A 112,381-nucleotide genomic window follows, 5' to 3' on the forward strand; every position below is an offset into this window, starting at 1 on the left:
TAAATTTTTTATTGTTATGTCAATCACCATACATTACATCATTAGTTTTTGATGTAGTGTTCCATGCTTCATTGTTTGTGCATAACACCCAGTGCTCCATGCAGAATGTGCCCTCTTTAATACCCATCACCAAGCTAACCCATCCCCCCACCCCTCTCCCCTCTAGAACCCTCAGTTTGTTTTTCAGAGTCCATTATCTCTCATTGTTCATCTCCCCCTCCGACTTACTCCCCTTCATTCTTCCCCTCTTGCTATCTTCTTCTTTTTTTTTTAACATATATTGCATTATTTGTTTCAGAAGTACAGACCTATGATTCAACAGTCTTGCACAATTCACAGCGCTCACCATAGCACATACCCTCCCCAATGTCTGTCACCCAGCCACCCTATCCCTCCCTCCAATAACATTTTCTTTTTTTTTTTGAGCATTGCCCTGAAACCATTTCTTTTTTTTTTTCCTTTTTTTCTCTTTTTTTTTTTTCAGAGCAGATAATAACATTTTCAACACCATTAATGAGACATCCTACCCTGAACAGCCCACCCCTACCCCACATCATGGCTGACAGAAAATTTTAGGTATAATTAAGACTGTTAATGATCCCATGTACTCTATTTTGTACAAGGATTATATTTATAGATGCTTTGTTGAATAAATTTATTTATTAATGCTTTCATTGAACATACTAAGTCCACATAAAACAATTAGCTTTGTTCTTGTGTCATAAATATTTTAAACCCATCAGGATGAATGATCAATGTATTCAATTGGACAGAAATGAAGACAACTGTAAGTTTCAAAGAATTAATCCACACTTTTATAAGAAAAATAGTATTTTATTAATATTGTGCTAATCAAATGGAATCACTAAAGAAACCTATCAGATATTGGACTTTACATATATAGCAATAATGAAACATAACAATTTTGTTTGCCTTATCTAAAGAGTAAAGTCACACAAATAAAAATGGGAAGTACTAATAAATCTTCTCCCTTTGAAATGTTATGTTAAGGTGTACCAAGTCTGATGGGTTCTTATTTCATTTACCTATAAATTAATTCTTCTCTTTAGCATTGTTTTGTTTCCCAGCAATGCCCCAAAATAAAAAATAATGTTAGTCATGGACATACACCAAGGATGCTGTTATTCTACTTGGGGAATAAATTATTTACAATGAATGTAACAATGAAAAACAAGAGAAAGCAGTTATAACCAATTAATTGTTTCTTGTGGAACTCTAGCATTTTAGAAAACTGAGTGATCTCTATGATAAAAAGACTTGCCTGGAGGGAAGAAGGACAAAAGCAAACATAGAAATTAATATTGTTTATACGAGAGATAGTGAAGTATTTGAAATTAACGTGTTAGTGAGAGAAAATGGTACTATTAGTTTGTTTATATGTTTTTAACATAGATTATTATGTGTTCCTAATAAAAAAATTATAAAATTAAAGAAAAGAAGTCACCCACCTCCCTACCACCCAGATATAAATGCTTACGACAGCCTTATAAATGCTTGATGTTTATGTCTCCCCTTATTTTTTATGTATAAATGTATATACATAAGTTTTAAGAACATTCTAATAGTGCATACTCTGCTTTTATTAAATGCTGTTTAATGTAAAATTTTAAGTGTTGTCCCATTTAGTTAATTTTTCTTATATTAACATTTGAGATAGCTGTTGCATAATGTATTTATCCACGTCCTCTGTGGTAAGCAAAATGCTCCCTCCGAAGATGTCCACATCCTAATCCCTGGAAATCTGCAAATATATTACAGAACATGGAAAAAAGGGACTTCAGATGTAAATAAGTTTACAGGCTTTAATTTAGAGAGCTTGTCAGAGCTTTCTGAAGGGACCCAATCTAATAACATGAGCTCTTAAAGCCAGGGAGTTTCCTCTGGCTGGGGTCAAAACAGATGTGGCAGAAGAAGTCAAAGAGATTCAAATTTTGAAAAGAAGTCGACTTTGCTACTTTGAAGATGGAGAGGGCAATGTGATAAGGAATGCAGACAGCCTTGTGGAGTTGAGAAAATCTGACAACAACCAGCAAGGACATGGGGACCTCATTCCTATAATCACACACAACTGAATTTGGCCAACAATCCTGGATCAGGGACAAAGGACTCCTTTGTATGCCTTGTTCATTATAATTCTGGAAACTAAAATGTATATCTCATTTGCTAAAACAAGAATGAATGAATTACATTTCCGATTTTGTAGATTGCTAATATCACTTTAACAGGGTTTTTGTTGTTGTTACTTGAGAAATTATTCAATTTTTCTTGATTTGTAGGAGATAGAAGTTCTGTATTACATTTGTAGTCCTGTTAGGATGAGAAAGTTGGAAGAGAAATCTATTTTTTGTAGGAGGAAAGAAATGCACCAAAGTGAGTTACTTTGGTAGAAATAATTCAATAAGATAGAAATAATTCAAGAGAATCAGGAAAATACTATATTGTTCAGCTATCTTATAGAGAGAGAAACAAAATAAGGAGAAGAAACATGCAGAACTATGGAAATTGCTTATTTACTCAGGTATAGGAGTGGAAAGAACCAAAAATGCAGAAGGACTTTGGGTATATGGAGTCAAGATTTTATAAAATACTGAAGCACCACTCCTGGTTCCAGGTAGGAGTGTAGAATGAGTTTGTACTGGTTGTGAGATTCACTTGCATCACAGTAGTTATAGTCAATTAAGCTTCCCCTGCAAATGAAGCTTCTGATCATAGTAAAGGAAGCTTTTACTTTTAAAAAATGGATTTTTTAATTATTAAAATATGTCTCATACAGTTCAGTGCATCACACAAACTCATCTCGCCTCTCTTAAAAATTTAGTATCAGCAGAGCAAAGCTACTTTTTGATAATTTTCCAAAACAGTTACTTCAGTGTTTGTACCTGAGTATGCTAATCAAGTATACACAATTCCTACAAGTGTTCATAAAATATTTATACAGACTGAATTTATAGATCACCATCAAATTTATTGGAAAGGCATTCTGTAGCATTCAGCAGATTCTTGAAAGGATCCTTGTCACAAAAGATTTTAATTACCACTATTTGTTATTGATATACCTTCAGAATATTATTAACATGTCTATATAAATGGCTGAGCAGTACTGTAAAATTTAAAGGCTTTCTTTTTTAAGCTTTTCTCTGATCCCTGTGCCCCAATCAAATCTTACAAAAGGGGAAAATAGATCATCCCAACTCATCTAATTAGTACAGCTAATGTATTTCAGGATTTATTTGTGTTTTTCTAAGATGAGCTGACCTTTATTATTTATTTATTTATTTATTTATTTATTTATTTATTTATTTATGTTTAAGATTTATTTATTTATTTGAGAGACAGAGAGAGAACAGGAGCAGGAGGGGCAGAGGGAGAGGGAGAGAGAATCTCAAGCAGACTCGGCACTGAGCAGGGCTCCATCCCAGCACCCTGAGATCAAGACCTGAGCCAAAACCAAGAGTTGGATGCTTAACTGTGCCACCCAGGCACCCCAGAGCAGACCAACATTTAAGTAAGTACTCAAGTATCTAAATTCTTTTTGTTTTCATAGTTTAACTGTTGTCACATAACAAGCTTATGCTATAGTAACTAGTTTTGTTGATGAATAAACTTCACTCTTTTATTACCAAAGTTGGACTTCTTCAATGTTTAATTTAAAATATTATAAATCAGGGATGCCTGGGTGGCTCAGTTGGTTAAGTGGCTGCCTTCGGCCCGGGTCATGATCCCAGGGTCCTGGGATCAAGTCCCACATCAGGCTCCTTGCTCAGTAGGGAGCCTGCTTCTTCCCCTCTCTCCCTCTGCTTGTGCTCTCTGTGTCAAATAAATTAAAAAAAAATCTTAAAATATCTTAAAAAAATAAAAATAAAATATTATAAATCATTATATTTCTTTTAGTACTGGCAACTTGTAAATGACGATGGCCTTTTTTTCCCTGCATATTTTGCTCTCTTCTTTTTGAGAAACAGATGACACTGACTCAAAAACCTGTGGACCCTCTAAGAAATGAGGTTTCATAGCTCCATGAATCAGTCCAGCCACGGTAATTTTAAGGATGATTCAATCCAGTGATTCCTTTTATTTAACATTTAACATACTTTTAAAACATCACTTGAGCAAGAACAGAAATAATTTTATTGGTTATGCACTTGTTTATGCATGTTGTGGGGTAAGGGAAAACCAATCAAAGGTGCTTTACCTAAAACAAAAGCCTGTGACTTCCAGGGTGAGGGACGATAGCTGTTTAATAGAGCTTGGTTTTCAATTGAACTGCTCCAAATTTTTAAAGATAAGAGGAAATAATATGCTTAGCTCACTGAAAAGAGGAATTTACATAAGTAGAACATAATTATCCAAGTAAGACCTTGTCGTTGAGACTTGGGAGGGTTAATGATTATGATGATAATTAAAATGCAGAGGATTTGTAGAGCACTTATTTGCTTTCTGAAGAGCTCAGTGTACTTCCCGCATATTCTTCTCATACTTCTCTATGTGATAGCTATATAACAGGACATTTAAATATCTCGGATAATAGATAGAAATGTGTGACCTGTTATACCAATAAGTGATTTTAAGCTTTTGGGTTTTGCCTCACCTGAAAGGCAGGACCTCCAGTGACAAAGCGTTTTGAAACATTTCAGGTCATCACAGCAAAACTGACTCTGAGGAAAGAGTGCCACCTACTGAATCAAGTTGCCCGGGTTCCCTCCAAGGGCTGGCCTTGCAAATTTAGAATTGTCCTAACTTGCTTCCCTGTAAGAAACAATGGGGTTGCTGCACCATACATGAAATACTTACTATCTTTGCTTCTCGCTTAAGCCATTTTATTTTAACCATCCAGCAGTCACATATATAAATTAACTATTTCATTCATAAACTTTTCATTTCTTTTAAAAAGTTTTAGACAAAGATTGAACAAGCCTAACTTTCTTAATGAAGGAAATTTTCCAAAACAAACGCCTGAACGTCTCTCTTTATGGTTGAAGTGACCACAAGGGGGAGCCAGCATGTAACTTCTCATGGGGCAGGAGAGTTGAGGTTTCATAATTAATTGAACCTTTTTATTTCTGGCTAAGTCAGGAGAAGACATGAATATGACATTTGGAATTTATGAAGCTCAAGATAGGTTTTCTCAGGATTACATTTTTCACAATGTAATCCAACTCCCCGTTTTAATTATATGTTAACTAATACAGTAGATGTAACATTTTTTTATCTGACAATCATGTTTCTGTGTGGTTTCTCTCAAGTATTCCACACACTACTTCAGACACAATTTATTTACACCACGCCAAATAACCTTAGGTTGTCAAATTTAAATATAAAATTGTTAAATTTTAAATTTGTCTCGGTACTTAAAATAAATGGCTGAAATATGTGCCACTGTTCAAAAGTTGATCATTCATGACTAATTTATGAATATGTCCTTTTGACTAACATACTTAGAAATATATGTAAAATAGATGAACACCGGTTGGAAATTTAGTTCATTTCTTGTGTGAGTTTCAAATTAATAGAATTTGTATGGTTTTGTAGGGTAAATCCTGTAACTTTATTTTTGACTTTCTCTAGGAATGCACTTCATTCGTATGTGTGGGAGGAGGTCACATGTATATGTATAATCATTTCATAACAACATATACATATAATAAAGAAGAAAAGTAAAATATTTTATTTCCTTGCAAATATTTTTCTAATAGCAAGATTTTGTAGTTTTAATAAAAGTTAGAAAAAATTAATATTCAATTTAAATTACTGTTTATGAAGATATTTTATATTTGTTTCTTATTTTGTTGTATGAGAGACTGAATTCTCAAAAACTTTTTAAATTACAAAACATTTCTCCTGAAGCTTAAAAATTATAGTTAATTTACATCTTTATTATAATTCATATTTATCATAACAGAAAGAGATGTTTTAGTGATTGTCCTATTAGCATAGATTTGTCATTTGTAAAAAGAGAAAGCTTTGGTTAAAAGTCAGCAAACGGCCAACAGCTATGTTTTAGAGGTGAGCCACAAGTATCTCTAAAAGACAACAGCTGTTGGGCGCCTGGGTGGCTCAGTCGTTAAGCGTCTGCCTTCGGCTCAGGTCATGATCCCAGGGTCCTGGGATCGAGTCCCACATCAGGCTCCCTGCTCAGCAGGAAGCCTGCTTCTCCCTCTCCCACTCCCCCTGCTCGTGTTCCTGCTCTCGCTGTCTCTCTCTGTCCAATAAATAAATAAAATCTTTAAAAAATAATAAAAATAAAAAAATAAAAGACAATAGCTGTTAAAATTATTTTTGAAGATTCTCTATTAACAAATAAAAATATAGGAAACCAGGCAGTGAAATAATGGTAAGAAGGACAGAAAAGGTAACAGTAGAGAGGGCATTTTTCATTCATATAAACAGTGGTTATGTTGAAAATATCAGCATCAAAATTTCTTTTAAGTACTGTATTGAACTCAGGAATAGAGCAAACAGCAAATATAACATTTGAAGACTGTTATAAGCACTGCTTTTATGGCTGCAGGCATAAATTCTCAGAACTCCAACTCCAACTAGTACATAATGAAATACCAAAAGTCTCTCAAAGGCAAAATTAAATAACATGAGATTTCATTAAAAAGCATCCTTAAGATTAGGTATTAATAATGTTAATTAAGCTATTGATTTAATGTAGAAGCATTAATTAGTCCTTCTTAGTCTATAAAATAGACCACAGTGCTTCTATTGGTAGCTATTCTAACATAATAATCAATTTATTTTAAAATTTACTTGGACTATCATATCTTATTAAATAATTTTATATTATATGTATATTAATTAAATAATTTTATATTTATTAATTAACATTTATACTATATAATTATATTGATTATATGTCTTTCCAAGTTCCTTTTCTCAGTAAGTGTGCACACATATTGTGTTTTGATGAAATCAATGAAATCTTTGGATGTTCAATATACGTTTAATAAGGAAGCAATAATTCAATTTCGGTTTAAGTTTGAGGCTACCATCTGTAATTGTAAATCATGATTATCAGCCAATCTCTTCTTGAGAAATGTGAGATTGTAGGTACTGTGAGTTATGCATAACACTACATTTTTCTAGATTCCTCAACCAGATCTCATACGTCATAGCCTACTATGGTATAGAATACAATAAAATCTTTGAACTAAATGAACTTAATATTTTAAGCATACTTAAAAAGAAGTTACTTAATAACTATATATCAAACAAATATTTGGGGAGAAAAAATCGAATTTATGAGATGGTAAAAATTAGTAGTGATTATAGCTTTAAAAATTGTGTCTGGCTAAGGGGAAGCAAAAGAATTGAAAATATCAGTAGACTCTATTTCCTTTAAAAATAAAATAGGGATGAGACATAAGGATAAAAATTAGTTATTTTGGGTACATGTCAGTCTTAAGTAACAGAACTCAATACTACAGTTTAAATAAAATGTAAGTAGATATCTGATATAGTTCCATTTTGCTCCCTTTGGCAGATGCCCTGTGGCCTGGTGTTCTCTTTCTATACACTAGGGGGAAGTGTAACATAATTACTCTGGAAAGGGTGGTGGGCAAATTGTCTATGAGGATGTATTTCCTATCATGGGTCTCTTCCCAGACACTGTGTTTCTCCCCTCATTTGTGTAACAGCACAATTAATCAGGGCTCATCAATAAGCCATATTCCCCTCTCCTTGAAATATTTTCATTCTCTTGTTTTTGCCTTATTGTAAACCTCAAGTAAGGGTATTTTATGACTTTGCTTGAATTAGTATATAATGCAGAAAAAAGCCATAGGTTTGTCATATTAAAAAAGTAATGACTAATTAAGGAATGTATAATTACAACTCTTTGTTTAAGTTAGCTGCTGCTTTTAAAGCATCAAAGCCTCAGCTTCCAAGGTACACATATTGGGACAGAGGTACCAAGCCTAAGGAGATATAAAGGTGAGGTTTCACAAAGCAGAGTGTTTAGGCACTCACTCAGCAAAACAACCCAGATTTCTACAAAGCTCTAGCTTCCCTGTTTAGCGAAGGCATATGTACAAACTACCTATTTAGAAAATACAAAGACATTTTAGGATTTGAAGGTCTAGCTATAAAGAGCTCCTCTTTGAATTTTTAAATTGTTAAAGATAATATCTTAAGGGAGTGGTGAATTTTGGATCCAGATCAGACTGTAAACTCAGACTATAAGTTATTTCATTGAATCCTCCAGGAAATAAATAGCTCCTTTACTTGAATCTTTAAGCAATTATCCCAACAACAATCATCAGAACTTTCTGTAATTGGTCTGGATTTGATTTCCTTTGAATCCTGAATGATTCATGTAACAGACTTGTACATTAGTCATTCACAATTTATAAATGGCAACTTTAGTATTTATGAATTGCGATCAGTACTCTAGCAATGAAAACACTCACCTTTTCTATTTCAATACTTCAATTTTCTTTTTCCTTCTTAACTCTTTCTCAGAACCGCAGGATCAGGAGCAAACCAGTCTTCACTTGTGGATGTTTGTGATAATAGTTTGGGAAGAAAGAATCTCTGAGATTAGAAACTGAAGTTGACAAAGTAAATGAACCAGGAGTCTGTGTGTGTGTGTGTGTGTGTGTGAGAGAGAGAGAGAGAGAGAGAGAGAGAGAGAGAGAGAGGGAGATGGTAGTTGTAGTGGTGGTGATGGTGTTACTTACAAAACATGAATCTTAACGGATGCCCCACTGATCTGCCTTCCGCTTTCCGCTCAGCTTTTATGCATAGGAGCTTTGGCAAATGTGATTATCAACACTTATTTGGTTGAGATAAAATTCAGATTGCCGTATAGAACTTCAATAACAAGATAAAATAACAAAACCCGAAAACTAGTGTGTGTGTGTGTGCGTGTGTGTGTGTGTATGTGTGTGTGTACTGGGTGTGGTGTCCGCTTTACCTTAAATCAGGACTTAGCTGAGGGTGACTGAAAAGGGTATAGAGTCCTAAGTATTATTTAGCCAGATTTGAGCTTTAACAAACTACAAAGATTGAATTGACAGTGAGCCTTTCTCCTTAAAGGAGAGGAGTTTTTCCTCTGGGAAGACACGGCCTCTCTTTCACTGGGCTTCTGCTTTTCTTCTGAAACACTTTCATAATCAAGTGACTTTCCTTGCATCGGTGCATGGGGACAGCTGATTTTTCTCCGAGGATAAAGAAAGTTACATATTGATTGCTACTGCTCCGGGTGTGTTTGCACCAGCTCCGGCAGAAGCGGGCGCGCGAGCGCGCTCGCATTCACACACACTCGCTGAAATACACATTACACCCCCCAGAAACACACACACACACACCACGCACGCGGGTGTACACACACACACACACACACACACATCCCTTTGCACCACATTCAGACGGATTCACAGGCAGCCAGAAGATCTGCGCCTCTCTTGGCATAGGTGTATGTTTGGTGCCGGTGTGTGTGTGTGTACAGAAACCCATTGGGAAGACCGCAGCTACCGTATTCTGCAAACACGCTGCGATTCCGGTTCCTGTGTACATGGAATAAAAAAAAAAAAAAATTAAATCGCTGTCAAACTTTTTTTTTTCTTTTAATTCTCCTTTTTCTGGAGGAACACGATGGAGGAGCTTCTCGCAGTAGTTAAAAACTCGGGAGACCCGGCGACGAGGCCCTGGGCGCCGCTGCCAAGGCGGCGCGCGGGGCTCGGGTAGTCCAGCTGGTCTCCCATCTAACTGATCTAATCAATGACTCTGAAGAGCTGGGGCTCCTGGCTCCGCCCCCGCCAGTCTCTTTTCCGCCTTCTATTGGGCGTGGGCCGAGGAGGCAGGGCCTTGTTCCTCACGCGGATTGGCTGGCAGGGAATCAGTATCAATGTTTAAGCGGCGGCGTGAGGTGAATAGAGTCAGTCAGCAAGAGGCGCTGGGGCGAGAGCTGGGACTGCGAGCCCGGCGGATGCGGCAGCGGCAGAGGGCGGCTGGGGAGACGCTACTCCAACTGTTGAATTTTCACCTTTCATTTCCTCCGATGCTTTGCTTTCGGAGATGGATTTATTTGCTTTGAAATCCGCACGTCTTTCGCATGCTATGCGCTGATCCTGACAGGCACCAGATTAAAAGAGACCACCCGTGACAGAAAAGGAGGAAAAAAAAAAAAAAAAGCCCTCCACAACGGACTACACAATTAACTATGCACACCGGTGCTGGACTTTGTGAATAGAGAACATTGAGAGGAAAATCATGAACTATGATGCGGGGCTAAGCTGTGAACAGTCACTGGAATCCTGATTTTTTCTCTTTTTTTCCAGGACTCTGAAAGATTTGGGGGTTCCTCACGCCTAACCAAAAGGAAAGGTTTTTTTTTAAAAAAAAAAAATAAATAAATAAATAAATACACCTAGCAAAACAGACGCCTTGTTTTCCAGACCCTCGGACCCCGGCAGAAAGAGGTAGAGTAAAAGTGCTGCTGGATTCAGCTACACCTTCCTCCTTCCCTCCCTCCCTCCCTTTTCTCTCGCTTTTTCTTTTCCTCCAAAACATGAATCTGGCTTTTCTTTCTATACAGTGAGTCAGAGAAAGCGTTAGGAAGAAGCCGCAACTAATGTCTGTGAAGGGAGGACCATGAGGCGAGAGTGAATACGATTCGTTCCACTGCTTCTGACTCATCGGGCAGATCGGAACACCTGCATTTCTGGATGTGTCATTCCCATATGTCGAGGCGCCTCAAGAACCCGAAATATGTGTAGACAGACCTGTGCCTAACATCCCCTCGGAGGTAGCTCTCGGGGGTGGGCGCCCCTGGCTGGACCGCCGCGGCCGCAGCTCCTCACCCCCTGCCCTCCTCGAGTCGCCCAGAGAGACTGTGTGAAAGCGAGACTGCAGAATGCATCACGCCAAACCTTGATGTGTTTCTTTCATCCAGCCCACTCCTACTATTAAAAAAAAAAAAAAAAAAAAAAAAAATTGACGGGAAAAAAAAAAACCCGCACTTTATTCGCTTCAAATATTCACCACTTTTATTCCTCGCCAAGGTTTTCCTTTCTAGATGAAGAGGACTGGGAGGCAGGGCCATTGGAAGGAGATGCTGAATAGAAAGAAAAGAGAGGCACTTGACAGCCCAGCCCTGTGAATGCAGAGACTGTTTCCCTTCTAGCGAGAGACAGGGAGAGTGTGTGTGCGAGGACTGGGAGGGTGGCTCCCCCTTCCTTTTTATTCCGCCTCCCCTTCCCCCTTCAAATCTGCACATCCAACCATGAGTTGCCTGTTGATTTCCTTTCGCCTGGGAAGAAAAGCAAACTGGAATTAAACTGCATCAAGAGAAGTCCTTGCTCTCGGGGAGAGAATGGGATGGTAGCGGCGGCTACTGGCTTGGCATAGAGAAATCACAGAGTGTGTGTTCTATGAACAGAGGCGGAGATAGAGCTATATATCCCCCCCCCGCCCCAATAGACTCATACCGCAAACGCTGATCTGGCTGTGGCTTTCCTGACTTCGGGGGAGAGCCTTTTCCGAGGAAGAGAGGGAGGAGCCTGGTGGAGGGAGGAAACTACAAATCGGGACACTAGTTCTTTGCGCTGCATTTCCTCCCCTCCCTTTGGCTGCTCGGAAAGGAGAGAGAGAGAGAGAGAAAATACGCTTGGCTGGGAGATGCAGTCCGCCGCCGCCTCTCCCTCAGCCAGCAATGCAAGATTAGATCTCTAAATGCAGCAAAACACTGCCTGAAAACCGAACAGCCCGCGAAGCCAGCAGACATTTCACCGGGCTCCAGCGAAGCTTCAAAATATATCTGACTCTTTCTCCGTTGCTCCTCATCCCCATCAATTTCATCACAGCAGACGAGAAACAAGTAAGGATTTCACTTTCCCATCTGCCTGAAGACACACCTCCCCGCTCCCTCCCCCACCCGATGTGAAGAGTATTCCGGCGGCTACAGCGGGAGTGGATTTGCAGCGCCCTAGCGGAGCCAGGAAAATCCACGGATTCTTTACCATCCCTTCTAGACACGATTTCCATCTCATCGCTAGCCTCATCGCTCAACTTTGAGTCGCCCCAAGTCCCGGCGGAAGAGACAAAGCCCCGGGCTCGCCCCCAGCCGCAGGGAGCCGCCGCCTTGCTCCGTGCCCCTGCAGCTTCGCTGCGCCGCCGCTTCTCGCCCAGTGCGGATGCTGTAGATCAACAGGTTCGGGGAACTTGAGCGGAATAAGGTAGACCGCCGGGTGCCGCAGCCCAGGAGCAGAGGGAAGGAAGGACCCACAGACTTGTGGCTCGTGTCGCGCGCGCACGCTGCGCCCGAACCCCAGGCTGGCGCGCACCCACTCGCTCGCCCCTCCAGTCCGGCCGCTCCAGCCCCCACCCCACCGGTCTGGGATGTACCTTTCCATCTGTTGCTGTTTCCTCCTATGGGCCCCTGCCCTGACGCTCAAAAACCTCAACTACTCGGTGCCAGAGGAGCAAGGGGCCGGCACCGTGATCGGCAACATCGGCAAGGATGCTCGACTGCAGCCGGGGCTTCCGCCCGCAGAGCGCGGTGGCAGTGTCGGCAGCGGGCGAAGCAAGTCGGGTAGCTACCGGGTGCTGGAGAACTCAGCGCCGCACCTGCTGGACGTGGACGCGGACAGCGGGCTCCTCTACACCAAGCAGCGCATCGACCGTGAGTCCCTGTGCCGCCACAACGCCAAGTGCCAGCTGTCCCTCGAGGTGTTCGCCAACGACAAGGAAATCTGCATGATCAAGGTGGAGATCCAGGACATCAACGACAACGCCCCCTCCTTCCCCTCGGACCAGATTGAGATGGACATCTCGGAGAACGCGGCGCCGGGTACCCGCTTCCCTCTCACCAGCGCACATGACCCGGACGCCGGCGAGAACGGGCTCCGCACCTATCTGCTCACGCGCGACGACCATGGGCTCTTCGCGCTGGACGTCAAGTCCCGCGGCGACGGCACCAAATTCCCAGAGCTGGTTATCCAGAAGGCGCTGGACCGCGAGCAGCAGAACCACCACACGCTTGTGCTGACCGCCCTGGACGGCGGCGAGCCGCCGCGATCGGCCACTGTGCAAATCAACGTGAAGGTGATAGACTCTAACGACAACAGCCCGGTGTTCGAGGCGCCCTCCTACTTGGTGGAGCTGCCAGAGAATGCCCCACTGGGCACCGTGGTCATTGATCTGAATGCCACCGACGCCGACGAGGGTCCCAATGGTGAAGTCCTCTACTCCTTCAGCAGCTATGTGCCTGACCGCGTAAGAGAGCTCTTCTCCATCGACCCTAAGACCGGCCTGATCCGTGTCAAGGGCAATCTGGACTATGAGGAGAATGGGATGCTGGAGATCGACGTACAGGCCCGAGACTTGGGGCCCAACCCCATCCCGGCCCACTGCAAGGTCACTGTCAAGCTCATCGACCGCAACGACAACGCGCCGTCCATTGGTTTCGTCTCCGTGCGCCAGGGGGCGCTGAGCGAGGCCGCCCCGCCCGGCACCGTCATAGCCCTAGTGCGGGTCACTGACCGGGACTCGGGCAAGAACGGGCAGCTGCAGTGCAGGGTACTGGGCGGAGGAGGGACGGGCGGCGGCGGCGGCGGCCTGGGCGGGCCCGGAGGTTCTGTCCCCTTCAAGCTTGAGGAGAACTACGACAACTTCTACACGGTGGTGACTGACCGCCCGCTGGACCGCGAGACACAGGACGAGTACAACGTGACAATCGTGGCGCGGGACGGGGGCTCGCCTCCTCTCAACTCCACCAAGTCGTTCGCTGTCAAGATTCTGGACGAGAACGACAACCCTCCTCGTTTCACCAAGGGACTCTATGTGCTGCAGGTGCACGAAAACAACATCCCAGGAGAGTACCTGGGCTCCGTGCTCGCCCAGGACCCCGACCTGGGCCAGAACGGCACGGTGTCCTATTCCATCCTGCCCTCGCACATCGGCGACGTGTCCATCTACACCTATGTGTCTGTGAACCCCACCAACGGGGCCATCTACGCCCTGCGCTCCTTTAACTACGAGCAGACCAAGGCTTTTGAGTTCAAGGTGCTTGCTAAGGACTCAGGGGCGCCCGCGCACTTGGAGAGCAACGCCACTGTGAGGGTGACGGTGCTAGACGTGAATGACAACGCGCCGGTGATCGTGCTGCCCACGCTGCAGAACGACACCGCTGAGCTGCAGGTGCCGCGCAACGCCGGCCTGGGCTACCTGGTGAGCACCGTACGCGCCCTTGACAGTGACTTCGGCGAGAGTGGGCGCCTCACCTACGAGATCGTAGACGGAAACGACGACCACCTGTTTGAAATCGATCCCTCCAGCGGCGAGATCCGCACGCTGCACCCCTTCTGGGAGGACGTGACGCCGGTGGTGGAGCTGGTGGTGAAGGTGACTGACCACGGGAAGCCCACCCTGTCCGCGGTGGCCAAGCTCATCATCCGCTCCGTGAGCGGCTCCTTGCCCGAAGGGGTTCCCCGGGTAAACGGCGAGCAGCACCACTGGGACATGTCGCTGCCGCTCATCGTGACTCTGAGCACTATCTCTATCATTCTCCTAGCGGCCATGATCACCATTGCCGTCAAGTGCAAGCGCGAGAACAAGGAGATTCGCACCTACAACTGCCGCATCGCCGAGTACAGCCACCCGCAGCTGGGCGGGGGCAAGGGCAAGAAGAAAAAAATCAACAAAAATGATATTATGCTGGTGCAGAGCGAGGTGGAAGAGAGGAACGCCATGAATGTCATGAACGTGGTGAGCAGCCCCTCCCTGGCTACCTCCCCTATGTACTTCGACTACCAGACCCGGCTGCCCCTCAGCTCGCCCCGATCGGAGGTGATGTATCTCAAACCGGCCTCCAACAACCTGACTGTTCCTCAGGGCCACGCGGGCTGCCACACCAGCTTCACCGGACAAGGGACTAATGCAAGCGAGACCCCTGCCACTCGGATGTCCATAATTCAGGTAAGAGACTCTTAGCCTAACTGGGACTTGACTTTATTGCTGGTTTGGGGAGCTGTCCTGAAACCTTTGGAACAGGACAAAGCCACGCGGCCAGCAGCAGTGAGAGAGGAAAATTTTTTAAGTGAAAATGGTTTACACTCTTGCCACTACCTGTTCGACACATTCCATACATAACCCCTCCCCTGTAAATAGTCTAAAGTAGTCTAAAAGTCTTACTTTTGTTGTATTTTAAAGTTTATTTTTGTAGGCTTAAAAATGTTAGCAGTGTTCAGTATTTAGAGTTTATTTTACTTTATTTTTATTTGTGGGTCTACATTTCTCTCCATAACAAAGGATTCCCAGAGTAGAAAAAAAAAGTTTTAGTTAAATTGCTTTTTAATTCTGTTTAAAAAAATCTGATGCCAAAAATGAAAGAAATGTATACTCAAATACTCAGAAGTTCACTTTTTCAAGTACAAAACAGCAACTAGTCAGAGAATTCCAGAGCCTGAATCTGAGCTAAGTTTTCACTCCTCACCGAAAAAGTCAGTTTTATACTTTAAGAAGTGTTTTAATGAATATGACTCTGATTTACTCTTTACACTAGAAACTGCATCATGATGTCTTAGTGTAGTTTAAACTTTTAATATGTAAATTATGCTCTGAAGCTCTTTCAAAAGTTTGAATAAATGTAGGCTTTGGATAATGACCATTAACTGTCTATGAGAAGTTTATATTTATTTTGTCCTGATCTGTTTCTTGGAGTCATTGAGGAAGGAATAGAGTGCACCAGAGGGTCACAGACTCAACTTATATGGTTGAAAACAGGAGGCATAGTTGGCATTAAAGGCACTTGACCCACCAAAAGGAATTTCAGGATGTATTTAGTTTTCATATTTTCAAGTGATATTTAATATATTTTAGATAGTATAATCCAAAGTCACTGATATATTAAAACAAAAAAAAACCCTAAATGACTGACCCATCATGGACATAGATTCTAACAATAGCAGGTGACTGTACTTTGTCTAGTCACTGCTTAGCTTCTTTTATCCACTATTAAGTTGTGTCACAGAAAAACTTAATCCTTGCTTATTATAAATGCATGTTGATACAAATTACTCTGGATGAGCACTACTTGAAATTCAAAATTGAGTTTAACTAAAAGTGACACTTTGGGAGGAAGATTAGTTTGGGGCAAATGAAGTTAATTTGTTCATAATTTTATGCTTTGAAAAGCAAATACCTTTTAATGACACTTGGCTCAGTAATGTTTTTATTATTAAAATGAATAGTAAAACTTCATAACCTTATCCTTTCTAACAGAAGTATAACAAATGCCAAAAGTTAGCAAAACATATTTTCTTATAATATTATAATGTCCTTGTAAAACAGACTCTTGTAATTGGTGCTACTGAATACTAAAGTATCGATTGTAGTATTAAATCCCACTTTTAATGGTGTCTACTGTATACCAGTAATCATGATTTTTTGATGTCTATAAAAGAGTGAACAAGAAATATCTCCCTTAAAAAATAGTGTGGTTTCTATGAAAGTCTTTCTGTGACTGTGTTAAACTGGTATTTACGATAATCTCTTTAGGGAGATATGTTAAAATATGTATTTATAGATCTTTTGCAGTCATTTTATCTATACATGTATGTTAAATACCTTTCTTCTATTTTTACCATTGACAACTACAAAGATATCACAGAGTAATGTTTAATCTTCTATTTCAAGTGCTGTTAGTTGTATTCTTATTTAGGTTCCAGTAAAAATGAAGTTGGTGCAGTAGAATATCAGCAAGCCTGATTCCTTGGTCAGATTAGTGAGGAACAAATTTGGATGGAAGTATCCAGAAGGTTTCGAGGGACAGGGGTGCCTGTATTGTATTTACACCATGCTGTTCTTTAAGCTGTTCATTGCTTGAGGAATGGATGGTGGTGATGATGGTGATGGTGATGATGATGATGATGATGATTCCTCTCAGCAGTAAAACTTAAGCCAAAGCAAATCTCACACATGCAGGGAAAGAGACAGATAATTTAAAAAGAAAACAAAAGACAAACTTCCTTGCCATTCCCTTTCTTCTAGAATCTAAATCCATGCCATAAAAACACAGAAAAAGTTTCAGTTTTAAGTTCTTGAAATTTTTTCCAAGGTGACTCAATGTTGCAGATTGCTCTTGCCCTAGAAATATCCTCGATATAAACTGTTAAAAGAGGCACTCTCTCTTTTTTTCCCCTGAGTTTTTGCAGTCTTATAAAGAATGCTTTGCAAATTCCTAATATGTTAATTTCCTTTTCAGTATACCAGGTTTTTCTCAGTACCTATTGTTGAGAACAGAGTAAATTAACTATAGTGATCCTCCTTTCTTCTTTTTCTTTAAACTAGAATGCTGCAAACGCTTTGTGCTGAAGTGACATGCTTAAATTCAAGTGCTCAGGTATCCATAACCTTGTTTCAAAGTGCATTTATCAGTGTGTATATTTAACACAGTCTGCTGAGGAAACACACTACTAATCTCACGTGTATTTCTGAAAGTAGTATTTTAATTCACGGAGTGCACTTGCACTAGCAACTACTAGGTCTGTTTTACCTTTATTTTCCAGTATGTTTGTCCTGTTTAGAAAGTGCACAGTGTATTTCTATTGATGGAATGAAACGTATTTCGTAATTGTTTTGAGATACACTGGTATGAAATTTAGGAATTTCAGGATGTAGAAGACTCATATTGCCACTGAAATTAAGATTTTTTAAAGTATCAAATAATATTGTGTGAGTCACGGGGTCTAAATTTTAAGGTTAAGCTCTGTGGGTTCTTGGGCAAAGAGCATTCTTATTGAAAGTGAATGCAGAACAATCCTGTAAGCTGGTTACACATGTAACCACTATGTAGAAACAGTGGTTTGTGAGAAGAGATTTTATTCAGGGTTTTTTTCAAGTTTCTCAGATGAAATAAAGTGTTTGAATGATAGACTAGTGATTAAAATATCCTCAATAATGTGAGTCATAATACAACATTGTGTTAATGAAATATTTTATTCATTTTAAAGCTATAACACTGATTTTGAAAAATAGGAGCACAGATTTTGTGGTAGGTAAGGCAAATAAATTGTTATACAAATTTATAAAAGCACTTTTCATAGTAATTTTCATGTGAATTATTTCATATGTTAATATGAGAATCTAAAATCAAGTAGAGATCATTACTAGTTGTCACAGGTTACTGCCTATCGAGGCTTATCAAGAATTATTTGTTCAGTCTCAGGGTAACTTCTCAACAGGTGTTTTCAACAAAAGCCTGGCTGAGAAGAGGCTGGGGACTTCTTCACTGTTGGGAGAATTTCCAGTTTTATTTGAACATCTGTGTTTTCAGATTTTTTTGTAGTACTACTGTAAGTCATTTCAATATGAACTCATAGAAGAAAATATATAGAGCCAGCAGAATAAGATCTACTAAAATAAATTTTACAAAAGAATACATTCTCATGTGGTGTTTTATAGTTGAATTTTAAGAGATTCACATTAAGATTGACTTTAGACTTGTTATGCTAGGAAGAGAAAATCCTTTTGATATATGTGCATGGCCTTTTCAATAAAAAGGAATTAAACACATGGTAAATACAGTCAATCCAAATATATAGAAATGAGATTGCAGCATAGAGGATTAAAGTAGCATAGCATAGACAATAAACTCAGTATTTTGGAATTAAAATGTGAAAGAAAAAGTATATCTTTACTAGCAACATTATCCGTTGTCTGCCTTTAGTCCCACTTCTCTAACACAAGAGATTCTTGACTATAGGGACTGATGAGCTCCCAAGATGGTGATCTTTAAAAGTTCATATCCTAGTATGTTAGTGATTTCAATAACAAACATAAAATGTGTGAACAATTTCTTCATATATAATTTTGAGGTTAATTTTCCACAATGTTGTTCTAAGATAGTACAGTTTGATTAGTTACATGCACTCATTTCCATGAACATTATATACGTCTCTACTTATAAGGGGAATGATGAGCTAAATAGGAAGGGGATGTCTCTCCTATAGCAGGCCTCCAGGATTGTCTTCTCCACTTGCCTTTTTTTTTTTTTTTCTAATTTTTAAAAAGTTGGAAAGTTTAATTCCTACTTTAAGTTAACATGAGTACATAATCATAATGCATTTTTTCGGTTTTACCATATATTAAAAATAGTATAAATAAGGTACAAAAAAACTGAAAAGATAATCAGCCATCAAGGTGTTTTGAGTTTCTTTGGAGAAGAGTTCAAAATTCAGATTATTATCATTATTTTTAATACATTGTTACTTTTATTCTTAGTTTTGTGTGGACCTACGAAAATCTCAGCTCCAATATAAATTTGGGTGCATTTGTTTATCTTGCAATACATGAAAACACAAAAGTATAATTTTTTTTAATTATATGAATTAGAAACCTGAGAACTTTGTTTTTACAATTAGTTCATATAACTACTCATAGGTAATAACCTCTTCATCCATTAGTTTTTAGTTTTCAACAAAATTTCCAAAATGCCAGCCAGGTAAAATATTCCATCATCCTTCCACTGAGATGATGACTCATCAGTCTGTAGGATAATTTTAAGTTTTTCTGAGTGTATGAGTGAGTTCATAATTTTACTTAAGTGCTATGAGTGAATTTTATAATTTCAATAAATATTATCATATCCAAGTCCACTTGGATGATTTTGGAATTTTATTCCTGGCATCTTCATGTTATTTGAGGCTGTGTGTGATCATGAAAACTATCAGATCATAGAAAAGTATGTCCTAAAATTCCAATCTCAATTGCTTGAACATCACTTTTAGTCAAGAAAAAAATTTCCAGGTTCTAAAACATTATTGATCACCTGTGACCATATTGTTCAGAACACATTAAAAACATTAATAAAATAAAAACAAACAGAATTTCTAGAAACTTTTCTTAATAAATTTGAAGTTATATATTATTCACTTTTTTACAGTGCATATAGATTTATATATGAGGTTAAAATAAATTGGTTACTCTTAAAATAATCTCAAATACCCCATTAAAGGATTAAGAAATGTACATATTTTAAAAATTAAAAAAAACTTAAAAAATGCCAGATAAGTATTTAATATTATTTACAAATATAATATTTATATTTTCTTATGTTTTCCTACCACTATCAGGCTTCACATTTTTTACTGTTAGTGCTGCTTATGTAATACAATGCAATAGAAATATATTTATAAAAATAAAAGGTTTATAAATTAAGAAAATATTTAATGTTAAGATTAATAAAGAGTTATATGCACTTATTGCCCTGAAGTTTGGCTCTGTCTATATTTATGAAAATGTGAATCATAATACTTTTTGACAAAATTAAAGTATGTGTATCCATGTATATATATTTCCCACATAACGTATATAAATACTCAAGCACAAATATTAGCCCATTTTATACCTTTTAAAGTTCCAGGGCAGCTCTCCTCTTTTTAATGAAAAATTTTTTAAAGATTTTATTTATTTTATTTATTTGACACAGAGAGAGAAAGAGAGAAAAAGACAGAGACAGAGAGCAAGCACAAACAGGGGGAATGACAGGCAGAGGGAGAAGCAGACTCCCCGCAGAGCAGGGAGCTGGATGTGGGACTCCATCCCAGGACCCTGGGATCTTGGCCTGAGCCAAAGGCAGAGGCTTCACCAACTAAGCCACCCAGGCGCTCCAGCTCTCCTCATTTTAAGGATGACCTCAAACCTTCATTTTTTCTTTGAAAATATGTTAAAACTTGATGATTGCGCTGTTTTCAAACTTCACACATTTTCAAGTTCCTTAAAGTAGAGCCTGTTGTTCTAGAGCAGAGAAGAAGTTGAGGAACGACTGGCCTTCAGCAGACAATAGGCAGGAGTTTATGTAGATGAAGAGAAAAAAATTTTCATCGAAGTTTCAGATTCTTTCAGGAGGATGGTGGGATGGCTGGAGGCATTGTGAGAATATATACCTTGATCCTGATGATGAAACAACCACAGGGTTAAGAGGAGGCCTCTAGAACTGCACTCATGCCAGTTAGGAAGTAAAACTTAACTTCCTTATGCTGAGAAGCCTTGCAATACACTCAATAGTGGGTAAATTCTTACAAATGCACCTGCTAATTATGATATTAGTCATTGCTCCAGAATGTATTCCCCTCAGTGATACTTCTGTTTAATAAATCCCACAGGGCATTATCTTAAAGTCGTATTTTAGTAAAGTCATCAGGGAAGTTGTTTTTTTTTCCCCCTGTACTGAATTCCTTTAACCAATGACTGTATATTTGTTAGAGGATGGCATAAAGTTAATTTTGCCCATCAGTTTGAAGATACTGTGACTTCTGCCACCCACCTACAAAACACTTTTAAAGTCCATCAGACCTACACTAATCTATTGTCAACCTATTTTAATAAAGGAGACGTAGACAAGAGTTTCCTTCAGTGGCGCACAGTATTTTATGGTTAGTCATAGCTTTCACCACCAGCTTTGACAGTGATACATTGCTATCCTTTAGTTTCCTGAAATAAATTATCTATAATAAAGAAGTCCTTAATGACATCAACATTCCCAGCTGTGACTAAGCAGAAGTTTTCTTGTGTGCTTCCTTGCTGCTGTAGAAGTTCAATATTTTTTAGGTAAAGCCAAAAAAGAAAAAAAAATAGACAAAAAGACAGATGCAAAATTGTGGGCTGTGTGGGTGGCATCTTTCCCTCATATGCACAAAGTTCTTCCAGTAATAGACTGTAAAATTGGTTTCAGACAGTGTTTGAGAGAATCTCTTGATATACATGTGACACACTTCTATCCGTTCTGGTCTTAGTAACATTCTGATTACTGGTATTTGTAGGCCTTGCCCTGGATCTATTCCAGGCAGTTTTATTGTAGTGAAATGGCTCTTACAGTTCATTGAGCATCTAGCATAACTGTGGCTGAATATGATTGGCGCGTTTGCATATATTTATTCAAAAAATAAGGCAGTTAAACAGCATAATTATGGGAAAATGAATCATAACAATAAAAGACCATTTAAGTTAACAAGCTTTGTGATCAAAGGATAAATACAGGTTGGGTAAATGAGACTTTAGATGTAACTAATCTACATAAATAGACCTTGGTTTGATTAGAGGAATAGAATATATTAAAATAACTTAAGTGTATTAGAAATGCATTTTGTTTTAGTAATTTTGAAATATTTAAAGACATGTTATTTTCTTTATGTTTCTACTCAATAATATATTCAAGAACCATATTTATATTGGAAGCAAAATGGGCAAGGTACAGATAAGTATAATTATGTAAGCTTGTTTGGCTCTGGAATACACTCTGTCTGAACCTTATTTATTATTTTTTAAACTTATAATGTTTTTGATTGATTTTTAATTATTGGAATACATTAAAGGGACCATATAAAGGACAATTTCTTGTTTACTTTATCAGCTAAAAGCAGCCTTTGTAGAATTTGAAAGTGAGAGCATTAAAACTCTATTTCAAGTTTTCAAAGCTATAACTTTATAATTGTTTTTGTAGATACATATTGTTTTTAAGAAACACTGATTACATGTTTGTAAATTATATTAATGCATAATGTGGATAATGACTTTATATTCAGAAAAATTCCAATGCTATTTTGGTGGCATATATATATATTTTTAAATAACAGATTTAACTTACAATGTGACTAAATAATTTCTTTTAACAATTATGGTTCTTTAGATATATTTTCTTCAGCTTCTTTTGGTGATAACTTTTAAAAAATATAATTTAGGCATAAGTCAGCAATTGATATACCTCTTTACCAGTATTTCTGCCTGAATCATTAATAATCACTGCTGAACAGTGATTGGATTACAATTACACCTAGAATTTTCATGCCCTCCAATTCAATAAAACTCAAGTTGAAATATACACATGTTCCCTAAATTCCAGTAGCTTACTTTTATAAAGCGGAAATGCAACAGGTATTTTATTATAAGCAGATATGGTCACAGTGGCTTAAATATATTTCTTATATCTGTAACCCACTTTTACACTATCACTGTCTTAGATAAATTCCTAAATATTTATTTGCAGGATGAACACTTGCGTCAGTTTTGAAACCTTAAATGATAGTTTTTACCTTCAAGATAAATTTCTTTTCAATTCACAGACCCCAATATAAATGCCTTTGCTTAAATCTGTTCATTTTCTTTTTCACACAGCATAATTTATCAGGGTAAACTGAGATTGTTTTATGACTGAATATTCAATAGATTTTTTGCTATTTCACCAGAGCAATTCCAATTTGCAGAACTGATATCTATGGAGGAAATTCACCTACGATTACCATGAGAAGGATTTTCTTACCAGAGTGTAAAGTGGCCAATATGTGCTTTAGTGCCAATATTTCCATTTCAGTGGATGATATGACAATAAGAAATTAGAATGTTTGAGACATAATATAATTAAAATCTCAGCAAAATTTACTAAGAAAAACTATTATCATTTAGTATTTTGGGGGAAAAAAAGGGAGTTAGTTCCAAAAGGGGTTATTTTCCATCTCAAACCTGATAATTGCTTAATGATATATCTTTGTATAAACATTTGTCAGAAAAACTTTCCAAACATCCTTAAAAATTATTTGCTTTGATTTCCATGGTTCTGTCACCAAAAACAGAATATTGTCTAAATATTGGTGAATTCTATTGTGGTGTCTTCTTGAGACACACAACTCTTGCTTTCTATTTTGCTTTTGCAGTTTTGCATCTATTTTAAAAACGTTTATCGCAAATCAACTTATTGCATTAAGAGTGTGAATAAGGGGAGTTAAAGTCATGAAAAATGAAAGAGAAATCAATCATTTATTTTTATTATCATTATCATTAAGATGGAATTAAAGATTACATACAAAATTATCTTCATATAATTTCAAGGCAAGACACTTGATTGCTTTATTTTTATTATTATTTTAAGCTTTATGTGACCTTCTGTTACATTAATGTATTTTGTTTTAAGTCAGTACTTAATCTCTTATTTTAATCTTGGTTGATTAAATCCGAATTTCCTCATTAAGAAAGTTTGGAGGTACACTTGATAATTGAATCTTACTTGGCATGGTATGCCTGGAATATGTTTGCAGTTTTAAAAAACAATAATATTTTGGTGCTAATGCATGAATCTAAGTGTAGAGTAAGATAGTGGGTTATTGAGATTATGTGTGTGTGTGTGTGTGTGTGTGTGTGTAAGAAAAATAACAAACAACAGTTAGATTGAAATAAAAATCTATAACCTTGCACTTTTAGCATTGGCAGATGCACGGATAATAGTAATTATTAGCTACATTTCCAGATCCTGACCTTCTAGGAAAGCTACTATTTATCTCTAGATGGTAATAAGGCAGGAAATAAGTGAACTATCCTATTACACAAATCCCACTCAGAGGAATTTCTAAGGGTTATTGGCAAAAGCCTATTCTACAGTGTGGCCCTGATATCAGATGTGCCAATATCAACAAACGAAGCTATATGCCTAAGTGGAGAGAAACTAAGAGGGAACTAAAAGGCAAGGAATACATTTAAGGAGTATTTCTTTTTTCTGGTTTTGAGCAATAGACTTTCTATGATTTTTTTTATAATTAAGACAATTACATAGTAATTTGGGTTAGAATGCATGCCCAGTTCCCCATCTCAAAACCCAATTTGTTACCACCTGTGGCTATTTCTATTAAAAAAAAAAAAGAAACATAATTACTATGAGTCTCAGCAGTCTTAGAGTAAATTTTTGCAATTACAATGCCTCCCTCGGGCAGATGTGTGAAAATGGCAGATTAATTCCTGCCAGGATCTTTCTGTTCCTCGTTCATTTTTAGGTTTGGTGTTGCCTGCTTATTAGAGTGGCTCTGTTTGCTCTGGTTAAAGGTTATGTCAGTGTTTCCATAGTAAATCTCTAGAAATAAAGATCCACAAGTCAGCCATTACATTTTGCCTTAGGTGAAAAGTTGACATGTAATGCTTTAGCAAAGGGGTAGATAATATTTTCCATCACACTCCTCTGTTGCCTGGTTAAGTTTGAAGTACATGGTAGTAGGACAATTTAGCAGTGTTGGAAAAAGCAGGACAGACTGGGAGGTAAAAAGAAAAGTGCAGTCTTTTGAAATATAAAATAATATTTAATCAGCAGAAGTCAGTGCAAGTATATTTTCTTCTATGCTTCATCCTAAAGCTACATAATGCATAGGAATTTTAAAGGGCCATAATAAAGATATTGATACTGGGATGACTAACAGGAGATTTAACACCCTACCTATTTCCATTCATTCCTTCTTTGGTTGTGGTATGTAGACTTTGTTTCTATAAAGATCTAATTGGTCTACACACAAAATAATGAATATTATTAAATCTCAACAGTTTTAAAACTCTGGATCAATGTTATAACTATTAGCAAAGCTAATTTGTCACAAAGCAGCTTAAATAGCTGAATATTGGAGGACAGCGACCATATGACATCTTGCTTGTCTCTGTAGTTGGGAGAACCTAGCATGGTTTCTGATACATAGTAAGGACTTAAAAATTTGGATTCTTTATAATCCTCTGATCACTGATCAGATATGAGCTGGAGTTTAGATCCAAAACTAGAAAGTACAGAAGTCAAAGTCTAAGATATTATTTGTATAAACATCCTGGTAAACAATTTATTTGAAGGTGGCATATTTTGATAATTTTTATTTGTAATAGTTACCTTCTTAATAACTACAATGAAAATTCCTATACAATTCTACTGATACTATTACAAGTTCATGGGAGAAAATGATCACAGTTCACGATTATAAACATCAAACTTTCAGTGAATTTGTTTATATATATATATACACACATATACACACATATATATGTGTCTACATTTATGTATATATGTGTATGTATATATATATATACAGATATATATATATACTGTATATCAAGAGCAAGTAGTGTTGGTAAGAGTATGTCTTTTGTCTTTTGTCCTATTCCTTGATATGTTTTATAAAGTATTAAAACCACACAGTTCAAATGTTATGTCTCTTTGTTAAGGCTTTAAGAATCATACAGCTCTAGTAAATTATTAAGAAAATAATGTGATTATTTTATCAATGGGACTTTCTTAATGAAATGAAATTATAGATAAACCATAAATAGTAATTTTGGGATTATATTTATTTGTATTTGTTAATATATAATTTTATGATTTAATCACTTTGGTACCAACCATTTGCCATCTGGTAATGGGAAAAAATATCATCGTGGGCAATAATTGATGTGCATAATAATAATAATCCAACCTACAAAATTTTTCTCAAAATTTCAGAATCTATTTCATGTAGGCGGTATGAAATTTTATGCACATATTGAGGAAACATAAGCTAAGCATTTATATAAACAGTATGTTGCCCATTTCAGTATTGTTATTTAAAGCATATCTACAACCTACAGAGTTGTTCGATCCATAATCATAAATTCACTTAATAAATAAAAAAATTAAAAAACACTTAATTGAAACAATTCACTACTTTTAAGCTATTCTAGGACTTAATTACTATTTCTAAATTTTAAACTTTAACTGCGAAATCCATATCAAACAATAAGGAGGTTTGATAGAGTAAAGTTTTCAAGCAGAATGAACTTTCAAACCATATTAAAAATTTAATTCTCTCCACTTGCCATATAGTTGGGATACAAAGTGAAAGAAAATATAATAGAAAGGAGCAGAGAAATATAAATTTAAGAAGTTTAGGATTCATTGTCAGTTAACATTCAAAAATAAGAGAAAGACTTTCTGAAAGTTTTAAATAAATATTATATAAGATAAACCAACAAATAGCAAGTTCTCAGCAGGGACATTTATATCCACAATTATCCAAACACTGTAGTTTGAGCACATCTGTAAATTTACTCTGGAATATTTGGCATTTTGGGGAAAGAAGGCCTAGCAACAATGGGTGCTGCTCACTCCAGAGTTTGCCAGGCTGGTCTTGCTCTCCTGTCACTAAGAGAAGCCTGAGTACTGGGAGTAGATACCCTCTCAGAAGATCAGAAACTAGTCCTGTAAATGTCCATAATCTGTCTGAATTTTATTCATTTCTCTGAATGTGCTTTTCTTGAACTATCATACATGCTTTCTTTTAAAAAATACAGCTTAGAAATCTGCTGGAAATATGACTTTAAACAGTGTTGGAAAAATGTGAATGTCCTATAAATATACCAGGTTTTGTGCATTTATATTAGTCTTCACATAAAGCCATATAATCTGAAAACATATTATTTGTTTAGAAATTTCAAAAAGTTGTTTAGATATTTGAAAATTATCATCAAAACACATAGTTTGAAGCAAAAGGAAGGGAATTATTATTTATGTCTTATGCTGACTTGTTCTGATTGTTTTCTCATTATTCTTTTCATCTGGTCTCTTTTCTGCGATATCCATTCAGAAAATATATTTTTACAGGGATACCTTAAGAACATTGTACATTTACATCTAATGTAAATATTTTTGAAGAACTCAGATACCGTGGTGTTTTTTTATCACCTTAAGCTGTGTTTAACTATATGTACATTCAGACCTCAGATGCCTATAGTTGATTTCTATAGTGGAGCTATAGAGGGGTGGGTTGAATTTGAGAAGGGTTGGATTAAATAATATTATGTTTAGCATTATTAAAATGCATTTAATAGATGAGAAACTTTTGTTTATTAGTTAAAATAAAAAAGCTTTTTAGATTTCCTTTTATCTAGACTTTAAGAGATAACATATTGATTTCTTTTATGTAAAAGCAATAAATTCCATAATTCCTTCCTTTTATTCTTTGGGCATGGATGTGCTCTACTGAGATATAATAGAGATAAAATCCTCCACTTGCTGTTCCTAAAATAGAACATTCAATTTTTTTTAGTAAACTCTATGCCCAACTTGGGGCTTGAACTCACAACCCTGAGATCAAGAGTTTAACACTCAACCAACTGAGCCAGCCAGGTGCCCCTAGAATATACAATTTTTTAACCACTTGATAAACCTTCTTTATATATTAAGCTTATGCAGGTCAGAGAAATAGACTAATGTATCAATTTATAACATAAGGAAAGGAAATTTATAGTTAAACTTATTCAACAAATACCTTTGAAGTATTTTCATTACAAATTTCCTAATGAGCCTCAGTGAATTTGGGCTTCATTTTAAGTACTCATCATTTAACTAGAGAAGTCAGATCTCCCAGGACACACCTGTTATTTAATGATATTAAGAGTTTGGGTTTTGTTTGGTGTAAGTGTAGGATGGTGATGGAAAGGCCCTAGGGGTAGGAGAGGAAAGGAGCTCTGATTCAATATCCCCAGGTAATATGATATAAATAATTGGAAAATGGAGATATCATTTCAGTTGGTTAATTGTAATAAACCTATTATCTTGTTAGAGTATTAAGGTAGAATCAACATGTTGGGAAACAGATAAAAGGTGCATGAAAGCATTTAAAATTCAATCATTAGGTTTCATTGCACCCATCTGCTCCCAGGAAATATAATTGGAAATTTGATTCATTGACCTTTAACTACCATTTTGGACCACAGTTTCAAAATCTATGTTTTCAAGTTGGACATTTGAAGTTAATTTGATAAGAGCCATATTCGGTACATTTTTAACCCAATTATGTTTTTGAACAAAATTTGAAAACATAAAATTAGGCCTAATGGGCTGGTGTATATTTGACAATGAGTCAGCATAGTTATTTAATCCTGGATCTGGTTAAAGCAACTGATGTTCAAATTCATTAAGGTTTCGATTAACTAGAAGGACTGTGGATTTTTACTGTTATTTTATGCACGAACTCCTGCCTCTCATTAATTATTCTCCGGGTCCATATTATACTAGTTTATACTTACAACATCCAATTACTCTAAAGTGATATACCATGGCACAAGAAAAAAAAAAAGCAATATTTAGTACTTCAGGTGGTTATCCTGAATTTTAAAAGTTTTTGCACCTCCCTCAATCCTTTTTGCCAACGTAATAGGATGCCACAGAACCTTCCCAAAATATTTCTTGTCTTCACTCAGAAGAGTGATATATGATAAAATTATATGCCTAACACAAGAAATACATTATGTAAATTGATCATCATTTCTTGTCAGCATTTGTGTATTGCTCTGCTCACTGAAGTTCATTGTAACTTGGAAAAGAGTCATGATTAGACAGGTGTTTCTTTGCCTATGAGATCAAATTTCTGAAATATTTATATAGTGATGAGCCAGATGTACACAGCTTAACCTTATAATCCCATTTCACAGCTTTTCCAAATACTTGGAAACTTGTTAAGTAGGAAGCTGATTATTTTGGCAGCATATCTCCACTAATAGGATTCAGATCTTCCTTGTTTACAAGCCAGTGCTGCTAATATAATCTAGTATATTAAATCAACAGGGAAACTGAAAAAGTAGAATCCATCCAAGGGCTAATTGACAGGGAAATCTTTTCTAAATCTTTTTAATGTGTTTTTTATTGACTTCATAATATCAGAACACACACAGCGCAGGTGAATGATGTAACTGTTTGGGATACTATGCTACTATCAGTTTGGAATGAAGTAGTTATATCTCAGACACTCCATGCTTCTATTGTAATCTTGATATAAGCCACATAAGACCATGCATCCGCCCTTTACAAATATTCCTTTCAATATCTCAATTGGAAGGTTTACTGTCATTTGACATGTGAAATTATTTTAAATGCACTCATCTTTTTTTAATGAATAGAGGCAATACAGAGTAATGTAATAATGTGTCATAATTTTCATTATGCTTATTTATTGGTTCTGCAATAATAGACAGAGAGCTTATTGTTATGCTTTCAGCCTGAGCTATTTATGTACTATGCTACTAGGTGCACCATTTCATATTGGATGTTCTGTCCTCTTAAGAAAAGGGGTATCGGGAACCTTAAATCAAATTAGGCTGCAGGAAGAGTTTTATACTTTGTCTTTTTTATATTACGTGGATAGCTTTTATAAACTACCTAACTCTGCTTGAATAAACTCATGGTCCTTCAGAGACGGGAAAAACCTATTTTTTCAAACTATATATGACAACCCGATTCCGTTTTTAAAAGCAGGCTATCAGAAAAGGGAAAAATTCCTCCATTTTGTTCACTTCTTTTTGGGAAAAATTATCTACTTTGTGTTTTATATTCATTCAAAAATGTGTCAAAAATGTACATACAAGCAGGGCACATAATATTTAAAAAAAACATAGAATTAAGTAATCTATAAAGAAGAGTTTTTTAAGGACAATTGAAAGGTAAATATATGAGATTTTTGGACCCTTGGTTTTTGTGCTCCATGACAGATATTCTAAAGATGAAGCTACTTCACTGAGACTGTGCTTCTAGACCTGTAGAGCTGAGATTCAGGCACTACTAGTCTATTGCCTTTTGGATTTCAACTACTCTATCATTGAACTTGTAGTCAGCCCCCAGGGATGAACTGGCTACATTTGACTGCAATGCCAGTTACCTCTTTCCTATTTGATTTTCACCAAGTCAATAGTTTCCCTAGAAGAGATTTTACTCTTGGGAATAACAGCAACTATTATAAAACTCTTATATGCAAAAAATCCAAGTTTTTGCATTAAAATAATTTCAGATTTTTTTGTGTGCAGTATATGCGTCTTTGAGTTTCTTTCTTTATTTCAAAATTAAATGATTATGTTTTTATTTATTTATAGTCACTATAGTCATTAAGTTTATAGTCATTTTGTATTTTAAGAAGAATTTTTACTGCAAAACTTCTGCTAAAAATCCATACCTAAAACAGCATCTAGTGTATCATAAGAACTTGTTACATATTTGTGGACTGAAAATAGAGAAATTTACATTTAAAAAGTTATAAAATTGCTTATAATTCAGTATTCAGAGGTAGCTTTTGCTAACCTTTTGTTGTTCAGATCCACAGTCCCTTCTCGGACCTGAACTGATTTAAGACTATTTTTAATCTTTACTTGTTCCACTTAGTGTTAATATGAACATTTTTTATTGAAGAAATATTAAGCTGTTTAAATTTGAGGTATTGTACTATTCCCTGCTGGGATGGGTAATACATGACATGTACAACAAAATGTCACTCTGAAATATGAAAGAGTTAGGGATTACAAAACATGTCTGAGTGCAAAGATTTTGAATAAGGGATCGTAACCTGTCTTCCCATGCTGTGAAGTGCACACACATGCACGACACACCACTAGATTTTTTACAGGTATATACTAAACATAATATCTTAAGCTGCTTTTTGCCTAAAATTATATAAATATATCATAGATAGACATCATTCCATGTCAATGATGTAGTTTCATATTATCTTAACAGTGCTGGAATTCTGGGCCAATTAATGGATAATTCATTTAATCAGCTACTCCCTGATTGACAGTTTGATTCTTTATATTGAGATTCAATTTCCAAGGTTCTTGGTTAAAAAAAAAAAAGGTTTTCAGTCCAGAGCAAGTTGCTTAACTTTTTTTTCTGTTTTTTTATTAAGTGTTATACTATTTGCTACTCATAGAGCTATCATAAGAATTCAAGACGAAATATGATTATGCATATAAATGATATAATCAATACTAAATGTTGAATAACACATATGGTTATTGTTGTTAACAGCAAATGACATAAAACATTGAAGCAGTTAGGGTACTGATATGCAGGCATATTTTCCATAAAAACAATATTTCAGTTGGCCCAAATGTTAGCAATTGTACAAGAGTACAATTTTATTCCAGAATACTTATGATTATAAAAAAGTAATTTTACTGGAATGCTAATTTATTTTATCACAAATTTCCATTTTGACCTCTCTAAACCAGGATTGGTCACTTTTACTTTAGTGTTAAGTAGACATTTTAAAAAGTGACCAATTTTTGATGGACCATCTTCCAAAAAAATAATTTCCAGATATTTTAAACTTCTTACACTACCGAAGTAAACTTTGAAGTGGAAGGATGTTATTAAGTCTTCCTTAAGAACTGTGCTTTTTATGCAGGGAGACCTTGTGGGAAGAAAAAAAGCTCACACCGGGTAGAAACTGAAGAAAAGTTTCTACAAAAGAACTGTTGTAGGGCAATGAATATCAGAAAGTTAGAGACATATGATAACATCTGATTTCATTTACACTTCTTTTCATGTGAGAAAACTGAAGCACAGAAATGTTACTCACATATATACAGCTAGCTAGGAACAGAGAATTAATGTCATCTGACTCAGAGTTTAGGGTTTTTGTTCCTATACCAGTTGGGATATCATGTTTGACATGCATTTCTATTGAGGTATCTATGGAGTATGAAAACATTGTGTAGCATGAATAATTGCTACTATGAGTTACTACAACTTAGTTCCTGGAATGCAGGTCAATTTGGAAAAGAATTCTTTAAGGCCTCCATATACAAAGCTTCAGAAACTCTGCTGGAACCTATGTACCTATGACACATTGTCACAGGGTCTTTCAAACTGACAAGCAGCAGTAGATTCAAGAGGTTCTATAAGTTGGTCCAATAAAGTGAAAATACATCAAAAAACTAATGATGTGATGTATGGTGATTAACATAACATAATAAAAAAAATAAAGTGAAAATATTTCCAAATTTTGGAGACTCCAGAAGCAGCCCAGGATCATCAGATTTGATCATAGAACTGGCTTTGATTCTTTTATTTGAATCAAAGTTGTCCAGTAGACCTCATTGCTTTTATCTGTGTTTAAAATGATTCAGAGCTGAACAATTACAGGAACAAAGCCATTCAAGGGGGTGTGACCTGGTATCAGAACTCAGTAGGGAGCATTGATTAACAAGCATTATTAGAATGAAAGTAATAAATCTGTAAAATACATCAGACAATGATAAATAGACTAGAAAGCAAAGCATAATACACACAAAAGGAAGATGGATCATTACAGCACTTGCAGGCTTTTTATTTGAAAGAGTGTAAAATTTTAAGTCAAAAGAAACTTGTTCCTCTTACTTACTCATACTGGGATCTCCAGCTAGCCTTTCATGAATTCCACAGGCCTCAGTTTCTCTATCCATAAAATAGAAATTATAATGGTTCCAGCTGGTGAAGTTGAAAGGAAGGAATAGATTTGGAGAAGATGAGAAACAATAACAAAAATCACCCTGTAAAAAACATAAGGAAGAACAGGAGACAAAGGACCAAGAACAGAAAAGTTCTTTTCTCCGGGAAAGAACAGGTTACTTACTCTTATTCTAAGTACACTCTCGAGGAACTTGTAATACACTTCAGGAAACTTAATGTGTCTAAGTGCATTTTGTTTTCAGGTGTTCCCGTGATGGTACTGTTTCCACAGTTTTAAGTAGTTTGGAATTGAATATAAACATGCTACAAATCACCTAACATTGAAATCCATTAAAAAAAAATATGAACAGTTTTTCAATCAGGCACCTTCCAAATGCAAACTCTGTGAGAGAAGTCTGTCCCACAGAGGATGAAAATGACTTGTGGGTTATTTTTTTTTTCCTTAAACTATGACCTAATTAAAAAGAGTGTATATGTGAAAATGCCTCATTAGTATTTTATCTACAGGAGTGAATAGAGTGAAAATTTTAATTTTAATTTTTAATTTTTTTATTTTAATTTTAACTTAGTTTTTCTAAGCCAGGATCCTGCCACTTTTACTGTTAAGGGTCAGATAGTCAATATTTTAGGGTTTATGGGCCATACAGTCTCTGTCACAACTACTCAGCTCTGCCATTGAAGCATGAAAGTGGCCATAGACAAAATATAAATGAAAGGGCATGGATGAATTCCAAAAAACTTGATTTTCAAAAATAGTGGGCCACAGGCCAGGGTTCACCAACTAGTTTTGTAAGGCATTACTAACTGTTAACATTTCTTAATTTCTTTCCATTTGTGTATTTAAAAAAAACTGTACCATGTAAATTATAAATAGTCTCTAACAAGATCAAGGTGTTTGTCCATTATTTCAAAATTAGATATGGAAGAATGCAGGCCTATTATCTCATGAAACGATTGTGTAGGTAAGACTGCTGCTTTTACTACAGGAGAAAAAATTCTTAGAATTGAAGTCTCCAAGCAAAGAAAGCTGGGGATACTTGAATTAGGTATTAAGTGTCAGTCTGATAAAGAGTAGAGATATTTCATTTCATTTTGTGCTAATGTTTAATTAAAAATCTGTTAACATTAGTAAAGACACTTAGCTTTATTTTAATTTCAGGTATGAATGCCAACCTAAAATAGACTCTTTCCATTGAATCATACATTTTGAATGTGATACTTATTCTTGTATTTCAGAGGGAAAATGATAAATATTCTAGTAATCTAATAGTCATAAATTTCATTAATAATTAAATTTTTTCTTCAAATTTAGGAATGCCTTTTACTTTGTAATAGTCATTTCTGAGGACAGGTCTTCCAAATTCTTTGTATATTATCTCCTAAATTTTCATAATTGTATTCTCACATTACTCTTTTCTTTTTCAAACCAGAAATTCAAATACAATGGATAATTTTTTTGAAAATTTAAATTTGTATATGATTTTTGTTATTTTGGAAAGCATAGTAAATTATCTTTGAAACCCATGCAAAAGACTGGGGGCTTCAAAATTCCCCCAAAGTATTTACTAACTATTGTCAAATATATTGGTTGGTTAGCTGGTTGCCTGCATTATTGCTTCTAAAGAGTTAAAAATTCTCTATCAAGAGTTGGAGGAAGGAAAAAATGAGAAAGGTGTGCATCATTCAATTTCACCTTGAATTCCTTCTATTTTTTAAATTCTATTAGAAACTGGAATATACCTATATAGGTGATGATTTGAAAGACAGATGGAAAATCAGACAGGAATCTGATCTTGCTGATAATTTTTTCATTTGCAAAATGAATTATCTGAATAATAATTGACTTTATCTTATGATTAAACATTTAATATTTGGGGGAGCAAGACTGTTGAACTGTGTGTATCAAAATCATTGCATTCATAATGTTTTTAATTTGAGTGTATTTTGAAAAAATAAGCTGATGAAATGGATAACAGGCAGACATTTTGGTTCACCTTTTAAATTAGTTATTTGTTTTTTGGGAATTTTACATAATGATTGACTAAATGTAATATCTTGAATTTCTTTTGCACTTTAAAAGGTAAGTGTTCAAAAGTGCCTATTTTGACAATTTTATGACTATCATGATGGTAAGTAATCATACAGTTAAATCTACTGCATGCATTAGAATATTTGGTAATAAACGGCCATTATTACCTTTTTATGTTATTGTCCAAAGGGAAAGAAATCTAGTTATTGGAGTTATACATAATGTTCAGCATATTCAAATAATTTAACATGCAAGTATAAAAAGGTAAAAGTGCAGACTTTTTCAATGAGTTGTCTTATTATTAGGGGGAGAGTAGCACTCTTTTTTCTTAGTGTATAACAATAATTTTTAAAAGCACTTCAAGGCAAGTTACATTAATTTCTCATGAACTTACTTCTGAAAATATTGGGATGGAGCCTTATTTTTCTCTGTTTCTTAGAGAGGCAGTGCAGCAACTGACTGGTCCTGGCAGTCACCAGCAAGAGTTATTGTTCTGCAACAAATCGGTTATATGATGGGTAACTTTATGAAAATTAGTTGGCTGTAGTTTCTCTGTTAAAGAAACCATGTAGACAATAACACTATTATGTCTTCTAGGGCAATTGGGAAGAATGAATAATAAATATCATTAATACTGTTTTGTAGATCCTAATAGAGGGCAGCATACTCCAAGCCTCCTACCACAGAAAGTGCACAATGACACGATTTACATAAATTTAGATTCAGTGCAGTATGGATTCAAAATAGGTCCATTTTAGCTAAATGAATTAGACTGAAAACTGGTTTGAATCTAAATAAATCAATTTATAAAAACTTCCTTTTGCTTTAGCAAGTTCTTTAACTCTAATAAAATAAGATTTTAAGGAAATGTATCTTGCAGAAGACTCGGCATTCATGGGGATAATAAGTAAAATCATAAGTCACCAATTTGTCTCCCTCCCTTTTCTCTCTTTCTCTTCATATGTCAGAGTTCTAGAAGTTCAGACTTCTAATGACTTTTCATAGGCTACATGTATCTTTGACTGCTCAGTTTGGAGGCCCAACTGCAGAGTATCCAGTTTTAGGTATTCCCTCCAGTGGGATAATCCTTTCATATTCTTAATAGAGACAGAAAAAGAGCATGATAAGAGGAAAGCAGAGGAGAGTCTTCTAAGACAACATATCTGTCTGAGAGATGGCAAAAACCAACCAAACAAATAAAAAATGGAAAGGACTAGAACTCCCAACCTCTCCTCGCCCCCCCAACCACGACCACTACCATCACTGGAAGAAAAAGAAAAGACTGAGTATTAGCTAAGGTTGACATGGAGAGACTGACTGTACTGAAGAGAATGGGTTAATTGGAGATGTTGGCGTTAGCAACTCGAATTTTGGATTTTTTTCCCCCTAAAACATCAACTCATGGCATAACTCTATGCCATTGCCAGTGAGAAAGCACATCTAACATTCAGTGGCACCTTGGTGGCTTATGGACTCCAAGCTTCAGCAAATATCAAAAAAGAATGTACAGTATTCTCTATTCTGTGTGCTTTTATAGATAACAAATAGCACTCCTCCTACCTTTTGATTATCTCAATTTTCTTCTTTCTTGTCAAAGATGGTTTTCTTTAAGATTCATAAATTACATAATTAAATTCTGGCACACAAGTTACTATTAAAGTTATCAATGTCATGTACCAAAGAGTTAACACTTGCAAGAGCTTTTTTTTTTAGTTTTTATTTATTTATTTAATTGACAGAGAGAGAGAGAGAGAGAGAGAGAGAGCACCAGCAGAGGGAGTCCAAGAGGGAGAAGCAGGCCTCCCGCCAAGCAGGGAGCCCGATGCAGGGCTCCGATTCCAGGACCCTGGGATCATGACCCGAGCTGAAGGCAGTCACTCAACCAACTGAGCCACCCAGGCGCCCTGCAAGAGCTTTTAATATACAGCCATGTTACTTTAAAAAAAAAATCATCCCAGTCATCCTAATTGAGCAGTAGATTTAAAATGCTCTCTTACAGGATGTGGCTATTCTTCTCCTCTCATTTTTAATTCAAAGTAATGCTAGTTTTTGCTAAATGTGGTAAGAATTCCTCATGTTTTTATTATGCCTGTAGTTGCAAAACACAAATGTCGACCACACTATACTTGTATAAAATGTATTATTTTGGAAGTCATTAATAAATACAGTTATTGCCATGCCTCATGGACTTTGAAAACTCCAAAGCCATAGGTGCTGTCAGATAACTTTATAAGTGGTGGCTTAAAATGCTGTTGCCTACTTCAGCAATGTAGAAAGAACCACACCATATATTCTGTTGAAGGCAAAGCTATCAGAAGCAATGTCGGTATGAAAAGGCTTCAAGTGAATTATTCACCTCTTAACTCTCCCTTGTGTTCAGTCTGCTGCAAAAAGAATGCTCACTATTAATGTGAAAAGCAGTGCCTTTGAATTAAGGGAAAAGTTCAACTTGTTTGGCTTTGTTTTCAACCCAATGGCATCAATATATGCAGTCAACCTTATGTCCCTAATTCAAAAGAACTTTCAAAATTCCACTCCCCTGTACCTCTGAAGGAGGAAAACACTGATCATCTTAGTATGTAGCTGAAGCTATAATGATGTAACACCATAACTACACATCCAACCCCAAATTCGTTTGTAAGAAGTTCTCTCTAAATGATGACTTCAAAGAGTTAAGGACATGCTTTCACTTTTCTTTAACAAGAAAAAGAAAAGGTATTCTAGAGGTATTCTAAATCAATACCTCTAGAATTAAAACTCTCTTCATATTGTATTGCAACCTTTGGGAGATCCTTCTTGTATTTGACATACCTGTCTCTACTTTCTAGTATATTACAAATTTAAAAAGACAATGTTGACACAAATGTGTAAAACTTGGACAAACACAAAGGATAAATTTAATATTATATATATAAAATTATTGAGGCAAATACTTTTAGAACCTGGTACAAAATACTGCATCTTTTTTTCTTCTTCAGTATCTAATTTGCTGTCAGTCCTATTTAGTGTATTTTTTAATCTCAAATTTTGTAGTTTTCACTTTTACAAGTTACATTTGGGTCTTTTTTTGTATCATCTATTTCTCTCCTTGAGGCCCAAGATGAAGCTGACACAGGGGAGGTACTGAGGGCTCAAAATTTAAGGAGACACTTACTCTCAAGTTCATGCTTTCATGTTCTTGACCATATTTTTAATATTCTAACAGATTTTTAAGATTCTTTTTGATTAATTCCATCATATTTTTCATGCCTGGATCCGTTTTTATTGATTTTCTCCCAGCCATGGATTATATTTTCCTAGTTTATTGCATACCTTATAATTCCTGATCAGATCTCAGATACTGTGAATTTTACATTGTTGAATGCTGGATTTTTAAAATATTGCCTAGGGTCCAAGCTAAAGGTTAGTTTATGGAATGAATTTACCCACTGAGCCTCTGTCTCAAAAGTCTCCTCTTTGATAAAGAAACAGACATAGAAAGGTAAAAGGATATCAAGGATACCAGCAGTTTAGGAACCACTGCTACCCATGTTTCCACATCAGTGATTCTGGAAATGCCAGAGCTGTTTGGTTTGTCAAAAATTGTTTTCTCCATAAGAAATTTCCTGACTGCCCCATGACTCTGTAATGGGAAATATAAGAGAATACTGGCAAATTAGTACCAAGGTATTGTGTATATTTTTATCACATAGTGATTGCACTAATCACAGATTGAATTCTAGAATTTACTGAAATAGCATCTACAATGGTGAAAACTAACTGTACTATCCATTTTCCTCATGCTTGAATTATTTTTCTCTCTTCCTTTTGCAGGAATACTTTTGGAAAATAGTATTCTGATATTTTTTTCTTAGAAATTAATTAGAAATGAGACTCAAAGAGGTCTTTATTTTTCTCATCCCACAGTTGTCTCATTTTCTAGAAATCCAAATATTGTTTTAAAATTGCCCAGACTTACACCCACTTATCATTATTTCATGATTATTATAGTGCTGCATGTGTGATTTTTTAATGTAAAAATTATAACAAGAATTATATTTGATAACTAAGGAATTTTCATACATTATCTCATATACAATATAAAACCACACATTTTAAATAGTATATCCTAATTTTACCACCAAAGTTACAAAATTATTTTGATGATATTTTGCATACACTTCAGTACATCCTAGATACTAATCATTTCAATTAAATGTCTTTAGAGTCTTTACAAAGATATTCTATTCACTTCCAAATGCAGAATCAATTTACAAGACATTTTCTAAATTTAAAAACTCACCCTTTCTGTGGATGGATCCCAGTTGTTCAAAATGTAGCCATGTTTCTTTCCTGCACTGAAATAAAAACAAAACAAAACAAAACAAAAAAAATGTTCCTTTGTTTGGGTGCTTGGCTGGTTCTGTCGGGCTGGTTCTGTCGGTAAAGCATGCAACTCTTGATTTCAGGGTCACAAGTTCAAATTGCACATTGGGCATGGGGCCTACTTAAAAGAAGAAAAAAAAGCTGTTCCTTTGCAATAAATGCAGTCTGCAAACTTCGTTTGAAGTATTTATGTTATGGCTGGGAAAACGGGAACTGCACACAAGAAAAACATCTTTGAAACAAATGAAAATTTAGCTAAATAATTCATATTAAGGTGGCTGTCTTATAGAACTGTTGCTTGGGTTTGCTAGTGTGGCTAAATAGATCTTTATATCTGGATCCATTTGTAGTCTGTCCAAATGAATATGGAATTTCTACATAGGTTTTAAAAGTTGGCTCTGTATAATTTTAAAAGACAAAGTTCAGAAACATTCTTTATTGAACATATTTAATAAAAGCGCTTGTAGTTTTATAATCTTCTTTGAGATGGAAGGATCTTCAGTATATATGACATGCAGATGTCATTTTAGATTTAATTTGGAATTACCTTTTATTAGCATATAGTAATGAACCCTTTTTTGAGTGTAGAGTTCTATGTATTTTTAATCATGTATATATAAAACTTCATGAAACCACCACTATAAACAGGATACTAAACAGTTCTATCACCCTAAAAAGCTTCTCTTTGCTGTATCCGTAGTCAACTTTAAACCTTGGCATCCGTTGATCTGTTCTTTGTCATAACAGTTTTTGATATTTTCTTTTTTGAGAAGTTTTATAAATGGAATCATCCTGTATGCAATTTTTTGAGACTGGCTTCTTGCACTCACCACAATGCTTTTGAGATTCATCCATGTTATTACATCACTAGTTCATCTTTTTATTGCTAAATAGTTTTCCATTGCATGCATGCACCACAGTCTGTCTGTTCACCTATTGAAAGATATCTGGGCTGACTCCAGTTTTGACAAAAACATCTCCTGTAAATATTTATGTACAAATCTTTCATGTGAGTCTAATTTACATTTCTTTAAGGTAAATACCAAATTGCTGCGTCAGTTTGGGTCTTTTTTTTTCTATGGATTATGCTTTTTTGGTATCATGTCTAAGAACTCTACCAAATGTCAGGTCGCAAAGATTTTCTGCTAAGTTTCCTCCTAAAGTTTTATAGTTTTGCATTTACATTTAGACATATGATCCATTTTGACATATGTATATATACACGTATGTATATATATAAATGTGAGGTATAAGTTAAGGTTCATTTCTATTGAATTACATATTGAATTGCCTTTGCAACTTTGTCAAAGATCAATTCGCCATATTTCTATGGGCTACGTATGGGCAGTCTCTTCTGTTTTATTGATCTATGTGTCTTTTCTGTCTACAATACTACATTGTCTTGATTAGCGTAGCTTCATAGTAAGTTCAAAACAGTGTGATTCCTTCAACTTTATTCTTTTTCAAAACTATTTTGCCTATTATAGTCACTTTGCTTCTTGTTGTAAATTTTAGAATCTTGTCTATATTTACATAAAATCATGCTGTAAATGTGAATGTTATTATGTTACATGTATAGATCATTTGAGGAACATTGACATCTTTACCATGTTGAGTCTTCCACTCCACTAACACAATATATCTCTTCATCTATTTAGGTCTTCTTTGATTTATTTCATCATTTTTTGTCATGTTCAGGATACGGATTCTGTACTTGTTATTTGAGAATATTTATTTGCTAAGCATTTGATTCTAAGGGAACTATGATAAATGTATTGCTTTTGAAATTTTGGTTTTCTAGAGTTCGTTGCTAGAATATAGAAATATGACTGATTTTTATGGCAACTTTAATTTATTTATTGGTTCTAAGAAGTTTTGTTTGTGATTTGTTTGTTTTGATTCCTTCTTTTTTTCTGCCTAAACAATATTATGTGTGAATAGAATAACTGAAAAATTTCCCCTTCCTATTTAATTTATCCTTTATTTCTTTTTTATGCCTTTTGAACTTACTGGATCTTTTAGCACTATGATGAATAAAAGTGGTGAAAGCCAAGGGTGAAAACTTTCAGTCCTTCACTAGTAAGCATGATGTTAGTTATACTATTTTTTTTTTAGATGCTCTATATACAGTTGAGGAAGTTTCCTTCTACTCTGACTTTGCTGAGAATTTTTATCATTAATAGATGATGACTTTTATCAAATGCTTTATATATTTTAAAATTTTCTATTTTTATTATTTTAATAGTAAAAAATCTATTTTGACTCCTTTTACTATCCATTTTCAACTCAACTTTCTTAGGCACTTGTAAGTGGTCATATCAAATTAATCTACTTCCATAAATAAAGAACTTACCTAATTTCAGCCAACATCGATCAGTTTCAGTAGGTGCTTCCTTTTGGTCTTCCTCATGGACACTTGTTGTTAAATCATGATTTGTTTGGGGCGCCTGGGTGGCTCAGTTGGTTAAGCAACTGCCTTCGGCTCAGGTCATGATCCCGAAGTCCCAGGATCGAGTCCCACATCGGGCTCCCTGCTCAGCAGGGAGTCTGCTTCTCCCTCTGACTCTACTCCCTCTTGGGCTCTCTCTTTCACTCTCTCTCTCTCAAATAAGTAAATAAAATCTTTAAAAAAAAAACATGATTTGTTTTCTAGAGTTATAATAGGATGAGCAAATTGTAGAACATATAAATATACATTCTGATATACATTAGGAATAGTTTATTATTGACTACTGCTGACAAAAATTCTGATTTTGAATATCCTTTATAAATTGACTACAATCTACTGAGTACTTTTGGAGAAATACATAGGGCAAATAATCAAAGAAACCCTTCATATCATGCAGACTTATCCACTTTGTGTGTCTGTTTAAGTGATTACTTGCTTATTTCTTTGTGTTTTCTGTACCAAGGAAAGTAAAGAATATCTAAGTTTTCATATTCAGCAAACAAAGTAACAGTAAAACAAAAAAGTCAAACTAGGAGGGTGGACTCAGTTTGATAAGATAGTTCAGATCTGTTTTGTTATTAGCAAATAATCACTAAAAAATCCCCCAACTTCTGTCTTTGTATCTTGACTGAAATAGATTAAAAAGGTCATCATATTCTAAAGTTTTTACGGTGTTTATTTTGGAACTTTTCTGTAATGATCTACCAATTCCAGGTACTTTAAAAAAATAAACAAATTATATATTTTAAAAGTAAAGGTTACTGCATTCAAGATGAGTTTGAAGGGAAAACATTAGTTTCTATGATTAGTTTGTATGGAAGAAGATAAAGTTTTCAAGAATTACAAATATTCATATTTAATTACTTTGCTGAGACCTAAAAAGCTTCAAGTGTCTGACCTTGAATTTTACTTTCTTCTTAGACTTAAAAGTTAAGATTTAGAGATGTGCAAGGTAGAACTAAATTTTTAGAGTACATTATTGGAAAATAGCTTAAAGCCCTTCTATTTCTAAATTAAATGATGCTGTGGTACATATGGCTTTTGTTTTGGGTCTATTTTCATTTTTCTATGCAAATACAGTTATTTTATATCCAGATTATTTTAAATGAGTTTTCTGACACCCTTGGAGTCTGGATAATGAAAATGTTATTTTCTATATTAAAACCAGTGTGGGTTTTATAGTGAGTTAGTTATATGTTTGTTAAGGCCAAATGGCTATTTCATTATGGTAATTATAAACACACATACAATTTCTTACATTTCTACCTATTTTAATGGATAAATGCAGGCATTATTAGTAAACTTCTAATATTCTGCTACTGATTAAGCTGCAAATTTTTAAAAGTTGTACTTTGTGAAATTCTGCGATAATAAACCAATCTTTCTTTTTTTTCTTTTACATTCCTTTTTACCTCTCTCCACCCTCATTCCTCCACAGTATATATACGTTTTTTTTCTCTCTTTCTCTTCTCTATTTTTCTCTTGCCTTTCTCCCTACTTTTATTTTTCTCATCTTTCTTTTTTTCTAAAATCCCTTTTTTTATGACTTCCTCTCATGTTTCTATTTTCATCAAAATAACATTTGGTAGCAATACTCTTGTTGAGTGTTCATCAAACACTCTGATGCATACATGCAAACATACATACACACATGCACATGCACACACATGCACATGCACACACATACACATAATTTAAAAATAGTCCTTCATTCAGTGGGGAAATGTATTCTATTTCTTAGTTTAAGTCCTGTATTTTATCAGAGCTGTTTAGAACTTTAACAAGAGGCAAACACTTTCAGATACTGTCCCTATTAGAACAGAGGAAGGGAAGTTTCCCTGTCTGTCTCTCTGTGTCTGACTGAATAGGGATCCATATCCTGTGATGCTCCACCTAATTAAAGCCATTAAAGTCACAAGGTTACTTATAATAGCACTTATGAAAACTAGAGTTCCCACTTTCACTTCACATTTTACTCTCTCCTTAATACCCAGAATTCTGTTTTTCTGAATTGTTCTAAGATACTCATGGCTTAGTCTTTAACTGACAACAATAATGGTTTGCATACATGTTTTTGACCAATTCAACAGATTTTATTAAGTTAAAATGTGGAGTTTTAAGTAATTGTAGCTTTAAAAATTGGCAAAATTCTTTTGCAAACATTTTGCCCCAGTGTTTTTTCCCACTATTATTTAATTTAATTTAATTTAATTTAATTTAATTTAATTTAATTTAATTTAATTTAATTTTTTAAGTGTGGGGCTTGAACTCACGACCCTGAGATCAAGACCTGAGCTGATATCAAGTCTGACACTTAACCAACTAAGACACCCAGGCGCCCTTCCCCTGCCCCCGCCACTATTATTTTTACTAGAAGATCATTATCCTTAAGAATTGATAGTTTGCCATTATGGAAAGAAAAATTAAGGTGCTTCACAGAATCTCAAAACTAATAAAACATGTTAATGAAAAATGTCTGCTACCAACTACTAGTTAAAGTGGATTAGAAGTGAGAAATGTATTGACCTTGTTTACCTTCATCTTTGCACTTTGATAAAGGTCATTTGAACAACAACAGAAAAAGATTATAGATTAAGAAATTTATGAGGGTATTTCCTGTCCCCCAACTTTTAACAGACGGTGAAACTTAGGTAGTACTTTTAGCTATTACTCTTAACATATCTTTTTTTTTCTTTTCAGTAATAGTCTAAGAAAGCCACAAAATTAAATTATTACATGGGAAGAAAAAAGGGTACTGTTAGTTTAAATTAGCTTTATTTATAAGGAAAACACATATTGTACTACATTAAGCCTTACCTTGGGCCCTCTTCTTCATGAATTGCATGCTCCCGTGTCACTGATACTTGCGTGCTGGATGATCTTGTACGAATCCGTAGCTGCTTCAGAGCACAATGGTGTGATATGAAGTGATGCAGAAAACAGGAGAACCTTTGTCGCTGAGTCAGCTGCAAGAAGAAGTGATGTGTATGAATGTACAGTATAGGGAGATCTATGAAAGATCTAGTATCTTTCTCCCAAAAGACTCTGTTCCATGATACAAGGAGAATTCAGTTCTTTTTGGCAGACCTCCACATCAGTTTGGAAGCAGTAAAAACAACCACAAAAACAAGCCTGGTTTCTCAATGTCTTTACTCTCAATATTTTAAGTAACATTTTATTTCTTGTTTTTATTTTACTTTGTTTTTAATAACCAGAAGTAATAACCTTTCCCACTGTCTAGTTCGAGTCCAATGCCATACTCGGAGTGTAGATAAGGATGAATTATAAAGATGAGTTCAGCCATATGTGCCATGCTTGTAATTGTTATTGGCAAAATTTGAAGTAAAGGCCCTGTATCTCTTAATTGAGGAGTGGATGACTTTAAGTGATATTACATCAAGGAGGGCATAGAATCCCAGCAGATGATGTAATTATGTTTAAAAATGAATATTATTAAATAATTCACACTTTTAATATGGAGAAATTAGGTCATTTTTCCACACCTCCCACAAATGTTCAATCTTAATATCTAAGTAATGAAACCACACAGACAGTGCAATCCATCCTGGTAGTAACAGAGAATGCCAGTTATGACAGGCTCATTGTTTACTTTAACAGGTAATTTGTGGACCGGAATCATTTAATTGTTCTGAGTACATAATTACATGTCAGCAATTTCCAATTTAATTAAAATGTACAAATCTGAAGATTAAGGGAATTTTTGAATTATTAATCATTTTTCCACTAGGAAATCTTGTTGCTCCGCAGGAGATTTGTCCAGTGTACAACTATACGTATTTTTTTCCTTCTCTTTCGCAGACAGACAATTTTCCCGCAGAGCCCAATTACATGGGCAGCAGGCAGCAGTTTGTTCAAAGGTAAGGCCTATTAAATAACTTTCTCGGCTTCCCCATTTGCATTCGTGTCAAAATTGCTTTGCAAGAGACTACACTTCAGATTCAAACTCGTAGAGACAACACTTTCTCTTCTTTTTCTTTATATGTATTTCAGTAGCTCCACGTTTAAGGACCCAGAAAGAGCCAGCCTGAGAGACAGTGGGCACGGGGACAGTGATCAGGCTGACAGTGACCAAGACACTAACAAAGGCTCCTGCTGTGACATGTCTGTTAGGGAGGCACTCAAGATGAAAACTACTTCAACTAAAAGCCAACCACTTGAACAAGGTGAGTGAAGCCTTCCAATGCTTACAAAGTGTAAAGCTTAAGCAGTCATTATAAACCTATTAGTATTAGAGTTGCAGTTTATCACGGTGGAATGGACCATTGATAATATATCAAAAGAAACAGCAAATCCCGAGCTTGTCCCAGACAGAAAGCAGCTATTCAATACCTCAGTAACAACAGAAAAAGGAAGGCCATGGATATTAGTCTGTAATCTTCTTAAAAAGAGAACTTGACCAAAGTCACTAGATTGTTCTTATCTTTATGGACATTTCCTAACCTTTCCCATTTTGTGTTTTATTAACCAGGAAAATAGGGCATGTATTAGCTAGATATGCACATCTTAATATACTAATTTACAAGACTAAATTTAGTAAATTCACCACTTTTAGGTAAAATGAAAACCTGATTGGAATTTTGTAGCTCTTAGCAATGTTTGTTTATTTTTAGTATGAATTTTAGCTTCAGAGTCATTTTTCAAGAGTCAAATTACAGCGAAGCCAGAGTTTTGGCTCCTGTTTTGGATTTACATCTAAATCTGCATGGATGTCAAATAAACATGTACTTGTTGACCCTGATAGAGATATAAAAAAGAAACACTTCTTAATAAATACATATATTTTTTTTCTAAAAGTCTATCTTCAATTTATTTGTTTGATATGCCTTTTTATTAGTTTTGCTGTTTTTATTGTTTCAAACACAATGAAATATTTGCTAATGATTCACCCAAAGAGAAATAAGGAACTCTTACATGTAAGACTTAGACCCTGGGAATAGGTTTTTATGTTTCATTATAAAAAATGAAAAGAACTATTGTATAAACCGGATTTCAGAATTACAAATGCATGTTATATTTGTTAATATTAGTTTTCAAAATACTAATGATATTTAAATATACCTAATATTTATTATTTCAGTTTTTTAATGAGAAACTACATTTAAACTATGAGACATAGTCATTTATTCTTCTAAGCCATTTATTGATTGACAATTCATAGAAAATAAAGTTTTGCCTGTAGTGCAGTCTGTCATATCACACATACTTCAACAGATACCATGTTTATTAATTTCTCAAATCATGTTGAAATTTTAATACACACGTTTACACACATATAAATTCAATACAGAGATAAATACATATGTTCAGTATTATATATATTTGAATTTCTGCACTGAATATAATTATGCTGGATTTTTTTTAAGGTTGGCCTCCCAAAAAGCCTTCTTTTGATAAGTTATAACTGCCAAATATACCATAGCAACTTTTTGTTTAACAATGCAACATTGCATTTTAAATTATTTTCAGTAAAAGGTATTTGAATGCTTGTGGAATATTCATAATTCCTACAGATTTGAATGTTTACTTGAAGTGACTTAAATGATTTTGATGGGTTTTGACTATGTCATAATATGTTAATTTTTTAGACAAATTTTAAATAATGGGCTGTTGGATCTTGATATGTGAATACAGAACCTAACATAGACTCATTTATGTGTGTAATAAAGTGATTGACAGATAATGCATTGGCTACTTTTTGTAAAGCCGCATAGAGTAAGTAAATAGTTTGCATTTATTATATCTTCATGAGAAACTTTTTGAATCAAAAAAATGCTTATATGCTGTTCACATTAACTCTAAATTTTTTTCATCAACCAAGTGAGTGATGTATTTGATGGGAAGGGGTAAGGACGCTTATGGAAAAAGGAAGGGGTTTTATTCATGTCTGAAGATGTAATTTATACTGAAAATCTGTTTTTTCAATTTTGATATTAGAAAATAATACCTTAGGAGGGTGGCTGTTGTTCTTAGAAGAACATACATTTGTCATATATTTTAGTTAATGTTACACATAAAACAGTTGCTAGTCTCAGAGTGAGAATGCTAATGCAGATGTCTCCTCTAAAACAAGTAGTTTCCACACGTCCTCATTAATTAATATGGGAAAGTTATTAGGAAGCTGAAAGCCACACTTAGATAATCTATGAATTATAGGAAAGATACTGACCTCTACTTTAAAACATGATTTTGGAGGATTAGCTAAAGTAGTGTTTCATTGGTTGTTTGACTGTTTATTAATTCATTTATTTAATAAATATCCATAAATCTTTTCAATACATGAGGGAAGTTAGATTCTTTAGGAACATCAAAAATAAATTTGACTTGGAGCCTGCCTTCAAGAAACTGTATGTAACTGGTAGAGATGAGGGATCGCTCTCTCCTTCTCCTCTGTCTCTCTCTCTCTGTATCCCCATTCCCCTCTCTCATCTCTATTCTCTCTCATTTACCTCCATCTCTCATCTTTTCTATCTCTATGCCCATCATTTTTTTCCCTTCTTTCCTTTCTTCCTTCCTTCTCTCTTTCCTTCCTTGCTTTCTTTCTTCCCTTTCTTTCAGGTATCCATGTTTACACCTATCTACCTATCTAGATTGGAGGAGGAGACTAGCATTTACTGTTTTTTTACTATTTACTCTGAACAGTGCTAGCTGCATTTCAATGTTAGCTTATTTAACCTGCAAACTCTAAAATATTTATCATTTTTATCCTACATGTAAGAAAACTGATCTTATGGGAAATTTATTAGCCTGCTCAGCAGGTTGGAGTTTTACCTTAGGTTTATATATAGCCAAAATTTGTGTCTTTTCTATACAGCTTTGTCTCCAAATGGGAGAATTTGTTCCAAATAGACAATCTTGTTCATTTTTATGACTAGATATCAAATAAACATTGACGAGTAAGTTAAAACCTGAGTTCATGTATGCAAACCTTAGGGGAGAACATCAAAATAGCTCATATGCATTGAATGAATTATTCAGTACTTAAAACTTATTATCCTATTTAGTTTTCATTGCATTCATAAATAGGTAATTAGTGTTACTCTCACATTTAGTAGATATTAAGAAATTTTTTCAATATTCTATAGCTATAAGTAGTGAAGTCAGCATTAGAAATAAAATGGCATGCCTTCAGAGCCTTACCCAGTGCTTTATACTATTCACGTAATGAACAGTTTACTCAGAAATAATTTTAAAACGTTTGAAGAAGCAATCAGCCATTGTCTTGGTCAATGCACTCTGTTAATTTATTTGAAAAGCGTCATGAGAAGCAATGCCAAATTAATTCAATGCACACCTATAAAAAATATGTTATAGATGAAAGATATGACAGCCGTATTTAAGCAATTATCTCATGTCAGATTTCAAATATTAAAACTAGTTTTTAATGCCTTTAAAAATCTCCTAAGAAACAAAAATAAATTTCCTCTTAGGAGAAAGAAACCAAAAACTAAACAAAAAGAAACCTGCTTATGAGTCTTTTTCTCTTCCTAAAAATTTGTAGTAGTGCTTAACACATTTCAGTTAAAAAATGATAAATAATCTAGCATATTATATTTTACATTTCTATATTAATTTAGTTAACTTCTTTCCTTGTTTAATTTTTTTCTATTAAGAATAATAACGTTCTATTTCTAAATCAAAATTTTCTTTAACTTAGAAATTAGAATCATTCCAAAAATAATCTTCACATTTTCAATGTAACTTTCTGTGCTAATAATGGTTTTTCTCTGCAAATGACTTAGGCCTTTGAGATTTCATATTATTAGTTCAAATATTACTTTTTTCTTCTCTTTTGCGCAGATTCTTCCCATTTGTTCTATTCCTGATAATTGTGTTTTTTGCTCCCATCAGCTTAATCAACCCAAATATACAGCACTAGTATATGTTACTCGTTTTTTTAGCAAATAGGGGAATTTGGGATGTTAATTGAAGGGGTGATACAGGGCACTAAACTGGGGATAGCTTTAAGGATCTTATATTAATAAATCTCTAATAGAAAGAGGTTATTTTAGTTTCTCTTATTGGGATTTAAAAAATTCTCAAAGAATGTACTTAGTTTCTTTCTATTTGTTTGCATTTTTGTGCCCTGCTTCTCTATTTGTCAATTAGATTGTCTCCATACTTCCTTTGTCAAATATTAATTCTAAGTAGGTAGGTAGATAGGTAGGTAGGTAAAGCAATCCACTTTGACTTCTTTAAAGAAGTACCTGTACCTCTGAATTTCTGTCCACTACAGAAGTCTGGAAAAGTATTTTGCTTGTTAGCAATTACCTTTTCTTCTTTAAAAAGATTTAGTAAGCCTTCCCTAAAATTCAATAGTCTGTACTGATTCCCAATTAATAAATGTGCAGTGTTCAAAATGCATTTTTGATGCATTTCTCTGAGCTCTTTATTTCTCTGATGATTTCTCTGAGCTCCTTATTGCTAGCTTAAGACTGTTCTCAATTTTTCAAAGATAATGTCTTCTGCTATCTTTATAGTTGACTGAAACCAGGTTCTTGAAGCCAGAAGCTAGTGGACTAGCATCGCACATTGTAAGTGTTGACAGCCTTTGCTAGCCATGGCAGTGGAAGGATCACCATCAGGGAATCTAACGCTCCTGTTAGGGGACCCCCTCCTGGTCCCTTCCTCTGTAACTGGATTCCAGGACTTTTCTGATCCTAAGGAGTTGCTTCTTTCAAATTCTTTCTCATTTCTCCTTTTATTTGATTGCCTTATAATTTTTTTTTTCCTATTCAATTCTGTGCCTCCCCAGTCCTTTCGCTTCTGCTAGAAAAATCTGACTTCTTAAATTACATTCTGGGTTCAAAACATTTCACAACGGAATCCCTGATTAAAATCTAATAAATACAAAATCAATAGAAAGTTGAGAATAATAGAAATACCAAATAAGCCAGATTTGCTCCAGTGAATTCAGTTTTAAAACTAAATTACATTCTGGGTGCCTGGGTGGCTCAGTTGGTTAAGCGACTGCCTTCGGCTCAGGTCATGATCCTGGAGTCCCGGGATCGAGTCCGGCATCGGGCTCCCTGCTCAGCGGGGAGTCTGCTTCTCCCTCTGACCCTCTTCCCTCTCGTGCTTTCTCTCTCTCATTCTCTCTCTCTCAAATAAATAAATAAAATCTTAAAAAAAAAACTAAATTACATTCTTAAGGGTTGCTTTCCCTCTTCCCAGAGGACATTATGGAAAACTACAAAAACTAAAGCTAATGGATTTTTGTTGTTGTTGTTGTTCCTTTTTTTTTTTTTTTTTTTCTTCTTCTTCCAGTCAGTGCTTGAATTTTGCTTGTGGGCCCCATATTCAATGCAGGATTAGGCTAGTTTAAAGGACTGTGGTATTTGTTTGGCGAGGCTCTGAGCCCCACTCCTTCAAATCTCCCTCCCTAATTTACTGCAGAATGACTGCAGTTTCACCATTTTTCTAATTATGTCCAGAAAGGAAACAGTTTAAAGTTTCTACAACCTACAGGCACCTGGGTGGCTCAGTTAGTTAAGGGTCTGCCTTTGGCTCAGGTCATGATCCCACATAGGGCTCCTTGCTCAGATGGAAGGGGAGCCTGCTTCTCCCTCTGTCTGCTACTCTCCCTGCTTGTGGGCTCTTTCTCTCCCTTCGGCAAATAAATAAGTAAAATCTTAAAAAAAAAAAAAAAAAAAACTTTCCACAACCTATACTTTGCTGTGAAGGAATGATTTAAAGAAGTAGCAGGGAGATGGGAGAATAGAAGGTAAAGCTCTTGTCCACCAAAATAGGAGTGGAACCACACACCCAGGATTTGGGACAGGGTTACTGAGACAGGATTAGGACACTGAACACAATCTTGACCTACCTTGCAATTTCCCCTAGAACTGACCTGAAATAGGAAAGTACCAGGTTAGTATTTTTGTATTCATTCTCAAGCTTCCATTCTGTTTTCTATGCTGCACTACGGTTACTGCAGCTCTGACCCTTCCAATCCATCAGTGTCTTTTCCCAGACCTTCCCATAACAAGCAAGAGCAAATCGCTTCTGCGTAAGTACGGACACAGAGATGATGGCGACCTCCATCCCCTCAGCAGCCATCTCACAATCTCTGAATATAATTTTTAAAGAAATGCTGCTGTAAACTTATTAATAGTCAATTTATCTTAGGAAGGAAATGGAAAATTACTGCCATATATGGGGGGGAAGAGAAGGAACTGTTGAATATTTAATGCCAGGAAGAAATCATTTACAAATTTTTAAAGACATGGCTGCTTTATGATTCAGATATGTGGCATTTAAGAAATTGTATTATTTGCGCCAAGAATTATTATTTTCAAGCCCTATAAGTTTTTATTGGACTGCATTTTTTAAGAGCACCTTAATATCAACTTTTTCACCCTCTTATGCTGTCTTTTAGGACTTGCAGAATTCATTTGGCTTTACATTTTACTGGATAAAATATTCCCCAAACTGTGAGCAGCTTCAGCTTATTTTTGATTACCAAACTTTGCAAATGTCCCATAGTTCACCTAACTTTAAAAGTTTCAATGACATCTCTTTTTGTCGTGTGCAAACATCTGCTTCTAGAATCCAGCAGCTGGTATCATGAAAATAGAGAGATTTTATCAACCTCACATTTGTTCTCATCGTAAAGCCTCCCTAACAAGTGTTGCATGATTTACTATAGACTCAATGTGATTTTGAGATTCTCTTGCTTTTAGTAAGCACAGCAATGACTTTTGCTAAAACACTCCAATTTGGGAATGTTGGGACAGTATTTCCCAAACTTTTAAGAACTCATTTGCCTTAGGGCAGGTGCATCCTTCCCAGAATTACTGTATCTTTCAAACACTCTGATAACAACCAGAGGATTTTCCTTTAGTGGTTTTTTAGAAGGACAATTTTTTTTTTTCACTTTTACAAATAAAATTCTATATTAATATTATGCACACTTCTATGAAAATTGGAGTAAGCCTGTAACCTATGACAATCTAGAATGGTTATCAGTTCATCTGTTAAGAACTGTGAGAAAATAATGTTAATAGGTCTTAAGCTTCTAAATATTTTCCATTAATTTCACTTGAAACACATATTCTACTATTGCAGGTTTTCTGTTCTTTTGAAAGCCATATACAAAACATTAGGGTAGAAAGATTCCTGAAGTATAATTCCCCTGTTTTGTAAGAAAACAGACAGATTCAATGACTTTAATAGAGTCTTCAATCAGAGGTAGAGGTAGTACTAATTCCAGGTTTATAATTTGCTGGTCTGGAGCTCTTTGCAACTTTTCATGCCATTCCTATAATACGTGATAGAGAGACCTCTGTGTCTCCAAGCAGGTATTTCAGATTTGTCATTGCACTTTGTTGACTTATTAATCTAAAGATGTAAACAGTTATGCTTCAGAGATTAATTCTTTCATATATATTGAATAAATATTTAATATGTTTATATATTATATATACTGAATAAATATATTGAATAGAAGCTCTAAAAGTTCAAAAAAAATGTATCATACCAAATGTAGGCATCGACTCTACTGTGTTATTTGTCATCAAGCACAAGGGTGCATATATTTCTTGTCTGGGCATAAGATAAACACTTCTCCTAAGTGTGGGTCCCTGATATTTTCTGAGCATACCAAGGAATGATGGCTCGAGGAGAGATTTTTGTGCACTTATTTATTTAATCACTTATTTTTTCTTTTAATGAGCAACTGTGCCAGGGATACAAAGATGAGTTAATGCACTGGCTGGGTTCTCAAGGTGCTCACACTGTAGTAAGAAAACTTGACATATAAACCGTGAGGTTGGTGCAGTGAGAGATATGCCCTGAGTATTCATACAGTCATGAGAAAGAAAACCCAGACAAGATTTGGGGGATCAAAGAAAATTCTTGGAGAAGGAGACATTTGAGCCAACTGTTCCTTCAGAAAATGTTTATCGTTCCTGACCCAGTGATGTTCGGGGAGGGGAGATGACAGGACACTCTCAGAAACACAGATGAAGTGAAACAACGTGTTGGATATGTGTGAGTAGGAAGGTGTGAGACTAAGAATGGGGCATATGAGACTGAGAGGTTGTGAGAAGCCCCGTGATGGGACAGCTGACCGGGAGCCATTGGAGGTTCAGGAGGTAACAGTTCAAAGTCTCATTTTAAAGAGTTTATTTTTATGTCAATGCGGTGGGGGAGACAGGGATACGCTTAGGAAGCTGGAGAAGTAGTCCAAGGCAAAGCAAAATGAGGCCCAGAGTAGTAAAGAACTAGCAGGAATGGAACTAAGTGAAAAATTAAAAACTCCTTTTAGTAAATGACACTACTTTTATGATTATAATAAATTGCTTAGCGTTCATTTGAAATTGATTTTGGGATAAAAGTTTCTAAAGGGAAAAAATCATTTGATACCCAAATAGATGGAGTATAACTGTGAGCTATTTAAGTACGCTTCTGTGTAATTTATACCACATATGTTAAACTACCACATAAATATTTGAAACTTTCAGGATTCTTTCTAAATGAACAATGCTTATTTGTATGGTGGAATTGACTTACTAAAGAAATTTCACCATTCAAAGATGATAGGAAAAAACAAAAATGAAAAAACTTCAGTTAACCAGGTCTTTGTAGAAAATGGTGAGGTAGTATAGGGTATGGTGTCATAATGAATCTTAGCATCATGACTTGGGTGACTGAGTTCAATTTACTAAAGTGGCAAAGACAGCATGAGGTCACGACTGGGAAAATATTTGTGAAGTAAAAAGAGTTTAGATGAATATCAGAAGAGTGACTAGAAATTATAGTTTGGCAGTCCACAAAGAAGTTAGGAGGTATCAATTTGGAAGCCATTGATATAGAATGATACTTAAAGTATGTAAATCAATGAGAAAGGTCATTGGGAGAAAAGAATCCAAGAGATTGGAATCTGGGATTGTTGTAAGGAAAAGATCCAGGACAAAATCCTCCAGAATTTAGAAGTTGGGAAGGGAGAAAGTTCAATGAATTGTTCCACCTGCCAAGAAACATGTTCAGTATATTCTATGGCAATCCCAAATCCAGAGACCTTGTAGGTGACTTACGTGACTAAAAGCTAGAGATTGTAGATTTCATCTCCAGCCACATGTAATTCAGAGCCAAATTAAAACAATACATTAAGTAAAGTTGGGTAATACTGTTTTTGTTAAAATCAGGGTGATACTGAGATAGTTCCATTTTATGATTCAACAAACTAGTTTGGGGTAAAGTCCCACATATGTGACCTGGCCTCATGGGCATAAATATATAACTTCCAGAGCTCACTTGCTTTGAAGGAAGGAACATTCATTTGGAATCAAATGTTTTGAATTTTTAATGTTATTCAGTAACACCTTGTATAGTATCATTATATATCATCACATATATATATGTATATATATATGTATATCATCATATATCTTAGGTGTTATGTTGTATTTGTATTCAACAAATAGTCATTGGGTTTCTGGTATGTGCCAAGCACTCCCCCAAGTGTTGAGGATTGAACAGTAAGCAAAGTAAATATTCCTGTTCACATTGAGCTTATATTCGAATGATGAAATTCTCAAGTGAACTCTTTTGAAACTCACAAAACCCCCATTTTCACGGAACTGATAGTCTAGTAATGGAAGTAATACATATACCAAAAATATAATAAAATGTAGAAAATAATATGTTATTGAATAGGTACATATAAAAGGGTCTGAGGGTTTCAAAATGAGGAGTAGAATACTGATAATTATTCAATGAAGTTTTCATACAAGAGATGAAATTTGAGCTAAGACTTAAGGGATGAAAAAGATTTTTACTTTCAGAGGTAGAAGAAACACAAGTACATAAACACATACATGGAATATGGAAAGTGTATATAATATCTGGGGGATAATGAATAGTCCAATGTGTCCAGAGGAGAAGGGACAAAAGGAAGAAATGCCGATGAAAACAGGAAAGAGTTGGTCAGTAAGGGAGAGGGAAAGTAGGAAAGACATATCACCACAGTAGCCAGAGATAGACAAGAGCAAACATTTTGATTCTTTAGAGAAATCCAAGAAAATGAGGCTCAAGAAACAGCTATGGAATCTGATAACTGACATCACTCTTGATTTCCATGAGAGACGTTATAAGGGAGTAATGAAAAAAAAAAAAAGGATTTCAAAAAGAATGACCAAGAAGTAAGGTCAGGAATGGGAGACAGAAATTTCTCTGTTATTTCAAGACCATCAAATAATGGAATAAGGGAAAGAAAGGGAAAATAGTAGCTAAGGAAGATGGTATTATGAATGGAAAATGCTTTAAATATTTAGGGTAACTAATTATTAATATACTGAGGCAGAGGATCCAATTAGAAGGAAATATTGAAGAATTGGGCTAGATAGAGGATATTCATTGGAACGTAACGGAGATGCTAGCTTTAAAGTAAAATCAACTCTTTTTCTATAAAGGAAAGAAAGGAGAAATAAATTTTAAAAAATCAACAGCAATGTAGAGGTAAAGGGAAAATAATTATGGGGAGTTCATAATAGGTGGGTCCAATCTTCTCTATGAAGTACAAGGCAAAGGTCATCAATCTCATTATTTCACATAAGCATTTATATTATATAAATGACCTCAGCTTTGTGAAAAGCCAGGGGAGATCAGGAAATTACCAAAATACTCTACTCCAAGGTATGCACCCGTCAAAAACAGATGTAGCTGTTATTTTATATTTATAATTGTTTAAAAAAACAAGAAATAGGAATATGTCACATCAAAAAATAAATGTATATATTTATATTCGATAACTATATAGCCAAATATATTAACATATTCAAATTTGCTCCTCCTGTACTTTCTAGTCTCATAGCTTGAATAAATTTTTGAAAGCTGATTTTTTGTTGTGTATGCTTAAAATTCTTAGAACAAGATGGTTTCCAGAGTTAAGAATTTTTCAGGTTCTGGAAAGGTGATGTAATACATAAATCAGATATTATATAACTGGAATCGATGGCAATACTCACAATCAAACACATTAAATTTTGTAGTAAAGAAGTCTGAATATTTATACAAAATGGACAAAATGAAAACCATAAATAGTTCATGTCAGTTCAAGTCAGTTTTTACCACCATATGAGTAACCACCATTTCTAGATCTGAAATATTTTTGGATTTCTAAATCATGGACAAGGAATTGTAGACTTGTACTTAATTTGTATGTTGGGGCTTTTGCTCCCTTACATTCTTGACAACCAGTTATACTGATGATGATTCAAGTAGTAACATAATGAAAAAATTATTATCTACCACCCAGAGAAATTATTTAATCCAGTTTCCTATTAAATCATAAGAGAAATGTGCAATTGGGGTCTTGCTTCAGACCAAATATAGAAAAAAATAGTTTATCACCCCTGTAATAGTTTTAATGTGATAAATATTTACTTTGGGAAGCTAAAAAGTAATCTGGGAACATGAAAATGTTTAACCACTTCATAAGCTCCTTGTTAGTAATACTTTCAGAATTTGCAGATAACAAATGCACCCCCACAATTCTGATACAGGGTATATTTTGAAACAAAATACATATTTCATGGAGATTGATTTGTCTGCCCTGGATTTTGTTTTCTTTAAGGTTTTGAAAATTCATATTGAAGGATGAAATTATTTTGTTTTGTTTTTGCCCTGAGTCATTTCCTGCCTAATATTAATTACTGTGTTTATTACATAATTTCCTTTATATAGACATATGATCTTTTGCCCTTACAAAGTTACATTTTTTAAGATATTTAAGAGAATGTTGGCAAGAAAACTTTAGAAAATTTTAATACATGCAGAATGACTTTGTGATGTACATAAACGTTGCTCCACACTGTTGGAAAACAATAGATAATAGATTGAATCTTAAGGAAATCTATCTGATAACATATATATTTTTTTTTAACTCATAGAGTTGTATTGTGACTGTTGCTCAGGAGCAGATTTTATAACCATTAATTAAAACATGAATACATTAATTCAATAAATATTATTTTAGCACTCACATATATGACACTCTACCTTCAAGGTGTTTAGTCTTTGAAAATTTCAATCCTCCATCCATCTAGCTATAAGTCCAGTAGTTAAAAACAATGTTGTGTAAAAATAAAATTAATTCCGCTGAGAAATAAGTAGGGAATAATATTAGATGTGCTTTTAAAAAGGTCTTGAAAGTGGAGTAGGACTACAAGATATAGGGTGAATTAAATATTTGAAGCTGGGATAATAACATGATCAAAGATTTAGAGATGTGGGAAATTATAGCAAACTCCAGGCATGGCCAAAAAAAAAAAAGTAGAAATATTCTTATTGGAATATGGGGTGTAGAGTTATAATGGAAAGAAATTGGACCAGATGAATAGGTTAGGGTCAGATTTTGAAAGACCTCGAATGCCATACTAATGAGTTTGAATCATATTCTACAGGCAGTTGAAAACTCTGAGTGGAGTTAACTGATCACGTTTTTGTTTTAGAGTGATCAATTAACAATAGACCAGAGGAGAGTTGGAAATGAAAGGAGCCCAAGGGCCAAACTGATCAATCATCACATTTCAAAAAGGCAGGGGCATGTTTAATACTTCCTAGTTTTTATATATCATGCCATGCAATTTAATTGCTGTGCCCACAAAATTTCATTGAAATCATTCTGAGCAATATAATTCAAAAGGAAGATTACTCAATTCAAAGTACTGCCTATTTATATTTGTTGATGGTAAACAAAGTTGATTTTGCCCTTTCCCTTTTGTTTTACAGCAGAGCTGGCAACCCTATCTTAAATATAAATCCTAACAAAACTATTAAAAGATTATAGATATTTGTGTGAACTTTTCAGATAACAAAAGATCAGCTACTAGTAATAAGGAATTAAAAAGAAGGAAAAACTTATGGAACACCTATATATGGCAAGCACTGCACCAAGCACTTTTTTTTTTTTTAAGAGATAGAAAGAGAGAGCGGGGGGAGGGGCAGAGAGAGAGGGAAAGAGAGGATCTTAAGCAGGCTCCACAGCCCAGCACTGAGCCCCACACGGGCTAGATCTCACAACCCTGAGATGATGAACAGGGCTGAAATCAAAAGTCCAATGCTTAACCGACTGAGCCTCCCAGGTGCTCCTGCACCAAGCACTTCTAAAAAAATTTGTCCTAATGGCAAGCAATAAATAAACTTATGCATCAGAGAACTGTAGGAACTTGCCCACAGTTGAGACCCTTAGCAGTGTAGCAGCTCTGTCTGATGGCTTGTCTGTGCCGTTTCCACTCTAGTCCATTCTGCTTATTTAGTCTTCAATAATCATGTGCAAAGAAGAATTCCCAAGGCAGTTATGCTGCATGGATGAAGCTCTAGCATCCGGGTTACTTTTAGAACTATGACAGACGACTCAGAGATATTGAAATTACACACACAAATTTAATTCCACTTTATTAATGATCAACAATTTATAAGACACTGTAGTCCCTATGTAGTAAGATATTTCACAGTTCTCTAGGTATTTGATCAAAGGTTTTGCACAATTAAAACGGAGCAAAAAAGCTTGAATAAATTCCATTTACCTCATTTTTTCCCCTCCATTCCAAACCTATCAATATTTTCTATCTACTTTCATAATTTCTGTCCAGCCAACAGCCTTCTAATCTCAGTAAAGGCTCTCATCATCTATCTACTCACCCTAGTCAGAAACAGGTAAAGGGACTCATTTTCTTTCTCTGCAGCATCCCAGTAGGTGTCACTAAGTCCTGTTGTTACACCTCCCAATTCTACTTGAAATTTCTTTAGTTCCCCTAGCTCCCCTCCTTCCAGTGAATTTCCCCTGCCCAGACTGCCTCCTTTTCTCAGAACACCCTCCCAGGCAGGTGCTCACCTGCTTCTTTTGTTGTCCTGTAGCTAACTACCATCCTTTAGCAAGACAGTGATCTCTGTGAGATGTAAATTTGATCCTTGCACTCCTCCTCCAATTACAACCCTGCAGTGGGTTGTACCTAGTACTAGGAAAAACAAAACAAAACAAAAAACAAACAAAAAAACTACCCTTTTAACCTTTGTCTATAAACCTTGCCCATTGTGTCACTCTCCGGCTAGCTTACTATACAACAGCCTGGGAGGTCTTCTTTCAGTTTCTTCTTTCATTTCTCAAGAAAGCGACTTCTGGTGCTGAGACTTTCTTTGGGCTAATTTGTCTCCCTCAGTAGTCTGCCAGCTCTGTGTTGGGAAGGAGACTTCTCTTATTTTTGATGTGTTCTCAATATATCCCCAATGTTTATTTACCAAAAAAAAGAAGAAAAGAAAAGAAAAGGGTACGGAGGATTAAAACAAGATCAAGGAGAAGATTTTAAAGAACTTGAAGTTACAGGGTAAATATTAAAGAATCTTGATCTGGTAAATGACATGATACTGAATTAATCTTTAGGGAAGCCAGTTCTGTTGCAGATAGAAACAGATCCAGCAAACATTTAATGACTTCAAAGAGCAGAATTATGCACATTTACTTAAATTATCTCATTTACAATACACAGTTTTGAATAATTTTATAAGATAGTTACAAGATAATTTCATAATATACAATTGCCTTTTTTATAACATATAATTGCCTTTTCCATTTCGAATACAGGAAATAACCAGTCCAAGGCCATCAAGCTTTTATGTGGCCGAACCAAAATTTTAGCCTAGGCTATTGGATTACAATTTCATGGGTCTGTTCATCATCTCACAGTAGCAATTGCCCATGTGAGAAGTAATGAAGTTCTTACTAGTCTAGATGATATTGAAAATAAGAGGGAGTCGTGAGGGTGCCAAGGGTCATCAAGTTTTCAAAATTAAAAACTTCCACCAGGTCATAATGATATTGTTGGGTTATTGAATAGTATTTGCTGGCTAAAGCAATGTGCAGAGAAAGCAAATGGTGCAATAGGAATGAATACAAGAAAAATTGAAGTATACGATGCTCCACTTGAAATATCTGACTGCAGACTTTCAGATTATTCTGTAAAATTGAGGGAAAGGTGGATAAATTTGAGTTATCGTTTGGGTGTCTGTTACTAATATTGGACTCTAAAGTATATACAAAAATTAGAGCATATGGATAAACTGACATGTTCAGGAAAAGAGTGAAGCGAATTGTCACTAGGAAACACAGGAGACAAATTAGTAAAATGAACACTTATCTTGAACCTTAGATGAGTCAGGTCAAGATTCCACAGAGCACAGAAGTGGTCCTTCCTATTACTAGACCCAGAAGCCATATTTGCAATAAAATCATTAGGTTTGAATACCCAGGAAAGTGGTATCATTTATTTGTGAGAAATAGTGATACAGTTAGCCATATCCATGTACTGATTTAAAAAAAAAAAAAACCTCAATAATTAGATAAGTCTATTTAAAGTGAAAGAGGAGTGGGGAAAATAATGGTGAAAATGAAAGATTTGTCAGAAGGAGTAATAGACAACACTAAGAAAAGGAAGAGCAGGAAAGTACTCCTATATTGAAGAGTTTCCAAAGAGAAGTGTAAGTGTACCTCTCCAGAACATGATGTGAAATCCTCTTGAGTTTACACTTTAATAAGAACATATATTTAAAATAGTAAGGATTAAAGAAACAACCCTCTAGAGGCCAGAGTTTTCCGGATTTCTTCCTTGCATTTTACTGAGGATACTAATACTATTTCTACTTCTCTTTCCTTCTATAAAATATTGAGATTTTTAAAAACTAGGCTACATAGAACTTCAGAGTTTAGAAAATACATCTCCTAGATTTATTTTAGATATTTTGATTTTCTATATGTTTGATTGCTAAACTAATTTTCGTGTTTTATACCCACACATATATATATGGAAAATCTGTGAATTTACATATATATATTATTTATCTTCAAAATTTGAATGGCAAAGCTTTTTAAATTACACTTAGCCTACATCCATCAGAGTATCATAAACTTCTGAAATATATTGTAATTGTGCCTGGAAATTCTGCCAGGTTACTACACACTTTTCCTTGAAATTACAAAATGTTTAAACAATATATAATAATGCATTTTCACATAGATTTACTAGCATAGGAGTATTGAAAACCCATTAACAATCTAATAATGTTTATGTTCACATGACAATATTTTATTAATGATCATTTACAGATTTTTTGAATGTTGAAAAGAGTGAAAGAAACAGCTTTGTAAAAGCTATAAGGAAAGTTATTTGTTTTAGATTATGAGCAATATGTTTTATAAACAGAGCTTGCGCATTTTGTCTAATTTGTTTTTTTTGGAACTATGGTGTTAGTGAATATAAATATGTACATTCATTTCAGTATATGTATTACTCACATGTCATCAGTTCATTTAAACACTCTGGATACATTTATTAATACTATCAATGTTTCAGTGATATGCTCTCATTTTCTTCAGATGTAACCAATCTTTCTCTGATATCAGCTCAATAGTGTTAAACTACTCAAATTCACTTAAATAATGCAGCACAGTCATTAATTCTATCCGGGGGGACCTATCTACATCACAAATTACTTTAAAGAGACGTCAGATTTCTATTTTGCTTTGATTCTAAGACAACTGAAATTCAAATTGAGCCAATAGTATGTTGCCGTATAAATCCTTATTGAAATCTTCAATGATGAATAGATATTACAGATAGTAATTAGTATGTCTAATTTATTTGAGGAGACTAAAAGTAGTTTGTTCCCTTGGTGCTATAAGTATTCCCTTAAAATTATGTTTGTGCTTTTAATGTGCAATATCTGTTAAAAATATTGGAAAAGGTAAGAAAATCTACTAGTTATAATTATACTGATGTATAAAGCATTGGTGATATTTCAAAGTGGAATACATTCTTTTTTATCTTCTCAAATATAGTTTGCAGTAGATGATTCAACATTTATTTGTGCCAGACACTGTATAGACACTAAGGAATAAAATCATACACAAAACAAACCTAAGTACTGATCTCTGGTAGTTTACCCCAGTAAATGTCTATGCCAATCAAAGCTCTTGGAACAACATCTAGTTTGACTTTTTGTTATTGAAGCATACAAATCTGAAAAACACACCTTAGATCTACCATGTGAAATCAACAAATATATGACAGTTGACTTTAAAAAATTGGGAGGTATAAAAGTTTATCTTCTCTGACGCTGTGAAAACTCTAGGATGGAATTTTCATCTCTTTCCTGTAGATAAAAATATTGAGGAACAGTATCTTGCATGGAATTCCTGAACAAAATAGGCACATAACAGTGAAAACTAAGGAAATTTAATATAATATGGACTTAAGTTAACAATAATGCATCAATATTGGTTCATTAATTGTGACAAATGAACTATATCAATATAACATGTTAATAATAGGGCCGGTTAGGTGTGAGGTACATGGAACTCTCTGTATTAGCAATTTTTCTGTAAATCTAAAATGATTCTGAAATTTTAAAATTTGTTTAAAACATTATTAACTCTGGTAGAAAAAATTGAGGAGACAAAATTGTGCAGAACGTTAGATGTTAACCTAAGAATTTGGGCATTTTTAATGATCTGTAGGAAGCCATTAAAAATATGTGGGTGGGAGCATACCAAAAGTAATGCAGCTACATAGGGAAAATTTCCCTTGACTGCACAAACTATAAAAAGGGAAAGGCGGCATCGAGGAGAACAGTTGGGTTCAGTACTTTCATGCAAAATGATAAAGACCAGAATTCATATGGTGGTCAGTGTGAAGGAAGAACAAAGATTGGACACAGTACAGATAAAGCAATTAACAATATTTGGCAATTTATTGGACATGAAGTCTATCAGAGAAACACAGTCTGGGTGATTTCGAAAAGAGATTTATAACATAATAAACTGGATATAGAATAGGAAAGTAACATACAATTTTAGACATAGAAACTACAGTTGCTGTTACATAGGGTAAAAGAAGATATATTTGAGTTCCCAAGGCTAAATGAAAGTTTAATTATTTCCTCCAGGAATGTCCTGTGTTTAAATAATTTGAAACTTCTTGGACAGTCTAGAGAAACCTCTAGAATGTCACTGTGGTTTGTTTCACAATCTTTGTAATGATGATTATTGTATTCTTATTTGAAATATTAATATTTTCTCATAAGTGCACAGTGAGTCATACTCTCAATGCATAAACTAAGAATTGGGAGTAAAATAGGAAAATTTCTAGCTGCCAGACTACCACTTAATCAGTAATCTCTAATATGTATTCAGAATATTAATTAATAGTTTTAATAGAAGTCTAAAAATGGCACACGGCTACAACTCCAAATTCATTTGATAAAATGAAATTTTAGGTAGTTAATTTTTATTTTATTCTCATTTACATTTCTACTTTTGATTATTAATAGTAATTTTATGTTCCATATCTCACAAGTGCAAAATAAATTACTTCTGAAACTTTTAAAGAAGTGTAAATGGTTGAAATTATCAAATTTGAAAGTGACCCACAAAACACCAATAACGAGAGAGAGAGAGCTGAATTTGTTCCCATTGTGTGGAACAGTCCCCTTGATGTCAATGGATTTTCCTAAGAACGTTTTTGTAGGCAATTTGAAATGTTCAAATTAGAAATAGCTATTAGATTAAACACAATCTCAATTGGAGTTAAATTTTCATTTTATAGATGTGACCAGCTCTTTAGGGTCATTCTTATTAAAGAAACCACCTTTCATTAAAAAAAAAAATCTAACATTGCATCATCAAAAGCATAGCTATGAAATAGTTCTCTGGGTGGGAGAGAGTGAACTCATGTTCATTGTTGATTTGTACAGTGCTTTTCATTGGATTCAGTAAAGTGTGACTTAGAATTTCGTGATTAAAATAAATAAAGATGTATATATTTGACCACCAACTTGCCATGGGTACCAGAAAATGATAATGGATTTTTGTCCCACAAGGGGACAGATACCACAAACTCTCTTGTGATGAACTGTTCTCTCAAATCTCACTGTCATTGTTGTCTAAGGCTGACACTGAGGAGGGAGCTCCCTCAGGGGTGTGAAGTCCTGGAACATGATAGATTTATTTTTTCCCATATACAATATTTGCGAGGTGGTTGGAATCCTGTGAGAGTATTTTGGTCAGGATAAACCGTGTAGAGGTTGACTGCTCATTCAGATTACCCATACTGCAATGCATACTACAAACATCTTTGGAAATTTTTTCTCTGCTGAAAAAAAGCTTAATACAATCATCTCCCATCTCCAATCCATTTTCTCTGAAATTTTTAGAGGTCATGGGCTTTTCTCCTTGGATTGTTAGTGCATTTAAAAATTCTTTAGGGAAAATTGTGTTTGTGTATAGCAAGTATAAAAAACTATTTTAAACTAATCAGCACATACTAATGCATTTTTTATTTTGTTTTATTTTTTGGTGAGAAAAAAAGCAAGGCTAGTGACTATTATATATAGGCTGATCTCTCTTTAATACAAGATTTGTTTTTGTTTTGTTGTTTCACAAACACCTACTGATATTTAAGTATCAGAGGTGGTTGCATGAGTACTTGTAGAAATGCTATACATTATAAAGTTGCTTTCATCTATCATCAGATACATGGAAGAAGACTTGAAACTTTTTACATCATTGTAATGAATGTCAGATCTGGAATTTGTAGATTCATTTCTGGTATTGGCTCTTGGAGTCCAGAGTCCAGAGTCCGGTTGCTCTTTAAGTAATACCAGTAATTATCTCTGTCTTTTACTAGGACCTTAACTTGCTAGGTCTTAAGTACCTTACCTGTAAATGAAAGGACCAAACTAGGTTATCTCTATCATGCCTTACTCTTTATAACGCTCTATATGTACAGACATATGGACTCTGAAAGGTTTTGCCACTGTAAGACTGATTTTTCAGACTCTATGCAAATTCTACCAATTATTTCCTCAGTATAGAAATATGATTAAGTCTACACATATAATATCAATAACTAAAAATTCATTGAGAGGGAATTCATTTATGCTGTCCCAAATTTTCTGCAGTCCTGTTGTTGCTCATAATAAGGATGGATGATGATATATTAATAATTAAAAATATTTCTGAGCAATAACATTCATTCACTTAATACTTTTTCACTGACTGTCTACACTAAGCCGGATATATTGTAGAAAGGGGAGACAGGATTCCTCATGGAGAATATGCATTCTAGTCAACATGAAGTCATGAGCGGGAGAGCCATGAAGGTAGCGAGGAGGTATAGCCAGATTGCTGTCTGGGGAAGAGAGTTCCAAGCAATGAATGACCAGTGCTCCCTGCTTATCTGGCATATTAAATGAAAAGCACAAGACTCTGGACTCCAAGAACCAAACTGAGGGTTACAGAAGGGAGGGGGTTGGGGGGAATGGGGTAACCAGGTGATGGATATTAAGGAGGGCACCTGTGGTGATGAGCACTGGGTGTTACACACAACTAATGAATTGTTGAACACTACATCAAAAACTAATGATGTACTATATGCTGGCTAATTGAACATAATAAATAAATAAATAAATAAATAAATAAATAAATAAATAAATGGCAGTGGAAGTAGTGGGGGGGAAAAAGCACAACTTCCAGCATGGCTGGGACAGAGGAGGTGAGTTTTAGGTAGAAGGAGGCATTAGGGAAGAGAAAAGGGGTAGATAGGTACTATAGCACCATATAGTCATAGAAAATTGAAAGGACACAATTTTTAATTATCTTACTGGTGATGCTTGTGATGTGTTTATTGAAAGAATCATCTAAATTGGGTTCTCTTACATTAAAATATCTAACTTTGTGGGAATTCTAAATTGTAATTCCCTGGAGACAACCTTTGTAAACATGTTTGTATGTTTCTCTAGTGCCTCTGGATATATTTTGTGTGCATGTGTGTATTGTGTGTGTGTGTGTGTGTGTGTGTATTGTATGTGAGCATGCATGGGTATATACACACACATACATATACTGCAATTGGATTCATCCAAAATATATAATTTGTGCATTTCCCTTGACACTTAGCATTGTATCTTGAGCAAATCCCCAACCCGTAAATCTTCAAAAGCATTAGTTGCATTCAACTCAGTATTCGAACTCAGTATTCAAAACTGTAGTTGCATAAGTCCTTATTGATGCATGCCTCTATTTGGGGAAAATTCTGTATCATACACATATACATATACTTTATAATTACTTTTATAAACAATGGGCCATTTTACTTTACTCTTACAAATAATGTACTCTTGAATTTACAATAATATATCTTATTATTTCTTTAAGAATTAATCCTAGAAGCAAGTTACTAATGTTTCAAAGAACATGAATGTTTTTTAAGGTACCTACTAAAAACTAAAACTTCACAGGAATTTTTTAAAGTTTTTACTTGAATTCTAGTTAGTTAACATTAGTGTATTATTAGTTTCAGGTGTACAATGTAGTGATTCAACATTTCATACAATACTCAGTGCTCCTCACGAGTGTCCTCTAATCCCCAACACCTATTTAATCCATCCCCCCTCTTACCTCCCCTCTGGTAACCATTAGTTTATTCTCTATACTTAAAAGTCTGTTTCTTGGTTTCTCTCTCTCTCTCTTTTCCTTTTGCTCATTTGTTTTCTTTCTTAAATTCCACATATGAGTGAAATCATATGGTATTTGAATATACACCATATATACCATGACTTATTTCACTTAGTATAATACTCTCTAGCTTCATCCACATCATTGCAAATTGACATTTTTCCAAAGAAGCCATACGGATCTCCACAGGAATTAAAAAAGAAAATAGACAATAGATTCCTCAAAATTTTCACATGGATAACCAGCCCAGTATTCATAAAGGGGATATTCTTAAGAAGGAAATATAATTGGTTTTTCATATTCATACTTAGGTTTCAGAAATCATATATGAAAAGATAATTATCTTAATTTTTAGACCAACACCCTAACCATATTCATACTAGGTTTTTATTATACTATTGGCATTATTTGGGCAAAAAAAAGAGTTTAGGGGATTGTGCTCAAAGGTTCTTTATCCAATTAGAATGTAGAGATCATTTAATGAAGTAAGAGAGTTCAGGTTTTAGATACAGCAGTTCAAAAAACCTAAAATTATTACTATAATAGTCACACAGAAATATACCTTGTTTTATCAAATTATGCAACTGAAACTGAATGGAAAAGACAAAAATGAGCAAAATCGTGAATTTTTAGTAGGTGGAATAATATATTTAGTATGTAGCTACGATCAGAGAATATGACTTCTGAATAAAACTGAAAATTCTCATGGGTAAAAAAAATGATTCAATGCATGAGCCATATTTTATAGTATCACTTATGTTTGATGATTTATGATGTGTAAATTGTGTAGTCTTTTACTTTGTGCCAGGTACAATTTTCAAAATAATCTAACCACAGCATGTTCACTAATTACATTACTCTAACTAGCTATATTGTATGCCCTTCATTTGACAGTATAACTATATAACCTTTGAAAATGGTATTCCTTGTGATTTTTAAATGCAGCATCAACATTTTGGCAGAATCATTTTGCAGACATTTAAGTTACATGCATTTGAGTTAAAACTTATATCTTCTGAAAAATGTCTGCAATATAATTTTTATCATCTGCTCTTGCTCACTGGAATTATAAGGTATTAATTCTTTGGTGACTATTTACCAATTCATTAGTCAAAAGTGTTTCGCAAAATTGGGTATGAAGAAATTATAGACATTTAATTATTTTAGCCAAAATTCTATTAAATAAAGAATATATAGAGAGAGTAATGCAACACATTTTTTGTTCATTTTAAATTAACTTCATTAAAAAAAATAAACTTCATTCACTCATTAACTCATAACCATCTTAATACCACTTAGTGACAGAATTTAGTCAGATGACCATATGATTTATAATCCAAAGTTGCTCCTTTTTTAGGGTTAAAGTGGTACCTTTAGTACTTTCTCTGAGACTGATTTTTCAGGGCAAATCAAAGCGTCTAATAAAGGAGTTTTAAATATAATAAAATAAACAGTGATTGTGCAGGAAAACAAATATAAAAACAATGGAGAGATAAAAAGTGAAACCAAAAAAAAGCGAAACATAAAAATTAATATTGTTCTAGTTGGCTCCTCTGTGATTATTTTTTAATGTTAAAGCTTTTAACATTTGCATTTTAATTTTTAAAAAGAATACCAGCTATTTTTGTTACTCATAGATGGAGTGTGTACACATCAATTAAAAGTTCAATAGCTTTACAAATAGCTTTACTCACCTCCCTTGTGTATTTGAAGTGGAAATGCTTAGTTTGAAAGAGAATCCAAGATAAAGAAAATTATTTAAAATTTAATTCATAGATAAGACAGCCAATCTAGAATAATTTTAGTTTCTACAAAGTGAAATATATCATCCTTACATATTTTACCTTTTCTTAAGTCAATAAACATGTTAATATTATGCCAACTAACAAAGGTATTTATTTTTAAGTTAAAGGCAAATCTATATTTGAATGCATATGAGACTATGACTTTCTATTTTGAATGTATACTAGAGCTTATTAAATTTTAATACAAGTAAACCAATTTAAGGTGACTTATGGTTTAATAAATGCCAGTGAGAACAGGAAGTTAAAAGGCTTATAAAATTCAGGAAGATAATTTCAACGTGATAATATTTCATGGTGCAGACTGATAAAAATTTCTGTTACTATTTCTTTTCATCCTCTATTTTCTGGTATCCAGACATTGATATTTAGCATTTTCATGCTTTGAATAACAGTTCTATGCTTATTATTAAATTGTCTGCAATTTTATGGATAAATAAATGAGAAATTCTCCATTTCTCAGCCATGTCCAGGAAGCATATTGCAAGCTTTCATTTCTACACAGGGATTGAATATTACTTTAACTAGCTGCCCTCTTCATTTATCAACAGTTAGTTTTATCTGTATTAGTTTTCTTTTACTTTTTACTTTTGTAATATTGTTAATATGTTTTGAAGTTAACTAGGCTGATATTTGGCAATCTTACTTACAATGAAATAAAACTTTCAAAGCCTTTTATTAAAATGAGTTAAGATGTACCATAAACTAGTTCAGCTAGTTTCTTCCATAATAATTTAAGTATTTTATTTAATGTAAAATAGTTACATCTGGGAATTCTACAATGTTGTATGTATTTCATATCCTTTATGGGAACACATCTCTAAAAGTGACAATGGTCAATGAATTAATATAATCTAGAACAGAAGGGAAGAACACTAATTTGTATTTTCATATTCACTTATTCTAGGTTAGTACTTTTCTTTTCTTTTTTTTTTTTTTAAATCTCCTGTTCATGCTCTTCCTTTCAAAGGGGAGGGGAAAAAACGCTTACTTAATTTTTCTAGCTCATTTTATAAAAGTAAACCTCATTCTCCAAATTACCACTTCAATTAAAAAACATTGTGTATGTATAAACATACATATCCAGTGGGAAGATAATCTATACAATATCTGATTTTATATGTATTTGAACTTGTTTTACAATCAAAGCATTTCATGTCCATTTCTCTAATAAATAAGCTCTTACGAGGTTTAAGGATTTCTTCAATTCAAGAAATAGATGCAGTAGAATTTCCCAGCTTTCCTATAGCCAAAGGAAATCCATGACACAGCTTCGATTAGGGGGTATAGTTCCTGACTCCTCATTTCAAGGGATATAACTATTGTCAGGACTTCCACTTTAAGATATGGCCACAATTTTCAAATACCAAGGAAACTACTGCTGTCATAAGAAAAAGGGAGCACTTGAATACAAATCAACATTTTGTTCTCTTTCAGTGTGATAAACTCATTGTGAATTAAAATAGTATTTGAGGAAGAAAAAAAATTTTAAAGGAATCTGATATGTTCTCTTACTTTTATAAGTACATCAAGGAGTTAGGACACAAAATGTACTTTCTTTTTTTTTTTTAAGATTTTATTTATTTTATTTGAGAGAGAGAATGAGAGAGAGAGAGCACATGAAAGCGGGAGGGTCAGAGGGAGAAGCAGACTCCCTGCTGAGCAGGGAGCCTGATGCAGGACTCGATCCCGGGACACCAGGATCATGACCTGAGCCGAAGGCAGTCGCTTAACCAACTGAGCCACCCAGGTGCCCACAAAATGTACTTTCTCAAATAATACTCAAATTCTCAAATTCAGGTATACTGAAAAAATTTTGCATTGCTCTTTCATATTTTACCTTTTTAAAGTCTGGGTGTATTATTAGAGGAATTACAGGTTGATCAGAGTAGAGATGGATCCTATATATATATATACTTTATATGGTAATGGTGAATTAACTTGCTTAAAATCATCTGTATCTTATTTAAAATATTATTGTGGCAATACAATAATTTAACACTGATGATCGTTTTATTTTTTTAATTTTCAACTACTCAGAAATATCTTTTCTAAGAAGGATTAAATTATTACACAACCCTTCACTTCAATCAAATAATCATTTTCTTAATTATATTTCTTTTTATGCTACTTTCTCACATTTTATGATCTTTTATTGTCTTTGGAGAATATACATATTGCAAAAAAAACACAGTTTTATAAATCCCTGATTTAAGAAGAAAATCTAAAAACCTATTATGTTTTTACAGTTTCATATTCTATATTCTTTTGCAATAATTTAAGCCATGTCTTCAGAGACCAATTAAAGTCAAAAGAGTTTGTAAAAATACTTCCAATTTATAAACTGTAGATACATAAATTTTAGAGACCATATTGCAGCACTCAGTGAAGTATATTTTTTTAGTTGATCTACACAAAGAATGGCATATCAGGAAGGTGCAGATAATTGATGGCAACATGTCCTCGATATTTCATAGCCAAGTTCTATATATTTTTTCTGGGTCAAGTTAGATGTGAATGAAATCAATCCTCCTTTGATGTTCCAAGAGTTGTATCTTGACTCAGTTATTAAGATGTAAAAGCTAGAAGTAGGTAAACCAGTCCAAGTGTATGACTCTTCATGCTATGTTTTCTCAGCCAAAGGTATTTATTACTAACAATGCCTGTTAGAGAAGGGTTCTTTCTGCAATATTTTTGGAGCACAGTGTAATTCCTACATTATAATAGCTACTTTTTTTTATGTGTAAAATCATGTTCAGCAATTCCTTGTATACTTACCATCATAGAAAGCAGTTGTTAGGATTCAAAAAGTAATGAATATGAAAAGGTGTCAATAAGATTGAAGAACTATCCTTGTGTTAGTCTTCCTCTTCCAGGCAGGGATTCCCTGTTGAACTGAATGTTCTGTATTATTAAGAAAAGTGTCAGGAAGCATTAGCTAATTCAGAAGTTAAAAGCAAATTTATAACCTTCAAAGTGAAGTCTGTGTGAATTTATTTATTGTTGAATAAACACACTAAGCAGTAGTTTTAGTCTCTGTATTAAACAATATGAAGGTAAATTTTATTTTGTTTTATATCACCCTGAAGTCTCCTGAGATCCGCATGTGATTATTTTAAGGTTTTTAGCCTTTTTTTTTTTTTTCATTTTGTTTTGCTGGAAACTGAAATACAGTCACAGTATATGGTAGTATAATTGTTCCATTTTAATAGAGTCTATTTTTTCCCTAGTCCTCAGAGAGATCCTATGTAGGCCATTGCCAGATGTATCATTCTAGAGTATATTAATCAAGGATCTGAATCAGGATGGCAACTCCTGTGTGTCCAGAGAGCTGGGTCAGGATGTTTCTATAATTCCCTGATGAGGAGTAGAAAGATATTGGCCTTTGTGCCATATAGACTTTAGTGTTTTGTATGTTATTAACCAGTTGATTGCTGCTCAGCATACCTGCTAAGTAGGACACACTTTTGTTCCAGTAGGTGAAGGCCTCAATTATCCAATTAAATAGAATTTTTAGAAGAGGTTGTTACTGCCTGCAAGAAATGAAATCAACTATGTTTTTCTTTTCCAAATAAGTTAAAATTGAGTGTATGTGGAAGGGAAAGTTGAATTGCCTTTTCTCTGTTGTGAGGTATCTGGTATAAAACCATGGCTCCAGGGGCACCTGGGTGGAAAAGTCGGTTAAGCAGCGGACTCTCGGTTTCAGCTCAGGTCACGATCTCAGGGTCCTGAGATTGAGCCCTGTATCGGGCTCAGCACTCAGCCCAGAGTCTGCTTAGGACTCTCCCTCTGCCCCTTCCCATACTCTCTCACGTGCACCCTCTCTCTCTCAAAATAAATAAATAAATCTTAGAAAAAAAAAATGGCTCCAAATATGTTGATAATTTACACCTTAAAAAATTAAGTAATTCTCAAAAAGGAAGGGCATGATCACATTCACTTTGTAAATTTTCGCTTCTTAATATCAATACTAGCTTAGCTCCTTCGTTTTGAGATGCTGCCAGAAACAAGCCTGTCATATATAAACATACAAGATAAAAGTAAGATTGCAAATGAGAAAGAAAGAACAAAAGGAAGGAAGGAAGGAAGGAAGGAAGGAAGGAAGGGAGGGATAAAGAGGGAAGGAAGGAAGGGAAAAAATTGGTTTCTAAAGATAAGTTGTCTTCATGGGAAATTGCATTTACTCCAAACATTTTAGTAAAAATCAACCCATTTTCAAGTTATAGCCTGCTGATTATCAGTCCCCTCCCCCAACTAAACTTTTCTGAAGTTAAGTTAATTTTGGATAGGAAAATTGAGCCAAATTTAAGAATTATTGACCAATGCAGTAGAATACTTTGCCATTTATCACATCTCTACTTTGCATTAAACTCTTTACATATATCATCACTGTTCTCACAGATGAAGCCTCTGTAATTTAGATGTTATTCCCACATTACTAAAAAAGGGATTATGACTTTGGGATTCTTGTACTTTAAGTCTGCTCAGGGTATCTTGGTTCATGTAGAAGTAGACAGTGAAGACGAAAACCTGGATTCCAGTTTATTTTTGCCTCTTGTCCCTTTAATGCCGGATTTCAGGATCCTGTTGAAGGAATAGCAATGCCCCATCTTCTTTAGAGATGAAGTTCAAGTGTACTGATAAATGTGAACACAGCTTGTAAACTCTATACATATATGATACTATAACAGTTGTTCTTACCAAGAAATAAGGATTGATGGTTGATCTTTATATTTTATTTGTAACTATTACCTTGGTTTTCTAAACCCGTTACTTTTAACTTCCAACAGGCAACATTTTATGAAAATACTATTTCATTCTAGAACACAAAAAGAAAACTGCAGATGGTATAAAATTTTTTAAATCCTCAGTTTTCAAGGGCCAAATTCTTCTTATTTTGTAAATTTTCAAGAGTGGGTTTATAATTTCATATAAACTAATTTATTTAGTCCTAACACTTTAAGAAAGAAAATCATATTCATTGAATAGAAAAACATATGAAAATAGAATATCATTAGAAAACGTCAGTGTTACTTCAGATTATTTGAACAGAAGAAAATACAGGTATATACTTTTTTGAAAACAAAAAAAAATAAGGGAAATAATATGACTGTTTTTAAATGTTTTAGAATTAATTCTTGCACTTAGTCTTACATATTTCAAAGCATTAATAGTGAGATTTAAATTTATTGTTATCATTTACATTGGATGAAGGAAGTTAGTGGTTCTTTGTTTTAGACAAGGTATAAGATTTTATGCATTTTGAATATTAACAATAGAGATTAGAAAAGAATTATAAATTGAAATTCACAATGAGGAAGAAAAGTTTTCCTTCTAAATGGCAGTGAAACTGCCAAAGTTTTTGTCTGTGTTAGTAGAAGAAAGGAGTCAAATATGAAGGTTTTCAATGTTCTCATCTACTTAAATTCCTCCCACATCCACAGTTGATTGACACTCTCAACAAATTGATCATTGCCCACTTGATTTGTTTTAAATAATTCTCAAATTTTGGGGATTTTTAAGTAGACTTAAATCATTAGGAAATACTTGCATCAAGCGTGATCATTTGTGTGGCTTTTGTCTTTTATCCCTTATTTATTTATTCATTATTAAGACTTTACTTTTTTAGAGCAATCATTTGCTTTTTTTACGGTAGAGAACCTATTTTTTCTGGAGACAATCTTCCATTCATTTAGGCACCCGCTCACATTTTCAGAGGCGCCCTCTCCATTGAGCTGCATGCACTTGTTTTCATTAAGTTGAAAACCCGTGAATTCAGGTTGGTTTTCCACTCTTTCTAGACCTTCATGGCTAAGCAGAATAGTTCTTATTTATTCATAAAATAAAATTATTTTTATGCTTATTAGCCATGTTGCAGAACAGCATTTTAGCAAGTTTTTGCATGAGTGTTTTGTGCTAGAAATCTAAGATGATTTTCCTTATTCCTGATGGGATATTAGTTTTATAAGCTATCTTCTCAGATTTTCTTAATGTAACATGTATTATATACAACTCATACAGAAAAAAAATGCAAAGATTTTGCCAAATAAGCAGAATAGAGAAAATGTTAAGAAGCCAACTGTCTCTTATATCCAACATGAATAGCTCTGTTACCATGTTATCTGCTCTTTAGGTTTATTATAAACACATTTCTACCAAAAGTGAACTATGAACCACTTGTTACCAAATCACACTGCCTGGATAAGAATGACCAACTTTATATGTTCTTTATGTAGAATCAAAAGTCAAATATCCTAGAATGTTTTTTTAAGATCATAGAATACTAATAATGAAATAAACCACAGAGTCTATATGTTTAGCATCCCCATCCTACAGCTCAAAACAAAAGTGAATTTTTTTAAGACTGCCAAGATAGTTGGAAAGGGGGTCAGAAACAAAACAGACTACAAGTCTGCCGTACTTCACATTAAATGAATTTAAGTTATCTTCATTATTTGAAATCAAACAGATCATAATCCTACATATCTTTCCATCATTCTTTCAAATATATTAAAACATACTTTAGTATTCCAGATATTCTTCAGTTTCTTCCATGAATAATCAAGTCATAACAATGGGGCATTTAAATTCCATGACAGTGAACATCCATAACCTTGATAAAGTAGTAAAATGTATATTTTGTTTTTAACAGTAGACACGGAAATTTCATCAAGTGGATTTTTACCTTAATCTGATGTATTTTGTGGCATCATTGACTTATAAAAGGTTCTGAATTGATTGAATTGGTTATATTTCTATATATATGTATAAATATAGAAAGTATATAAAAAGATACTTATAAGAAGAGAGGGTTTTAAAAAAAAGAAGAGAGGTTTTTTGTTTGTTTTGCTTATTTTTTAAATAACATAGGATCATTCATATGCTTATTTTAAGTACCATTACTGAAAGATACTTATGGGAACCAACTTTTCTGGTCGATCTGATAGAGAAATTGAGGTTACAGAACATCTACCTGTGAGGAGGCACAATTGTGAAGGAAAATCAGGGTTCCAACATTGGTCTTTCGTGTTTTGTAAAGATCATACTGCTTTCTCTCAATCTTCCTGGGAAACAGCAGGCAATTATTTCTGCTTATGTTACTGAAAACACCAAAGAGCACCATATTGTGTTTTGAACAATTTACAATACTAATTTTGAGTACTCTCTAGTGAAATGAATTCACCTGTTTTACAGAAATCATTAAATAATGTGACCCCCTCAAAAAATATTCTAACATATTGTCTCTCACTCTGAAGCTGATTCATTCAGGTCATAGAGATATAATAATCAGAGATGTTGCCTTGTAAAATGGCCTTGAACACTGCCAAAGCCAGTTTTCAGAGCTAAAGAACTCAAATGAGCAGTCACCTTCACATTATGTAGCATATATTTATGAGAGGAAAAAAAGTGATCTTTGGCACAGTGTGGAAAGTCAGAATAAAATGTACCAGCTAATCATTTCATGTCAACAATTGAAAGGGAAAAAAATAGAAAAGCCTTGACATCTTTATTTCCCCACTCTGATTCAGTTCTCTGTAAACAGAGCTCCATTTTGACAACTGTTTAGCTCAAGGCGCAAATTTGAAGTATTAAAGATAATGGCAGATTTATTAGATTAACTTTTGCCAGGATCTTTTAGTGTCCTAGATAATTACTAGCCATGGTACATTTGAATGATTTCGGCGTGTAGTATTGTAATGTGTGCATTCCCTTGTAGGCATTGATGTTGTGTCAAAAGAGATATTAGAGTCTATATTTAGTTATGTTTCATTGATTTGTGTTTTTAAAGTTTGTGTGTGTGTGAAATAATTCATATCCCTGGTTTATTTCTTCCCCAAATTAAAAAAAGAGGTGAGGTTTCCTTTCTATTAATTTCCTGAATTTTAAAGAAACTTATTCCTTCAGTTATCTTGCTAATTTTAATTATTGATCTGTCATTCTTTGATTACTCAAGTGAGCACCACCAGAATCGCTTCATCAAATTTGCACATTATATTTCTCCCTTCTGTTTTGTATGATTAATTCATACAGTCTCTTTGCATACTTACATTTTTATTCTGTATCTAATGCCTTTTTATTCTTCTTTTATTTTTATATTTGTTTTTTACTAGTTGTTTTATTTATTAGATTTTTTTTACAAGGCATGTTTTTATCATTACTTTTTATAACTCTTAATTTGGTTTAAAGGTTTTTGATTAGCTTAATACTTTGTATGGATTTCCCTAACAGTCCTTGATTTTTGTTTGTGGCAATGTGGATTTTTCTCACAAAGCAGTAAAGATTTTCTTTTTTTCACTTTTCTTTTCTTTTCTTTTCTTTCCTTTCCTTTTCTTTTTTTCTTTTCTTTTCTAATTCTTTTTCTTCTTCTTTTTTTTTTTTTGAAAGAGAGAGAGAGGGTAGTGCAGAAGGAGAGGGAGAGAGGGAGAATCTTAAGCAACAGGCTCCATACCCAGCACGGAGCCCGACACAGGGCCCCATCTCACGATCCTGAAATCATGATTTAAGCTGAAATCAACAGTCGCATGCCCAACCAACTGAGCCACCCAAGTGCCCCAAGCAGTAAAGATTTTCTACTGCATTTTTCTATGTATGTAGATGAAACATATTTTGATTCAGTCAATAAATATGATTGTTTTCCAATTTTAAAGAATAAAAATTCATATGTTTCTAGAAAAAAATGTTAAGATTATTGATCTCAAATAAGATTTTTATTTGTTTTATTTTTTAAATGACTTTTCAGAAACAAATCACAGGATGTTAAACTTGGTCTTCCTTTATTTTCTGGATAGATTATCATTTGTCATGATTTACCCAGAAAAATCTCTGTTTAAACCTGTTGTCCAGACACAGTCATTAATAGTGGTCTCTATCACTTTCAGAAATACCCTTGCTTAGACAATATGTTTGTGGTCACCTGTTATTTATGGGTGACTACTACAAAAGCACAACATAAAAAGAAAAATATAGAGATATATAGAGTGAGGGAAAAGAACTATACTTGGGATCAGGAAAGTTATTTTTAATTTGCGACTAACTATTCTGAATTTCAATTTTCTTGCCTGGAAAATAAAGACATTTTATTGCGTGATCTTTAAACTTCTCATCCTTAAAATATAAATTATCACACATAATTACATTTCCCTTGAGATTCAAACTACACAAAGACTGTGTATGTATATAAATAATAGTTGAAAGGAAAGAAGTTTAGATGCTTGATTTAAGAGATAGCCTGATTGTGGGAGGAAATACTTGCTTTCCTTTCTTTGGACTTATATTGATATTATCCAAATATCTTTGGAAAAATATAAACTAAGTGTATCAATGTAACTATTTTTCTGTATGTGAGAAGTAAGTCATATACATGGAGACCTGAAAAAGACTCTAAGAAAAGTTCAGGCAAACAATTCTGAAAATGAGGTTCTTTCCACAATGTTCAATTAAGAGTTAAATAAGATATATTTTTTGAGTCATCATTTCTTTGAATGTTAATAAACCATATGTAAATAATGAATAGAAGGCCAGATGGGCACCTCGCTGGTTCAGTTGGTAGAGTAGGCAACTCTTGATCTTGTTTGGGGTTTTGAGTTGGAGCCCCACAGAGGGTATAGAGATTACTTAAAAATAAACTCTTAAAAATAAGGAGGCCAAACAAAAAATAAGCAGTCTTCATTATTTCCTCCCAGCATTAAGATATGATGGAAATAATTGTTAAAAATGGAACTTAATTAATTAAAAAATCTAAGAAAAACAAAAACTAGCATCACTTTTCATAGTTTATCAAATTACCTTGTGACAGTAGTACTTTGAATCCCTGAATTTTTTTGCATAAATATAGAAGTAGAGCATGAAAAAACCTATATGGTAGACATGGGACATCGTTCTAACCTTCATTCTGCTTCTAGTTTGTGTGTGGCCCAGGTCAAATCCTTTACCTTTCTCGTATTTATCAGATTTTTCCACTAAAGAATCCCTAAAGGCAGAGGACAGGAAATACATACATACCTCTCACAGCTGCTAGAGGTATTAGATTCTCGTGTTCTAATTTTAAAATACCCATCATTTTGTTTTCTGTTTTAAAATGTTTGTTTTAACAGGGAATTCATGATTTAAATTGTTTTCCATCTAGTCATCTTACTCTTCAGGAAAATGTATCTTATCTATTTTTGTGTATTTTGAATACATTTTCCTCTTAGAAAAGCATAGAGACAGAACATCAGTGTTCTGGAATTCTGACTCCATTCACTCCAAAAATGCCCTAGAGGGAAAGAATCATATATTTATGGCTTTTTCACCACAACTGTGTAAATTAATACCACCCCCAAAAGATTATGTGTTTTACTCATTATACGCTTGAATTTGGGGTGAAAAGTATTATACTGAGCATATTAAAAATAAAAGCGACAACAGTAATGGTATGTTTTGCTCTGTAATGCTCCAACCTTGAGTCTCAAGATGAGTGGCTTTCACTTCCAGCAGACTCCACATTCACACTGAGCTTGTGTACAAATTGTATTATACTTTCTTTGACTTGCCAGTACTGCCCTGGCATTATAACTCAATGGCAGCATTCATGGAGTGGTTTTTGTCAACTGTTCTAAGAGCTTTGCATGCACGTGCTCCTTTCATCTGCACAACAGCCCAATGAGGGTATCCCCATTTTGCAGATGAGGAAGGGAAAGAACGTAGAAGTTCAGCAATTTGATCCAGAACCAATGTAATAAGACGTCAGATCCAGCTACAGGGTTTGCCAAATTCAGTCTCTGCCCTTCCTCGTTATTCTAACTGCCAAATATTATTTACATTTGGGAGCACACAGTTTTAAAGATGGAAATTTTCAACTCCCCACCCAGAGCAGGTAGCTGTCGTCAAAGCTGACCGGGCTGTTCTCGCCTTGCTTGCATTGTGCTAACCGGGTAGCGAAAGAACACAGCAGTGTCATATGCAGCTGCATGTAGCAAGACAAGCAGGGCCTGATTTATAAATGACCCACATACACAGAAGAACACTCTTCCTTCCTCATTGTCTTTGCCACATTCTGAACCTTGCTGCTGTCTGTGCCTTCAAAAAGTGGGAAAAGGAAATAGCCATTAGAAGCGGGCACAGCCAGGGATGTGGGCAGGGTCCCATGTGACACTAGCCTTTCTGTCCCTCTGTAGAAGTGTGCATGCATCTGTGTGAATGCAGGTGCACATGTGCATGGGTGTGTTCCACCCCGGTCGTGTTTTTATGTCCTCGGTTTACTTTGATCAATTTTTACAGATGAGACCGTTAACTAGTTTTGGAAAGGTTACTATTGTTGTAAAGACATGGACTCCTCGGCCAAGAAATTCATTAAAATAGGTCATAAAAGGCGCCTTATTTTTCTCTAAATTTTGAGAGATTTAGGGGTGTATCAAGTCACATGAATCTGGATAAATTTAATCGGGTTGCTTTCATGTTTGTATTCGCAACCTATACCAGCTATGAACTGCATGGCAGGAAAGAGAGTTTTCTTGAGGGAGGAGAAATCTTTAGGTAATTTGGGAGCATAGCAAACTTATTGAGGTAGTAAATAAACCAATGTGATATTTCTTGATTAGGAAAACAAGGGAGGTCTAATAAATTGGAGGGTGGGACAAAGTGTTTCAAGTGGAGGGAAAATGCAGAAGAGAGAACAAAGGAAATGGGAAGAAAACAAAGTCTTACTCATATATCCTCATAGAATCACTCCAGTGTCTGGGATGGAGGGAACCAGCTCTGTTCTTCCTCTACTGCCCATTATGTTTTATTGTTCCTTGTTGCCAGGACTTCAAATTAGAGCCAGAATTAGTATTCTTAGTACTAGAGTCAGACACCCTCGAGTTAAGCAGGTTTTTGTAAACTAAACTAAGACTCTATTTTACTATGGCTCTTTTATGTAATAAAATACATTTTGAATTCCAAAGTCAGAATAAAGAATAAACTCTCAGAATGTAACTCATTTGTGCTTGTGGCATATATATAAGCTCAGTAATTTTGTGTGCACGGCGCTCTAGTGATGTTTGCTTTCTGTCGTAATAAGAGTGTTGACTTACATTTTACATTTTACTGTCATTGTTATTGTTACTAAAGTAAGGAAATTCACAGAGAATTTTCAGATAAGATTTTCTTCTGAGTTGGATGTTTTAATATTCTTACATACTTATCCTCTGATTTCAAGATTAAAATGATTGAGAATTCAGCTACATAGGTTTGTAATCTCTGAAGTTTGATCATAACCCAGCCTGTACCTCTCAGTGTACCATTTTGTTTTGACATCATAGTAACATGGATTAAATGATTTCCTCCTCTCTGTAGCCATCATTAAAGACAGTGATGATAACATGGCCTATTATGCCTCCATGGCTTTTTGGTAAGCATTACAGATTACAAAATCTGCTCACCAAAGCAGTCTAATAGTCAGCTGAACTTTTGTAGAAAACCCTAAGTATATCAAGTATTGTTTCCCTTTGATTATAGTTTTGATAATAAAAGTCAGTTTTTAAAATTTAACTTTGCATTCTTTTTCTGGGTCAGCATAATGATTGAGAGCCAAATAGCAAGGAAAAATTAATTTAATAGCTCTTTGCTATTGTAGAGCCCAGCTCAGTGACTCAAATCTCTACCAAGAACCCACTGAAACCTAAGGTGTAGGCATGGTACTTAGAAGACATTATTTGAAAAAAAGGTGGCAGGGGGTAATTTGCTATGCTGCAATAAAGCATGCATTGATTTTTTTCATTTAAAGAAACTGAAATAACATGGCAGAAATATTCTACTGTGAAAGGTATAACAAGACAATAAGAGATAAATTTCTTGTATTTATGTGTAAAGATACTAATGTCAGTTTTTACACACCATTAGATTCAATTGCTTTGAGAGATATGTAACTTGGATCGATTCTTAGGCTTTGCACTTGCAAAAGGCACATGAATACTCAGTAACTAACATATACTGAGATATAATATATTATGTCTAATATGTATATACTAGATATATATATATAGTATTTTTTCCTTTTTAGGTAGTTCCAAAACAGACCAGTTATGAGATTTGGTTCCATTTGTTTCCTTTCATGAAGTAGAGTGCTGCTATAGGCTGAATATGTGTGTCCTTCCAAAGTTCATGTGTTGAAACCTACTCTTCAGTATGATGCTCTGGGGAGATTAGGTCATGAGGGTGAAGCCCTCAGAATGGGATTCATGGCCTTATAAAAGAGGCCCCCTTCTACCACGTGAGGACACAGAGAAGACAGCCTTCCATGAACTGCGAAGTGGGTCCTCTCCAAACACTGAGCCTGCGGGTGGCTGGATTTTGGACTTTTTCTTAGCCTCCAGAACTGTGAAAACTAAATTTCTATTGTTTATAATCTCCCAGCCTATGGTAGTTTGTTATAATAGCCCAAAAGGACTAAGGTAAGTGTTTACAGAAAAAAAGATGATTTAATATTAATATGCTGGGACATAAAACCCCAAAGAAACACAATGTTTGTATGTATATATACTAAACTGACTTAAAATGTTTTTTTTTTTTTTGCTAATAATGCATATAACTTTTGCTAATGTACAGTATATTTTGGTGAAATTTAGTATCATATTTCTTTTTTTAAGATTTTATTTATTTATTTAACAGAGAGAGAGAGTATAAGCAGGGGAGAAAGGCAGAGGGAGAAGTAGAATCCCCACTGAACAGGGCGCCCGATGAGGGGCTCGACCCCAGGACCCCAAGATCATGACATGAGCTGAAGGCAAACACTTAACTGACTGAGCCACCCAGGTGCCCCTAGTATCATATTCTTAAGGGAAATATACTTCTGCCTTATTTTTTCCCACTTAAATGAAAAATCAAGTCAAATGCTGCCCATACAAATATAAAAATTGACTATTTAAATATTTATGTATTCGCTTTCCCAAAGAGTGGAAAAATTTATTTATTTTTAAAGATTTTATTTATTTATTTGAGAGAGAGAATGAGAGAGAGAGAGCACATGAGAGGGGATAGGGTCAGAGGGAGAAGCAGACTCCCCGCTGACCAGGGAGCCCGATGCGGGACTCGATCCTGGGACTCCAGGATCATGACCTGAGCCGAAGGCAGTCGCTTAACCAACTGAGCCACCCAGGCACCCCCGAGTGGAAAAATTTATTAATATATGCCTTCAGATAATGCTAAGTAAGTTTCTGACTAGAAACATACGTGTATTTGAAGCCATATTTACATATATGGAAATATGTTTTCTCCTTACAAGAGACTTTTTCTTATTTGTTAATCCAAATACTCATGCACGTATGTGTCCATACCTTCAGTCTAAGAGCCCACTAGTATGCATGGAAATTTTAAGCGAAGTTGCCATACACATGGTACTGAAAATGTGATTATTATACATAAAAATCAAAAGAAATAGAAACTAAAGAGAGAAGTCTTAGCAATCTTAGAAAATAAGTTCAGAGAGCTATTAGTTTGCAGTCATTTTAAGAAAATACTCTATTTTGGGACGCCTGGGTGGCTCAGTCGGTTGAGTGTCTGCCTTTGGCTCAGGTCGTGATCTCAGGGTCCTGGGATCGAGCCCTGCAGCCGGCTCCCTGCTCGGAGCGGAGTCTGCTTCTCCCTCTCCCCCCTGCCCATGTCCTCTCTCACTCTCTCTCTCTCAAATAAATAAAGTCTTTTTGAAAAAAAAAAAGAAAATACTCTATTTTGAAGTACTTCATAGGACTTAGATAATCTTACACACACACACACACGCACACACACACACAAGATATATTTTTCCTGGGTGATTTTCAGTTAAGACTTATACTCAGCAGCATCAATTTTACTGGCATATGGACCATCTCTTATGCCAAATTTAGTTTATTTATGAACCATAATATAGAAGACATTTTAATTCATTCATATCAATCTTGTTTTACTTTTCTAGAACCTACTTTGTAATTTGCCCAATTGTCATTTTCCACAGTGATTTTTTTTGCCATCTGGGTATTTTATATTTTGAAGGTTGTTTGTTTTTATTTTTGTTTTTATTTTTTGACAATCTGTATTACTTTCCAAGGGCAGCTATAACAAAATACTACTAATTGGATGGCTTAAAAAAAAGGAATTTATTCTCTCACAGTTCTAGGGACTAGAAGTCCAAAATTAAAGTATTAGCAGGGCTATACTCTCTCACAGCTCTAGACAAGGATTCTTTTCGTGTCCCTAGCTTTGTGTGGTTGCCAGCAATTGTAGACAAATCACTCCCATTTATAATTCCATGGTCATAATGGTGTTCTTGTATGACTGTCTCTGTATCTCTTGTTTCTCTTCTTATAAGGAGGGCCGTCTTAGGATTTAGACCCATCCTAATATTAACTTAACTGACTTCATCTGAAGTAATTATGTCTGCAAAGACCCTATTTCTAAATAAGGTCACCTGATTTTCTAGGTGGCCATGAATTTTGGAGGAGCAGTATTCAACCCAGTCTATCCTCTGGACCCCCAAATTCATATCTGTCCCTTTTACAAAATCCATCTACCCCCTCCCAGTATCATCCAAACGTCTTAACCCTTTCTAGCATAACTCTAAGTCCTGTATCTCATCTAAATATCAACTAAAAAAGTCTCACATCTCAGCATCTAAATCAAGTGTAGGTGAGACTCTGGGTATGGTCCTCCCTGAGCAAAATTACACTTCTTTCACAGACCTATCAAACTGGAAAAGAAATTACTGGTTTCCAAAATATAGTGGTGGGACAAACATAGGGTAGACATTCTCATTCTAAATGGGAGAAAATGGAAGGCATAAAGGGGTTACTAATCTAAAAGAAGTTGGCAATGCGGCAGGGCAAATTTAGTAGGTTTCAAGGACTGAGAGGAATTCTCTCCGTCCTGGCACTCTGCGCTCTAAGCCCTCTGGACTCTCTGGTGCAGTAACCCACCCTTCCTGGTCCCTGTCTCTGTAGTGGTACTTTAAAGTAATTTTTCCTTCATTTTGTCTCATCTCTGTCCTTTTCAGTCCATGTTAGCAGTGTTACATAAAATTCTCAATGATTATTTGCCTTCTGTGGAGGTTGAGGGGAGCCACACCATTAGACAAGCTGTGTTCTTCACAGATCCTTCCTCAGTAACCTCATCTCTAATCCTGACTTCTCTTAGGATGATGGTTGATTGGATCCATAAATCACACCCTAATCTCTATAGCAAACAGCTGTCTAGCCACACCCTTGCCCTTGTTTCCAGAGCATGTTATCTGGATAGGCAGAAAATTTTCCAAATCAGGTGTTGGTTTCTTTTTGCTTGAAAGTTCATTCCTTAATTGATCTCTTTGCTCTCACATTTTACTATAGCCAGAAAGGAGAAATCAGGCCGCATCTACTACACTTTGCTCAGAAAGCTCTTCAGCTAAATATCCAAATTCATCAGTTACAATTTCTCCTTTTCACCCAACAATGTGGCCAAGTTTCCTGCCCCTTTAGAACAAGGATTGCTTTCTACTGTCCAATAACATTTCCATCTGAGACCTTATGAGAAACACCTTTAACATCCATACATCTATGTACTTTCTGTTCTTGATGATAAAGCCACATGTGTGTCCTCAAAGATGATAGAAATTTTCTCTCTAGCTCGCCTCACTTCTTACTGAGCCTTGAGATGAGTCATTAAGTTTTTTGATGTTTATATTTCTTCCAGTAGTTTCCTCAAGGCAATCTAGGCTTTTAAAAATCATGCATCTCAAAACTCTTCCAGTTTATTACCATTACTCAGTTCCAAAGTCACTTCCATATTTTTAGGTATTTGTTCCAACAGCATATCACTTCCAGATACCAAAATCAAGGTATAATCAGGGCCATGCTCTCTAATGGCTCTAGAGAAGGATCCTTCCTTGCCTCTAGCTACTTCTGGTGGTTGCAGTGATGCTAGACATAATACTCCGATCTCTCCTTCTATCTTCACATGGCATTTCCTCTGTATGACTGTCTCTGTGTCTCAGTTTTCTTTTAAGAACATCATACTTTGGATTAGGGCCCACTCTAATCCAGTATGACTTCATCTTAAATAATTACATTTACAAGGACCCTCTTTCCAAATAAGGTCATATTCTAATGTTCCGGGTGGACATGACTACAGGGGGACAATATCCAACCCAGGGAACATCCTATACCTGGTTTTTTTTTTCCTCTAATTTCAGTGAAATATATTTTTCTGAACAAAAGAGGTCTATACCTTATATGATTCTTGTTATATTATTTTAAAAATATATGCTATACTTTGAACATATCTAAAATATGTTAGATATTGATTACTGAGTTTGCATTATTATCAAGTGAATGTAAAGTGCCTTTTGCATAGTAAAATAGTCAGTGGATAGAAAAAAAGTCCAATTTATGGTAGGACTGAAAACTTAAGAGAATCATGTCAAATGCAAAAAAGACAAATGAGTCTGGTAACAAAATAAGAATAAATGAAGGTTGTAGACTATAAACTTTTGCTCATATGTCTTTGGCAAAAACTAGATTGTCTCTTCAGAATTTTAAATTGAACAGTAACAAGGTGACTTACAGATTGATTATTTTTTTCTGTAAACCAATATTCTGTATATTCTGTATTCTCTTTTCTATGTTAAATATCACAATAGGCATCATTTAAACATGTGCATGAGGCAGACTTATTTTCAGGTGTTTCCATCTGTTGTGGGAATATACTTTAAGAATAGGAGAGAAACATACAAAAATTAAACACAAAGCCGGGGAGAAAAGAAAAAAAAATGAAAGAAAACATCTGCAGGGCAACAGTGTGGAAAAATGTTTGAGCTGCCTGTTATTAACTACTCAACCTGTTTTACATTGGAATCCTGCATAATTACATTCCAGGGGAGGGGCAAACAACAGATGTTGAATAAAGGTTGAAAATAAGAAAATGAGACTATTTAAAAAATAAAGCTACTTTGCTCACCAACAGGCATTTTTTTTTTTTTTGGCAGGACTTTTAGATAGCAATCGATTTCATATATTCACTGTGCATTTAGATGCAAACAAAGTGTTCTCTTTTTTTGTCTAAGAAACTGATCAATTATACATCCATATATGCCTAAGTTGGAGGTGCTTAAAAAGCAAAACAAAAACAAAATGCAGCATTTCTTTTAATTTTATAGAAATGACATTTATATGTTGGGTGAAAAAAGTTGAAATTGTTACAGAAATATATGTATTTCTCATTACTAAAGTCAATATGCTTTTATTTTTTATTTTTTTATTCACTTTTATTTAATAATAGCTTCACTGAGATACAATTCACAAATCATAAAATTCACCTTTTTAGGGAAGTCAATATGCTTTTAAAAATTGAGGGTTTCTAGTGACTGAGTAAAGAGCTAAGTTTCAAGTAGTCTGCTGTTTCAAGTTCCAGACAAAACACATCGAAATTTCACTAGAAGTGAACATCTTTATTAAAGCCTTATTCTCTAGAGATATTAAAGAACAGAGAGTCTGCAACTGATTTGGTGGCATGCATATGTACATCTTCTACCAAGTATTATGGAGAAGTTTCTATTTTATGTAGGATAAATGAATCCATCATCACAAGAGTATTTTTCCCATTGACCGAGGCATTCATATAGTTACTTTGCATTGTTTCTCTCTCATCTAAACTAAAATACTCCCCCAAAGTAATTTTCTTCCAATAACACTAAATTTTACATATCTGGGGAAATACCAATGACTGTATCTTTTAGGGATTGATCAATCTAACTGATTTTAATATAAAAATTGCAATCAATAAAGGAGTCGTGATTCAATTGGCCCTTTTTTCCCACTTGGTTTTTCTATTTGTTAACTAAAAATATTTTATTTTTCAAGCATTCCCGACTTTGCTTTCCTTTGCTATCCTCACCCTACACACCATCACAACTAGACTTCAGTCTGTTGATCTGCTTCCTCCAGGTGAGCAATTTCTTCATCTGCTAGCTTTCTTCTCTGTGATCCGAATTTTACTTGTTAGATGATGGCACTCGTAAGACTATACACACATAAATGCAGAACTTGTAGATTTTATTTCTTTAAAGGAAAGTAGCATAGTAAATAAGTAATTTATTCTATTATCTCTGCATCAGTACTATTAGTATTTCAGGAAAAGATGTGTAACATTAAGAGTTGAAGAGAGAATCTAAATATTTATTCATTTATATCAAGGTTTTTCATGTTTATTGTTCTTCAGTGAGTTTAAGTGGTCCAATTCTTAATTATTTACTGTAAAAAAATCACCACTTATACAAATTTCACTTTGGAGTGAATGTAGGAAATGCTAGGGAAGAAATTGGTGGACTGGAGAGAAAGCTGTTGTAGGAAAGGGGAATATTACTTTGCTTGGATGTTGGTTGTGGGTGTAGAGCAAGCTATATGACTGTGGCAGCCTAAAGAAGAAACTGTGTTTCACCTGAGAAACTAGGTCCACAAATTCTTCTTTCACTTTGGAGAGGCAATTACACTCCATATTAGAAGTGTTATTTTATGGAAATATATCAAAGGCTTCTTTACACATTACTTTGTAAAATCTGTACACATCACCCTAATACAGATTCCTAAAGGCAGGGCAGAACCAAGTTCCTATCAATTGCAACAGCTAGTGAAGCTCAAAATTAAAATCCCCTGAACTTGATAAATTTTGTCAATATCTTTTAATTTTGAAGTATGCTCTGGATGTGACTCAGATGATCTGAGAAAACACATTGAAATATGAAATAACTGGATGGATTAAGTGAAAGACAGAAAGAAGTATCTCTCTCAGGTGAAATTTTAGTTCATCACATTATATTTTTCTATGTCTGGATTGTATATTGTCCAAGACTAAGTCATTTGAATGCTTTTGAGAGATTTGATTGGTTTCTGAGCAGTTTAATTTCTACACAAAGGAAACAAGCCAGGGGAGAAAATTATTATATCAGGTTTTTGTGGTGCTTGAAAAATATACATGTATGTTATAGCAATCTAATAATTACTGTTATATTTATTTGTGTTGCTTTACTCATGCCAGAAAAAGGGAAGAGGTTGCATTATTTCTGTGTGGAAATGAATGGAAATTGGAGGGAAAATACAAGTAAAGTCCTTAAGCAGATCGTGTTACAATGAAGAGAGTTTTACTTATTTCTGATTTGGGGGAGTGAGGAGAAAAGTTTGACAACATGAGTTCATGTACACATATGTATACTGACACACCTATGTACAGTCATCCCTGTTATCCTTAAATACTTGTGATTTCACATTCATTAAATTAAAATCAGTTGGGAAAAAATTTTATTTTTCAATTCTGTAAAACTTAAATTTAAGGATAACCTTATACCAAAGAAACATTCTGGCTTTTAAAATATATATTTATGCACATGATTTTGTGTGTTCTTAAAAATCTCTTTCTCTTAATCTGACATCAACTCTCTGCTCATGTGCACTTGTGTGCTTCTGGTGCATGTGCAGGTGTGCGGACATACTCACCTGTGCACACATCTGTACTTCACCATGACTGTCTACTAACGTGAAACACAGAGTCCTCTGGGAGCTAGGACTGAGTATCAGGAAACCCAAAGGCTGTTTGTTGTAAGGTGGATTAGGCCTTTATTTTTACATCCACTAAATAGTTCCATAAGATTTTTGTCCTTAGGTAAGGCTCCTTCCATTCATTTCCATTTGGTATGGGAAAATGTTTTTTCATCATGGGTATGAGGGGTGCATATATTAAGAATATGAATGTTTGCCTTTTTAGTTGTAGTTCTTTGTTGATAGTTATCTGACATATTACAAGTTATCTTATCATTTCAAGACTTATATTTTCTTCACTTAAAATATTAAGATAGTGAAGCTTGTGAATATTTTCCATCCACATATATGCTACAATAAAACTCTCCAGTTTAAAACTCAATTACTGAAGTTCACTGAACATAATCTTCTCCTATTTTTGCACATATATATTTCTTTGAATTTTAACATACTAGAATGATTATATGTAATATAATCATTTTATGTGTGTGTTATAATTTTATAATCATACTAACTATATTTTTTGGTTTAAATCACTGTAATCTCTCAAATATATGGTTCACATAGATACCACCTTTATGTTTATGGATAATAAGTAGATCAATGAGTTATTATATGTTAGACTGTGAAATTTTAAAATAAATGATTAATCTTACAATGAATCATTTATATTTGGAATTTTATGTAAAATTATGTGCAGATATATATGTTTTTAATCATAAAAGCATCATTCCCAATAGATAAGAAGTCTTTATTTGCCGAGTACTTCTAACTTAATAATTTCTCTATTTTGCTATAATGCTTATTACAATGACCTTATTTATAATAATAATTAACTAGGTAATTTTCTTTTATGATCATGTATATTTTTATCAATTCAGTAAATAAACACTAAAATACCTCTTTTATTAAAAATTTGCCAAATCAAATAGTTAAATTTTATTCCGTTTTTTTTATTGGACCTTGGGTTTTAATACTAGTTAATTTTAGATGAAGGAACATACTCATCTGAACCAGTAAAATTAAAATAAGTCACCTAAAACTTTAAGTTTAGGATGACACTCTCTCAAATTCAAGTTGTTCTCTCTTTTGGGCAGACATTTTGTGATCCCAGCTATGTGACCACTAGCAGGTTCCACATTCTCCAATTGACTCAAGTAATTACACCATTCTAAAGGAATTTCAGGATTCATTTAGAAAGTTGCTGCCATTTTCCTAGATTGCAAAGAGATTTACTGTGAAAGAAAGTGTACAAATTTGACTTGTTCAAATTTAAGTTTATTATTTTTTATATGCCAGAACTGCCTAAATAATTTATTTGGGCCAGATTATGGAGGGTTTTGAACACTAAACTGAGTAGTTCTGATTATAGCAGTGTCCCTTAGCCACAGTTTTATTTTCCATGGTTTCAGTTACCTCAAGTCAACTGCGCAGTCTGGAAGCAGATGATCTTCTTCTAACATATCACCAGGTGGTCAATAGTAGCCTTACTTTACATCACAGTGCCTAAGTCCCTCCCCTCACTTCATCTCATCACATAGGTATTTTATCATCTCACATTATCGCAAGAAGGATGCATACAATATAATAAAATATTTTGAGAGAAAGACCACTTTGATATAATTTTTATTACCATATATTGTTATAATTGCATTATATTATTATCAGATATTGTTATTAATCTCTTAGTGTACCTGATTTACAAAATAAACTTTTTTTAAAATAAACTTTATCATAGGTATGTATGTATAGGAAAAAACACAGCGTATGGTATATAGGGTTCGGTGCTATCCATGGTTTCAGGCATCCCCTGGAGATCTTGGAAAGTATCCCTGTAGAAAAGGGAGGACTACTGTATAACATTTTTCAGTAATGACCATGGAAATTGTTAGGCAGCTACTCAAAAATAGCTTCTTCTAAGATTGAGCATACATATCTTTTAGGGGGAAAAAATTCAAATATAACATGCCTGAAATTAAAAAAGACTGCCTCAATGAATTCTCCTTGTGATGTCAGTATGAATTTCCTCTTAGATTGGATTTAGACTACAAGTCTGAAAATAAAATAAGTTTTCATATATTTATTTTCCTGTTAATATTACTCATGGGGAATATACTTTTTAATCATCTGTTCTTTGCTCCAGGTATGGTTGATTATCAATTAAATTACAGAAAGTACTCTCCAAGATAAGAAAGTATTTAAAACATCACTGTAGACACCTTTTGATGTTTATACTGCATTATGTATGGATAAGCTTTCACATCCTTTAGAAACACATTTTTATCTTTGCTCTGATTGAAGGGTAGCATTCTCCAATAGCTTTTTGACTTTTCGGTTTGATTACATAGCAGGGTGATACAGAGGGACATCTCTCCTATTTTCTTTTTCTTTAAGTTTTTTTTTTTTTTTTTTTTTTTAATTCATCAGAGAGAGAGCACATGCAGGAGGAGCAGGCAGAGGGAGAAGCAGGCTCCCCGCCGAGCAAGGAGCCCAATACAGGACTTGATCCCAGGACCCTGGGATCAGGACCTGAGTCGAAGGCAGACGCCCAACCGACTGAGCCACCCAGGCGTCCCTCCTATCTTTCTATATATGAATTTCCTGACCTCTTTTCCCAATTTCTCCATTGCTTCAGTATGCTTTAATGATTACAAAATATTAAAGCTGTTACATAAGAAATGGCTTGTCATTGCCAGTAAAATCCATTACAAGAAACACTTTTGTATATTTACTCTAGAACATGATATTGAGTGTATTGATTTTGCTTAAATTTTCATTCTTAGGATGACCCAATCATACAGGATAAAAAACATCAGCTTCCAATAAACTTATAGCACACTAAAGGTAATAAGAACAGAATGGTTTTAGAGAAGTAATTCCAAGAACAGGCTTTATTTAAAATGTCAGTTATCTTTCCTTTCCTAATATTTATGTATTTTAGAACTAGCTATAATAATGGTAGCAATAATTGTGGCAATATTAGCAGCTTGATGGTGGGAGTTGTTTTAGTAAGATCAACGCCAAATTGTTTAGGTTCGGACTATCTGTATTTCATTCTAAATTTACCTCTGGGACGCTATCAATTTTAATAGTTCTTTCAGACAAACTTCATTTCACAGAAGGCATTTTTGGTGAAAATACATATTTATTGTCACCTGTGTGTGCATGCATGCACACCAAGGACCTCTAGCTTTGGTTTATTTTTTAAATCGTAATATAAGTAATTTTTGTAGCAATCACTTATGGAGAAGTATAGTTTCACGTATATTTCCAATTCATATAATACATTTCCATATGTGTATTTTGTACTGTTTTTTTTTTCTTTAAAAACACTATGTTTTTAAAACTACTGATCTGAGCAAGGTACCCCTCTGTTCTTTCGGAACCATGTCCATCTAATTTAAGGTAACTGAACTGAAACTTTGGATCTATCTCTAGAGAGTAGAGTTCTATGAATTTAACGAAAAGCTTTTGGAGATTAGAATGTCATTGAAAATATAAAAATATAAAAATCTTTCTGAAAAATCTATCTTTTGGGACTCCCAAATCCTATTGGCAGGTGTTGATTACTAAATAATAAGCAAGAGAGGATTAGTTGCACCTGAATTAACTCTATTTTCTGAGAATGTAAAAAATGACACCCGATTCTGTGTACTTGTCTCTAGCAATTGAAAACAAACAAGTGCTAGAAATAAGATGAACAATGGGATTTAAACTGGTAAGTAGATATACATCCCAATAGAAATCAGATAGCAAGCCTGAGAGAAAAACGGTAATAAGACTATCTTGCTTGCTTCTTGCAAAGAGTTCGGCTTAATAGGTATGTTTTCGTTGACCTTCCTTACAGGATTACCACTTTGCTGGGAGGATGACTTGAATTTTGGATGTATTCATCCATGTCATCAAAAATGGTGTCATTATCTGAGATGGGGTTAGCTAACACAGGCAATAAAAGCATAAGAAAACATCCTCTATAAAGATGAAGAATAGTAGCATATTTAAATAGTCTTGGGTCTGAAATTCAGAGTATTTTTCAAGTTGCTATAATTTTAAATTTGTCCTTGTAAACCAAACAGCTTTCACTAACTATTGCATGCCGGAGCATAAGTTTATCGCTGCATATAAATCAGGTTCTTTGGGAAGCTGCATTAACCCTTTCAAGACTCTAAAATTACAAGGACTCATTAATTATTTCATCTGTGATGATGGCTATCGGATAAAGAATGAGAGACAGACGCAGCTAACTTAAACTAAAAGAGAGAAACTGGCGCATTTGACCCAATGCAGTAGAATCAAAAAAAGAACAAAAGGAGATACGTAGGAGTGAAGAAAAAACCCTATAGATGCTAAGGTGTAGGTTTTTAGGACACTCACTGTTTTCTGTAATTTAAAAGTATAAAGAGGTGATTATTTAAATATAGACTTTGATTTCAATAAAGGTGTCGCTGATTTTTAAAAAGTCCCCAAGGAAAAAATATTCTGACCTCTGTGCTTCAGTGGATGTATTCCAGGCAGATGTTTATCTTATTAAAAATTGTAATAAATAAATAATAAATATAGAACTTTTTAAGTCTCAATAATAACTAGAGAACTTTGAATTTTTATGTAAATGTGGTACTGAACAGACAGATGAGATGTGACTTTATTTTTTTTAAGTAAGCTCTAGGCCCAATTGGGAAATTGAACTCATGACCCTGAGCTCAAGAGTCACCTGCTCTACCAACTGAGCCAGCCAGGTGCCCCAGAGCTGATGTGACTTTAAATCCTATAGGGTGCCTGGGTGGCTCAGTTGGTTAAGCGACTGCCTTCGGCTCAGGTCATGATCCCAGAGTCCCGGGATCGAGTCCTGCATCGGGCTCCCTGCTCAGCAGGGAGTCTGCTTCTCCCTCTGACCCTCCCCCCTCTCGTGTGCTCTCTCTCTCTCATTCTCTCTCTTTCAAGTAAATAAATAAATACATCTTTAAAAAAAATAAACCCCATATATCTCATAACAAAAGAGAGCCACTATGCATAACTTTGTTTAGGTCCTGGGATCCTTCTGAAAGCCAACATCACAGCTTCATAAATGAGAGGGGTTTTTATTGTTTGGTTTGGTTTTGGTGTTTGGTTTCAAGTTTTTATTTATCATTCTAATTTCAATGGTTTTGAAATAAGTAATTTGTAAGGAATGGTTTTGCTTATTATAGATTATCAATAGTATTTGATATCTTTTTAATGTAGTCTTCCTTTACATCAATGACGGCATTCAGGTGTGACTAATGAGTGTGTTCTGTGTGCTCAAGGAATGGAGCACAAAAGAATATACCATGGTATCAGTGTCTTGATCCTCAAGGGGTATAAGGATCTCATTGAGGCAGACAGATTAGAAAAGAATAAGAGTTAGGGAGCTAATACTAGATTATATAGTTTAGTGGGAAAATGGTGGCATTATCTTCATTCAAAAATAGAAATGCTTATTTTGGACAACGTTTTCAGGAATTTCCTGCAGTTATTTCTTCTTCATGATATCCAGAATCAACTTTGCAAAGTTTCTGAGATTCAACATCAACCTTATTTGCGGCTCTTCTCCTTGCCTTGTAGGAGTATTTATTGCCTCTTTCCTAGTTACCGAAAGGATCTTCTTTCTTCCAAACCTTTCCTCTTCTGACCTTCTCAAAGAATCATTTAATCTTTCAGATACGTGATCATATGCAATTTTATAGTTGGTCAATAATAATAGCAAATTAGAGAAAGAGTGAAGACAGATAGATAGATGTAGGAAGAAGAAATATTATTCTAATGCAGAATTATAAAATACAGGACTTATACAGTTAATATTTAAAATACCAGTTGAATCAATATACAATAAGACTTTCTTTAGTTTAGAAGGTGTAGGATGAGATGTGAGCAGAATGGGGTCATAGTGAGGTCAGAATGACTATGTCAGTGATTCATGTCGTGTCCTATTGTGTTCCACTGGAGATATCCTGGTTGGGGCCAAAACTCTAGCTATCTGTTTCCAGAAATAATGCTGATTTGAATGCTGCTTGCCCTGTGGCTCATCTCAGTTTTGTGTGTTCATACATGTTGTCTAATATCTTTTTCAATCAAGCACCTAAATATTTCAAGAATCTTCTGAGACATACAATACACTGCTCAAATACCTATAATAGTGCTTCATGGCCTGCTTCTTTACGTTTGTTTTTATTCAGAGCTTTTTCATTCTCTTTTAAATCCTAGTGAATTTTCTGTACATTATTATTTTATTTTTTCGCTTTACAACATATGTCCTTTGACTTATAAAGCTGGTCTTTTTCTATGAAATGCACAATCCTGTGTGGTTATTATTTCACTTTCTAATCCCTTCACCTGGATCATCCCTTTCCTGCTCTCCACTATTTATTGAAACTCTGATCATCCTTTGAATTGCAGGTCAAGCACCCCTTCTTGTACAAAGCCTTTCACAAAATTATAGTCTACACTCTTCTCTGTAGTTCTGTTGCTTGACACTCATTTGACATAGTTCAAAATGTAATTGATCATGAATTATTTCCCCTAGATGGTTTTAAACCTACTTTCTAATTTCTAGTCAAAGTGCAAATGCCTTACTGAAGAGATAAAATCTTACAGGCTGGAGAATTTTAGAAGTGGATAGACATAGGTTTATCTACTACAAACCTTTCCTTGACACAACCTTGTTATTCTACAACATTCTATTCAAGGTGCCTTTGCTTGAAAACTTCCCATGCCTGAAGCACAAAGTTGGTGTTTTGTTCATTCTTACCTTGTGAATGCTTGAGTATAACTTCTTAATCTAGCTACTGAACTGTACACATCTAATATTGTCACTGAATTTGAGCTATCTTTCCTTGGCTGATGCATTTGAGTTGTATTGTTTTTCCTTGAGAGGCTCTGTCAGAGTCCTTTTCTCAAAAAAAAAAAAAAAATACAAAGTTTGTTTCATGAGTGTAGTAAGCCCCCAGTGATGGCTCCACCTACAGTATGGGACTGGGGGAGAAGGGGCGGCTAAAAATAAAAATTGAATCTTAATTCCAGAGACGTATGCCAGGGGACGCAATTCTATTTGTGCAAAAATTCCCAATGCATGGTTTGGATTATCATTTTTTAAATATTCTTGATGGGGGCATATAAAATCTCCTTATATCCTTTTCCTTTCATTCTTTAACATAAGTTTCCATTTAATTTATGTTTTCTTCATCTCAGAGCATTATCTATATGTTGTTAATATATATGCCAGAAAATTCTCTGGTAGACATGTTATTATGTCCAAAGGGTCACAAACACTTAAAACCATCCCTGAAGGCGTGCAGGTGCACTGAATAGTAAGTGCAAATGCTCCAAGCACTCCAGATACCCAGCTGCAATTGGATGCAGTTGAATATGATATAGGCCAGTGGTTTCTGTGTCTGAATGCAGCCGTGGCAGTACATTGGGAAGCATTGTGCAATGCAGGTGCACGCTAGAGGATTGCTACTTCAAAGCTGCCACGGTTTGACTATTTGATGGTATTATAATAACTTCCTCTTCAAAATGTGCTTTTCACCTATCAAAAGCAGACAGAATGGTATTTCACAACTGAAGTAAAATCTGCAAGCCTGATTGGCAGTGGATCAACCTAAAAATATATACGTTTCTCTCCGAGTTTTTTTATTATGGGAACTATGTTTCCAAATTCTGATTCCTTATGGCCAATTATTAGGAAATAATGTTAAGTTTCTGGAGTTGTATACCTAGTGTTTAGTCACTGTATCGCTGCCAACATGTAAATAGGCATCCTCATAAGATGAGCACGTCAGCCTATTATAACAAGTTTCATGGTCCCTCTTACGTTAAAAAAAATAAAGGAAGCAAAAACACATCCTACATGTGTGTATTTGTGTATCAGTTACTTGATTAGTAAAAACAATTAGGTTCCTGTGCACAAGAAGCACGGGAAATACAATGCAATAGACGAAAGATCACTTAGCTAAAGTAAAGTGGTTGGTTCTCTGATGCCACATTTTCCCTAACCTTTTCCTTTTTCTTCCCTGCACTAGGGATGCGCCAAGCTTATTAAAAATTGTGCTAAAATTAAGCCTGGCAGTCATGTGAACACTAGCAGAAAAAAAAGCACATGATAAAATTGTAATGTATTCCTTTCTTTCTTATTCTGACCCAGGGAAAAAAAGTTTTGAGACAACTTTCCAACACTGTATCTAGAAATAATATTGAAAGTGAAATTTTTACCCCTCTCATAGAGTGAAATCAAAAGGTTTATTTTCCACTAATGGGCTAGTAAATGGGACATAGAAATCATAAATGGAAATTATTTGAATGAATATAGATTAAGGTGTCATTTATATGGAATGATTCACTCCATCATCATAACAAGTGTAAGGAGTTTATAGGATGGTAAAGGAAAGTAAGCGAATAATAATCAACCACCAAAAAAAGAAAGAATTGTTTATGTTAGAAAAGCGTCAGTTCACAGGATCGTGCGAATTATATCAACTCACTGCAAGGAAAATTTTATTAGAGATCTGTTGGACTGTATTCTGATGAGATTTCTATTTTAGCATCGATACTTTTTATTTGCTATGTTAGAATATATTTGGATTAAATTTTAATTTGTCTCAATCATAAGGGAGTATGTGTACATGTGTGAAACTGAGTGTGTGTGCTGAAGAACAGAAAAAGGCAGCGAAAACAAACTGTTCGTATACCAGTGAAACCTTTCAGTAGAAAACTGGTACCCAGAAACTGCTAGTCGAAGGTCTTGGCTTGTCATTGTTTGCAGGCGGATAATCTGTGATGGGTACCTAGTTTAGATTCTGTAGAGTTAATCTCCAAAACACCAGTGCCAGCCATAAATAGAGATAGGTGCCTGCTCTTTGCTTTTCCAGACAGCTAATTAGGTGTTATGAAAGCTTATGTTGGTGAAAGAAGGTAAATTAGAAATAAAAAAGAAAAATGAGAACGAATAAAAAATGGACTTCCATTTATAGAGTTGTCTACTTGGAAACAACTCTAATTTTAAGATGCTGTTAGAAACAGTAGCAACCACCACACTAAGAGAAAAAAAGTATTCCTATTTAAAGCTGTTTACAAAGCAGAAATAAAACCATTTTGTTGACAGTCAAAAAGCAGAGCAAACTCTCTCTCAAATGCCCTTCCCCCATAACCACAGCATTTTAGAACCTCCTCACTGATGCCCTGACTTGTGGATTTTGGTTTTCGGATTTCTATGACACAGACATTTATTTCTTCATTATAAAAAATTAAATCAGATGCATATGTGAAACTCTTATGCTAGAAACTATATGCATGTTTTTGTACAAATATGTGGGCTCCGGAGGCAGCAAGCAAGTTGAAACTAGAGGGAGGAAATCCTTTTATGTTTCCTAATATCTCCCATAAGTAGTAACAAATTAGTTGCCAAGTATCTCTCTTTGAGTAGTGTGGTATGGTGCTTTGAAGACAGGGAAAATAAGCTTAATTTCTGATTTGTGATAAATCCCTGCCTGAGAGTGAGAGAAACTAGAATAAATAGGTAGATTTACTCTGGACTAAGAAATTTTATGGGGACTGGCTCCTTGACATGTTCTCTTTGCAGTGACCACTGAATCATAACGCACAAGGATTGTTTCCCCTGACTTTTCCCAAAATGATCATGTTTAGCTAAGGCTCCCTTAATCTTTATTAGTCCTTGCTGGTTTAAATAGTGCTTTGGCTGCAAATTTTAATCTTATACATAGTAATCTTTGGCACCTTTTACCCATTATTGAGATGGCTATGCACCCCTAATGATACAGTGACATTACAAGGTGAAAATCACATTGTAAACATTAAGTTATGGACACCTTTGTGGAAGATTGTTAAAACCCAATAATGTAAGGGTAGGTAGTTTGATGTTTTACCTAAATATTTTCTTTCCTCACAGAGATGTAACTTCCACAATGACAGTTCCTTTGAAGGTGTATTTTGGCACCAAACGATTGCTTGCCTAATATCGTTAAGATTAAGTTATTAAACTGCTTAGTCTAGGTTAAAAAGAGAGAGCTTTCAGATATGTCAGCAAATATGAATATGCAGATTTCAGACATCTTTATGTCTAAATCAATTTGAATTACATAAAATTCTAAAGCAGGGGTAGTCAAGTTGTTGATCCAGTCATGGATTTCATACCTACAGTAGGGCAAAGGGAAAGATTAAAATGTCGTTTGATATTTGAAATAAAAAGACTTATACCTATATATGTACATTATATATGTAATGTTCTATATATAAAATGTGTATATATATGTGTGTGTGTGTTTTATATGTACTTATGTTATCTCCTAAACTATGAATATAGAACTTTCCTTTGCATTTTATTGATTCATCTGTATTTCTCTTATGACAATTACTGATAGTAAATTTTCAGGAATGCATTGGTTATACATTTGAGTTTTAAAATTTTGTTTGGACTATGTCCTGGTGAAAGCTCAAAAATTTTTTTAAGATTTTATTTATTTGACAGACAGAGAGAGAGAGAGAGAGCACAAGTAGGGGGAGTGGGAGAGGGAGAAGCAGGCACTCAGCCAGATGTGGGGCTTCATCCTAGGACCCTAGCTGGGATCATGACCTGAACTGAAGGCAGACACTCAATTGACTGAGCCACCCAGGTGCCCGAAAGCTAATTTTTTTACCACACACACACACACACACACACACATCTGTGTGTGTGTGTGTGTGTGTGTGTGTGTGTGTGGTTTATTATACAGCTGAATTGCAAGTACTATAGTCATTTGAGTGACTTTATGTCTTTTACAAAAATATATAAATTAAGATTACAAATTAAAATAATTAAGATGACTATGTTAATTCCCTCTCTTTGAGAGCTTGTATAATAGTCAGACATGGCAATGGGAGTATAGAAAATTCTTAATACTAACCAAGTATTTAAATTTATCAGATTGTCACATGATTCTTCAAGGAATCATACATTTTAAATATGAGACACTGTAAACTTTCCCTATAGGCAGAACTGCCCAGAGTCCCAGCTGTTGGCCTTCAGGACAGTTTTCTCTTTGCAATGTAAGCATGCTTATCTCTCAGTTTCTCATCTGCATACCATTTGGATTATGCCATCTTTTTTGGCAAAGGGTGCATTCTGTGAAAGGATAATCAAGTTATATTGAGGGAAGGGTGAAAATGGGCATAAATAATTTCTTTGTAATCCCAGATTGGTCCAAAAGAAAAAAGTGAATCTTGGATCAATTATGTTTACCTTGATTTTTTCTATCCAGGGTCTCTGAATTTGTTTTCTGATACAAATACCTAATCTATGTTAATAGCGGCTGTCTATATAATTTGCTTCATTTTCATTTCTGTGGCATATAATTCAACATATCTATTCTGAGTCCATTGTGCCTAAGGTACAGGAAGAAGTTTGATTATTTACCTTGTAGCTCTAGGTCTTGAGAAAATACTCCGCACTATTATTTTTATGATACATACTTAGTTTATTGAGGGGATCTTAAATATATATAATAGAAGGTACACACGACAGAAACCCTCCCGCACAACTACCCCCCCTTCACTTAGCTTTCCTTTTTTTTTCTTCTATGTTTCTCATTTTGTTTATTTTTATGTCTGGATGGTCATTCATTATATACTACCTATGTCCCTTTTTTGTACCTATCTATTCATCTGTTTATTTATGTTCCTCCAGAAATAATTTCACTTTCTCATAAATTCTTATTTGACCCTTGGCAGTAATAGTTCACTTTTTGCTCCTAGTTTCTGCTGCTTGTACAAAAGTATCCATTAGATTTTCTTCACTGCCTGGGAATTGCTACCGTTGAAATTACAGTCTAATCAGAAGGTGAACAGCTTAAAATGTATCATAATCAATACGCAGAATTTGCTCCCTAGGTTGTGACATAAAGGAGTCAAGTAAAAAGCTGCAGATTTTCAGCTGTGAAATGCAAACAATCATTTCATGTTGATGGTTTCAAATTCAAGGTCGATTTATACTTTCATACATCTGCATTATTCTATCTCTTTTACTCTCTTCTTAAATTCATATTGAATTCATGCAGTGCTAGGCTACCTAAATTGCTGAAATTGAAGGCCCGTTCAATATTGGAATATAAAACTATGTTACCATATTTCAAAGAGAGTGTACGGGTTGTAAATAAGTTTTTTAAAAGTCATGAGTTTAAAAGACACAAAATTATTATCAAATGAAACAGATAGTGAAGTTTTCTACTGTATTTTTAGAGGATAAAATTGGTTGAATGAAATGATACATATTTCTTTTCTAACACAGACTGATACAGTTGTAGAGGTTATATTGATGACTCCCAGTCAGAATAGGTAGAGAAAACAAATACCTGATATTAAAATTTTCTGATATCTGTTTGTTTTTTAAATGTCTGCTCAACCTTAAATCCATACAAGAAGGCCTCTGAGAAAATTTCTGTCTCTAGATTTTTCTGCCACTCTTTATGTCCATCTGCCTAACAATCTTCCAAGGCACAGATAATATTTGTGTCTCTGGGTGTGAATATTGGAGTTCAGTTTGAGACTGCCTTTCACCATTCTTACGGGCATTACATAATAAACTTAACATATTTCATTCATTGTAAATATATTTTTTGAAAACATGACAAAATTAAAATAGAGGCGAGCTACCTGAATACATTTTTAACATTTCACAGATATGAATGACACATGGTATGAAATACCACAGTATTTTTGTTCTGTCAAGACACCATTCTGATTTCTTTCTAAAAAAATTTTAACCTCATAAGAAATTCTTTTATCCTAAAACCTTCTGAGATAAATCAACTTGTGGTTTATTTTTTTTTCTTTTTTGGATAAGGAATTATTTATGTGTTTTAAATATGAACTCAGATTTTATATCTGACTTTACAAAGTAACTATATAAATTTACCAGTGCTGTTAAATTCAGTGCTTTCTATTTTAAATCTCTCATCTATTTTTTGGGGGGGTCTTGCACAGGACACTATGAATTTATAGGGATCCTCTCACATCAATTAAATGGCTATCCCAAGGGTTTCTAAATGTGTAGGGAATTCTATTCCCATCACACAGAGGTAAATTGTAAATATCCTCTCCTGGAAAAAAAGAAGTCCCTGATTTAGGAAGAACCATTAAACATAAAGGGAAACAATCATTTGTAGATGAAAGGGACAAGTGGGAAGATGTAGTTCAAAGTTATAGTTTAAAATATTGGGATGGTGGAATTATGCAGCTGTTGTCATAATGAAGGAATTTTCTTTCATATTTTCTGTTCAGCATCTTTGAAATAAGGATCATTAAAGAATGCTTTATTTAGATTCTCTGTATGCCTATTGGCAAAAGACAGAAGCAAACATTCTCACAGAAAACATTATCATTTAAAATAGGAAATCATGAGTTGTCATTCATCTGAACTGTATCTGTTGACTGAATCCATTTTCACCTACTTACACCAAAACAAAAAGCTGGAGTGAAGAAAACTGATTACATGATCCATACCCATATCTAATAAAATAGGAATGTGCACTTTTTGACAAGTTTATTCATAACATATTCTGATAGAAAATTCCATTTGCTCCTCTCAGTAGGAAAAGTGGGCTTTTAAAGGAAACCTTTTATTTCATGACTGTCACCAAAATAACAATTACAAGCAAAATAGGGATAAAACATTAAAAAAAGCAGCAGTTTAGGACTTGTTATGGAAGTACGCGGTCTAGTTTTTACCCCGTTATTTGATTTGAAAAATTAATCCTGGTAATCCTTTTAGAAGTTCACTATTTCCAGGACGGGTTATACAGAACAAAGACTAACTGATATCCTCAGGAGATTAGTTTACAGTGATGTTCTATTCTACTGAGAATGATTCTCCAATGGCCACTTTTTACTTCTTCCCAGGCTATGGGAATTCATTAATGTCTAGAGAATAGACTTAAATAAAACCATTGTCTCAACCAGCAGGTTTATGCAACCATCCTGAAATGTTTTAATTATTGTTTTCTTTTCCTTTTTAATTAAGAGACCAGAGGTCAAACAAGCCCACTGAGAGCTGATCGCAGCCTCAGTAGAAATTTAAAAGCAACCCTAACGATTGGATTTGCTGTTTTCTTTTTTGTTTTACAGAACCGGAAGAGTGCGTTAATTGCACAGATGAATGCCGAGTGCTTGGTCATTCTGACAGGTGTTGGATGCCACAGTTCCCTGCAGCCAATCAGGCTGAAAATGCAGATTACCGCACAAATCTCTTTGTACCCACAGTTGAAGCTAACGTTGAGACTGAGACTTATGAAACTGTGAATCCCACTGGGAAAAAGACTTTTTGTACATTTGGAAAAGACAAGCGAGAGCACACTATTCTCATTGCCAATGTTAAACCTTATTTAAAAGCCAAACGTGCCCTGAGCCCTCTCCTTCAAGAGGTCCCCTCAGCATCAAGCAGCCCAACCAAGGCTTGCATTGAGCCTTGCACCTCAACAAAAGGCTCTCTGGATGGTTGCGAAGCAAAATCAGGAGCCCTGGCCGAAGCAAGCAGCCAATACTTGCCCACTGACAGTCAGTATCTGTCACCCAATAAGCAACCAAGAGACCCTCCGTTCATGGCTTCTGATCAGATGGCAAGGGTCTTTGCAGATGTGCATTCTAGAGCCAGCCGGGATTCCAGCGAGATGGGCGCTGTTCTTGAGCAGCTTGACCACCCCAACAGGGATCTGGGCAGAGAATCGGTGGATGCGGAGGAAGTCGTGAGAGAAATTGATAAGCTTTTGCAGGACTGCCGGGGAAACGACCCTGTGGCTGTGAGAAAGTGAAAAAAAAAAAAAAAAAAAAAAAGCATTGGCATTTTCTTGTCCCTTTTGTTGATTGAAAAATGATCCCTCCTGGCGACAACCCATTTTACAGGGATGAAGAAAGACCAATGCTGCTTTAAGGCTTTTAGTGAACATCTGAAGTGCCCACAAGTATGTTCTTTTCACCGCTGTTTCTTTTTCAGAGATAACAATGGTTTTGTTTTGACCAAACTTCTGTTAGGACAGAATTAACGATTCTGAAAGAGAAAAAAAAAATAAGAGAGAGAGAGAAGAGAAAAGAAAGAAGCAAAAGGAGGAGGAGAGGCGAGTTACCTTTTGACAATCTGTTAGGAAGGTATGCAGTGTGAGAACTGAAGTATTTCTGGTCACTAAGACTGTCCTCCGTGATTTATGCTGACGTAACTGTTTACCTATAAATCCCATACGAAGCAGGGTCATAATTTGTGATTTGTGGTGGATTTCTAGCAGTCATCACAGGCTTCTACATAAAGTCCCGAAAAGACCTTGCAGTAGTCCAAGCTACACCAAACATTAACACATATTTGTGGTAAACATTTCTGTATAAAGTTACCTGCCACACATATAAACATAAAGAACATTCCATATCATTAGTTGAAAAAAATAAAAAAAAACAACTTGGTTATTTGTAAGACACTTCATGTCGTACAAAAGTTAAATGTAAAAAGATATAGTCCATTTTGTCCTGCACACACATAGACTAATTCACTTCATTAAAGGAGAAGAAATTTTGAAAAGGTTCAGAATGCCTCTTCAGCGTTTTAGTGTCCAACAAACATATAAATAACGATGGATATGTTTTAAATTTGACCTGAAAAATAGTTACCATGGAATGATAATATGCAGAGGAAATTAACATGATTAATATGTTTTATTCATTTGTGGACACTAAAATAGCTCAGGAAAGTGAAAATGTCTTAGACATACACCAATCACATGACCATTTAAATGTGCAAATGTAAGAAGATTCAATGTGTTTACATCAAATGACATATTTTTATTGATTTATTGCAGATTCAGTGCATATGAGCCAAATTGTTGAGTGTATAAGAGCTATATTGTGTATTTTATTAAATTAATATATAGTTGTGTTGCAAAAATATTTGGGCTTATATTGTAAATGGCAAGTGTTGCCTCGGTAGCTGTCGAACTCTATGAGTTTTGTTTTTTCCTGCTTCCTTTTCCCCATGGAGTGTGGGAAGCAGTGCCTCAGAGCAGAGTCTCTTGTTTAATGTATAGTCTACCAAGTACTACAGTACATAATCTGTTCAAAATGTGTTTGAGTGAGTTGATGGAGCTAACTGAAAGGTCAAAAAAGACATCCATCAGTCATGGTTATGTGCAAGTCCTTGTAGAAGCTTTTATTAAAGTCACGCTAAATCACAAGAGAAACATTTGTACCGATACCTGAAACTTGTTCACGTTTTTCAATAACATCCAGCTTCTGCCTATGTAGATATCATAATGTTGATTGGTTTCTCAAAAGTATCTTAAGTGGTTCAAGATGTGTGTCCCATTATATTTCAAAACCATGAGAAATGCTTTAATGCATGTGTGGTACCAGCACTGGTTCCTTGCATTGTGTAGTGTGTTTCAAGAGGTCTGGGTCTTAACAAAATGTTTTTCCTTTTTCTCAATACTCCTCTGCCTCTTTTTATTGGTGTCCTTTGAGAACAATACACCTTCTCTTCCTTCATTTGGTTACACCTTTTCTTGTGACATTTAGCAAGTTTCAAACTTACTTCCGTATGAGGCTAGGAAACCTCAGATTTCAGGAATTGGGAAAAACAAAATTAGCACTTGCAGAAGTAGCAGCAGATGGGAAAATGCCTTGATTGACATTTTCCTTCAGCGTTTAAAATTTTTGGCATTTTACAGCTTCATGACAAACAGTTTCCAGCCCATACCTTAGAAAATGTGGTGCTGAGTTAAATAAAGGCTGTTTGTGCGGTGGAGCAGAAAAATGCGTTATTTGCAAACTGGTGGAGAATTCTGTGCCTTCTTTTCTGTCCACCAAGCCAGTGTAGAAACAGCGTAAATGTCATAAAATCATTATATTAAAAACAAAAGCAAAAGCAAAAACAAACATTGAACTTTCAGAATTGTTTTGTAATTCTAAACCTCAAAAAATTCAACTGAAAATATTTCCGTCAAATGCCGTCAAGATTTTAGACTGTACCTCGTTTGCAAAACTGCTTTGAAAGGGAAGAGTGGACAACTCCCATCAGCCTTATTCTCTTGAGAATCTATTTGGTTCCTAGTAACAGCCTTTCCAAAGCTCTACTCTTGGTTTTTATTACTCATCGATGTTTAAATTAGAAAAGAAGGGATCTTGTACACATGAAACCTAATCGACTCTATATTTTGGACAATTTATGTATCTGAAATGTGTTGTCTATGTTATATGATGTTTTTGTTTGTTTGTTTGTTTGTTTTTGCCAGGAGACTACAGGTTGATTTAGCTTGATAGCTGAAATTTGATGGAAAACTAATTTCCATTGAGTCTTACCAAGTGTTGCCTCTCTCTGACTAGACAGATACAATCTAAGGCAGTATGTAAATGAAATCAACAAAGAGAGTAGGTTTTATTTTTAAAACATTCTTAACACTGAGTAACCAGTTGTTCAATTTACTATATGTGTCTGAAGACATTAAAACACTATAAGATTTTAAGAATTGATTGTGCCAATGTGTGAGGGATTTACCTTTAGGCTGTCGCCGGTGATTTACTAGCGTTAGCTGTTTAACACATTATCTGTATTTAGTAGTGATTATTTATTTACAAGTTGGTGGTAATTCAGCAGTCAAGACTCCGAGCTTTTATAGTTGAGTTGAGGGAATCTCGCCTTTATTCATTTGGCTGGCGACTGACTTTATCACAGACCTCTGGTGCTTGGCTTCCGAGGAAGTCTATGAGATGCCAAAATCACCCCCTCTAAGGAACAAGTTGCTCTGAGGGGTAATGCATGATCAAACAGTGATATTTCAAGGGATTTCAGCATAATTCAGAATGTGGAAAAATTGTCTTAATTCGCATACTCCAAATACTAACCCCTCAGAAAACCCCACACATTAAAAAAAATAATAATTTGATAATACTTTGTCTTTTAGGTCCTTCAATAACTGAAGTCAAGCACAGAATAAGAATTTATAGAAATTTTTGTAAGAAAGTCAAAAAGTTCTAAAAATCATTTACTGGTGAACTAAAAATAATCAGTTACACAACAATTTTTTTCATTAAATGTTAAGGAAAGATCTTTTCATCAAAGTTAAAAGTAGTGAGAATCAGTGTTAGTTATACCTATACCAAAGTAAACATTAAAGAGACATATCATGCAATTTTAAGGAATGCTTTCATATTATTTCTTAACCTTACATACTTATCTTTATTGCAGGTAATATACAAGGATTGGCTCACTACTCCATGAATTAAATGAATTCCTGGTTGGGAAATTGACTTTGTTTCATTTTCCTGAGATCTTGTAAAACATGACTTCCCTTTAAAGGATCTAGGCAGTGCTCAATTTAAAAAATAACACCATAAAAAAAAAGTCATGTAGTAATAGAGCAGTATGCTTTATTAGAACTAGGTTAAAAGTTGTTTGTTGCCTAATGGAGTAGAAGTTGCTGAGGTCAACAAGTAGACTGAGGTCTGGCATAATATATGTCCACTCATTATTGTCTAATTATATTCTTTTGACAACAGACAGCATTTATCATAGCATTAATTCAAATGAGAGTTTTGGCTATCAAGATGTGTTGATTTGAAACATAATTGAATGAGACCTGATTAAAGTCTGACTTTCCTGGCCCCAGTGTCTTGCAGGTTGGCTATTCCCATGTATCAGCCCCATCATTCCATAAGGTTCTTAGCTGCACCAAGCAATTGGTGAACAAGGACAACAACAAAAGCAGCATACATTGTATGGATTTATCTCAACGCTATTGTTTAATGGCTGTGTTTAATGTGACCTATCTGGAAAATGAGGACTCCGAATAAAAAGCTATTACTAATAGTGGCGTTGACTTCCCTTGAATTCATTAACACAGAAGTGGTGTGTTATACACTGTGAACCACAGGGACCCTCATCATAATTATTTTGGAAAGCAACTGTGGCATCACGACTGTTTGGCTTTTTATTTGTTTACCGGTAAAATAAGATTTCTTAAAAATTTATTTAACAGTAATGTCATTAGGTTCTCAACAAGAATGGGTTAACAGCCTTTCAGATAGCTTTGATAAGTTGGCTAGTCAAATAATTACCATGGAGTCATGACCTAGACACTTGCGACTTCTAATAGCTACAGTTGGTTTGAAAATAATTTGGTATAAGAACCGAAAGGACTTCAGAAAAGTCCTTTTTTAAAGCTTTCTCATACATGATTGATGAAAACACGTATTTATAAGTAGGATTTTAAAGTAAATACATATTTATCATGGTATCTTAAAATAATAAGCCTCTCTTTCTACTCATTCAACAAATATCTACTGAATTGCTAGTGTGTTTGGCCTTGTCTACTATGCCTGAGAAGTAGACAGTAAACAAACCAGTGGTCCCTGGGTCACAGTCTTGTGGGAGAAACAAATAGGTAAGTACTAATACGCCTTGCTCTTTATATAAATTGGATTGGGTTGTTTGCATCTTTCCTTAGTTTCTTCATATATCCCTATTTCTACGGTCTCATTCTCAGTGAATGGCATCTCCTAAATTAAAAACAAAACAAAACATAACAATCTGCCCATTTGGATTTTTCTTTATTTTAATTTTCTTCTAACAGCATAATATATATCAAGAAGCATGCAAGGCTTTTCCACATTTCATATCTTTATGGTTTAGGCTTATTGGGATAGACTAAATGGCTTATATATTTATTCTTTTGCTCATTTATTTGTTGAATTCTCTCTTTCTTTTTTATTGAACACCATTTAGGTGCTATATAAGGATCCTAACTTACAAAGAACTAAGCCAATTACAATCACGTTGCCCTCAGAGTACCTGTAGTTTGTGCCCAGGTGATATACACTAACATAGGAATTATCTTTTTTTTACATTATTATCTTTTCATAACGAAAATAATTTCTTTTAAGAATAGCAAAAACCATATGCCTACCATGCCATTTATCGCTTTCAAGGGTGAGGGTAGAGCAAGTTGTTAATTGGTTTACCTGAACCATCTGACCAGGGTTGAGAGAGAACTGCGTCATTCAAATGAGGAACCCTGTCTGGCAGTGCTGCAATTAGAAGGAAGTCATGAATGGGACATATATTACAGGCTTACGCCATGTCAATAAACTATTAAGTCCCTCAAATTACACTTTTTTAAGTAGACATGCCCACAAAATACAATTATTTGACAATGGTAGAGAACGATTCTTTGTAGGATATGAAGAGAATGAATTCTTAAAGGTCACTATAACATCAATACAGCACACAGAAATTGATCAGCAAGCTAATGGACCATCCTCCAACTCTTTATTATATGCTTTTGGAGATGGTTGCACATGGTTCACCAAGGAAATATATTATTTTCTGTTCATTTTAGACACTCATAGTATTGAACAACCCATTGTACACTAGGGATTAAATGCTCACTATTTTTCAAAGAGGGTGCAGCTTCTGTTACTGTTTCAGAAAGAGTTATCAAATATTTCAGAAAGAGTTATCAAAAAATAACTTTATTTTTTTCAAACTACTTTAAATGGTAATGAATATCTTACAAGGATTGATTGAGAGAGGGAAGATTTCAGTGAGCTTTTACAAATTTTGAATCACGGAGGTTGACTTATCACCCATTAGGTCAAGATAGGTATTCTGGTTTTTGTCTTACAAGTGAAACATTTCACTTTGAGAGGAACAACTTATTACTTGTTCCACTCTCTTTTTTCTTATGCATATTACATTATTGATAGCATTTTTATAAACTAAATTTTGATTGTGATTTATATTTTAAAATCTACTTTCCTGAAGTTACTTTCCTGGATTTGACATAACTTCAGTCAAATTATTTCATAATATTTTTCAAAGATCACTAATAACAAACAAAACCAAATTTAGAAGTCTTCGTTTACCTTATACAGATTATCATTATATACATATTTTTAATATTGGTATTCAGCACTAATTATATGAAAATTGTGCTTGCTTCCCGAAGGGTTTACAGGATCAGGCCAATCAAATAAAAGAATGATTACACAAACCTAAATTAATACTGATAAGTTCTGTTTGTAGAGAACTTTCCAATTCACAGAGCACTTTCACAAATTTACAAGACATTAAAGAATTAAGGATTCTAAAACTCAAAATGGTAAAAGGACTTACCTGAGGGCAATTAACTAGGAAGCTTTAAACCCGCACTTGAACTAAAAGTTCAGTGCTTCTGCTTGTTCCAGATTTTGTGATTTCTGCAGTCCTGCCCTATTTAATATCCTACATCTTTAGTATCTTAAATTTATTATCTGAAAAAATTAAACTATTCCAGTAATATACCTTCCCCTTTAAGTTGACAGGCATGTAATTTAAATAGTCTCTATGTTAATAGTTCATAACAGTATTAAATGGTTTGAAAAGCAGAAAATAGGGATTGTAGTCTCCAAGAAAAAGACATCATAAGAATCATGCCTCTCTTAAGATTGCTCTCAAGTTTTTGCTGCTATCTGTAAAAATGTTCCACAACATTGATGGTAAGTTCTCCAAAATATTCTTTTTTTTTTTAAAGATTTTGTTTATTTATTTGACAGAGAAAGACAGTGAGAGAGGGAACACAAGCAGGGGGAGTGGGAGAGGGAGAAGCAGGCTTCCCGCAGAGCAGGGAGCCCGATGTGGGGCTCGATCACAGGACCCTGGGATCATGACCTGAGCCGAAGACAGTCGCTTAACCAACTGAGCCACCCAGGTGCCCTTCTCCAAAATATTCTAAACTAATATTATGGGATATTAGTTTTTCTGTGAACTTGTTATATAGAAACAATGATACAGACTATACTGAATCCCTTTAATCATGAAGTTTGGCATATACTGAACTAATGAGATAAATAATTGGTTTCTTTTAAATAATTACATAAACTCTAATAATACTAAGGAGACATTTAAAATATTACACCGATATATACGGATTAATATACACATATTAGGCATGAGAGTTGACTACTTTCAAAAGCCAATATCACAAAAAAAGGTGAGAGGGAATTTAAGCAATAATAATATGGTTAAGTGATGAACAACACATTTCTTTTTTAATCTATGATTTGCAGTTGCTATCAAAGTCATTTTCAGGCTGGTTAATCAAAAGTGAAGTTGTTCTGATTCTGCCTGAATTTATCTTTTAAAAAATTTTTTATTGTTATGTTAATCACCATACATTACATCAATAGTTTTTGATGTAGTGTTCCATGATTCATTGTTTGTACATAACACCCAGTGCTCCATGCAGAATGTGCCCTTTCTAATACCCATCACCAGGCTAACCCATCCCCCCACCCTCCTCCCCTCTAGAACCCTCAGTTTGTTTTTCAGAGTCCATCGTCTCTCATGGTTCGTCTCCCCCTCCGACTTACTCCCCTTCATTCTTCCCCTCCTGCTATCTTCTTCTTCTTTTTTTTTTTTCTTAACATATATTGCATTATTTGTTTCAGAAGTACAGATCTGTGATCTGCCTGAATTTAACTTACTAAAATCTTTAATATTTCTCTACAATTTACAGAAAACCAGCTTTATTTTCAAGAGGTCCAGAAATAAATTTTAATAGCCCTTTAACACTAATCAGCTATTTTATAGTTTGAAAATCTAAATTCAAATAAGTGGGGTATAATATTCATTCATTTTATTGATCTGCTGACTATCTCAGTATTACCTCTTTAGCAATATTAAATCATAT

At 34.6% G+C, this 112,381-nt stretch overlaps 1 protein-coding gene across 1 annotated transcript; it reads left to right on the plus strand.

Annotated features, from left to right (window-relative positions):
• The first annotated feature begins 12,363 nt into the window (after positions 1-12,363).
• Positions 12,364-104,488, plus strand: PCDH17 (protocadherin 17). Its single transcript, XM_028107326.2, has 4 exons — positions 12,364-14,940; positions 45,673-45,731; positions 45,865-46,037; positions 103,806-104,488. The coding sequence occupies exons 1-4, from the start codon at positions 12,364-12,366 to the stop codon at positions 104,486-104,488; spliced, it is 3,492 nt and encodes a 1,163-aa protein (XP_027963127.1).
• Positions 104,489-112,381: the final 7,893 nt, after the last annotated feature.

Source organism: Eumetopias jubatus, unplaced genomic scaffold (assembly GCF_037043125.1).
Source record: "Eumetopias jubatus isolate StellerSeaLion01/CBP00866 unplaced genomic scaffold, mEumJub1_p1.0 scaffold_3, whole genome shotgun sequence".
Lineage (NCBI taxonomy): Eukaryota > Metazoa > Chordata > Mammalia > Carnivora > Otariidae > Eumetopias > Eumetopias jubatus.

What these genes read in the sequence shown, in the direction of transcription:
- PCDH17 (XM_028107326.2), top strand. Translation starts at nt 12,364, where the DNA reads ATGTACCTTTCCATCTGTTGCTGTTTCCTCCTATGGGCCCCTGCCCTG. An exon ending in AGGCAGCAGTTTGTTCAAAG is followed by an intron (nt 45,732 to 45,864) that starts GTAAGGCCTATT and finishes TATGTATTTCAG; the next exon opens with TAGCTCCACGTTTAAGGACC. An exon ending in AAGCCAACCACTTGAACAAG is followed by an intron (nt 46,038 to 103,805) that starts GTGAGTGAAGCC and finishes TTTGTTTTACAG; the next exon opens with AACCGGAAGAGTGCGTTAAT.